At 51.3% G+C, this 123,841-nt stretch overlaps 1 protein-coding gene across 1 annotated transcript; it reads right to left on the bottom strand.

Annotated features, from left to right (window-relative positions):
- Positions 1-8,267: 8,267 nt before the first annotated feature.
- Positions 8,268-79,130, bottom strand: SLCO2A1 (solute carrier organic anion transporter family member 2A1). Its single transcript, XM_079794659.1, has 14 exons — positions 78,762-79,130; positions 46,623-46,760; positions 44,088-44,250; positions 25,378-25,605; positions 24,384-24,482; positions 22,756-22,892; positions 20,900-20,975; positions 20,013-20,177; positions 18,844-19,033; positions 17,036-17,201; positions 14,764-14,927; positions 12,770-12,834; positions 11,207-11,330; positions 8,268-10,271 (listed from the first exon to the last, which is right to left on the bottom strand). The coding sequence occupies exons 1-14, from the start codon at positions 78,855-78,857 to the stop codon at positions 10,151-10,153; spliced, it is 1,932 nt and encodes a 643-aa protein (XP_079650785.1). The 5' UTR covers positions 78,858-79,130; the 3' UTR covers positions 8,268-10,150.
- Positions 79,131-123,841: the final 44,711 nt, after the last annotated feature.

Consider the following 123,841-nt stretch of genomic DNA (forward strand, 5'->3'; position numbering starts at 1 on the left):
GCAAACCGGTATTTTTAAGACTGAAATCTCTGTGAGAGCACGTCTTCTTGCAGCTCAAACTTACTATACCACAGATATTTGGTCCTCATCCCAACATGAGCCCTAGACTCTATAACTTTTACCCCACGCCTTTGAGACAGACTAAAACACTGCTTAACTCTCAGCTGACGTGTCCGGAATTAATAAATGCGGCACACTTTTCTGGATTCCCATTTTCTCCAAGATCCAGGTCCACTCCTTCTTGACTACTGTGTTCTCTTCCCAATACCCTCCAGTATATTTTTAAAAACTGTGTCTAGTTTTTCTTGGTGTTCTGAATGAATTATTTATTCTCCCATCGAAAGAGGCACTGGGTTCTTTTTTTATTATTATTATTTATTGCTTCTTGTTCCTTCTCCATTTTATTCAATATTCTCTCTTATATCTTTAAATATATTTGTTATATCTTTTATACTTATTTTTACACTCTTGATCTGTGCATTGTGTTTAGTTGATTGCATGTATTTCATGGTGGTTTTATTCCTCAGATCTCTACTGATTTTGGCTAGTAAGCTCGTTTCCCTCGTGGTTTATCAGTCTGATAATGTGTAAGGGCTACAATGAAGGTCTGTTTTTGTCCTTCCTGGTGATTGTGAAGGAAGGGGTGGGGATGAGCCCCAGGATGGAGAGCCTCAGGTCCTCTAGAATTGCTATTCAACATCTCTTTTGCTTTCATTTCACAGAGAAATTTCTCTAGTCTGGGATTCCTCTTTAAATTTTTTTTTTGGGGGGGGGGCGGTGAAGAAGCACTTAAATAAGATAAGAACTTTAGAATGGTCTGCCACCATTCATGAGTAGATCATCGGCTGTTCTTGAAGTGCTCATCTGCCATCCATGAGGGATTGGAGGAAATGGGATGCCTGGGCATCTGGTCAGCCTGCATTTGTTTTTACCAGAATTTCAACCCAGCATGGCTCTGAGATGGCTCTGGCATTCCTGAGCGGCCAAGCTTTTGCCACTGATTTCTTTCTGCCAGTGGCTGAGGCCACCAGTCACCTTCCCTGGGATATTGTGGGAGAGAAGCATGAACAGAACTTAAAATCTCTCCCTTTCCCTATCTTCCCACCTCTGTACCTGCCTCCCCACCTCAGATTCCTCCTAACTTGTCATTAGTTCACCCCAGCTTTAGCCTCCTCCTCCTTAGTCATAGTTTTATATTAACTCCTCTATCTCATTTCTGCAGTTCCTCTATCATTGGGGTTTTTTTGAGGCAGCCAGAAACAGGCTGTGGTAAGCTTTGGAAACATTTAACAGTGAAATAATATTAATGAAAACATTTGACAAACTAAAATGTAAATACGATGTGCCTTTAAGTATTAATATCACAACATGTGAAGATGTGGGGGAGGGGAGAGGAAGGTTCTGGTTGTAATGTCCTGATCTTTCACACCAGGGAGTCAAATGATGACGCCTAAATTGACAGGTGGAACGTAAAAACGATTACTATAAACTCAATGTGTTTATTTTTCCTCCAAAATATTTTTGTTATTATAGAAGGGTCTTTAAAAATAAAATCTCTTGAGGCTAATAAACATTTATTTGAAATTTTACTATTCTTTCAGATTCCGGTCTTAAATACAAATAAAATGAAATGCAATAACATTACAAATAGTATATATAAAACAATCACATATTTATCAAAATATTTCAATACACCTGTTTTGCCTTTCTGGAACACAAGCATAAAAAGATTCTAGAGTGATACCCCTTTAACTGCTAATTATTTATGAGCAGTGGCATTTGAATTTTTTAACCTCTAGGAGTGCTTGAATAATTTATAGTAAGTATGCATTCCTTTTACAAAACTCATACTGGTTTTCCTTCATATAAGAGGGAAATTTAAAAAAAATTAATTCTCTGCTTGCTGTAACTTGTCATCATTACCTTGAGTAGTTTATTTGCAGGCATGCTCTCTGAACTTCCAGTATAATTCTAGGCTTACTGTTAATTCTCTTTGGAATGTAACTCTTAGAAACAGCAATGCTTGTTTTATTTTGTATATTTGTTAGAGGAAAAGTGTAGCTATCAGGATGCTTGTTATATAAAAAAAAGAATGTTCATTTAGAGTTGCAAACTCCATTTAAGATAGGAAATTAAGTTTGCTTACAACCCCTTGACAAGTAGTCATTGCCTATGTCTCCTCTGACCATGTTATAATCAATCTGAGAGTGTATAAACTAAGTAGAGTCCTTGAAGAATAAGACATTAAATCGTAAACTTTCTTCCTTAAAAAAAAAAAAAATGTATGCAAGCCCTGGCTGGGTGGCTCAGTTGGTTGGAGCAGGTTTGATTCTAGATCAGGGCACATACCTAGGATGTGGGTTCGATCCCCAGTTGGTAGGGGAGGCAACCAATCGATGTTTTTCTCTCACACATCTCTCTCTCTCTCTCTCTGTCTCTCTCTCTCCCCCCCCACCTCTCCCTCAAAATGAATTTTAAAAAAATACCCTCAGGTGAGGATTAAAAAACAAACACAGCCCTTTTCCACGGCCCCACTCCTACACTGATCCTTTCCAACATTCACCTGGATTTCTCGTGGTTTAGCTTGACTCTTAAAGGGTGTGTGTATATATGAAAATTCAAATACCTACAGAGGCTAAGCAGGTGACCCAGGAACCTTAGCAGCCCTAACAGTATAGGGACCATCTGAAGGGGAGGCCTCTACTCAGCTCCAGGTCCTTGTTATCAGGCTGGAGCGCTGGCCCAGGGTTTTCAGGAGAAAATCCACGATGCAAGCTCTCCCAATGTTTGTACTGAATTTAAGAATATAAATGTCATGTGGGCCAATTAGAACCCTTGCTCTGGGCCCAGGGACAGACGGTCTGCCTTGTAAACAGCACATGCTGGTGCAGGGACCAGCTTCAGCACACCAGTACATACTCCGGGCAGCACACAGTCTGGCCACCAGGATGTTCTGGAATGTTCCCACTGCTTGCTGGTCCTGCCCTTGGCTCTGGACCCGCTAGAGCTTCCCAGCTCTGATCTCCAGTGCCAGTTCTCCCTGCTCAGTGGCCATGATGACAAGAAGGAGGCCTCCCTCCCTACCTTCGCCAGCCAGGCTCCCTTTCTCAAGTATACATGCCCCATTGGCCCTTTAAACCCAGAAATCTGGCTGCACCTTGCCTCTGTTCAAAGTCTGTCCGTGGCTCCCATCACGCACAGGCATTACCCCAGTTTCTAAAGGAGGTGTGCATGGGACACCCTCCCTCCCAGCACACTTCACCTCCACCCACTTGTAACTGTGTGCACTACCTACCTCCCGGTTTTCATGCAAACATACATCAAGCTTTCTCATCTCCGAGTCTTCACTCCTGCAGCCCCCTCTGCCCAGAACACCTTCGCTCTAAGGCCCCTGATTAACAAACTTGCCCCTGCTGCCCCTGATCCCCAATCTCTTAGGGAACCAGCCTTTATCACCTCGGTGATGCCATCACATGCCCTCACTTACCCCTAGGGGCATTGCCATGCAGGTATCCATCTGTCTGTCTGCACGCCTCCTTCCTGGCGCTGTTGCACCTGTGGTGGGTAACCACGCACCTGGTGTGCCTTGGTTGTCTGTCTTCCTTCCCAAACTGTAAATTCCAAGGGGGAAGGGATTCTATTTGTCTCGTTCACCCCACAAGCCTGGTGCCCAGCACTTGCCCAGTGCCTGAGTCTGTGACAGGCCGGGCACCTGGACACTCCCCAAGATGGGCAGTGCCAGGGATACAGACATCGGTCTCTCGCTGGAGACCGCTCCTAACCCAGGGCCAGGCTCCAGAAGATGCTCTGGGAACTGGAGGAAGAAGGATCAGAGGCGACCTGAGCTCCCTGTTAGGACGGAATGATGACCACACACTGTGCTCTGGGTGACTACCCTGCCCACGACGGGTGGAAAGGCGTGGGGGAAGCTGCGTGTGCTTGCTGGCACTCTAATGTGTTTATTACATGTTTGTCCTGTAAATACAGACACACAGACTAACTGGTGCTTTGTCGCGGGGGAGGGAGAGTGGAAAATCTGTCAAGATCATGTCCGGTGAGCAGGAGCAGGTGAGCTCAGACCCCGAACACTCTGGGGTGGCTAGAATAGGGGGATGCGGGAGTGGAGTCGGCGCGGGGGAAGCTCCGCAGGACCTAGCGCGCCGGGGCGGGGAAGCTGGGCTGTCGGAGGCGTGGGGCGGGTAGCCTGGGTGGGAGGTGGTGGTGGCGGGGACAACACTGTAGGATCCGAGGCAGAGCCGGTCTCCCCCGCGTCCCTTCGCCCACAGGCGTGGCACCGCCTCCTCCGTCTCATTGCGGGGTCCCTGCCGATGGGGCGGCGCCCCCTGGTGGCCGACTGCCACTCTGCCTCCTTCTCCGTGGAAATGCGAGAAAAGCAGTGAAGATCCAAGTTGGCTGCGCCTCAGGTTCCTGGCCTGTGAAATGGTGTGATCACTGCATCTCATAGGGCTTTGGTGACAATCAAAGGCACAAACTTATGGAAAGCACTTAGGACGGTGTCTGAGCGCTCAGCACGCCTGAGCTATTGAAGGGCTTCAGGAGCCCTTCCGGAAACTCCGTGCGTCTGGAGAGGCGGCTCAGGGCCAATAGTCAGACAGGGACAGTGTGAAAGCTGCCTGGGTGCTTCCCCATTGTGGACCAAGGGAGAGCTCCAGCCTCATCCTGATCTCCAGGCTGTGAGGTGTACCGAGGACCAAGTTTTAAACAAATGTTGGCCCCACCTGGGACCTCCAAGGCCACGTTTATGGATTTGGTGTCCATAAAAGGGATGCCTGGTATACGGCACATCGATGGGCCACAGAGCCAAGAGGAGGGGGTTAGCAACACATCTGGGGGCCTGAATAGATGCCCCTTTAAATTAGCTGCCCCACTCTTCCTGACACTGAGCCTTCTGACTTCTAGCGGCAAGCCTGGGGTTCCAGCGCCCAGACGTGGGAGAGAGGAGGTGGGAGGGAAGGGAAGGAATAGAGCAGCTTCCACTCCACCCTGGGCTGGGAGAGCCTTGGAGCACGGGCCAAGAGGGGGGTTTCTGCAAGCATGTGAGGTGGAGGCTCCCGTGAGTGTGCAGGGAGGACAGAGGACAGCTCCTCTAGGGTACAGCACGGCACACTCAGGGGTCCTCCCAGCGTAGGCTCCAGGAGGGCACCCTGAGCCAGGAGTGCCTTCCTGGGACTCATTGGTTGGGCTCTGAGCTGTTCTCCAAGCCCTGGGTGGGAAGAGGTAGCCATGGATTGACCCAGGAGCAGGACCAGGCTGGCCCTGCTTTTGCTGGCCTCGTGTAAGCCAGCCCTCAAGACCCTGTAGGAGCCTCTGAGCCCGGACCTAACTGCCTCTCCAGGCCTCACCTTTGTGGACAGTGAATTCTCAGAACTTGCGCAGGTTTTCCTGCTGCCTTACCTTTGCCTGGAATGTTTCTGTCTCTCGCCCTCTCCCTTCCTCTCTGAATTCAATTACATGTATATCTGCATCGATATGAAATGGAGGTACCTCATGATCCAAGCGGTCTGGATTATTGAGCCACCATTTGGAGTCCACTGCCCTGGAGAGTCACCTGAACCCGCAGTGGACTTCAGTTGAGCAAGATATGAACTCCTGTTGTGTCACGTGACAGACGAGTGAGGTTTATTTCCATAGCATGGCCAAGCCCAGTGGTCGGCAAACTGCGGCTCGCGAGCACATGCGGCTCTTTGGCCCCTTGAGTTTTTAGCAAAGGCCAGCTTAGGAGTACCCTAATTAAGTTAATAACAATGTACCTACCTAAAAAAAATTTGGCTCTCAAAAGAAATTTCAATCGTTGTACTGTTGATATTTGGCTCTGTTGACTAATGAGTTTGCCAACCACTGGCCAAGCCCATCTGACCGAGTTACCCTAAAGGAGTTTGCTAAATGGATGGCATTGTGAACTGTAAAGATCTATGCACATCTCAGTTATTGTCATCAAAGAGCAGCAGATGCCTGGAGGGCAAGGACTTCAGCAGATAGGCTGAGCCCTGTATAGTGTGGCCACATTGCAGGGGTGGGGTGGGGCGGGGCGGTAAAGAGTGGACAAATGGGCAGGGTGTGTCCTAAGAGAAAAACTTGCTCTCAGGATTTGCCAAGGGCTTGCCCAGGACCTGGTTACATATTTAATCTCTGAGGAAAGGTTATAATGATTCTGGTGCTCTTGGTAGGAGATAGACATTTCTCCCAGGTATTTAGTTCCTGTGATTATAAAAGATAGGAGTTCTCCCCCCCCCCCCCCCCCCCATCTCTCTCTCTCTCTGCCACACACACACTCAGCCAATCTCTTTGGGAATCTGTAATACAATATTTTAATATCAATTTGATACTGACTGGATTCAGTCCCAGCTTAAATGCATCTCTCCATCTCTGAGACTGGTTGGGAAAAAGAAATCACAATGTGGCTTTGTTTCCTAAGCAAGAATCTTCGGACCCGTCACCAGGTGGGGGTGTTCCCCTGAAGGTCTATGTGCAGATCCTCAGGGCCTTTTCTCCTGGAAGCCTTTCCTCTTTGTCCCCTTTTCTCTGCAACTCTCCTTTAACTCGCGGTGCCGTAGGGCTAAGGTGACCCTGGTTAGTGAACAGTCGTAATGATCTGGCTACTTGAAGAAGCAGGTGGGTAAATGAACTGTTACCTGGTTCTCCCACCTCCATGATCCATCTTACATGGCCCTCAGTAGATTTCCCCACCTCCATCCCAAGGGCCCGTGAACTTCAGTGGGAACAGAGAGGCCTCCTCGCCAGGTCAGGATGACTCAGTAGAGGAGACAGAGTTGGTGCTGGAGCTGGACAGCCTGGTCCGAGTTCAGGTCCGACCAGTTACTATTTGCACGAAGTTGGCCACAATGGTTACTTCCTTGATTTCAGGGTCCTCATCTTCAAATGGGGCCTTAAGATCGGTCTGGTCTCCATCGTGGGGCTATGGTGAGGACCACCCTAGAGGGCTTTGAGACAAAGAGTAATTTAGGGAGACATGGCATTCAATTCTCACTGCATTTTCCCTCTCTCATGCCAAGAATGTTCAAGGAAGGATGGGATAAAAAGGTTCCTGCAGACCCTTCCTTTCCTGGCTTCTTCGTTCAGCCCCAAGGGACTGGGAGGAGTGGAGAGGAGGGGTGGGCTTCCAGGGAGGACAGCACTGGTGGTGTGTGCACAGGGAGGTGGTTCTAGGCAGCGTCTCCAGACTCAGGGGAGAAGCAGGGGAGGGGGCCTCAGACTGGGAAAGAACCAAAGTCTGACAGTGGCAGGGCCCAACAGCCCACAGATGGCTCTGGGAGCCAGCCCCAGGCATGGTTGGCATTGACTTGCCAGCCAGCCAGCAGGATGAGTGAGGGTTTGAAGTCAGACATAACTGCTTTAAAGAAATAACTGTGACACATTTTGTACTCTCAAGCTTGGAGAGTGACAATCCCACTCTCAGTACTGGTACGAGCCTAATACAAATGTGAGCTCTTGGGCTGTGTTGCATGCCCACTGGCTCCTGACTTCAGCCATTCAGGAAGTCAGATTTGTTGGTGCCCCTTCACCTTGTCATCCCTCACGCCCATTTGAGCTCACCAAAGACCTATCAGGTCTGTAAATTTCTCAGTGGCCTAAGCACACATGGGCATCCCCAACGCGGGGCTGCACTGTGGACCTACCACACAGGGTTTCACAACCACCTACATCAGCCCGAAACAAGGATCCAGTTAAAGGATCCACTCCTGGGTCCCCCTCAGACACCCATAAATAGACTCTGAGGATGGGTGGAGGAGGTTGGAAATCTGCATTTCAGCAGCATCCTCTGTGAGAGTCTGGCACTCAAGGAAGTTTGTTAAGCTTTGCTGTACAAGTGGAATGAAGGGGACGCCATTATATTCCCCGCTGGCAGCTGGGAGGAAAAATTTGGGAGTGGTAGTATTGGCTGCGACCAAGTGATCAATGATGATTATGATATTAATTCTGTTTTATATTATGGACTTAGCTGTTCATGACAAACCCACTTCTGAATTTTAATTCAAGGGCCGGGATCAGGCCTTCTGAGAGCCCAGCACTATGGGCCTTTGATCGTTAGTTACCTGCAGAAATGTCACTGAAGGAGCAAGAAGCACCTGCTGCCTGCTCTGTACCAGGCTGATGGGTTGAGAGTTGCGTTATTTCTGATCCCCATAACCATGGACCCCTGAGGGTTGTGGCATGGGCATCTCCTCTGGCCAGAAGGTGCAGGTTCTGCCTGCTCTCTGACAGATACACATGACAGTACAAATTCATGACCAACTTACATCAATAGCAAAACTATAATATATTAATAGCAACATCACAATAGAATAAAGGCTCGGGAAGGCAACTGATCTTCCAGAATCTGAAGGTTGGCATCCACTGCTCATGAACTCAGCGGGAGGCAGTGCCTTCAGAATTTAAATGGCAGCAAGAAAGACCAGGGTTAGTTGCAGGGAATCATTTTCCAAGCAGGACCATTTTAAATGCTGAACCTGGCCCCTGAGGTTGTACAGAGCCCCCCTTCCTGAGTGAGGTCTTTGGAAATAAGGCTGGTGGCTTTGGAAATAAGGCTGCTGTGATCATGGCTTTCACCAAGTTCAGTCTCCTGGCAGTCTGGCCATTGACACAATGTTTTGGCCTTTGCAGAGGTCGCTTCTGATATGTTTCTGGAGGAGTCTTCCACGAGGAGTGGCCTCAAGAGATGCACAGGTGGCAGTGACCAGAGCCCAGCCACCCCGGAGGACACGGTGCAGCCAGGCCTCGGCCTGGCAAATGGCCAGGTGCAGGGTCAGTCTGGGCACCAGGGACGGCCAAGATCCTGTTATCTCCGGATTTTTGCTGTGCCTTCCCCGTTCCCCCCGCTGCACACTCTGGGAGGAGGCCCTCGTATCGATGGAGGGAGGGCAGGTGGGATCGCAGTGAAGCTCAGTGGAGAGCCCTGTACTAACAATGCCCTGCACAAAGGCCAATAAATATATTTGTGGATGGAAGGCCTCCTTTGTTGGCTCTAACTCTGAACCTCTACCGCATGGCTGCAGTATCGACTCAGGCCATAGAGGGCGCCACCTCTGGAGACAGTGAGATGAGGTGAGAAAACATAGATGAAAACCAGTGTGTGTGAAACCACGAAAGTCAACCTCGCCAGCCTCTGTTTTGTGGGCTGCAGCTCATCCTCCAGCTTGGCAGCTTTGGACCTTCCCTCAGCTTTGTCACCTGCTTTGCTGACATCCTGGGCTGCCTCTCTTTATTCTGTGGCATCTGAAGATCGACAGGGAAGCTCCGTAGGAAGCTGCCTCATCCGCTCCCAGGAAAACAGGCAGAGCGTCTTCCCAACACTCTGAGATGAGGGGTCTTGTCCCCACACTGTGGGGGTGGGAGGCTGGGCAGCAGGACCATGTCACAGCCTTCCTCAGGTCTTCACTGTGGTGTGGCTTTCGTAGTTTGAAATATCCCCCCCCCCCCCCCCCCCGAGAAAGACAGAGACAAACAGGCCCAGGCCCAGGTACAGAAGGGCCTAGAATTAATGTGAACAGTATCTGGATGACCTATCCTCGGGTCTTGGTCCCTGCTCTAGTGTCTGAGTGTGGTACCTGGAGGGGACCAGCTGGCTGACCTTCCCAACGTGGCAGCTCCCAAATGGCCTCTTGGGGCAGGAAGGAGAGTCTGAGAGCAGGGAAGTCGGCCCCTCTTGGGTTCTGTGCTGATGCTGAACCCAGATGTAAAGGGGGCTTACAGCCAGGCTTCCCCATCTCCTAGCCCACTCAGCCCACACCCTCCTTTCTCTGGATAGATACCCCTTTTCTTTCTCCAGTTAGGACCCGCCCCCTCCCCACACTCCCCACAGTACTGGTCAGGGCTGCCTCGGGGGCATCCTCTCTGGAGGACCCAGCACTGAGGAGCACGTGGGATGTGGGTCCCTCCCAAGGAGCCAGTGAAGACCCCGCCCTGCAGCTCTGTGCCCACCCAGCCCAGGAGCACAGTAAGCCTGAGTGGGAGCCTTTGGGAGGAGGCAGGGAAGGCAAATGGTGCCTGGGGTTGTCTTCTTATTTAAAAAACAGAAAGGAAATGACATATTAACATTAGTAAATACAGGCAGGCATGGAAGGGCAGGTCCACGCTCTGGAGCCGGAGGTGCCGGGCCAAGGGCCAAGGCTCAGATGAGGCCCGCAGCCTTCTCCTGCACGTTGTACTCCTTGTTCTTCTTCACCCGCCAGCTGACGAAGAAGAGCAGCAGCGTGCCCAGCACCTTGTAGCCCACCTGCAGGCCCAGGTACCTGTGGGCAGGAGGACACAGGACGGGTGAGGGGCTGTGGAGGCTCTGTAGCCTGCGTCCCAGGGCCATCAGGAAGAGCAGCGACATTCTCACAAGTGGCCCAGGGAATGTGTCCCCACGACTCAGGTAAGGATCTGTCACCACGTAGGTGTTGACCATTTTCCCCATTCCTTTGATCCACAAGGGTACAAGCCTCCCTGTGAGTAGGCTGCGCCTAATCCAGTGGTCCTGTTCTTGCACTGCCGCCCCCTAGAGGGCCAAAGGAACACTGCAGCCCAGCCAGCCCTGAGGGTCCTGTCCTCCCAGCAAGCCAGAAGAAGGGCACCTTCTCACTGCCCTCCTGGTCCACCCTCTCCTGGCCTTCTGTTTCACTCGACACCATTCCCAGACCCACCCAGCCCCCTCAAGCCCACTCTCCTCCCTGTTTCTGGTCTGTGTGATGATGGCAGCAGGTGAGGTGGCTGGAAGGGGTACAGAACTCAGTGGCCCAGTAGCTGGGCTCAGACCCACGGAGGCAGGTTGGACCCGCCTGCCCTTGACCTCTTCTAGGAGCTGTGATGGGGCCACCTCTTTGTGAGCAGTGACAAGCTGGCCTTGGCATCACCATTCCACAGTCACAGCCTCTCCCTTGGACTCCAACCCTCCCCTTTCCCTTGGATATACTTCTTTCTGCTGCTGTCCCTCCCAAGGGCCTTGGGGATCCCAGGTTGGGGGGGGGTCACATCAGAGTACCCCCAAGTCTTGTTACGTGGTTGGCTCTCTGCAAGCCCTGAGATGCCCATCACCGATGGCCCCTGCTCCCTGACTATGGCAGCTCCCCTCTGCTCTTCTCCCTCGGAAGCCTGACAGCCCCCACACTAGCCACCAGAACAGATGCCTGCCCTTTGCTCAGGCCTGGGGCCTGGCCTCCTTGATGCTCGGCGTGCTGGCCCTCACCTGTCTCGGAAAGCGTCGTTGTTGTAGTAGGCGCAGGCCCCTCGCCGCCCTGAGCACTGCGAGTTCCACCGGATGCAGGAGTAGTCGATGGTGAGGCCGTAGAGGGCTGGAGAGGGCAGCCAGGCTGGCATCAACAAGAAGAGAGTTCAGAGAGCTCAGGTCACATGGAGCTGCCGGCAGAGATGCCTGGCAGGGTGGGGAGCCAGCCCCCCAACACCCCTGCATGTTACAGGTGTGAGTACAGCTCTGGCCTGCCTCTAGGAATCACTGTAACCTTGGGGAGCAGAATAGCTTTCTGTGAAGCTGGTTCATTTTTTTAAAAAAATATTTTTATTGATTTTTTACAGAGAGGAAGGGAGAGGGATAGAGAGTTAGAAACATCGATGAGAGAGAAACATCAATCAGCTGCCTCCTGCACACCTCCTACTGGGTATGTGCCCGCAACCAAGGTACATGCCCTTGACTGGAATCGAACCTGGGACCCTTGAGTCCACAGGCTGACGCGCTATCCACTGAGCCAAACTGGTCAGGGCTGGTTCATTCTTCATCATCTGAACACCTCACCCCATCTCAGTCGGTGAGGGCCCTGCAAAGGCTCCCACTCAGCCGGCCCAGGAGCTCACACACCGACACTCCCCAGAATGATAATGATCATGGAAGACCCTGCAGGGCCAAGTGCAGACCTGGCTCCCGGGAAACAATGCGCAGAGGGCTCTGTCAAGTTCAGCGTTTGAGGTCAGAAAGAACTCCTCGGTAGTAACTGAAGTCCCTCCACTGCAATTGCCATACACCCCCCTGCAGTGCTCACCCGCTAGGTCCTAATAAACACACCTCCAGTTGAACCTGGTCCCTTTACTTCCTTAACCTGCAAGGCTCTCTGTATCAGTGCCTCGTTTATCTAGTGCCCGGATGTGTTGGGAAGGGGCAGTTCAGCGTAAGCAGTCTGGGGATGAGCCTGCAATGTGGGGTGAGACCCACGCATGTCCCTGCTCCAGTCCATGCACCAGGGAGGGCTGGTGTGTGCCCTGCTCCCGAAGGCAGCTCGCCCTCCCGTGGGCACTACTGATCCCGTGTGCACTGCTCCAATTCTCCGCGGGCTCTGGGCTGCTTGCACAGGACCCCGTGTGCACCGAGGAACATTTGTGAATGGCAGTGGGAGTGAGTTTTGTAAAACGGGAGGGAAACCAGGGCTGAGCTCAGCTGCCATTCTGGCTGGGAGAGAAATGTGAGGTTCTGTTCTGACGGTGAGTTCTCAGAGAGAGGTTAAAAAAAAAAAAATACCCGCTTTCAATTCTCTATTAGGTATGCTCAGTTGTGTCTGCGTTTCCCTTTTCTTACATAATTTAGTTGGGAATTAACGCCATAGATGAAATCTTTCTTAACTACAAGTACCATGGAAATTGCCCATATTGTGTTTTGGGGCATTTGGGGTTGTATTGATCATGTACAGCTTCTCTTTACAACGGAGATGAGAGAGGACTAACCCATCCCTGCCCTGCACACCCCATTGCCCTCAGCTGTCCTGGGGCCATGCCTCCAGAAGGGGGTGTCTCAGACACTTACCCAGCAGGCGCATTAGCAAGAACTGTACCCCAATGGCAAACGACTTTTCTTCCTGGTTCACCACACTGAAAAAAACAAACAAACAAAAAACAGGAAATGAGCGGAGGACTCTGGCCATGCCTCCCCTTAGTCAGGGGCAACCAGCCTCCGTCAGAACCTGCCCTCTTGCATCCTGACGAGCCACTGGCAGACTGGATCCACTGCAGCCCATGCTTCTGTCCTTTGTATCAATGGTTCTCAAAGCTGGATCGCTGGACCAGCAGCATCAGCATCCCCTGGGAACTTGTTAGAAATTCATACTCTCAGGCCCCACCCCAGACCTAAGAATCAGACGCCCTGGAGGTGGGGCCCTCTCCTCATCATGGCCTCCCACAGATCTTTCTCAGGGTTAGAGCGTCTACCATGGTCCATCTGACTTGGGGTGCAAGAAGGGAATCCTTTCAAGGGCCTTAGGTGAAAGTGGTGGTCCTTGGAATGCACTGGATGGGGAGTGGCGGAAAAGAGGGTGACGATGGTGTGAGGAGAAGCACTATGCCTGAGCTCTGAGAGTCCCTACACATTCTTAAGCGTCTACTGCTCTTGTCCCGAAACCACTTCTCAGGGTCATGGTTGCAAGGCGCAACCTTGAAGCACGAGGTAAAATCGTCCCCTAGACCAAGAGCAGGCTTGGTCTATAGAAGGGGTGGCTCTCGCAAGAGCAGCGTTCCTCAGCTGTGACATAAACCCACTGCATGTGACACACACACCCCTGGGCACCTCCATGTCAGCCCCTAGGACTTGAGGGGCAAGGATGGATGATGCAACATGAGGTCCATGCTGCTTGCTGTGCTATGAGTAGCAAAGTCCTTTGCCTTTGACCCTGGAGTCTCCTGTCTTCTGCCAGCATCCTTGAAACAGTAGCAGAAACGGGAGCTCGGTAGTTTGCAAGCGAACTTGTAAAGAGGGTAAAACCCCAGACCCTGACAAGTGGCTGCTTCTGCTTCTCCCTTAGCTCCTAGGCTTCTGGGGAAAATAGGTCAGTGGTACCTAACTAGCTGTTGTTGTTGTTGTTATTATTATTATTAGGTTAATAGTGATAATTAGCCAATATGTAGAGCACCTGTACTTACAAAGGAATTTACCATATAATCCTGACACCAATCCTTTGAGGCCCACATCATTAACCTCCTTCCATAGATGAGGAAATTGAGACTCAGCGAGGTTGGCAACACCCAAGGACATTCGGCCAGTGTATGGCAGAGCTGGGCCTTGGGCCCTGGACCCCACTATGTAAATCCCATGGTTTTCCCTCTCTGCTTGTGAGTCAGGTGAGGACAGGAGGGAGGCAGGCTGGGGTGGGTGAGGTGAACTTGGTTGGCAAGTTTTCTCCTTTGCAGAGAGTGAGGTGAGGGAAGGGTCCTTCCCTGTCAAAACCCCAGAGACATTTAGCTGCCACTGTAATGGAACACCTCTGCCCGCCCCTCCTGCCCTGGCCAGCCTCCCCCTTCTGACCTGAGGACTTAGTCTTGGCTCCTAGCACACTGGACTTTTCTCATTTCCATCCTTGCGCATTGCCCTCATCCTGTCTCTGGAACTTTCCTGATTTTCCATCCCCGATTTCATTCGTCCCACTGAATTCTCCTCCCTCCTCTCTGTTCTTTCAGGATTTAAAAATAACTGAATCTCCAGGTATTCCCACAGCGTGGAGCCAGGCAGCCTGGCTTTGGCATGTGGCTCAGCTGTTCCTGCTCTGCCCTCCTGGGCTAGTGGTCTCCCATGTGCAGAATGGAGGTGCTAACAGAGCTGGGGAAGGGGGCGACGCAGCGAGGAGCTCTGCCCAGAGCCTGGCACGGGTGGGGCCCCGGCACTGCCGTGTTAGCATCATCTCCCCATTTCACCCAAAGAACATTGTACATCATGTTCAAAGGACTCCGAGGACCAGGAAAGGGAGGAGAGATAAGTGGGCATCTGGGCACAAAGAAAAGGCAAACGCGGGCAAGGAGAGGTGCACTCACCGCAGAACCATCATGTAGAGGGGATTGTGGGAGATGCAGGCGATGAGGGACACGAAGGAGATGAGGAAGATGGTCGAGTGCAGGAAGTCGGCGCAGGGGATCGGGCACGATCCTGTCTTTGCTGAAGCAGATCCCCCGGTCACACAGCTGCAGTTCAAATAGATCTCGAAAAAGGAGAGGAAAAAAGAAAACGTCATTACTTTGCTTGCATACACATCAAACGCCTGCAGTTTGCCAGACAGTCCCTCGGGTTTCAACCCCTCTGCCCTCTGGGTCCCCTGAGGAGCTGGGTGAGGCTGGATTCAGAGGCTGGAGAGGTTAGCTGAGGGTTTCAAGGTGTCCCATGGATCCCACCCCTGACCCCTGTTTGGGCAATAGGAACCAGCTGGGCTCCTCCAGCAGGTGCACCCACATCTGTTCCTGCAGGATTCCACTGCCAGGCAAGGCCCACCTGGCTTGGGACCAGGGACTGGGAGGGCTCTTCTCTGGGCCAGGCCACCCTATGCCCAGCAGCCGTGGCTTTGTGGGTTGCTGTTTTTGCTGTGTGTGTATTCATTGCAGGGAGGGTTAGGAAGGTATAAATAGGGGCAGACAACAGAGAACACACAATAGAATCCACTAAGCTCTTCATCTGTCTGGCCTTTGCCAGAGAGGAATTCTTCCTGTCTGTACAGGCCTCCAGGGAGGGAGGTCCCGTCTCAAGCCGGCAAGCCCACATGGTCAACACTATTGGACAACTGAGCCCCTGCCCAGGTGGTCTTTACTCCCCCGTGTGCAGTGTCTGACGGACTAGCCTATCACCCTTTTCTTATAACTTACTATTTTTTCCCCTTGATATTATGCTAAGGGATGATGATTTATAGGACTATTTGAAACTTGTCAGGATTCTTTCTGGAAGTAGGTGAATCAGAGGTAAGTAAGTGATAGCAAGCAAACCACAGAGGCCACCACAGACTCCTCCAGCGAGAAGGCAGCTGAGAGAACATCTTGTCCAAGCTCCTTGTCCCTGCTCTGCCTGAGACTCACACTCCTCTGCCCACAGGGGTGGCCGTGGAAGCAGCTGCCCTTATCCTCGGAGAGAGGATGGGAAGTGGGGGTTAGCCTTGCCCATGACCTCCACACAGGCTTAAGGGCATAAGGTGCGTTCCCCTCCTTAGGGGAACTGCACAGACTTCCCAGTGCTCTTAGGAAAAAGAACACCCAGCTCCTAAACCTGGCCTGCCCGGCTCTGGCCCCTGCCTGCTCCCTGGCCTGGCACCAACCTTGGCCTTCTCTCATTTCTCCTACATCCAGCTCAGCCATGCCCTGGGGCTTGGTGCTTGCTGTTCCTTTAGTGCAAATACTTCACCTTCAGGTTTTCTTCTGGTGGTTGAGTTCTAACGTCACCTCCTCAGGGAGACCCCCAGGCACACTCTGCCCATTAACTCTCTTGATGGCATGAGCTACTTTCTAAAACGATCTTGTGCATTTATTGGATAGAATTCAAACTCCATGAGAGCAGGAACCTTGTTGGATGGGTCCGCCACTACAGCCTCAGCATGCATCGCTGTGCCAGGTGTCCATTGTTTGTTGAATAACTGAACAGATGACTCAAGTTAGTTTGCTGCTGGCTGATCCTAGAAGGCCAGGAGCTCTAGCGCTCGGAGGGCTGATAGGACCTCACTCAGTGAACTACCAAATGGGGGTTACACGTATGGAAGGCTGGTGGCCAGGAGGTACATGACCTTGAGTAGATGTGCCCCCAGACTGAGACAGGGTCCTGGGTTCTAAAGTCAGATCTGACCCTAAGTAACTGCATGACGTCAGGCCATTTGTGTGGCCACACCTGGGAGCTGAGGGGGTGAACCTAATGCCCTTGATCGCTGCTTCCAACTCTAACCTTCCAGGTCCACATCCCAGAGGACCCTGTGTCCTTGACTTATCTGGGCCTGGTCCATGTTGGCTTTCCAACAGGGCCAGGACGCAGGACCCAAAGATGCCCATTAGGACCCGTCAGGATGAGACTGGGAGGTCTCCGCTGAAGGAGTGCTCCGGCTGGTTTCTGCTCCGAGCCTCAGGAATGTGCATTTGTTGAATATTGGCCAATCTTTAATTGACTTTGGGCTGTAGGCATCTGGTCATGACCTTGGGGAAGGGGAGGTAGAGAGAGGGCGGGTGTGGCCTGGAGGCCAGGATGGGGCCATGAGGATGGGGTGGGTGGTGCCCTGCCCATCCTGGAGCCCAGGTGCAGTCTTTGAGGGCACACACTGAGCTCAGGGACTCCTGTCCTTACCTGTTGCTTGGAGGCTACGGAGCTGACGTTGATGTGGCTGCAGCCCGCGTGGCACGGGGAGAGGTACTCTACCCCGTTGTCTCCACAGACGGGGTGGAAGATGGAGTCCGGGCACGAGCAGTCCCTGCGGCAGGCGGGAGGCTGCGGGTGTATAGAACTTGATGTGCTGCCAGGAAAACAGGAAACAGGGACTCAAACAAAGCAAGACCAGAGAAACATCTCTCCACTCCGGCCCAGGGCGAGTTCTCGCCTGGTTGGTGTGCTGTATGTCTTGGTGTGTCTGGGGCCGACAACACCATGAATTATGCCTGTTGGGGCCGATGGTGAATTGGCTGCTGGTCGGTACTCATGGCCCCTCTCTGTTTCTTCCACTACTTGAAGCCCAACCCCACCAGCTGTGAGTCAGAAAGGCTCCCCTGGCAAACCCTCCCCCCCTCCCCTCCCCCCCACCCACCACTGCAGAAGTGCTCAAGACAAACAACCAAGCAGGACTCTGATGGGAGAGAGAGCAGATGCTCCAAAAAAGTCACAGGCAACGTTTCCCTTCCCTTCTCCTCCACCTGGGCTCCGGCTGAGGGGGGGGGGGGGGGGGGGGGGGGCTCCGTGAAGCAATCCTGGTCTACCTGGTTCCTGTCCCTTGGTCTATGTAGACTTTGTCCTCCATCCCCCTAAGCCTCAAACAAGGAGATTTCACTGGATGATCTCACCATTCCCGCCATTCCTCCTACCCGATATTCATGATCTTCTTTAGGGAGGGCTGGGATAGGGCTGACAAACCACAGTCCAGAGCTTTGCTCAAATAATTATGCTAACGATGTTCACATTAACGGGGCCTCTCTTATGTGCCAGGCACTGTGCCCAGGGGGTTTGTCATGCACGTCATCACAATAATTCTATACTTATTATGCTCCTTTTATGGATAAGAACACTGAAGATTTGAAGATTAGATAAGTTAAGTAACTTTCCCCAACTAGCAAGGGCTGCGTCAGAACCGATGACAAAACCCGCTAACTCCCAGGGAAGACACCCACAGGCCCAGGGCCTTCTCAGCTTCTCTCAATCCACAGTCAGCCTGCAGAAGACCAGTACAAACCAGAGGTTTCCCATCCTGAGTAACCATACCCCTGCTCTCCTTCCCCCACCAAAGACAGAAAAGGTTATTCCAAAAAGAGAGACAGAGAAAGCACCGAGGCTGAAAGGTACGGCGTCTCCCAATGTTGCAACCTCGTTAGGCAAAATTTAAAAGAAGAGGTGGCTGAAAGGTAGCACCCAGGAAAAAGCTAAATGCTCCCTTCACAAGCCTCTCAAGTTCTTTCTGAACTTGAAGCCAGACTGAAAACTTAGGACCACGTTGCTTTATGCAAACGGACAGGTATACTTCACCTGCCCTCGTTGTAAAAGTCTGCCATCACTTTCATTGTTCTTTTCAAGTGTCCTTCTCTCATCTTTCTTCAGCAGCTCAGTGAGACTCTACTTCTGGCTGGCACAGAGCTGATGCCAAACATAGCTTATTTCTTGGTTCCTGAGGCTCACAGCCCTACAGAGTCACCCTGAAACCAAACTAATTAGTTTTTGGTGCTTCTTACACAAACAGAATCTTAACCCTGATAGCTGGTGGCCCACCAGGACCCTCTGATTTCTTATAATTCAGCATTTTATTCAAGACCTGGTTTTCTAAGTATCCACATAAGAGATTAAGGTCAAAAAGAGAGAAGAGAGTTGAGAAGGCAGAAAGGAAGAGGTATGGCAGCCAGATCCAGGCTCTGGCCTTTAGCAAAGGGTATCTGCTCACCCCTCATTCCCATTACCTAGGTGGGTAGACCTCCGCCACGATTGGGGTGGAGCATCCCATGAAGAAGAGAGGGATACAGAGGATAATGGAGATGGTCATGATGGTGGCAGCCACGCGGGGAATGGTTTGCAGAGAGAAAACAAAACGCTTCATGAGGATCCCTCCAAACAGCATCCCCAAGGCCGCGGCGGGGAGGTTCACAGCACCTGGAGAGAGAAAGGAGAGATTTGGGTCTGTGTGCGCAGGCCTGGGGGTGTGTGTGGGCACAGACACCGAGCACAAAGGGGCACAACTTCCTGAAGGAGCACTGGAGGTGTTCCATTACAGTAGCAATACCTGACATTCATTGAGCACTTACTCTTTGCCAGGCACACCTGCAGAGTTGCCTTGACCTAGAGGGTTACCCTGCCTGTGCAAAGAATAAAGAAAGAAGTGGGGCCTTGTGTCCAGAAGGATGTGGGTTGAATGTACATTTATTGGGTGCCTTTCATTGCCTGACCGCTCACTGCATCCTAACTGTGACCACACGAGGTTAGCAAGGCTCTGGTGGTGCCTTCTGCCTGCTAGTCAGAGGCCTAAGCTAGAGAAGTCAAGTCACATCCAAGGGCCACACAGGGGTGGGGGTTCGCACCCGGACCACCTTGCCGCATCTATATAGTCAAACTCACCTGTGGACTGAGCCCAGTAATTCACTTGGATGCTTGGTGGGACCACATCAGTGCTTCTCAACCTCACTGGCAAAAACACTCAATGCTGAGCCCCACCCAGAGACGCTGCTGTATTGAGGGGGGTGGGGCTGGGCATCTGTATTATTTAAAGTGCCCAGGGGAGCCTAAAGTGTAGCCAGAGCCCAGAATCCCTGGGTCACATACTCCCTACCAAGCAAATGTATTCAAGTGCCTGAGAAGAAGGAGCAGAACCAGGAGCATTTTACCTGAAATTGATGCTCTCTTTCCCCTGCTGCCCCCAATGTCTCAGGGCCTCTGGGAGGCTGTCGGGCCTCCAGCCCCTGATGGGGAGGAAGGCAGCCCCTCGCCTCCACCCACTCCTGCCTGGAATGACAGGGGCTCAGCAATTTGTTCAGAGCACTCTAGATTGCCAACCAAGAAAACTGTCCTTAAACGTCTTTCTCTTGGGCAAGTCCTCCTCTGGCGCCTGTCTGTGTCTGGTCTGGCTGGCACTCACCGATGAGGAAGTTGGCATAGGCCGTGGAGGCACCATACTGCTTCTCCAGGAACTTGTTGAGGAATGTGGAGAGGCCGGCGATGACGGAGGAGAAGGTGCACTGAGCCAGGACCACCAGCATGAAAAGAGGGTTCATGAGGAGTTTTAGGAAGATGCGGGGAAACCCTGCAAACAGATCACCATCAGGGGCCAGGCCTTCGTGGGCCACAGTCGTCAGGGTACTGGGAGCCCAGCCACTGCCCTTCCTCCTCCCTCCAGACCACGCTCTTGTCTTCCTCAGGGCAGAGTCGGAGGCACTGAGGTGTTCAGTGGCCTGGCCAGGGCCACACAGCCTCTCAGACCCCCCACTCAATGAGAATATGGCTTGCCAGTGTAGCTCAGTTGGATGAGCTTCATTCCATGCATCAGGAGGTCACTGGTTCGATTCCCGGACAGGGCACATGCCCGGGTTGCAGGCATGATCTCTAGTAGGGGGTGTGCATGAGGCAGCCGATTGATGTTTCTCTCTCATCAATGTTTCTCTCTCTCTCTCTCTTTCCCTCCCTCTCTCTGAAATCAATAAAAACATATTTAAAAATAAATAAAAAATGAGAATGTATCTGAAAGAAATCAGGTGGCGGGTAGATAAGAAATAAGACTAACACTGGGGACATTCACCTCCATGTAAAGGGAGGAGAAAGAAGAACATGGGGCCAAGCTGGCTCTGCTTGAATCTGTGTCTCCTAGCGGAACCCCTCCTGTGAGATGGGCCAATTATAGGCCACCTGTTCTTAATGCTCCTTACCATACACAATACCTCATGGGCTTGGGCACTCCCTGATTGCCCCCCCCCCCACCCCCCGCCACCAAGCCAGCCCACCCAGGGCTTTGCCGGGTCACTCACTTACGTTTAATGAAATCCACCAGAGAGCCTCTTGGCTTGACTGTCATCTTCATTGCCTCGTCCGTCATGGCAGGAGACGTCTGAAGGCAGCAAAGGAAATCAGTGTTAATGGCCCAGGCTCCCCGCAGACACACTTCCTGGGCCCTTGATCCTTCTGGTCTCAGTGGCTCAGGGCTGGGCAGCAGTGAGCTGCCCCAGGTGTGATGGGAGGGTGTCCAGAGAATGCCTCTTGAAATAAATGCCACCTGCATTTAGTGAGTCCGGTGCTTTGGCTGCTGACCAGAATGCTGCCATGCCAATGCCTCCCAAGATAGCTCTGGGCATGTTATTTCATATATAACTTTCCCACAAATAATGCCAAAAAGGGTCTGACTGGATCTCATCCTTTGCCTGTCTGTCATGGCTACGTTTCTTCGCTGTCCTCAGATTCCAGGGGCCGTGGGCTTCTGAGCCACTCTAGTCTAGAACATATGTTTCCAGCTCTGTTTTTCTATCTCCTCTACAGAGTCCCTTCTTCCTTCTGGGCCCAGAGTTGAGTCCTGCTCAAAGCTCTGTCCTGGCCCTGTGCCTGAACTTTCTGTGCACACCTCCTCAGAGAACCTGCCTACCTCTTCCGAACTCATCAGCTCGAGCTCTACACCGCCACACATGCAAGGCCCTGAGTGCTGACACTGTGCGGGTCCTCCAGGGAAACTCATCACCAGCCACAGGAGCTGCCATTCACTCATCGCTCTCTCCATGTTGGGCACTGTGCCTAGCACGCCATTGTCCCACTCCTCACAGCCTCCTTCTGGGATACCTACTCTATCTCCAGGATTGTAAAGGAGAAGAAACTTAGAAACAAGGAAACTTGCCTAAGACCACTCATTGAGTTTATAAGTAGCAGAGCTGGACTCAAACTCAGGTTTGCTTGACCCCAAAACCACCATGATGTGTTGCCCTCTGAAATTTCCCCCCAAGATAAGCCCAGATCTTCCTACTCCTGCCCCTCCTCTCAAGACTGGGCCAAGATCTCATACACCTCATTGCTGAGCGCTGAGCTCTGTGTCTGGCTCACAACCTTGGTCTAATTGTAGCCCCTCTTCTCCTCCAATCCAGGTCACTGCTGAGTCCTTCTTAGCACCGCCTGCGAACACCTGTGCCCTTTGCTTTCCGAAGAACGTCTATGCCTGCCCGGGCCTCAGCCGTCATCCCCTGTCTCTGCACTGGCCTCATCAGATTTCCAGTCTTCCTCCCTTCCTAAATCCCATCCTCAACCTAGCTGCCATGTTGCCACCTGACTGGTAGCCCCATCACTGTAGCACCCCAGAACTTCATGGGATCAAAACAGGTTTTAGTCCCATCAGCCCACCATCAAAGTCCCCACCAAGACTTCTCATCTCTGTTTTCCATTCTCATCCTTCCCCGATTTCTTTCCCCAACAGACGTGACTGAAAGATGGATAGGAGGTCAATCTGCTTAACTATGATCTACTCTCAGCCTACCCTCACACTCAAGCACTAGGACTCCCTTCTTGCTCAGTCCTTCAGGCATGATGGGCCCTTTGGAATGCAAAAGTCAACTGCACCAGGTCACATAGTCAGTTTTTATTTTTATCCCAGTTTAGATGAGCTCAGTGTTTCCCTAACTACATCCCTGGATGCTACCATGGGAAGGGCACACTGATGAGATACCATCTTTTGGAAATTCACCAGCACTCTTACCTCTCAAGGCCTCTGAAAAGTCTGCATCATGAGACTTATTTAGATTTCACTCAGAATGTGCTTAACTGGCTGCAGCTTCTCAGATTTGTTTATTTTCTACCCTCACCTCCCTTTCTTAAACTCCTATACATAGAGTTATGGGCTCTCAGAACCTTACCTCCACTCCTCTGGACATTGTGCGAGGAAAGAAGAAAAAGGGGAAGGAGGTAAAAACCAAGAAGGCCGAGGAAATGAGCAGGCCCAGCCACCAGGCTCCAATCCAGCGGGGGTCTCCAGGGCTCAAGTTAATTAACTCTGAAGAGAAAGCAAAGGACACAAGTGTTTGTTGGATGAATGCATGATCTCACCTTACTGGGAAGAGACTCTGATCAGGGAGATTTTCTCCTCACTATGGAGAAGAGGTAAAGCCATGAACTAGAACCTTGGTCAAGATAGCATTCCCTATCCTGGCCATTCTGGTCTTCCCAGAAAATGGAGGCCACTGCACCTCAAGCAGAGCATCAGATAATCCCAGGCTGAAGGGATCAGAACCTTGGCCTCACCTTATTTTACTCCCAGTCCTTGGCAGTAACTCTCTTGAGGCTTATCACGGGCCAGACACTAGACCTCATGTTTACATCTATTATCCTGCTGGGTTCTCCCAATAAGTCTATGAGGGAGGGGCTATTCCACCCATTTCCAACCTATCAGGAAACTGAACTTTAGAGAGGTTAACCCTGTCCTTGTCCAAGGTTAAGATTATTGATCAATTTCAAACCTATGTCTTCCTGGTGTCCAAACTTGAGCTCTAAACCACTGAATACTATTGCTGCCCAACTGGATTGCTCCCTAAGAAAGGAGGCCTCATAATCCTCAGAAGCCCGAGGAAACAACATCCACAGAGTGGGCTGCCTGGCCTCCAAAGGAGATGCTTTTTCCTGGCAAGTCTCCCATCCACATCTAAGAGCCTGCCACTGTGTTTCTCTTTGTAAGGGAACTACCTAGGAGGGAAGGAGAAGAAGAATGGACCTCAGCCAAACAATGACAGGCATCCATGGGCACTGTCCCTGGAGGACCAGGAGTTCAGTTGATATTCTTTTGGTCAACCAACAGCCAGGAACCAATGCAGGCAGTGCCAGTGAAAGGGCAAAGATGGCTTGACCCTGAGGCAGGAAGCTCCGCCTGGCTTTCCCCTTTGGTTTGAAGTACAGGCAGAGGACATCATGCAGGTGACATCATGGTCTGATGGACCAGGAGACAGGAGTCTGTGGGTTCTGGCAGCATGGCTGGGTTTAACACCTGCTCATATTCTTTGTGGGATGGGCAGGCTCTTATCTGTGTGCCTGGCACAGGTAGAGGTGTTATTCCTGAGGGTCTGGCTCACACCTGCCTTCCAGGCACATCTTCTGGCTGGTGGGAATGATTTTAATACCACCACCAAGATAGGCAGCTGTGATGGCCACTTCCCTAGGTCTAAAGGTTTTCCTGCAGCTAACCTGAGTTGCAAACTTCCTGAGGGCAGAAAATGAGCGTTGTCTTTTTTTTCCCAGCAGTGTACCCCGCTTCTTCCTAGAGTCCAACATGGGCCCTGGGAGGGGAGGCACATGCCATCTGCTCCGAGCTGTCTGAGGGACAGCAGGAGTGAGCACAGGAATGAGCAAGTGGCAGTGAGCATTTGCAATTAAAGCTTCACTTTCTGCCCTGATTGGCTGGGGGTGTGGTGAGGTGAGGGGTGGAGGTGGGGGGGGGGCAAAGAGGCTGTTTCGTGAAATTGGCAATGGGATAGGCATCATCACACACACTCACCTGTGTCCACCCTGCCATAGTCCACAAAGATCTGCAGCATGACAGAGCCCAGCAGGTACCCAAAAGCCGGTCCAAATACGGAGATGGCAAATAAGATGGCTGTAAAGGAGAGCAGGGTAAAGAGGCTGAGGGGAACTGAGAAGGTGTGACAGCCCCAGGCTCCTTCCCTAGCCGAAGGATTCCTGAGATGTCATGCCACCTGTCCTCTGACCCTGACAAGCCCACACCTATGGCATTTCCCCCAGGCAATGCTAGAACCGCTCAAGATCCTAAGATGTGCAGAACCAAAGCTGTTTCTCCTCCAGCCAGCTGCCAGAGAGATCCACCTGTCAGGAGGGAAACGGTCTCCCTGGCATTTAAAGATGCCTGCCCAGTGCAGTGCTGGTGGGCAAAGGCCTGTGCAGGGACAATGTTGGAGGTCCTGGCAGGAGCTTGTGAGGCCACAGAGCCAGTGGGTGTGGTCTGTCTGGTCTGGAGTATAGGGCCCTTGAGGATGCTCAATATGGCTTGTGCTAAGGGAAGGATTTGAGCAGTCAGATAGTCATCTACCTTCTTTGCATGTGCTTCTTTGAGGCAAACCTGTGCGTAAGTGGATGACTCAGAAAGACATGTGTGCCCCGGCCCAGGCCTCGAGGGCTTGACAGCACCAGTAGCTACTGCTGGTCAAGGAGCTTCCCTGTGCCTGACAGGGGGCTAAATGGTTACATACATGACCTCATGTAGTCCCACAGCTGCCCAGCACACAGATACTGTCAGCCCCTTTCTGCAGGTGAGGAACCTGGGGCCTTGGGGCTCAGCCACTTGCCCAGATCTCATAGCTGATAGGTAACAGAACTGCCATTCAAACCAGGTCTGTCTGATCCCCAAACCTCTGCACTTGTTTGCTGTGTTGTGGGGCAAAGAGGGTTAAGACCTCAAATTAGGCTCCCTCAGAGCCTAAGTGTCAGATCAGGACCCACCCCGCCCTGCAGCCCTCTTCAAGCCTGTGACTCACCGATGTACAGGGGCGAGTTGTTGGGCTCCGAGAAGTCGTCCACGTAGGAGATCCCAAACGGCTGAATGGGCACTGTCCCAATGCCTGCCAGCAGCTGGGCGACCACCATGAGGCCCCACATGCTGCTGGTCTCCTTCCGGGTGTCCTGGGTGCTGCTGTGGCACTTACTGGGCGGCAGGTCCTGCCAATGCTTCTGACAGAGCTCGGTGTGGAGGAGGCTGCTGTTCCCTGCAATGAGAGGGCAGCCCGGTCACCACCACCGTCTCCTGGCTCCACCGCCGGCCTCCGAACCTGGCCTTTCTCCCAGGCCTTTGGGAGCGACTCTGGGAACAAAGGTGAGAGGAAGGGGCGAGGGTGGGCTCCCTGCTCCTGGTGCAGCCCTTCTCCAGTGGGAGAGGACGCTTCCTCTCGTGGGCATCCATTCTTTCTCCTCTATGGGTCCAGGCAGGGAGCTGAGCATGGAGGGATCAATACCTTCATCCCTGGAGGAGAGGGCCACCCAGCTGGAAATGGGGGGTCCGAGGTTAAAAACCCAGGCTTGCCAGCCTTCAGTGCCCTGAGCTCAGCCTCAGCTTAGGACCCCAGAACGTGGTTCTCTACAGAGGGCAGCGTCACCCTGGCCTGCGACGTGTGCAGCTGGGTCCTCCAGAGCCCTCACTCTTGGACGAAACACTGCATCACACTGGAGAGCCTCCTGCCAAAGGCATTTAACATCCGTCTGAAACCTGGGCGGCTCCCAAGAATCGGAGAACTTGGGAAGCTGGAAGACCCGTTAGTTCAACCCCTCCTGTTGCAGACAGAGAGCTGAGGCTGCATCCATCGGAGCCAGGCCACACCATGAGACCCTCTGTGAGGGTCCCGGAGACCCCCAGGTGGTCTGTGGGCACCCTGCCGCCTGTGCTGTGGGGACGTGGCCAGGCCGTTTTAAATCTGGCCCACAAGGAATAGTCAGCACTGTCAGCTCTCCAAGACCTTGAAGGTTCTCGAGGGCTATTTCCCATGAGATGCATGTTCTTTCTGCCTTGTCCAGGCCAGTGGAAACCACTCGCATTACTGACCCGCCTCTGTGGGTTTTTTCATTTAGCACTAATGGGATTCAGTTTGATTCTAATTTGTGGTGCTCCCAGAGAGGGTAGACTCCTGAACTAGGTGGGCATCGAAATCCCACACAGGAAAACAGGGCTGTGGACCAGATCTGCCTCGCACACTGGACTCTGCTCAGTGCTGTTGAGCTCGGGGCTGCTGGGGACCTTGGGGCTGGGAGAGGTCAGCCCTGCTCCTGGTCCTCTCCCCTCCCCCACATGCACATGCATCCAGCCTGGCCCCATGGTTGCCTGTCCTCTCTACAGGTGTTTGCATGGGACACACTGGAAAGTTGCTGGCCAAGGGGGCTCCCTGACTGACCAGAAAGCAAAGGGGCCCAAACTTCTGTCTGGTCAAGGTCATCCAAAGTTGACACCAGCTGTGTGCAGAGAACACAGCACCCAGGAGAGTGACCAGCTCCCGGACTCTGGTTAGTGTCCCTCTGTTCCTTCCTCCTCTCATGCCACACCCACTAGCCCACCTTTCCATGCAGAATTCAAATAGAAAGTGGCCCAACCTTAGGGTGAGATAGGAGGCAGCCCCTTCGAGTCAGGGTGGAGATATAGTCTTATTAACATGGAAAGACGCTGTAACATCTTGCAGGTTCCCCAAAATAACTAGTGGTTTGGAAGAGTATGATCTCTAATTTAGAAAACTCATCTGGAAACACATGCAGAAAAAAACTCAGGAGAACTAAGGCTCTTAGTGATGGGACTGTGGTGATTGTGATTGTGTGTGTGTGTGTTTGCCTCTGTATTTCCTAATTTTTCTATAAAGAACACATGAACATGATACTTTTAAAATAAAACAACAGTAAGAGCTGTTAATTTAAAAATGTTTTCATTAGTAAATACAGCCAGAATTTAACACTGTCTCGTTCCATAACCATTGCCCTTCTTTCTGGCTTAGGCCTTAAACCAGAGCTGTGTTTCTCTGTCCCCCCACCCCATCCTGTCCCCTGTGGGGTGTTGAGCCTTTCTCCCACTTACAGGCTCTACTGTAGAGACCCCAGTTCTAGCGCCAGGATTTTGAACATCTATTTATTGCACAGGCCGACTCTGCCAAGGCTGTGACGTACACTGTCCCCTGCTCACGGCAGTTACTGGGTCTACCTAAGTGGCCGGTTTAAGGCAGAGCTGGCATTCGAACCCAAATGTGACCGACTCAATGTCCACAGTGAAGCCAAATCTGAAAAGGTGATATTTTGCAGGGACGGAGGAGCTGGGCCTAGGGAGATCTCCCTTTCCCTAGCCACATCAGACGCATGGCTCTCTGACCTCCGCAGCTGGCGGGGACCTGACACCTACTTCCTCCCCAACAGAGGTGTCCTGGAAAGGGGCTGGCTACTGGGATTTTTGGTGAAATCTGAGGCAATGAGATGAAACAAACACACAGTATAGGGAGTCAAGAAATTGGTTTTAGTGAAAGAAGCCAGACACAGAAAGACAAATAGTGTATGATCTCATGTGTATGACCCTAAAATAGCCAAACTCGTAGAAGTAGAAGCAGAGAGTGGAATGGTGGTCGCGAGGGCCGGAGGGGAGGGGAATGAGGATATAAAGTCTCAGGTGTGTGAGATAAATAAGTTCTGGAGATGTACTATATTATAGCACAGTATTGCATTGTATGTTTAAAATTTGCTAAGCGGGCAAATCTTATGTTAAGTGTTCTTTACCCTCCCCCCTCCCAGAATAAAAAAGAGAGTGGGAGGAAACTTTGGGAAGTGATAGATAAGTCTATGACCTTGATGGTGGTGATGGTTTCAGGGTTATATACATATTTTTGTTGTTGTTAATCTTCACCTCACGATATTTTATTTTTCATTGATTTGTAGAGAGAGTGGAAGGGAAGGGGAGAGGCAAAGAGAGAGAAACATCAATGTGAGAGAGACACATTTGCTTGACTGCCTCCCAAACTGGCACACACACTTCTTGGCTCACACCCCAACTGAGGCCAGGGATCGGGCTTGCAACAGGTACGTGCCCTTGACCCGAATTGAACAGGAGACCCTTTTGTCTGCTCTATTCACTGAGTCAAACTGGGTAGGGCTAGGGGTATATGCTTATTCCCAAATTCACTGAATCATATGCATTAAATATGTAAAGCTTTTTACATGTCAAGCATATCTGAATAATGTCGCTTAAAAAGAAAAAGCAATAAATTGGTTTTAATCCTAGGTAGTAGCTGTGTGAACTTGAGTAAGTTTCTAAACCCTTCTGAGCCTCAGTTTCCCTTGAGGCAGACACCATAAGGTGGCTGGATAGGGAAACTCCCTATGCGTCATTGAAGAGCTAGAAGGCTCTGGTTCCAGAGAGGAGCGCAGGCACGGAAAGTTGGCCGCCGCCGCTCAGCCAGCAGTCTGATGGCTGTGCCTGCCCTCTTGAGGAAGGCTGGTGCGGCTCAGTGACACTGCAAGGGTCTGAGCCTTAGGGCAGTCACTTGAGCCTAGAAGCCCAAAACTGTAAGATGTCCCTGCTGAGACCATGCGCGCTATGCACCTCACTCCTCACCACACTAAGAATCCTTCCACCCACACTGACCCATGTCCAACACCCAGAACAGGGGTGTGATGCTACAGGCTCACATCACTCCCCTCGGGGAGGCCCAGGTGGCCATGGGCAGGCAAGGCCAACAGATGCTAGAAGGGCTGGACTGGGAGCCTGGGGCCAGGGTTCTTGCCCTGAATCCATGACGCCCTATGCCAGTGACCTTGGCTTTGAGAGACCTCAGAGGATTCTGTGGAGGGCCAAGCACTGCAGAGAGTGGGAGGGTCCCGGAGGGCCCAGCAGGCAGAGTGTCAGGCTCACTGCTCACTCCCTGTCCTCAGTGCACAGCCACACAGGGCACCCGGGTGGATGAGTGTTTTCACGCCGTGGGCTGTGCTAGCCTTTAGAAAAAGTGATGGGTAAGACTCCTATGCTCTCCTTGAGACCAAATGGGCATGTTCAGGAATAAGGGCAGAGCAGGCTGCCGGGCCTGGGACGCCCCCCTGACCCACACTACCAACTGACCAAACGCTGCTCTGTAGTCACTCAAACAAACTGGCACACACACTTCCCTGCTCACTCCCCTGCGCCAACTTTGTCTGAGTTGATGCGTTTCTAAAGGGCCCATAAGACAGGGGTGCTGCCAAGTTTTCAAATGTGGCATTTCTTTTTGAATGATTCAAACAAATTTTGAGTATATTTTGCATAAGGGAGTGAGGAAAGTTTGCAGTCCCCTAAAACTGTGGGCTGTTGTCACCTGCGAATGTCCTGGACTGAGCTGTGTGTGACAGCACCTCGCTCCTGCACGTTGTCTTGTAGGTTATGAGGTGCAGGGCCAGGTCTATGTTAGGTGCCAGAGTGGTTTAAAGATCGCCTGAAGGCAAATGGCCGTACTGGGAAAGTGGCGCAAAGAACCGGCCTGTTCCCAGGTCCGCCTCGGAGGGAGCACACCCAGGCCCGTCGGCAGCGTGGATGATGCCTGCTTCACACGCGGAACGCCTGGACCTGGGGTCTGAAAAGACACCTGGACCAGATTTCATGCATTCTCGGTTGTTCGGTTTCTTGGCCATCATATTTGACTGTGGGCAGGCACTCTGCTGGGGGAGAAGACATGGAGGTGACTGAGACAGGCCCAGGTGCTGATCTTACAAACTTTCAAGGTACTGAGGAGCACAGGTCATCAAAGAAGCAACCACACACAGAAAAAGAAGCAACCACAATATTGCTGGTCCAATCCAAACTGCAATGCGATATCACTTCACACCCACCAGGATGGTTATTTAAAAAACCAGGTGTTGCCCTAACCGGTTTGGCTCAGTGGATAGAGCGTCGGCCTGCAGTCTGGAAGGTCCCAGGTTCGATTCTGGTCAAGGGCATGTACCTTGGTTGTGGGCACATCCCCAGTGGGAGGTGTGCAGCAGGCAGCTGATCGATAATTCTCTCTCATTGATGTTTCTAACTCTCTATACCTCTCCCTTCCTCTCTGATATATTTAAAAAAACACACAAAAAACCAAGTGTTTGGTAAGATGTGGAGAAATTAGAGGCTTTGCACATTGCTGGTAGGAATGTAAAATGGTGCAGCCACTGTGGAAAACAGTATGGCAGTTCCTAAAAAAAAAATTACCATATGATCCAGCATTTACACTTCTGGGCATATGGCCAAAAGAATTGAAAGCCAGAACTTGAGCAGATATTTGTGCACCAGTGTTCATAGCAGGATTATTCACAATAGCCAAAAGGTGGCAACAACCCAAATGCCCGTCAACGGATGAAAGTCTAAACAAAATGTGATATATGCATACAAAGAAATATTATGGAGGCTTGTAAAAACAAAGGAATTCTGACACATGCTACATACAAAGTGGATGAACCTTGACAACATCACACTAACTGAAATAAGCCAGATACAAAGGTACAAACACTGCATGATTCCACTTACACGAGGAACCCAGAATAGGCAAATTCATAGAGACAGAAAGTAGAATGGTGGTTGCCAGGGGCAGGGGGTGTGGGTAGGGAAGGAGTAGGGAGTTAGGGTTTAATGGGTACAGTTTCGGTCGGAAAAGATGAAAAAGTTCTGGAGATGGATGGCAACAATGGTTGTACAACAGTGTGAATGAACTTAATGCCATTGAACTGTACACCTAAAATAGTTAAAATGGCCCTGCTGGTGTGGCTCAGTGGTTGAGCATCCACCTATGAACCAGGAGGTCACGGTTTGATTCCTGGTCAGGGCACATGCTGGGGTTGTGGGCTCGATCCCCAGTAGGGGGTGTGCAGGAGACAGCCAATGAATGATTCTCTCTCATCATTGATGCTTCTATTTCTCTCTTCCTCTCTCTTCTTCTCTGAAGTCAATAAAAAAATATATTTTTAAAAAGTAAAATAGTTAAAATGGTAAGTTTTATGTTATGCATATTTTATCACAATTAAAAAAACCCAGCTGGAGATGTGGGAGGGGCAGAAAACCCAGTGAAGTTGGGGAGAAGGTTTGGGAAAAGATTCCTGGAGAAAGTGGCCTTAGAGCTGAGAAGAATCAAAGGGAGTAGACAGAAGATCCGTGGTGAGGAGGAGAGAGGGACAGCATGAGGAGGGCTCGGAGGTGTGAAAGGCACCCTCAATATCACAAAATGAAGTTCAGTGTGGTCAGCCTGAAACACAACTAGGGTGAGACATGGCCATCCCTGGAGGGCCTGTGTGCCCTGGAAAGGGGCCTGAAAGAAAACCCCCAGATAGTGATGATCACGGGAGGCAAGGGGGGCGGGCAGTGCAATGAACACACTGGAAAGATTAAGGTCCGTTTCCAAGGCCCATGAGTAAGGAGGGGAAATGACCCAGTCAAGACACATTTCCATGGTAACACAGGTGATGCTGTGCATTGCACGAGGGGCTGGGATGCTGGCCAGCTCCACGGCTGTGCGAATAGTGATGCGCAGCCCAGAGCAGGTGTGTGAGATACAAAGGCTAGGCGTGTCCTAGGAGAGCAGGCACATGAGAATCAAAGGACCAGAGAATAAGTGTTGCTTTTAAGAATTCTAGTTCTTGCTTTTGCAGATTCTTATTATTAAATTCACATTTATTAGATCATTGCTGTTGGCATCGCAGGCTAAATGTGTGTGTGTGTGTGTGTGTGTGTGTGTGTGTGTGTGTGTATGTGTAACATTTAATGGTCATCGAAGATTGTGAAAATGTTGACTGGCTTATTAAGTCTTGTTTTTTGGTTTTTTTTTTGGAGAATTTTTATGAGTTTATTTGAGCCAAACTGACAACATATGCCAGCAAGCAAGAGCTCAAATGCTCCCATAAGTCTTTTTTTTCCTTATTAAGTCTTTACATGGTACACTGCATGGTCCACCAATGCCACAAAACCCTCATGAAATTTCATCTAATGAAGTGTCCAGGAGGCCCAACTCTCTAGAGATTGTTTAACTGTTATTATTAACTTTTAAAATGTCAAGATTCCAAACCAGATACTGCCTTTACTAAAAATATGTATTTTAGCCCTGACTGGGTGACTCAGTTGGTTGGAGCATTATCCTGTATACCAAAAGGTTGGGGGTTTGATTCCCAGTCAGAGCATATACCTAGATTGCAGATTCTATCCCCAGTCTGGGTACAACCGATCAATGTTTCTCTCTCACATCGATGTTTCTCTCTCTCTCTGTCTCTCTGTCTCTGTCTCTCTTTCTCTCTCAAGTCAATTAATATCCTCAGGTATGTTTTTTTAAAAAAAGGGTATTTTAAAAAATAATTGCCCCAATTAAATCCAAGTCTACAGAGTTCCTCTTTGGCTATTCTGTATCCTATATTGCCACAAGATCTCCCAGCAAACTCTCTTCCTTATGCCAGCTGTGAAAGGGGCCAAATCCATCCCACATCAGGCTCAGACACATGCGAACAGGAAAGGGCTTTAATCACCCACAGAGGGCAAGGCTCCTTTTCCCGGGGAGCCCTGTCCTCCTCGGGGAGCAGCAGCTGGCTGTCCTGGAGGCAGGGAGCCCTGGAGCCAGGAAGAGCAGGGCTCAGCGGTGGGTAGGGCCCGCTGCTCCCTGGCTTGATGTGGGGACAGGCACAGACATACCTAAGAGATACTGTGTGTTTGGTGCCAGACACCCAGCAATAAAATGAGTATGGCAGTAATACTAGTGGTAAGCGTTTTGCTGGTGGAGGGTCTTGCCTTTACTTGGTAAAAAATGCAACATCTGTGAAGCTCAGTAAAGTGAAGTGCATTAAAACGAGCTCTGCCTGGATTTATGTCAGAGGCAGACACTGGGCTTCCCACGAACTCAGGCCTGGGACTCTCTGCAGTGGGAGGCCGTGGCCAGCTTACTCTGGTGAGAGCCGAATTTTCTAGAATTTAGACCACTAACTAGGCCTTTCTCTTAAAAAGAAGAGGACAGGGAGAGGTGAGTCCAAGGGCCAGACGCAGGGAGAGAAAAAGACGTGTGTCAAGAGCCCTCCACAGAATTGGGGGGCTTGGCGTTCTTTGCCCCACTCAGCTTTCCTCAGGAGCTTGGGGCTACGTGGAGGAAGAAAGAGCAACCTCTCCCCATTTCTCAAGCATTCCTGCAAAAACCCGGGACCCAGTTACTCTCCACTGACTTATGGAAGCTCATCGCCCTCCTCCTCAGAGGGGGCTTAGCGCTGACCTTCCCACCGTGTAAACTGAGGGAAATGCCAGCCCGCTCCTGCCACCAGGCTGCACAGCCTGCCTGCCCACCCAAGGCCACCTGCCTCCATCGCGGAGGGCCCTGGGGAAGGGAGGGAGGGGAGTCTATTGGTTAGCTGGATGACAGTCCATTGCTCATGTTCCCCGAGGCAGACTTCTGGAAGGCTCAAGTTCCTCAGAGCACATTCTTTTACCCTCGGGCTGGGCCAGTTTTCACAGGGCTATGAAATGCTAAGTAGAAACAGGCTGGGACCTCTCCCCTCCCCCAGCTGCCCCAGCACCACCCCGGCTGCACCAGGAGTCAACCCTCTGACTCATCCTCCCACCATTTAAATATGCAGAATTTCAGTTCTGATTTCTGGACCCCTCAGCGGGTTTGGAAAGATAAGGGATCACTTCCCTAGAATAGTCTACTTCCCTAGAATGGACTCTAGGGAGATGGGCCAGATCTGGGCAGACCATGGTCTGGCCACTCCATTGTACGAGGACACACGCTCCAGGTGTGGCCAGGCTGAGGCTGGCTGGGGGGTGTCAGGGTATAATGAGAGGTCTCTACACGAAGTTCCAAAGATGAAGCTAAGGGAGATCCTGGATGGGTCAAGCATCATGGGAAGGCCATGGCAAGTGGGGCTTTCCTTTGACGTCATTCTCCTCATTCTGGTAAATAAAAGAGAGGATTCTGCCAGGAAATAGGAGGGCAGCAGTGGCTTCTCCTTCAAGTCATGGTTTTTGAGAGCCACCATCACCTCCCGCTGAGAAGGAGGCTAGGCTTGTGGGTGAGCAGGGTCAAATGAGGGGGAGATTAGCAAAGCGCATATTGCAATCCATGAGAATAATAGGGAAAGGCAGGGCTGCTTCTGGAGAATTTTCTGGAAGCTCCGCCAAGGTGCCAAGCCCTCGGGCTTCCAGCAAACTCCTGGAACCTCATTCAGAATGTTCCCCTCTGAAGGACCTATTTCCTCATCCTCCTAAATCTGGCTACTCAACAGTTTTACCAGAAACTCTGGCAACTCCCACCAGCAGGCCTGGAACAGGCTGTCCCGACCTCACTCATGATTTGAGACCTCGAAGTTGTTTGTAAAGTGGGTTGTATGTACATCAGAAGCGATTGAGTTTCCAGTGGAGTTCACCAGGCCTTACTAATCCATAATGCTCCTATAATAATATGAGTTCGCTTCCAACTAGACTAAGCCTCCACTTACAATTTCTATGGGCATATGCATTCTGAGCTTCATTTTGGAGAAGTAGGCGAACATACTCTTCTGTACCAGCAGAAACCAACTAAGTTCGGATTGTCAGCCTTGGACACATCCTGGGGCAATGGAAGGAATTCACATTTTGAAGCCAAAGAGACCAGGTTCAAATCTTGGGTCTACTGCTCACTGGTTTGGAGCCTCTCAGAACCTCAGTGTCTTCATCTCCAAAACAGATATAATAATACCTACCTTGCAATATTGTCATTAGGATAAAAAATAATGAGAATGATATAACTTGGGACATAGTGATCATACAGTAAGCTCAATTTTCATCCAAAGAGGCCAGAAATGTTGAGAAATTTCAATGGATAAGGGGGATGACAGAACCCTGGAGATGGGCAATATTACCCAGGTTTTTAAGAATCTGGGGACTGGGTTCAGAAACTAGAGACAAGTAAGTTCAAGGTCACCAGCAATGGAGGCTTGTAATAAAGGAGTTGTGAGGCGCATGGGTGGCTTGAAAGAGTTCAATCACGTCTGTGCAGAAAAGAGCAAGCGTGGGGTGGTGGTGGAAGGAGAGAGTTCCTCTGCTCTGCTCTCAAGACTGAGTTTCCAGAACTAGTTATGAGGCTAAGGCTGAGTGAGGCTGGACATTCCTTCCCACACGGCCAATGCCTATTTGTATTGAGGTGTGCATGTAGCCAATGAGCCGGGTGTGAGAGGGCAGTCCACTGTGCATGGTGCCACGAGGCCGGACATTTCCCTGCTGGCAAGGGGCTTTGCTCACCCAAACCTTTGCCCCTGCACATGTGCCTGCACCCTGAGGAATCGCCAGTAGGCGAAAGAAGGAGGTATCACCTGGCTCAGTTCATCATCGAAACTGTTTCTTAGTGGATGCGGGTGGGGTCGGGGGAGGGAGGAGGGTCACTCAGAGCCATTTTATTTTAATATTTGGAGATGTGTGCTTAATTTGCACCCCCAAATTGGAAGTGAAGCAGAACTTATTGTTCACAGATTTATTCAATTGGCTGATGTGAAGCTCTTTGATGAAGAAAAAAAAGCAATTAGCTGAGCCAACATGAGCTCATCAAAAGCCATTCATGCCAAACCAACCTCATTTCCTTTGTTAATGGGGCTCCCAGACCAGCAGGAAACCGTAACATGGTGTTACTTGACTAGAGGAAGTCTTTTGACAAAGCTTGTTATGATATCCTGGTAGACAAGATGCAGACACGTGCCTGGAGAGTCCTCTGGGAGAACCGGCTCAAGGCATGCCCAGTGCAGGAGTTGATGGATCAGTGTGACCTAAAAGATGGGCCCAAACTGTGCACCACTCATCATTGTCACAGACTTGGGTGAAAGCCGGGAATAGCTGGTAAATTTATGAATGACACAAAGCTGATAGGAATGCCTAATAAGATAGTCCAAAGGCTGAAAATTCAAGATTAGACCCAAGACTATAAGAAGGGGCTCTGACCAAGGAGAAGTAGCCTAATGGAGTCAGTATGGGCTGCTGTACCAAAGTATCATAGATGGTGTGGCTTATAAACAACAGTATTCTATTTCTCACAGTTCTGGAGGCTGGAAGTCCCAGATCAGGATGCTAGCATGGTCAGGTTCTGGTGAGAGCCTTTTGTGGATGGCAGACTACCGACTTTTTTTTGTCTCCTCACAAAACCAAAAGAGAGTGATCTGGTCTTTTCTTACAAGGGCACTAATCCCATTCAGGAGAGCTCCACCCTCATGACCTAGTCACCACCCAAAGGCCCCACCTCCAAATACCACCTTCGTCCTGATGTTTCTTTGCTGTTTTCCCTCTTTTTTGATCTGAGCTGCACATCCTCTCTGATGGTGGCCAATCCAAACTCTGAATCCTGAAAAGTCCTTTTTTTTTACTGAGTGAAAGAACCTACTCCTGCTGGTCTCCTGTCCCCTGGTGGGTAGCAAACTGCCCAAAACGTCTAGTGTTCCCTTTTTAAGCCTTTGGGCCACAGGCAGCGTCTGGCTACAACTAGAAGCCTTGGCTCTACCAAGCATGGCAAGAAGAGAGGATAGCCGAAACCGGTTTGGCTCAGTGGATAGAGCGTCGGCCTGCGGACTGAAGGGTCCCAGGTTCGATTCTGGTCAAGGGCATGTACATTGGTTGCGGGCACATCCCCGGTAGGGGTGTGCAGGAGGCAGCTGGTCGATGTTTCTCTCTCATCGATGTTTCTAGCTCTCTATCCCTCTCCCTTCCTCTCTGTAAAAAATCAATAAAATATATTTAAAAAAAAAGAAAAGAAAAAAGAAGAGATGATAGCTCCTCCCTGTGTCCTCTGAGGACCTTGGGGGGCCCCAAGGCCTCTTTCAGGAAGGATGGATCAATGGCTTCTTCAGAACCACATTCTCCAGAAGGGGTATGCATCCTGTTTCTGAAAGGCTATCCCCTACTCTCTCATAGTTTTCCTGGGGTGCCTAACGTCCCTGCAATAGCTCCAGCCTTCCTTTTCCACCCTGGGCGCTGACTCTCCCAAGGAGACCCTCGCCACTACCATAGGTGGGCCCAAGACACACAGTCTGCCAGGGGTCCCAGAGAAGTGACTCTCCCCACAGGCGCAGGATGTAGGGTGCAGCTTGCTGCCTAGGCCTCCCTTCCCCCACCAGACCCCAAGCAGGCCTGCCACCCAAGCCTCATTGCTGAGCAGGGAAATGACTGAACAAGCCTGGAGGGGCCCATGGAGAGGCGGAGCCACACTCATGTTTCTGCTCAGACCTGAGCTGGGGACCCAGAACAAGGGGGCATGTTTCTAGGCTGCCAAGTGGGGGAGTGTGATGTGCCCACAAGACAGATGCTAAGAGAAGCCTAACGGAGTCAACTGCTCTCATAGCATAGCTGTGAGGCCTTCAGTGAGGCCGCGTGCCATTGCCATGGAGACGACCAGCTCTCCTGCAGAGCCCAGCTCCTTGCCTGGCCTTTTCCTCGTGGTCAGCACAGCAGCCGAGTGTTTTCTGTCATTCTCCACGCTGGTTTCTCTCCTTTCCTACGCTGTGCATTAAACATGCTCTGCATCAGATCTCGTTAGGCCGTGTTTTGCACATCTGTTTGAGGCTATTTTCTCTCCGTTGACTTAATAACACCCATGTGTTTTGTCTTTTTTTTTTTTTTTTTTACCCCTCTTGTTTTCCTTTTTAGGTTAAATAGATCCAACTGGCCAGATGCAACTCTCACCCTGACCATCTTCCACTCACTTACCTCCTAACACCCAAGCACCCTCTCCCCTTCACCCCCATATACACTTCCACCTCCACACACACCCCAACTCCTGCCACACGCGCTTTCCCCGCTCACATACATCCCTGTCTCCACCCTCCACACCTCCACATAGCCCCCCCCCCACATACATACCCACTTCTTCTCTCAAATTCCCTCCTATCCCCACCTTCCCCATCTTCACATACATCCACCTCCTCTCCATACCTGTACACCTCCTCACTACTCCACTTCCTACACATAGAAACGCCTCTCACACATACAATTACCCCAAAACACACCCACACTTCTCTGCACATCTTCACCTCACACCTCGGCTGGGTGTTCACCACTGAACAGCCCTGAGCTCACTGTCCTGGAGCAGTTCCCTCACGGAAGGACCTTGCATTGCTCCCATGGTTCAGTGCAGTGGGTTCTGCTCTGGGGGTTGGGGAGCTGATTCCAGGTCCTGCGTGTCCTCCACTGAGGAAGGGACACAGCCATGCAGGAGCCGGAGGCTTCCCTCCGTGTGCCCTCCTACCACCCTCCTCTCGGGGACACCCTTGGGATGAATGAGCATGGGCCAGGGGCTGGCCACTTCATGAACAAAGGACTAGAAGGTGACTCTTCCCTTTCTTTTCTTGGCTGTTCTAAAAATACAATGGACTCCCTCCCCTGCTTATCCGACAGGAAGCTCCCTGCCTGTGCACAGCCATTGTCTGCAGGCGGGCAGACTTCCCCTGGACTGGGCTGAGGGCTCTCACAGGTCACACCTAGTCCTCCCAGCCGCTGGTTTCTGAAGACCCTTCCCTGATCTCCTGGGAGAACCGGTCTCCCGCTGGCCTGTTTCCCACCTACCCAAACCTTGCCAGCCTTCCAGAAGTGGTCTTAGAGGCTCTGGCTGGGTAGCTCGCCCTTTCTCCAAAGGCGCCAGCAGGACACATTTCTGGACCACACTGACATTTAGAAAATCTAAACATTCATAAATGTCTGCATGGCCTTTTTAAAATCGACAATTAGTTGTTAAAGGTCTCCGTGATTCCCACAATGTTCAGCCCCTCTTTAATTTTTTTTCCCCTTAAAACACATAGTTACTCTTCATTTCCCATGGTCGTTTCTGGAGTGCTTCAGCTCTACGGGGGAAGAACTCAATCAACACGTGGTAATAATCTGGGGGTCATTCCTTATGAGCAACAGATTTCAAATACCACAACAAGGGCAGGCGGAGAGAAGTCTGCTGAACAGTGGACGTGGGCCAGGCAGGCACTCTACCTAAGCTATTCGGTTTGGATTTTCTCCTCAGAGCACCCTGAAAAGGAAGGGGTTATTGTTCCCATTTTACAATGAGGAAACTGAGGCTCAGGAAGGTGAAGCATTGGCTTGCCAAGGAGACGTGGCAAGGAAATGTTGAGCTGGGAATTGAATGTTGAAGACCATGCTCTTACCCATCACACCAGGCTTGTCCCACCTGAGGATCTGGGAATAGAGCAGAACAGCAGCCTAACCTTCCGCAGAGAGAAATCACATGGCCCCACCTGTGGAATCCCATAGCCTCATCCATGCCAAGGGATGGACCCTGCTCCAGACCAGAGCAAAGGACCTACAGTGAGGACCAGGGAGAAGCTGCCTTTAGACAGCCCCAGGACACCCAGCCAGTCAGCCAGAGCTGTCAGACTCCCTCTCCACAGGAAGCAGGGGGCTTCCTCATGTGTGACCCTAGTTTACCCAGCACAATACACCATCAGTGACAAGAACTATGACTTAATGGTTGCTGCACATGCCAGCTACCAGGCTAAATCCTGAACATTCACCCTCTCAGTCCTCACAGTCCTGCAAGAGGGGGTCCATCTCATACAGGGAGGAACTGAGACTCAGAGCTGAGAACAAGGTGGCCAAGGCCACGTCATTGGGGAACTTCAATGCCCAGATTCAGACCAGGACCACCTGAATCCAGAAGACCGTTCAGATTCATGACTCCATTCAGGGTGGTGCTTTTAATGAAATGCATTTGTTCCTGATGACCTTGCATAATTGAAAACTCAAGTTCCCAGAGGACTACATTTGAAGTAGGAGTCACATTTCAAACTTTTCCCCTAAGTGAACATTTTTGTTTGGACATATTGGCAAAGCACACACCCATGTTGCCCTGGCACCCAGGGCACAGCCCCAACTACATCCCACAGATGTGGCTCTTGGACCAAAGTCCTCTTCATGCTGCTCCCTGGCACCAGGAAGATGTTCTCAAGGTGGCTCAACCCTGAGCACTTCCAGCTGCTGCTCTGATCCCAGTCAAAGTGGCAGGGACTGCTGTGTCCTATTGTCGCAAGTAGGATTTACACAAATAAAATGAGCAACAACAAAAAATGCTCATTTCCCTGGCCAGCGTTTCCTCCCTGCAGGCCTGAGAGGCAAGCTGTGCACCCCCCTCAAAGTCCCCTTTGGCTTCTCTCCAGTGGAGTTTGGCTTAGAGCACTGAGCTCAAGGCAGGAATGGTGGAGAGCAGGGAGGACCATGGTGGGCTGAACCAAGCTGTGGACCATTCCTAACAGGGAGCAGAATGACTGCTTTCAGAGGCCTGCCCGTTTCTAACCACCCTCTGTGGTGGCTGCTCTATGTGAAGCAGATGTCATTGGGATGTAGTTATGGCTACGGGTAGCCAACTCACCAGGCTAAGCAGGCCACCATGTGTGGCTCCTAGCAGGATGCCCTCCCCTTGGCCTGGCCATAGTGCCGTAGGCTCCCTTGCTGATTTCATTACCCTAGTCTTCATGCTGATGGAACTGGCAGGGACCTCAGGTCTGGAAAGACAGCAGTGCAGTGGGCCTGACCATCCTCTCTGAGGAGACGGCCAGCAATTCCTGACTCTCCTTCAGAGCTGGCCTCGTGCCACCTGTCTAGACCGAGGCGGAGAAAGAGCATGGCAGGACACTATGGTTAGGTCAATCTTCCTCCTGTGCCTATTTGAAGTAGGACTTAGCCCTTCAACAGTCCAGAAGGATCCAAGGCCACAGTGCATTTATGAGAAATGATTAGTTCACAGGCGATTTACAGAGAGGTGGAGAGAAGATTCCCATGACCAGAACCCAGCAGACATTTCATCACTAGACATCCTTGTTCCTGCTGCATCTTTTTCTATTCCAGCCACCTACCTGTCCCCAGGTAAGTCACACAATCTATAAAAGAATCCCTTCTGTCATCATAAGTGCTTCATCTCTTGAGTCTGATCTGTACATATGACTTAAAAAAGAAAGTCTAGTACTCACAAACACAAGAATCAATTATACCCTCAGCACATCCCTGGCTGGCTCATTTGTCCTCAGACATCTTCAACCCCAATACAGTGGACTAAGGAAGAGCATTTATGGACTGGGCCTCTCACTGCTGCTCATCATGAAACCTGTGCCATTTCCCACTTCCCTTAAGAGAAGTGCAAATTTATCCGAAGCCAATAAATTATTATACAATGAGCTCCAAAGCAGTGATGCTCTTGGGGTGCCAAGTAAATGCAAATGCAAAACCATTCTGTATGGCTATTTCTCATCACAGACCACACAACATTTCTACAGGAGAAAAAAATCCCTCTGCAAATGAACCCTTGGTCAAATATCATAGAATATACAAGAAAATAATCCACCACAAACAAGGGCAAGCAGACACAAAGCACTGGAGGATTAGCATTCTCAAAACTTGAGCTAAAAGAACAATTGAATAAAGACTATAAAATAAATATATTTAAAATAATTGAGGAGACCAAAGGAAAACTAGAATTCATAAGGAAATATCAAGAAACCATGTAACTAGGACAGATAGATTTGAACTATTATAATAACTTTTAGAAATGAAAAAAATATATAGAGAGCCATTAAAATTTAAAATGTAAAGGATGGCTTAGGCATCAGATTAACACAGCTAGAGAGAGACTAAGTGAACAGGAAGACATACCTGAGAAATCATCCAGGATGCAGCACAGATGAACAAAACACTAGAAACTATGAAAGAGAAGTTAAGAGACATGGAGACCAGAAATAAAAATGTCCAACATTTTAGAAGAAAGAATGGAGAAAATCTGGGTATCAATATTGGGAACATTTTTGGCTGAAAATTTTTGAGAATGAAAGAAAAACCTTAATCTTCAAAAGAAATAGCACATGGAACTTCCAAAGATAAGTAACAATTAACCCAAACTTAGACACCTTATGGTGGACACGCAGAACAACAAAGAAGAGAGAAAATCTTAAACACAAATAGAGAGAAAAACACACACCAGAATACCTAAAAAGGGAGGAAACTTAGACTGATGAAGAAGTTCCAATATCAAGAGAAGCCAGAAGATAGAGGCATGGTACAATGTGCTAAGAGGAAGTAACTAAATTAAATCCTGTTTGTATCTCAATTATAATTCAAAAGCAAGGGTAAAATTAAGACATTTTCAGACAGAGACTTAGAGATTTTCTTACTCATGTATCCTGATTGTGGTGGTTACACAAATCTTTAAATGTGTTCAAACTTACAGAAAAAATATATGTTACATGAAAATATATATATAATACCACAATTAAAAAATAACATAATATACCAAAACCATTATTGGTAATATATACCAAAACCATTGATTTTTACACTTTAAATGGGTGAACTGTATGGTATGTGAATTGTGTCTCAAGAAAGCTGTTAAAAAGAAAAAGAAAAAAAAGATGTATCTGAAAGAAAACTGATAAATCATAATGGTCAGTATATCTGTCTGTTATATTATTTTCTTTACTTTGCTATAGTTTGGATTTTTTATATTATAAAATACAATAATTTTTAAAGAATAGGGGAACTCTTACTGGGCAATTCAGTGGTTTTTAACTTTGTGTTTATGAATTACCAAAAATCCTCACTCATCTCTCCCTGCCACAGGGCCTATCACTAAGAACCAGAGGCTCCATGTCACAGAAGGGCCACTTGTCTCAGAATCAGGAGGCCTGAGTCTGTCCCTCCCTAACTGACTGATGTCCACTAGACATCTTTGAGCGCCACGTTCTCATCTTAGACCTCTTCTCTCCTCTTCACAGGAGTCCAGAGGAATCAAATGAGATCATAGTGCAAGTGTATTCTAAACCTAAAGAATGATGGGTGAATGCACCAATGTCAGGAAGTGTTAAATACACAATCCTATCTAATAATAGAGTAACATGTAAATTACCATCACTCCGCTATGCCCATGATTGGGCGGCGGGAGGCTGGGGGGCGGGACTCGGGGTGGCCTATCCGGCCATTGAGAGGCACGGATCCACTGCCACTGAGGGGGGCTACCCTGCTGTTGAGATCCGCGGCCGCTGAGGGGGCCTGCCACGGACACCCAGCTGCGCCTCTCAACGGCAGGGTAGCCAGGTGTCCGCGCCAGCCCCCCTCAGCGGCCGTTGAGAGGCGCAGGGGGTGGGAGCCCCGCCCCCTGCGCCTCTCAACAGCAGGGTAGCCCCCCTCAGCGGCCTCGGACCATCAAAAGTGGGGGAGCTGGGTGCCTGTCTGCTCCGGCACCAGGCCTTTCAGAAGCCTCCGCCGAGCCGGAGACTTCTGAAAGGCCTGGCGCACCAGTGGACAGGCACCCAGCTCCACCACGAAAAGCAAAAGCGTGTAGGGGACCCTACACGTGCATGATTCAATCATGCACTGGGCCTCTAGTTAAACATAAAAAAATTCCACAGACCTCATCATGGTCAATGATCTGACCCTCATCCTGCCAAACCCATCACAGCACCGTTCATCAGTGTCTCTACTTGTGTGCAATGGATCGTTCCTGGCACAAAGCACAGGGAATTACAAAGGAGGTGAGCCATCCACTGCAGGCTCCACCCTCAGCAAGCCAGAGCTGGGACAGTTGCTTCATAGCTCCACATAATTCCGCATGTCCTGGTTTCAGATGGGCTTTGGGGAGAAACAAAACAATAAAATCCAAGGAAGTTTCTGGTTGGAGAGGACGGTGTGGCTCAGTGTGGTATCCACTGCCCCAGAAGCATGGCCACCAGCTTTGCCTTGGGGTAGGGGGTGGAGGCCACTTACCGATGCTGGCCAAGGTGTACTGGTAGGGCTCTGAGAGGAAGTGGGGGAGGGTGAGGACGAAGGCACCCGAAGCTAGGAGGAGACCCCCAACGCCAATCAGCCGTGGACGGTGCACCCGGCTGCCAAAGTAGCTGACGAAGATGATGAGGATGGCGTTGCTGATCTGTGGAGAGAGCAGAGGGACCGAGTGAGACCAGAGACTCCGTCCTCACCCACCCAGAGTGGAGACCTGACTGTCTTTTCCAGGAAAAGCAGAGAGGGAAGAGGCTGCCCAGTGGCAGCTGGGGCCCAGGCAGAGTCCCATGGTCAGCCTTGCCCAGAGAGCCTCACAGTGGGACAAGCACACACGTTTCAGCTTTCCCCTGTTGTCAGAAATTCTTCCCAGCCTCAGCCTTCAAGACTAAACCAAGGGAAGTCTCTAGAGACGATGAAAAGCTCATGGTCTTAATTTCAACCATCTTAGGACCAAGCCCTTTGGGGGAAAATCCAAGTGTGCCTCCCATTCTGGCTGACTCCTGGAAACAGCACGTGTTCCCTCACTAAACTCCCTGAGGACTTGGGCTGGGTAGTCAGAATAGCCACCAAGTAGCATGCACTCTCTCGTTTCATCATGCAGCAATTTTTTTATTTTTTATTGATTTTTTACAGAGAGGAAGAGAGAGGGATAGAGAGTTAGAAACATCAATGAGAGAGAAACATCGATCAGCTGCCTCTTGCACACCCCCTACGGGGGATGTGCCCGCAACCAAGGTACATGCCCTTGACCGGAATCGAACCTGGGACCCTTGAGTCCGCAGGCCGACGCTCTATCCACTGAGCCAAACCGGTTTCAGCCATGCAGCAATTTACATTTTACAGACAGAACTGGGGCTCGGAGTATTAAGTCACTTGTCCAGGTCCATGAGGTTAGGAAGTGGCTTGAACAGATACTAAGTTTTAACTAAATTAGCCCTATTGCCTCTTGGAGGAGGTGGTTTCTGTCCCAGCAGCTCTGCTACTAACCTGCCCCTGGCCCTCCCTAGGTCTGCTTCCACTTCTCTCAATGGGGGACAAGGACTAAAGCACCCTAACGTCCCTTCCCAGTTGAGCGCACCAGTAACTCCATGTTCCTGGTGCTCATTGGAAGGTGTGCTCTCTGAGCTCCACTCAGAGCCAGGGAAGGGACCCGAAGGCCCCAGCTTGGGGATAAGGGTCCTAAATGGTAAAAGGGGTGCTGGCAGATGTTATGGCCACAACTGCATCCAAAGACATCACCCTCTGCCCCAGAACATATGTTCGCCTGGATTCGAGGAGCCCTGAATGTCAGCACCCATTGCCCCTGCCCTGTCCACACCACAGTCTCCTCCTGGCTCGAAAAGCAGGTGCCTTGTCTTAGGACATAGGGCCAGAGTCTTGGTACCTGGCTCTTCCCAAGATCACCAATGACCCCCTCATTGCCAAATTCACTGTCAGTTCTCAGCTCTCTTCTTACTTGATCTCTCAGCACCATTTGATTCGGTTGAGCATTTCCTTCTTCTTGCAACACTTCTTTCCCTGGGTTTCCATGGCACCACCTCCACCTAGTCTCCTCCCCCTGGCTGCTCCTTCTCAATCTCCTTGGCTGATTCCTCTTCGCTTCCCCAAACTCTCAACTCTCAGAGCTCAGTCCCTGTACCTCTACTCTGGTCTTGGTGAGCTCATCCAGAACAGGGGCCTCATGAAAGAGAAGAGAGGCTGGGCCTGGGAACCCCATCTCCTCACCTGAGCCACCAAGGTTGCTGCCATGATGGAAGGGCTCTGCTGCCTCCCATGACTCTTTCTCACTGACTCCCAATGCCTCCTAGCTGACCCTCCCACCCCTGACCTCTCGGCCCTCTGACCTCCCACCCCTGACCTCTCAGCCCGCCCTCTCTTCTCAACCTTTGATGTGTCGTCACTGAGGAATTGTGTGAAATCCACATTGCTGGGAGGTCATAGAGATCTGACTTTTCTGGGGGTAAAAGCTCTGGCTTCTGTGATGCTCATAATACTGGAACTGCTGGGCTTGGGATTGCTCCCCACCTGCATGCCTGGGGCTCACCTCCTCCTAGACTGGGGATGGGCAGAGGTCACATAAACTCGTGGGTGGTCACAGAGGCCCAGAATTTCGAGGCAACAGCCCTGCACACCTGGGGCAAGCTGCTGCATTTGCTGAGCCCCAGTGCCCTCCCCTGTCAGGTGGGAGGAGCAAGGAGAGCACCTGCTCACAGGGCTGCTGTGAGGAGGCCCCAGGTCAGGGATCCCAGAACAGTGGGCCTCGTGGAAAGAGAAGAGAGAAGCTGAGCCTGGGAACCCCATCTCCTCACCTGGAGCCACCGAGGCTCTGAGCTCAGTGCCTGGTGCCAGGAAGCCTTGGAATTGGTAGCTGCTTCCACCATGCCCATTGCACCTGGCTGTCTCCTTTCCCCAGGTGTCTATCCCAGCTCCCCATTAACTGTTCTTCCTGGACAACCCCCTCCCAGGCCTCGAGACCAGGGTGCACAAATGGGGTCTGATGGACCAGAACCTCCTGCTTACCTCATTCAAGCTGGAAATGAGACCCGAGGAAGAACTGGAGAGGCCAAAGCGCTTCTCGATGGTGGTGAGGCTGCTCTTGAAGTAGGCGCTGTACAGGAGCTGGGAGAGCTGCAGGAGGCCATGGCAGAGCACGAACACCTGGGGAGACACCATGACCCGTGAGGCCCCGGGACAGTGAGCCCTGGCTGCCCACCTGGGCCTCCCATTCTGTTTCTGCTCTGTTTTCTCACCTGTTACTTAGAAACACTGATTTGATCGGGCGGTCCTGAGGGTGAAATGCCATCATCGTCACATCAGGTTTCTCCTGGGACTCTGCGCGCTCTCAGCCATCCATTCCCACCATCCCTGCCGTTCTCATCGCTGCGGCCCATAGCGGCCCAGTAAACTAGGGGTGGGGAAGCCCCTTTGGGAACGGCCTGACTAATCAGCCACGTCACTTGGCTTGTTTTCTGACAGCATCTCAGTGCCCTTCGGGCTGCTGCTGTCCTTCCTCCTGTCCTGTGAGGGCTCAAGTCACTGCCCAGCCAAGTCAGGTCACTCCCAGGGCCCAGACACACCCCAGGCCACAGTGTTCCACTCCTCTGGACCTGTCCTCCATTCCCCTGACTCCAGCAACACCTGTGCACAGGCCCACCTCTGATGCCGGCATGACTCACCAGGATAGATGCACAAATCACCTGGTTGTAACGAATGTCCCAAGTTTGTTATCGCCTCTATCAGGACTGCCTGTGATTGTGCTGGCTCTTTCCCTGGATGGGTGATAAGGCCTGGTCTCTGCCTTCCATCCTGCCTCTATACCCTGTCATATGGGTACAGAGGCAGGATGGAATATGTAAATGTGAGTTCTGTGGTGAATGGGGACAGATGCACAGCAGGGAGGGGGGCATCTGGAATCAGCTCCAGGCTGAGCCCCGGGCCCTCCTGGGTTCTCGGCTGTTGGGCGGGGCCCCAGCAGGTTCGGATCCCGAGCCCCCTGGAAGGTGCCCCTTCTGGAGACCGCACTGCTCTTCCAGGGAAGGGTGGGGTGCGGTACGTTTCACAGTCTGCCAACGTTCCTCTCTTAATTGAACTCCTGGCGTCTCAGGAGAACAACAGGGGCTCCACCTTCATTTCTGTTTCCTTGCAAAGCTAATCCTGCCCCCTCTGCAGGGGCCCCGCTCCAGGCTGTGGGATCGGAGCTGACATTCCCTCTCCTGCCTGCCAGGGCAGAGCCTTTGTGAGGCCAGCCGGGGGCTCCCGGATAGTGAGGAGGAGAGTGACGGGGTTTGCCCAGGTCACTGTTTTCCATGGACACAGGGCATCTGAGCATGCTCAAGCCCCAAGTCCCTGGTCCAAGCCAAATCCAGGGAAGAGGCAATTGGATCTTGGATGCCTTGCCAGATCCTCTTCTTCTGACCATGCCCTAAAGGCTAATGCCCCCCAAATTCCATCTGTTAGATGTGTCCACTTGGACACTCTCAGACCCTAGACTAATCATTTCCCAAATAGGGCCCACCGTCCTTCCCTACAAATCTCTCCAGTTTCCCTTTATTCTCCATTATTGCCATTCACTTCCCTAAGCCAGAAACCTGGAATCCTCCTAGATGCCCCTATTCCTCATCCCTTGGCATTTGGTGCCACTGCTAAGCCCTGTGATGTCTTCTTGGTGTCTCTCAAGCTTGACCTGCCCTTCGTCTCCTTGTTATGCCTTGCCTCATGCCCTCCCCTCTCCCTGGCTTACTGTAACAGCCTCTCACAGGTCTCTCTCTGCCCATCAAAGCTTCCACCCGCCAACCCCTGCCCCACTCCAGAAAGAGCTGACTCAAATACAAACCTGAGCAGGTGACACCCAAATTAACACCTTTCACTGGCTCCCCACTTCCTACAAGATAAAAACGAATGTCCTTGGCATGGTATCCAAGACGTGACACGTCCTAGACCTCGACGGACTCTGGCTTCATACTCTGTTGTGGTTGATTGTATTTTACAAAGATGGCGACGCCAATCTGCTGTCCCACGTACACCTCTTACAATGTGACAATGACATTCCCTCATCAAAAGATGGAGTCTCTGTTCCCTTCCCTTCAATATGGTCAGTCTTAACTGCTTGCTTCTTATGAAGAAAATAAAGCAAAAATGATGCTGTGCAGCCTCTGAGGCTAAGTCCTGAACGTCGACAGAAAATCTACCCGGCTCTTTCTCTTTCGGGACCCTTAGAACACAGACATCACATTATAAGGGAGCCCAGGCTTCCTACATATGAAAAGGCCACAGTTGGTGTTCCAGGTTACAACTCCAGCTGGTTTCAGCCTGCAGCCAGCATCATGTTACCGAGCGAGCCTTTGGAGGATTCCAGCCCATTTTTGATATCAAGAGGAACAGACTGAGCTATCCCCACCGAGCCCTAAATAGAGGGCAGATTGAATAAGCAGACTAAATGCTGTCATCGTTTTAAGCACTAAGTTTGGGGTCGCTTTGTTACACAGCACTAGGTAGCTGCAACACCTGCTGCCACACACCTTGCCCTTCAAACTTCTTTAAGGTCATACTATTCAAGTTCCCCACAGAACACATTCATTGTCTGTGCATTTGCTCACAATCTGTGCAGAATCATCTTTCCCTTATTTGTCTAGATAGTTCTTCCTCACCCTTCAGGGACCCCTTGCTAGCCTGGGGCTAGTTCAAGGTTGCTTCTAAAAATCCCAGCAGCCTGCTGCTGACTTCTGCACAGAGGCATCTTGATGGCTTGGTGCATGGCTGACATTAAGGACAGCATTCAGCAGAGGAGTGAGGGCCTAGGGGAGACACAATGAGGGTTGGACTGAAGGCCAGCACAGTGGGGCCTTAGGGGGGAGCCCATCAGGGGCTCTTGCAGAGGCTGAGTTGACAAGGCTGTCCATGATTCAGGTGGAAGGAAAGGGGCAGCATTCTAGCCTGAGGGCCTGGAAGGCGGCAACGCCATGTGTGGAGACGGGGAGGAGGAGGGGCGGGGGGCCCAGGAAGAGGAGTATCCATGGATAGGGAGACAGTGAGTTCAGTTTCGGAACACCTGAATTTCTGAGCATAAAGCTCAAAAAGACCAGTCTCCTTCTAGCCAAATTAGCATTAATTAGTAGGAGTGACTAATCCCTACCAAATTCCCCAGGCGTCTCATGAGAGGAAGGTAAGGACAGTAGAAGAAAATAATCTGTCTCCGATCTTTTCCTGAAAGACATGCCGTTGCTCTTTCCCGTAAATACAGAAATTCCCCGTTTTCTCCCTCCAAACACTAGGTGGAAGACTGCGCCTCCAGTCAGCTGGCACCGTTCCACGCCCCACACCCCTTCACCACTCCGCCAGCTTTTGGCCACTGCAGCCTGTCAGGTCTGGTGCCCTACGGGTGCCCTGGCGGAAGTGCTGGCATGTATCTGGGCCCTCAGGTTCTAATGGATTCAGCAGACGGAGGAGAATGAGATGTGTGACTACAAGGAAGGGGAGAGCAAGGAGAAAATGCCAGGAAAAGAGAAAGAAGTGAGTGGATAGTTCCCACAGAGCTTTCTGACCAGAGCCACTCAGGGTCATCACAGCCACCTGGTCCCTCCGACTGCCTACTGAGCACAGGCGGGCCAGACCCTGGGACCACGACCCAGGCTGCTCGAACTTACCGAGGACCTGACCCATGGCCAGCATGAGATGAGGCGACAAACCCCCGACACAATGCAGAACCAGAAACCACCCCTGGAGAACATGGGGTTTAAGAGTCTATGTAGATCAGTGATGGCGAACCTATGACACGCGTGTCAGCACTGACATGTGTAGCCATTTCTGATGACACGCGGCCGCTGAGGTTTATTAAATACAATTATATATAACAATTATACATTTATGTTATTTAAACTATAAATATTGCAAAATAATGTTTTTTTCCTCAAAGTGACACACTACCCGAGTTATGCTCAGTTTTTTGGCGAAGTTTGACACACCAAGCTCAAAAGATTGCTCATCACTGATGTAGATGGACTGGTGGGAGAAGAAGAAGGTTTGCTGGTTGGGTTGCGTCCTACCCTCCACCATCATTTAGATCATATAGTCTTATAGGTTTTGATGGTTTGAGTTTGGGAGTCAAACCTCAGTTCATGTGCTGACTTTGGGGCTACATATTTACCCTGACAGTGGTTTCCCCCTCACAAAGGGGAGCTATAATAATACTTGTTCACACTGCTGTTGTAAGGCTTGCATGACAGCGGGTCTCTAAAGCACCTGGCACCCTGGCCAGCCCACACGCTGAGGGGATATGTATTAAGCTGCGACTTCTCCCACTGGCTCCTCTGGCCCAAGTAAGGGAACCTCTGTGATGCTTTAAAGTTTCCTGCGGCATGAGAACTCGAGGACAGAAGTTCCCACAGTGTGCACACAAAGTGTCACTTGCTTGAGATGCTTCAAGTTCAAAGGATTCCCAGGAGAAAAATGTTTGAAAACTTTGCATATTATAATCTTCCCTCATGAATATTTATAGTTCACATTAGCATTTTAAAGGTTCGGAGAAAACCTTCAGTAAAGACCTGATTAACTTTCTTTTACCCAAATTTCTCCACACTTTAACCAGGCAACCCTCTCAACACATACACATTTTTAAATTATATATAACAGATACTAAAATTCTGAAAAATATACTTTAGAGAAAGATATCATGTTCCTTTCAGAAAGCAGCTTATGGTAGAATCTGAGTCTTGTGATTTCTTCACAAAAGGAAAAGAAAATAAAGATATATTACATGGGCTGTATGATCTTCTTTAAAATAACACACTACGATCTCCTCAGTCTCCTTTTTTTTAAAGCACTATTGCTTACTAATACGTTTGTTTATATCATATGTTAGATTTCTCACTATTTGACATCTCCCTTCACCAGGATGTAGACTTAAGGACAGCATTCAGCAGAGGAGTGAAGGCCTAGGGGAGACACAATGCGGGTTGGACTGAAGGCCAGCACAGTGGGGCCTTAGGGGGGAGACAGTGGATAGGTTGACAGTGAGTTCAGTTTTGGAACACCTGAATTTCCAAAGGTGTTGGAGGAAAGATAATGTGTTTTTTTAGGGTGCCATATCCCCATTGCCTGGTCCATACTTGGGGCTGAACCCTTGCTCCAGAATATTCAACCAGCAGATTAGCTGTCTGCTCCAATGATCTGTCCTCACTCCTTTATGAATTCCCCGGTCAGCATTGCCTCCCATCAGTCTACACGCCACAAAACTTACAAAGCACAAAACAGCTTTTGCTAGCTTAGCTGCGCACTTATTCACTTGGATCAGCTCTAACTTATTTTGGGATATTTCTAAACCCAAACTAAAAAGTTAAAAATTTGTGTTTATGTACGAAGGGACTATCTGGGATGGTAGAAATATTTTATATTTTGATCATGGTGGTATTTACACAGGTGAACACATTTGTCAAAGCTTCTCAATCATTTAAAATCTGTGCACTTTATTATATGTAAACGATATCTCAATAAAGTCGACCTAAGAAAAGATTAATTTTAAAAAGATTTGCAACCATGAAAGTATTCAAAATAATGTTCTTAGGCCTAGAGGGAATCCCACAGATCTAACAAAAAAAATATTATGAGCATTGCAATGTCATTGGAATAAATTTGTTTATTCAAAGAACCCACTTTGAAAGAGTCAAAACCCATGTAAACATCTATGTTTGTGTGTGTGCCAATGTAAATATCTATGTGTTCAAGCTATAGGTCTTTAGGCCCATGTTGCAGAAGGGAACTTGTAGAGAATGCTAATGCGGGGGGAAGAGCATTCTTGCATGGCATGGTGGGCGGGCAGCTCTAAGACCACAAATGCTCGGGCTCACAGCTCCCCTCTTTCTCCAGTCCTAGGGAGCATGAAGAGGAAGTTGGAGAGGAAGGAAGCAGGGAAAATTGGAGTGGTCGTAAAGATCCTTCCTCTAATAAAGAGGAATCTTTTTTCCACCTGTGCCAAAGAGCTAAGAAAGGCTGAAGGGATGTTGAGATGCCAAGTGAAGGCTCAGCGTGGGCCCCCACGCCCCAGTCAAGCTTCAGAGATGTAAGTATTACCCTAAAGGGGAAACCATAGGACCAGGAGGGAAACCCTCGCAGCTCAGGAGGAATGAGAAGGGTCAACGTGCAGCCTAGACCTGGATTCCTTTGCTCACACATTCATGAGCCTCTTTCCAAACGAAACATTGGCGCTATGACCTGAGGCATCTAATGATGGTGCTAGGACACGTGGCAGAAGCTCTGAAATGTGATCCCTGTAGGGTGTTACCTGTTTAACCACTGGTTCTGCTGCCAACCAGCTCTGATTTTGTCCACATGCAACACTCTAGAACATTCTGATGCCTTATGTCCCCTAGAATGTGGAGAGAAAACCTCTCATAAGCTGGAGATGGGGCTGGACTGTGACACAGGCTGTGACCTCTTCGTTGGGAACAACTGCTTCTATCCATAAGTGACGTCTGCCAGCAATCTAAATGAAACTATTCTTCAGAAAGAAGGAAGAACCCAGCCAGCATGGCTCAGTGGTTGAGCACTGACCTATGAACCAGGATTCCGGTCAGGGCATATGCCCGGGTTGCTGGCTTGGTCCCCAGTGGGGGGGCATGTAGGAGGCAGCCAATCAATGATTCTCTCTCATCATTAATGTTTCTATCTTTCTCTCCCTCTCCCTTCCTCTCTGAAATCAATAAAAATATTTTTTTTAAAAAAGGGAGGAAGAGCGGTAGGAAGGGAAGGAGGGAGAAAAGCCGGGTTGGGGGGGGGGGGGTGGTAGAAAAGGAAAGAGGGAGGGAGAGAGAGAGAAGAAAGAGAAAAAAAGAGCACAAGGAACCCTCCTAGTCCCCCTCCCCAGCAATGCAAGGAGAGTTCAGCGTGTAGTGTGTGCCAAGGGCCACCGATGTTGTCTGAGTGAGCGAGGAGACTCGGAGGTGCCTCTTGCTCTAGTTTCTCCACCTTCTGGGAGTCAAAATCTGGCCCCAGAGTCCATTCTGCTCCTTCTCTCCCTAGGCTGGAGCTGACCGTACCCCAGACAGGCAGGAACATCTCCAAGGCTTGCATATCTCTTGGGAAACCCCAGAACAGCGTAGCCACGCTGACAACTCAATTTGAGCAACGCTTGGCATTCAGAAGCCCCTTTTCACAGTCAGCCCTGTGCGATCATAAATCCATTTACATTTCTTTGCACTGTTTCATTCTTTCCCCTGTCAGTGTATTACATGCACATGCGTGAAAAATCAAGTAACATGCAAGGGCTTAGATTGACGAGACTCAGCCCTATCCTCAGCTCAGGCCAACCAACCAAACTGCAGTTCAGGGACCACCACCTCTGGTTTCAGTTTTTCTGTGGATTACAGGAACTCATCTCAAAACGATATGCTTGTTCTGCAATTTCTTGATTTATCCGTTTAGACGGAAATCATTACAGAAGAGGATTTAGGTCACTTGTTCTTGCATCTCCCACCCCTCTCCCTCCTCCTCCTGACTTTTTAATGGTTCTAGCAGCATTTGCATCATGATCGGGTCACTTCACTTGGCAAGTGAAGCAAGCTGGGAGCCGGGAGGGCCGGGGCTTCCCCCCTGTGCACACACCTTCGCTAGCTGACTTTCTATCCACTCACAATCTCGCTCCCTTTCTTTTTTTCTTTTAATTGGTTTTCACCATTGTTTTTTACTCAACACTTTCGTTATAATGAGGGTGTTGGAGATGAGGGAACTCAAACATGTGCCAGTCTGTCTTCTTAACCTTTTGCACTCGGATGTCGAGTGTGACGCGACATGGTTAGCATCGGTAGCAGCTCTTTTTATACTCTTTGAATGTATCAATAATTTGAAATATAAAAAATCCAAATAAATAAGTTTGTATGAAAAGAAACTCCAGTTTTTTATTCTACTGCCGTGCTTTGTAAAATCTGGGGTATTTAAAAAATTAAATCCCGAGTAGAATAAAGGAATCGAGAAAAAAGCAAGCGAGTGCAAAGGGTTAAATTATTAACCCAATCTATTTCCTGCTGCTAAGTCTAGCAAACAAATTAATAATTCTGTCCCCACGTTTCCAGTGGAGGTAAGTAGCATACACTTGTCAGTGGACTAAGTAGTCAAACCCAAAAGTGTATCCAAGTCCTTCTCCACAACCCTCCTTCCCGCCCTGCCCCGCCCCACTACACCCAAGCATCCTGATAAACACTTATTTGACTGGAGTCTTCCAAAGTGGTTGGTGTCTCCAGGGAAAGGCACATGGCCAGAATGGTGCTGGCTCTCGCCCAGCTCCACTTATATTTCTACTAGAAGCCCAGTGCATGATTTAATCATGCACGTGTAAGCTGTCTGTCCGCTGGTTGGCAGCTCCGAAGTCCCTGGGCCCCTAGGGCGAGGCGGGGGCGGGGGCGTGGTCCTCCTGCGGCCGGAGCCCAGGCCGGGGTCTTGCCTTTGCCTCCCGCCCCGGAAGGCTGGGGCCACCGCCACGTGCTCCTGCGGCCCACCTGCCGCCAGACTCCTCCCCGGGGAGCCGCGCCGCCCGCCCACCGCCCGCCACCTCCAAACCTCCAAAACGCCGGCTCGGCTCGCTGCCCCAGAGGCCTGTCTGTGCCGCAGCACAGCCATGGCGCAGACGCTGAGCTCGTGTCGCTGCTGGCAACGCGAGCTCAGCGTCCTGCTGGCCCAATCACCACCCCAGCCACCCCGAGTCCCGCCCCCTGTGTCACCCGCTGGCCCAATCATGGGCGTAGCGGAGTGATGGTAATTTAAATATTACCTTTTTATTATGTAAGATTGTTCGGTTTCTCTACCCTCATAGCCCATTCTCAGACCATGCGGGCAGTTCCCCAAATGGGTAAGACCTGGGAGGTGAGGTTTGGGGCTCAAGAGGCCTAAGGCAATGGAGACAAAGAAGGGAACTCAGAAAGGGTGACTTCTGGCAGCAACCTCAGAGATGCAGGCATCTGCAAGGGAGGAGGGCTCCTCTGAGGCCCACTGAGAGGCCCCTCAGAGCTGGCGGGAAGCGGGAGGTCATTTCTCCCTGTCCTTCCGAAAGAAGAAGAAGGAAACAAAGCAAAGACGGCGCTGTGTCCTGGAAGGAAGGCCGTCTTTAACCAGTCGGCCTGCTTATTACCCTTCTGTACCTTAGGCAGGGTGTGACTTTGGATCGCAATCATGGCCTGGTGGCCCCAGAGGAGAATGCCTCTTTTAAGAAGTGATTCAGGAAATCGAATATGTTCCCACACAGGAAGAATGCCTGAACCAGATAAAGCTCAGAGATTCCAAACAGCCAGCCCCGGGTCAAAGCCGGTGGTATTCACAGCAGCGTTATTAGTATCATTACAAACTAGAAGAAGCCTTTAATAAGACAGGGTCCTGGAAGGCCTTGGGAGGATAAAAATCTGAGCAATCTAAAAAGAAAACAAAACACAGATTTCCATCACAGCTTCATTGTTCCTTAAGAGGGAAGTTGAAGAGTTGGAACTGGGAGGGGACGCCAGTTGAGCTAGACCCGGCAGCTCCCACTGTCCCGTGCAACTTTGCTCTCCAGCATCGCCACTGCCAGCCTCCCCTGCTTACAGAGTGGCCTGCCTGCGTGTCAGGGTTCTCCTTCTATGACCCCAAAGGCCACTGTCGGAGGCCTGCGACAGCCACGTCAGGGAGGACTGGAGCCCTCCTCAACTCCAGGCCTTGCACTAAACTGCATCCCACACGTTGTGACTCTAACACCCAATCTGTTTCTGAAATTCCTGCCCCAAAGTGTTACTGTTACCCCACACCGAGCTCCCCTCCCAATTCCGGTTCTTGCACTAGTGGGTGCTTCAACGTCCAAACCAACCCTCGAATCCACCCCACGCTCTCCACCTCCACTGCGGCCCTCCAGTCCGGGTCACCGCCAGGTCCCATCTGGCCACCATCCCCAGTTCCTACCTTCTCCCTAATTCTGCAATCTTGGCACCCAGCGTGTACCTGGCTAGTCCTCCTTCCAACCTATTCTTTAACCAGCAGCCAGAGTAAACTTTTAAGAAACATGAAGCATAACGTTCACACAAAAAGTCACAAGTCATGCAGACAGGGTTTGATAAAATTTTACAAGCTGGGAACACCTGAGGGACCAGTACTCAGACCAAGAAACAGGCCCAGGCTGGTTTGGCTCAGTGGATAGAGCGTCAGCCTGTGGACTAAAGGGTCCAGGGTTTGACTCCAGTCAAGGGCATATACTTCGGTTGTGGGCTTGATTCCTAGTCCTGGTCAGGGCATGTGTGGGAAGCAACCAATCGATGGGTCTCTCTCACATTGATGTTTCTCTCTCTGTCTCTCCCCCTCCCTTCCACTCTCTCTGAAAAATCAATGGGAAAATATCCTGGGGTGAAGATTAATAAAAAGAAAAGAAAAGAAATAGCACATTCCCAGCTTCCCAGAAGCCTCTTAGTGCCCTTCTCAGTCACCACCCACTTGCAGGATAACAACCCATGAATCCTAGCCACACAGGTTAGTTTGCCTGTTTCGTACTTCATGGAAATACAGTCGTATAGTATGTCAGTGTGATTCACTGGAAATGGAAACCAGAGCCTGTCATGACCCTGTAAAACACCCTCAGTGGACCCCACCACCTCAGATGAAGGTCAAGCAGAGGATCCCACCTCCAGGGCCCTCCTGCCCCAGCCCAATCCACTTGGCTCTCCCTGAGCTCCCTACCACAGCAGCCTCGCCTCAGCTCTGAGCTGCCTACACTCATCGTGGTAAGCAGCTGGAACTTGTAGCTGAGTGGAACGTCCATGGCCCGGTGAGATGACGTGTGGCCCAGAGCCTTTGCGGGTGGGGCCATCTCTCCACCTGGGGTTCTTCACTCCCACCCCCTCCCTTGGTTACCTCCTACTCACCTATCTTTCTGGTGGCAAAGAAAGTCCCTCCTGTTGCACATTCTCTAGTGTTCCTTCAGGGCACGGAGCCTAGATTGCAATGACAACCACCTCGATTCTGCAATCTTGGCACCCAGCCTGTACCTGTCTAGTCAGCCAGAGGAGTGGAGGAGGGACCTGACCGCAGAAGCACAGCTGCTACTCTACGAGGAAGAGGCGATTTGCTGGGCAAATATTGATGATGAATACCGGTAAGTCAGTGGGCACGAATACACTTCAGTGAATCACACCACCAGTGACCTCTGCAGCCATAAACAAGCAGATGTAAATTTGTCAAAATGGATTATAAAGTCCTTGTAGAAATGGGTCCTTGTTTCCCTTCTACCGTAGGCATTTATTGCCCCCAAAGTTTTGGAGGCTGGCAAATTACTTAGCAAACCCTTGTAAATGCTTTCACTTCCATCAGAATTACACCCGGGGCCTGCGCCACATCAGAGCTCCCAAATATCTCCATTGGGAGAAGAGAAACCCTGGATCCACCTCGGTTCCTGGCCCTGCCTGGTTCTTTAGCAGGGAAGGGACTGGAGACTCACTCTGAGCAGTGAGGAGGGAGGATGTCTGGATGTTCGCCTGGGGCCCCCGGCGAGACTGAGGGAGCAAAGAGGTGTCCTGGCAGAACAAGGAAGGAGGCCTCGCCCAGGGAAACCCCTGCCCAGCAGCCTGTTCCCATCCACTACCAGCTTGGCCTCAGCAGCAGAAGACCATCCCATGGTCCCCCTCAGAGGCTGCTGAGTTTCTGCCAAGCCACACGCAGCACACCCATCCCCACCAGAGCCACAGTGGAGGGCTGAGAACAAAGCTTCAAGAACCTGGAATAGAGTCAAAAGCAGGAGCCCACTCCCTTGCTGACGCGCTCCCACAGGCACCTGGGGGCCTCTCTCTCTAACATCATCACATCCGTGATTCCAGGGCAGACGTGGTTATACAGGGATCCACTCCCGAAGGCCTTGCTTAGTTCCAAACACACACAACTCAAGACTTCTCCTTCACTGGATGCGGTGTCTCCCTGTGACGGCTGAAGTGACACGCCCTCCGGCAGAGGTGCAGATACAATTTACAACTCCCTTGGCCGGCCGACTTGGACAGATGTTACTGGTGATACCCAGGGAGCCATGCCTGGGCTTCAGGCTAACTAGCAGGTGCCTCTAGGAAAAGAGCCCCCCTTCTGAAAGCTATTCAGCCCCTGCCTAGAGAGGGGCTGGAGTCCAAGGACCAACCCTCAAATTAAAACAGTGACTCAGCAGCTGCATTTGGGGTCTGGAAATAGATCCCCATTGGGCTCCATGCGACGTTGGCTCTCCTTGAACACGGCCGCAGCTGTGGGAAGGTGTCTTGTCGCTTTGCCTCTGTTCTTTCTGTTCCTGCTCCCCGAGGCCAGCGGCCTCCTGCCTTCTTAGACTCCGTGCAGCTGCCAGTCACCGGCTTGGAGGCTGTGCCTGAAATGGAGCCGCAGGGATACCCCAGGAGAACTCCACCAGCTAAATCTGCAGAGAATCAAGACCAACGGGCCTTTGACAGGGCTCTCTGGGAGGTCTGACGCTGACTTGAAAGAGGAAGGATCTGGAGGCTGTGTGATTTCTCACAACATACGTGGTTTGGTCCGTGTGGAGTATTCTATCTAGCCTTTGGATGGGTAGAGGTCTGCCCACAGACCCTGCCCTATCCTTACCCCAGGGTGGGCAGCCTAACCAGTGAAGGCTGCATCAGGTGGTCAGGCCATATGCTTGGTCTTCTGTGGTCATCCCTGGCCAGCCTCTAGTCCAGCCCCACTTTCTCCATCATTTCAACTTATTTCTGGACGTTTCCAGACAAAGGGCTGTGCCTTCTGTAGCCTCACGTCTCGGACTTTCCTATGTGTCTCCCAAGGTGGTGCCCCTCCCCTCCCCTCTGTCAGCCTTCCTCCCCCTCCACTCCTCAGATGGGCAAGGAGGAGGGGGAGGGAGGAACATTTGTAGGAGCTGGATGGGGAAAGGTCAAAAATCTGAGTGGGATGCAGCCTTTAGGCAGAGAGAAGAGAGTAGGCTTCAGTGGGAAATGCCCACAGAAAATGCCCAAAGCCTTTCTTTCTTTCTAATACTCACCTGAGGACATGCTGGGAGGGAGGGAGGGAGGGAGGGAGGGAGGGAGGGAGGGAGGGAGGGAGGGTGGGAGGGAGGGAGGGATCAGCTGCCTTCCACACACTCCCTGACCAGGGATCAAACCCATAACCCAGGTATGTGCCCTGAATGGGAAGAGAAGCGGCAACCCTTCCTGCCCAAAGCCCGTCTTAGAAACAGTTCCTCAATCAAGTCCCAGGCTGGCGTGACAAAGGAAAGGAAACTGCAAGGTCAAGGCAGGAGGTCAAGTAGAACATGCTAACCTCTTTCCTATCAGAAATCCATGTTTAGATAAAAGCAACTAGGACATCCTTCCCTGGTACCCACACCCTCTGGCACTCCCTACCGCCGAGGACTCCAGGGAGCGACACGGGGGAGTGAGCCACAGTGATTTCCATCGTTGCTGGGAGAGGTCACTCAGGATGTCAAGGCCCTCTCTGCACCATGAAATGTCCAGTCTAGACACCAGAAATGAGAGAACAGGTGGGAGCAAGGCGGGAAGCAAGCCAATTTCTCAAATCCTCTGTTTACCTACAGCATTTAACTTTAAGCTATAAATATCAGCAGTAAGAACACCCTCCTCAACCTCTGAGCACATCTGCCATCACCAAAGTACCTGGGAAAAAAGCAACTGACATGGAACTTGGCCTAGCACAGCAAGCCTGCGCGCCCGGAGAATCCCAGGAGACCCCTGGATCCGACATGTGGCCCTCGGAGCTCCTCCTGGCCAAGAAGGCACTGCCCTCTGCTTCCTTCACATCCTCCTTTCTCCTGGCTCAGAGGCAGGTCCCAGGGCCTGAGGTTCACAGCCTTTGGCTTGGCCCACAGCCACCCACAGCAGGAAGCTCTGGGAGGCCTTCGCTGGCCAATCTAGGATGCTCCCCCAAGTTCTTCCATCAATTACAGCTCCACATGACTGACTTCCATTCCCTGGGAACCATTCCAGTTTAATATGATTAGTTCCCAACTTTAATGAATGTGGATGTTACAGCCACCTCAGTGACCTCTGCATGTGAGTCAGTACCCTGATATATGCCTCGCCTCACAGCAGAGGTGCATCAGAATTACCTGGAGGGCTTGTTGAAACAGCCTGCTGGTCCCCACCTCCAGTTTTGGATTGGGATAGGGCCCATGAATCTGCATTTCTTCCCTCTCCCTCCCCCCCCCCCCACTCTCTCTCTCTTCCCTCACCCAAGGATATTTTTCCATTGATTTTTAGAGAGAGGGAAAGACAGAAATATCAAAGTGGGAAAAACACATTGATTGGTTGCCTCCTGTATGTGCCCTGCCCAGGGCCCAGGCTGGGGAGGAGCCTGCAACTGAGGTATGTGCCCTTGACCGGAATCGAACCTGGACTCTTCGGACCGCAGGCCAACACTCTATCCACTGAGCCAAACCAGCTAGGGCAAGAATCTGCATTTCTAACAAACACTTGCCATGCTGATGCTGCTGGCAGGGGACCACACTTTGCGAACCCTTCCTTCCAGACATCTCTTTCCCGGAGACAAGGCCCAACCTTTAGCCCAAAGGAATGGGGTAAAACTGAGACCATCTCTGCCCTCCCTTGACCATCTGCCCATTCTGAGCACAGGGACTCCCCACTCAGTGAGGGTCTGACTGGTGAGAGCCCCCCACAACTAGCCCTCGCTGTGCACCTCCATCCACCTCCCAACTCCTTTGAATACTCTGCCTCACCTAGGGCTCTTGAAGGCAAGTGCAAGGGAATGTGTTTTCCTCATTCCCACCTGGTTGGTTTTGGCTGGGGTTTCTACCTGCAGGGTTTGAGACTCCTGAATGAAATCATCAATAAGATGATTTAGATGGGGAAAGATTAGCTAAACAAATACATATTGCCTACCAGCTGCAGCCCTACGAGACAGCGGCAGACATGAGGGAGCGGCAGACCTGAGTGAGTGGCAGACATGAACGAGCCGCAGACATGAGCTCACTCACCTTTCCACCACCACTGACAATTCATGTCTGCAGCCCAGGGGCCTGTGGCCTCAGCAGCGGATCACAGAACAAAAACTGAAAAGTAACCTAAGGAAGGGGCACCTAGACACTGGGGATCGGCTGGCAGCCTGAGCCGTGTGGAGGAGGGAAGCAGACCCTGACCACAGGACTTTCAAACTCTGGGAAGGAGTAGATGGGATGCCCCGGTCCAGGCTCCTCGCAGAAGATCCCCTCTAAGCACACCTTCCCCCCATCAGTGACTTCAGCAAAGCCCCTTTGGTCCCTGCACCGCTCCTTTCGGGGTGCGCACCTCTCTTAGAGCTCTCCACAGGCTGCTGCCACGTTTTGTCGCATACCTATCCTGAAGGTCACTGCCCTTTGACCCTAACAGTGCAGATTCTTGCCCTAGCTGATTTAGCTCAGCGGATAGAGTGTCTCAATTTGGTTAGACTACAGTTACCAGTTATTCAGCCAAAGACTCATTTAGGGTTGCTGTGGAAGGGGTGTGCGGATATAATTTAAAAAGTATATGCAATATATATATATATATATATATATATATATATATATATATATTAAAAGCCTAATATGCAAATCGACTGAACGTCGGAACGACTGGTCGCACCAGGGGGCAGACGCTCAATGCAGGAGCTGCCCCCAGCCCGCAGGCCCCAGGCCAGCCAAGGCGGGTGCCAGCGGGGAACCCTCCGATCATCCTGCCTGTTGCCCCGAAGAAGGAGGTGACCCGCAGTGGCAGGGGTGGGGTGGGGCTGGTGAGCGGGCGGCACCAGGCCGGCCAAGGTGGATGCCAGTGGGGGCCCCCCAATTGCCCTGCCAGTCGCCCAACAGATCGGCCCTGATCGCCAGCCAGGCCTAGGGACCCTACCCGTATATAATAAATTGACTTTAAATAAGGAAGATTATCCTAGAAAATCTGCATGGGCCAGATTCAATCAATCAGAAGGCCTTAAAAGCAGGACAGAGTGAGAGAGGAGAGACGGTGGACAGCAGCTTCAGCCCATGCTTGTGATCATCCTTTCCTGGCTGCCTGCCCTATGAAATCTAGTTTTGCTTATACAGCCCCCACAATTATGTAAGCAAGTTCCTTTTAATAAATCTCTTAATATCTATACATATACATATGGTGTGTGTGTCTGTATTTTCTATTGGCTCTGGTTTGACTGAACCCTGAAGTTGACAAAACAATGGCCTCCCCAATGGCCATGTCTGAATACTCAGAACCTGTGACTACATTGCTTTACGTGGCCAAAAAGACTTTGCAGATATGGCTAAATCAAGGTTCTAGAATAAGAAGTTTATTCTGGATTATCTGGGTGTGCCCAATGTAATCACAATGGTCCTTCCTTACAAGAGGGAGGCAGGAGTGTCATTCAGAAAAAAAAAGGTGAGAGGGAGAAAGATGTCAAGATGCTAAGCTGCTGACTTTGAGGATGAAGGAAGGAGCCATGAGCTGAGGAATGTCGGTGGCCTCTAGCAGTTAGGAAAGGCAAGGACACAGATTCTCCACTAAAGCTTCCAGAAAGAGCACAGACCTACCAACACCTCGATTTTAGGTCTTCTGTCTTCCAGAACTGTAAAATTGTTAAGATCGTGTTGTTTTAAGCCACTAAATTGATGGTGATTTGTTATAGCAGCAATACAAAACTAATACAAACCCTGGTTCATACCAACACTTCCCTTCTTCCCCACGACCAATGCTCTCATTCAGGCTGCCTTTTTTCCCCTCAATAAGACCACACCTCCTCCTTTCTGGTGTCTCCTAGAGTCTGTTCTTTCCCTCTCCATAGGAAGTCTCCATTGTCCTGTCTGCTCAGTCCTGAGAATAGTGCTCCCTCTTGTTTTAAAGTAGGGCTCCTAGTCAACCACAAGGTTGCAGAAGAAGTCCCCATAAGAGTACCCTGCCCGGCCTCCAGGAGAGGCCCATGACCCAAGGGAACCAATCAGCGTCCTGCTCCATGATTTTTTCCTGGAGATAAGGGCAGGGATTTCCCTCACATATTTTTCTAATGTGTTTCTTATCTTTTTCTTGTTGATCATCAGGAGATCCTTATGTGTTCTAGACATTAGTCCCTGGTCAGTTTTAGACATTGCCAACATCTCACAATTGGTCATTCTTTTTGCCTTAAACATTCTTCTCTGTTATTAAGGTAGATGAATTTTTCTTTAGTTGGCATTCTCCTGATATATCTTCTTTTGTCCTTTGATTTTCAACTTTTTCTTTTAAAGAAAGTGTAACTAAATCCCCCCATCTCCTCTCTCTCTCTCTCTCTCTCTCTCTCATTGCCCAGTGTGGATTCTCTAGCTTTGAAATGGTGACAGCAGTCCATGTTTATGTGTTGTAATTTCTGATAAATACAGATTTATATCTACTTCATGGTGATTTGTTATAGCAGCAATACAAAACTAATACAAACCCTGGTTCATACCAACACTTCCCTTCTTCCCCACGACCACTGTTTCACGGTGCTCTTATTTATCATGACATCTTTTGTTTGTTTGTTTTTGCCTTTTATTCATTCTTTTCCAGCTTTCTGTTGGTTTAATTAGGTCTCTACTTTTCACCCTCTTTTGCTTTGGAAGATAGGCCGCCAATGCCTTTTTTCTTAATGATCACCCATACCTCTGCACATGCCTAACTGCCTTAGCAATGACTAAAGGTGATGAATTCTTCCACCCTCCACCCAAACAAGCCAAGGACTTCAGATTTTAACTCCAATTTTCCACTTATTGGTGTGTATTATTCACCTTCCTTTTTTTTTTTCTGACCCTCCAACAGCCATTATTCTTTTTGTCTATCTACAATCAATAATCACTACCACTTTTTGTATCCTATCCTTCCCTTCTGTGTCTGATTTCATGCATTATGAATTTCATCCTTTAGTTTATTTTAGTGAGGACTCATGATTACTAAATTCTCTGCCTTGGATTTAAAATCTCTATTTTGTCCTCTTGAATTATTATTTGTAAAATCTGAATTTGGATGTATTTTTCTATTAGCATTTTGAAAATTAACCCATTATTTTTTAGTATCTATTATTTATATTGAGAAGCCTCTTGTTGGTCTAATTATTAATTTTTATAAGTAACCTGTAATTTCACTTTAGTAGCTCTTGAAAGTTCCCTGTCTACTGTTCTGCAGATTCAGTGTGATATGTGTGGGTGTTTTTTGTTTTGTTTTATTTTTTGTAAATTCCTGTCAGAACTTACTGTGCTATCTTTATAACGAAGTACCATATGTTTTATGAATTCTGGAAATTTTCTATAATTTTTTCAACATTACCTATCACATATTCATTCTACTCTCACTCATTTCAGACTCACCTTGGACTTGGTCCTTATTGTCCCCAAATCTTTTAACCTGTCCTTCACAGTTTTCATTTCTTTATTCCTCTGTGCTACATTCGGGGTGACTTCTTCAACCCCATCTTCCACTTACTAATCATCATTGAGTGTAGATGTGATTAAGTTAGGGATTTCAAGTTGGGAAATTCTCTTATCTGTTATTTAGTCATTTGTTGCATCTAATCTGCTATTTAACCATTCACTGAGTTTTTATTTTCTATGTCAATATTTTTCATTTCTAGAATTCCCACGTGTTTCTCAAACCTGTCTGTTCCCTTTTCATAGTGTTTGTTCTTTCCTGGTGTTTTCTATTTCTTCTGGCACCTCTTTAAACATTTTAATATATTTTTATAGTCTCTTTCAGAATGTTCCATTATCTCAAAATCTTGTGGTGCTAATTTTCCTCATTGATACTGCCTGTTGCTTATGGTGAATCATTTCCTTGTATAGCTTTTCAAAAGAAAAAGATTTGAGAGAGAGAGAGAGAGAGAGAGGGAGGAAGGGGGAGAGGAAGGGAGGGAAAGACAAAGAGAGAGAAACATTGATTTGCTGTTCCACTTATTTATACATTCACTGGTTGTCTCTTATATGTGCCCTGACTGGGGATCAAACCCACAACCTTGGCATATCAGGATGACGCTCTAACCAACTGAGCTACCTGGCCAGGGTTGCTTTGTCTAACCTTTTGTTATAAGCATCTCTTCCATGGCATTGTCTTCTCTTGGGAATTCTAGTTAGTCTGGATTATAGAAGTATCCCTCCAGAGTGGTTTCACATTGGTGTTTACCAGATGGCAAAGAATTATCACCAGCCTAGAAGAAGAGTTTTAAGCTAATGTATTTGCTTAGAGATTCCCAGGCCATATGCATGTACAAGTTCTGTTTCCAGTGCCATAGGACACAGACTTGGGGTTTTGATTTCTCCAAGGAATTATTTCACCCAGGGGTCCTGTTAGATATAAGCCTCTTCGCTGCCCCTGGGGCGGTGGCAGAGTCTTATTAGTTCCCTTCTCACCCAGGGGCCCAGCGTTACGCATGAGTCTGAGAGCCAGCTCCCCATGTCATCCTTGGTACCTGTGTCATTACTAACACCCAATCTCCATGAGGAGTTTCTTTACTGGTCCAATCACACCACACACATTTCCCCCCGCAACCCCTGCTGCAGGGTCAGCTGGTACACTCATTGTTTCGGTGTTCAATTCATTGCTCAGTTCTTGAACCTAAAGATTTCACTTTCTTTCTTTCAAGCTCAGCTATGCATTTAAGTATTTGTTGGTGCTCTATTTTATGCAGCATCCCTGGGTATTTGTGGTAGGAGGGTCCCCTCTATGAACCTGTCATATGGATGGAAACCATAATTCACTATAGTTCTTTAGGATCCATCTTATCCCAACTAACAAGATAGGGACCTGGCCTGATTCACTGTTGTGTTCCCCACACAGAGGTTATATATCAGAAGCCTGAAGGTGACTTGCTCGGATTCAGCGGTGATGGCCCCATATGTATTAAGTAGAATCCAATTTTGTCTTGGCCCCCTTCCTCTTCATAAAATCCAGTTCTTTTCCCTCTTACTTGACACGTTTGTAACTTTGCATTTATTGGCTTATCTGCCCACCGTTTGTAACTCTCATGAGGGCATAGCTGTACCTCCAATGGTTGATGGTAAGTGATCAATAATTATGGCCCACATGAATGAGGGAACAAATGAATGCATCCCAGGCAGACATGCTGACACCATTCCTGGCCTCAGAGTTCTTTATAACACTAGCAAAGTACTGCTTTGCAAACAATGGGTGGGCAGTCAAAGTTCGCCAAATGACTGGGTGAGAGCCCACCCAGGGATGCCCTCACATCCTCCAGGTGCAAAACTCCAGGCTCAGGACCAGACCTCAGGCAGCACTCAGCAGATCCTGTCCCAGCCTCTGTCCTCACCGCCTCCCCATCAGGCCCACTCTCCTTACACGGCACAAAGCCAATCAGATACACTCACTTCCCTATGATGTTGGCCAACCCTGTGGGCTGGATTCCCAAGCCCTGAGCCAGCCCCTGGGAGTGGGCACCAGAAGAGCAGAGAGGCCTTGCTGGACACAAACTCCTCTCGCTCTTCCAAAAAAAGCAAATGTTCCACAGTGTTACCTCTCTTCAGGAGTTACAGCATTGTTATCTGACTTTCCCTCATCCCTGGGGAGCCAGAAGACTCAAATGTGACAAAAGATATCAATGCCGTGGGAACCGTGATGGGCACTGCAGGAATGGTCCTTCCAGATAACCCATCCCCCTGGCGGCCGACCTGGCCACACTATTGGTCCATCCCCGGGAACCTGGAGACCAGTCACCTCTCGCTTTACATAGCATTGCATACCCTACAATACCAGCAAAGGAGGGTGCGGGGTTAGTAGCCACAGACATTGGGGCTTTTTAATTGGTAGTTTTTTCTAATCAGAAATACAGAACATGTTTATGGTAGAAGAACGGAAAACATAGAAAGTTACAAAGAAAAACAACAAAAGCTTTTATAGAATTCCAAAACAGAGAACTATCTCTGTTCAGGAACCCCTTCTTCAAGTCTCCTTGTGACTCTTAAGAATTTGGATCAGTTCTACGTGCGTTGTCCATTCTGCTGCCTCTACTTAATATTATAGAATGAAGCCTTCCCCCAAGTTTAAACTATTCTCAATAAAACTTCAAAACACGGTTTGTAAATATTCCATTGATGGACGTCCCAGGATCTGTTGATTGACTCTCCAATGGCTCCATATACAAGTCGTGTCCTCATTCTAAGTTCCTGAGTGAAGGAGTGACACTTATTCTTTCAGGAAGTGTTTCCAAGCCACTTGATCATGGCCCTCCCCCACGCCGGGCCCCTGGTCTAAATGCTGTGGGCTGGACTTCTGGAGTATTGGTCTGGCCTTATGACCAGGGGTGCGGGAACGTGCAGCAAGAGACGGAAACTGAGCAACAAAGACTTTGGGGGCCACCATGGTCAAGTTGGCTTGGGAAAATAAAACGATACATATAAAGCAGCAGCCCTGGTATGAGGGACTGAAGCAGCAAAGCTGGGCTTGGCTGGCTCGGGTCTGTGGCCAGATGCCCACTGTAAGTGTCTCTGTTGGGTGATCAGTCAGGGCCTGTGGTCCCCAGGGAGCCCCTTTCCTTCCTCCAGAGCCACGTCATCTCGCTGGAGGGTAGACCCAATGACCTGTCCGGGGTCTTCCAGTCTTGGCATGGACACTCCAGGAAAGCTCCCCAAGTCAGGGAAACACGAGAGCTGGGGGGGTGAGGACAGAGAAAGACGGGTGAGGAGGGAGCATGGGGAGATGGGGTGGGAGCAGGCTTTCAGGGTTTGATGGGTGGGGTCCCCATCATGAGAAGGTCTCTGCTGGTTCTAGGAAGCCCTGAGCCCCCCGACCTCACAAAGCCTGAGGTCTCCCTGGGAGTGACGGCCAAGCTCCTCACAGTGCCCGGAACCAGCAAGGACAGCTTTGTGCTCGGGGACACAGGAGCCCGGGGCCACACGTGCCCCTCAGCAAGGCCCACTTTCAGAGCCGGTTTGGCTTTCAGAGGAGGGTGGCTTTAGAGGAGGGTGGCTTTAGAGGAGGGTGGCTTTAGAGGAGGGTGGCTTTCAGAGGAGGGTGACTTTAGAGGAGGGTGGCTTTAGAGGAGGGTGGCTTTTCGTTTCAACCCTGCTGAGCAGCTCCTTAGATAGAGGGGCTGTCGGGGAAGGGAGACTGCTTTCTACTAGAAACAGCCAGGAGAGTGACAGGAGAGGGGAGTCTGCCCGTTTCACTTGCGGGGGGGGAGGGGGGGGTTTCCCATGGGAGAGCAGGGGCAGGTTTCAGCTCAGCATGGGAAAGACTGGCCAAAAGCCTGTGGTGCTACCCGTTGCTGAGCCTGCCTTGGGATGTGGTGAGTTCCCCCTCACGGGGGCTGTGCAAGCAGAGGCAAGGACATCGTCAGAAAGAGGATTCCTGCCTCTTTGAGCAGATGAGCTTCCTAGTCCATTTCAATTCTGAAATCCAATAATTCTATAAGCCAGGAAGCACCATCTTTCTATAGCCCCGTCTTATCACCATTTGCATAGATTCTATATCACGAAGAGTTTAAAATGCCATAAAAATCACAGCGAGCCACGAAGGCAGGACTGGCCGGAGGACTCCCCGCCACAAACAAGGGAGCAGTGGGCCTCACTGCGCGGCTCGTTCTCTTCTCTCAGGAAGCCTCCAGCGTCTCCTGGCCGTGGATCCTGGAGGCTCATTCCCGTGCCTGGGCACCACCCTGCCCCTCCATCGGAGTCTCCCTGCCCGACAGTCAGAAGGTGGAAGTCCTCTCTTGTAAAATGTCACAGCAAAGGAGGCAGTGGGTGACCAGTTCATCCCCATCTGACCAGGACTTTCCCAGTTTTAGAACTGAAAGTCCTGTGTCCAGGGTCCCCTCAGTCCTGGGCAAACTGAGGCAGCTGGTCACACTGGGAAGCAGGCATCTTAGAGGCAATGGTTTCTTGGAAGCTTGGGAGCCTCTTAGGGAGCCAAGAGGCCGCAGTGACACTTGGTAAGGAGCCTCACACGAGAGACACTCAAGAAAGGCTTGGGCATGAGTGAGGCCCAGGCTCCCAGCACTTCTCTCAAATGCAAGGTGACTCAGAGGCAACACAGAAAGATTTCAAAAGGGCCTGAGGCACCGGGCAGGAATGACTTGGAAAACAGATTGAGAAAGTGGTCAGTGTAGTCCTGTCTTGCAATCTCTTTGGCAGGACAAATGTGACTCTAGAAGCCTGCTGTCCTCCCTACCCCTCCCTTCTGCCACCAGGCCCACAGGGGCCTCTCTGCGTTCTTTAGGGTGCTCCTCTCCTGGGGTGTACCACAGGGTTCAGCTCAGGAATTGTCTGACATCCACACCCCGCATCTGTCCCACTTAAACTTTCTGGGTACACGTTCCCTTTGCACCCAACAAGCTGGCTGGGAGAACTAACCGGATAAACTAGTTCTGACCTGAGGTCTGCCTGCGCTGTGTTTCCTGAGCTCTGTCGGCTCCACATGCAGCCACATCTGGGAGCCACGAGCCACGAGCCACACAGGCACAGCCTTTTGGAGCGTCAGTGATACTCCAAGATTTGAGGGAAAAGGCACTATGCTACTTGGAAGCACACAGATATTGTGAAAAAATATATAACGTTCACTTGATTTTTAGGATAAAACATAAAATATCACAGAAATACTCAAGGTTAGTACGAGGCACCTCCAGACACTTCCCTTCATCCCCTTGTCCTACCCCTCTGTGGAAACTGGCTCGCTACCTTTTAGGATTCAGGGCATGGTGTGGGGCAGTCTGATAACACTGGCTTACGGCAGCCCTCCCCACAACATCTGCACTTTCACTGAGCTGTCTGCTCTGGGCTACATCTCCCAAGGGTATTGTTTGGGGAAACAACAGGAGACTTGTCATCAGGACTCTTGGGCTCCTACAGGGCTTGTGCACACTAAATCTCTAAGAAAGGGTTAGTCTGCCCCCATTTCCAGAGGCAGGAGACAACCCTGCGGGGCTCGGTGCCACCGAATGTCCCAAAGGTCACAAGTCTTGGGCTGGTGCCCCCCAGCTGTGTCTGAGCCTCCAGCGTTTCCCCCTGGGCATCCTTAACATTTCCACTCAACAGGGTGAAGAGGCCAGGAAGACAGCTCAGCTGGGAAAGAGAGCTGCCCACTGAGAGTATCGTCCCACCCTTCCACCCTGCAGGGGAGGCTGAGAGGCCCTGCTTTGGTTTCCTTCCCCACCCCGATCAAATTCAATCCATCCCGACCAGTAAAACACAACCTGGGAATCAAGGTCCTTAACCTGAGAGCGAGAGCTGGGAACTGATCAAAGATTTCAGCAAAGATTTCACAGCAGGCAGGTCTCCCAGCTAAGCCCAGACCCAGCTGGCCCTGCTCCTAGTCTCATCTCAATCAGCAACGGAGCAGCAAGGAGATGAGAATCTGAGAACCTGAAAGGACATTAGAGATCACTGAGATCAGGCCCAGATGTTCACGGCCTAGAGATTACAGAACTGAGAAGCTTTCTGTGGCCCTGGGAAGGAGAGACTGGGGAGTGTAAGACCCTGGGTGGGAACTCCTGCTTTGCCATTTGCCGGGCATGTGGTCTTGGAAGAGCCTCAATTTCCTCAACTGTGAAATGCAGATGCTGATACCTCCCTCAGGGCAGGGCTGTCGCTTAGAAGAAGTTAGGAACACAAACTTAAAAATCAAGGGAAAAGATAAGCACTCAGCCAAGGTCAGAAGGAAAGCTGGAGCACATATATGCGTAAAATCCCATTCAGTTACTAAAAGTGAGCTTTGATCTGCCCTTAAATCTTCCTAAAAGGCAAAGTAGAAGGGACACTGAATGGGTTATAAAATTTGGCATCCATAGGATAAACACATACCATTGCACAATAAAAATCAAGCTTTCACCTGATTTCAAGACTGTCTGTATAGCTACAGTAATCAAGACAGGGTGGTACTGGCAGAGATGCACATACATCAGTGAAACAGAATAAAAAACCCAGAACAGACCCACACAAGTAAGGCCAGCTGATTTTCAACAAAGGTAAAAAGACAACTCAGCCAGGCTGGAGTGGCTCAGTGATTGAGCATCGACCCATGAACCAGAAAGCACATGCCCGGGTTGTGGGTTCGATGCCCAATAGGGGTCATGCAGGAGGCAGTCGACCAATGATTCTCTCTCATCATTGATGTTTCTAGTTCTCTCTCCCTTTCCCTTCCTCTCTGAAATCAATAAAAACATGCTTTTAAAAAAGGCAACTCAATAGAGAATGGTTAGTCTTTGTAACAAATGGTGCAGGAGTAATTGGATAACCATAGACAAAAACTACTACTACTACTAATATTGACTAAACCTCACACTTCTACAAAAAGTAACACAAAGTGAATCACAGATTTAAATGCAAAATTAGAAAACATTTAGGTGAAAACTTTCAGGGACTATGTTTCAGTGAAGAATTTTTTTAAAAATATATTTCTTTATTGATTTCAGAGAGGAAAGAAGAGGGAGAGAGAGATAGAAACATCAATGATGAGAGAGGATCATTGATCAGCTGCCTCCTGCACGCCCCCCCACTGGGGATCAAGCCCGTAACCCAGGCATGTGCCCTTGGCCGGAATCGAACCCGGGACCCTTCAGTCCGCAGGCTAATGATCTGTTCACTAAGCCAAGCCGGCCAGGGCTCAGTGAAGAATTCTTATCCATCACACCAAAAGCAGGATCCAGGATATTAAAAAATTATAAATTAGACTTCATCAGCATCAAAAACTTTTTCTCTGTGAAAGACCTTGTTAAGGGGGAGAAAAGCTACTGACTGGGAGGAAGTATTTGCAAACCATGTGCCCAACAAAGGACTTGTATCTTGTAAGTATAAAGAACTCTCAAAACAATAGTAAAAAAAAAAAAATCCAATTAGAAAATTAACAAAATAATATGAGCAGACATTTCAATGAAGAGGATATACACATGGCAGATAAATGCATGAAAAGGTGTTTAACATCACTAGCCATTAGGGAAATGCAAATTAAGACCATGCTGAGGGGTGACCACACCTATTAGAATAGCTGACATAAAAAGTTGTGACAACACCACATGTTGGCAAGAATATAGAGAAACTGGATCTCTCACACATTGCGGGTGAAAATGTAAAATGGTATGGCCATTCTGGAAATAGTTTGGCAGTTCCTTTTTTAAAAAATCAACATGTAACTACAAATACACTTCTGCACATTTACACCAAAGAAATGAAAATTTATGTCCACACAAAAACCTGTACACGGCTGTTCAGAGCAGCTTTATTGGCATTTGCCCCAAACTGGAAGCAACCCAAATGCCCTTCAGCAGGTGACTGGTTAGAGTCTAACCGTTAGACAAATCACGGTGCGTCCCTGCCTCAGCAATGAAAAGGAACAAACTGCTGATACCCGCAACAACCTGGCTGGGTCTCAAGGGCCTGTGCGGAATGAACAAAGCCAATCTCCAAAGGTCATACACTATGATTCCATTTCTATAACATTCTCCAAATGACAAAAGTATAGCCATGGAGAACAGATTAGCGGTTGCAAGGCGTTAGGGATGGTAGTTGAAAGGGGATGGGTGTGACTGTGTGGTGACCGAACAGCTCTGTGTACTTGAAGTATGGTAGCAACCATACTTAGGTAAAAACTGCTGTTTGAATTTTAACCCTGCTCTTCTGGCTTCTGTACACACTTGCTTGCTTGGACAATAGGCTGGTTACCTCAGCTTCCAGACTGAGACCTGGAGACTCACAGAGGTAATTTTCCTGTGCCTGTGGACCAGGACTACAGGAGATTGATTCCCACTGGCTCAGTAGCTCCAGGAGTAGAAACTGTAGATAACCTTTAGAGATTACTGACTCCGCTTGGGTCTGCTTCTGTAAAAACCTGCTTTGCCAAGATAGGGCCACATTCCAATAATGTCCAGCAGGGGCTGGGAACCCCCCTGCAGGCTGTTCCCAGCCTTTAGAATTTAGAACAAAGGAAAATTTTTGTGGTTTGGACCTTTAAAAGGACTGCCTACACCTGGGACAGTGCGGTCGGTCGTGAGGGTGGCCACCTGCGTGTGGTGCCCTCGCGGCCGTCCTGGCCAGTTCAATAAATCCTGGCCTGCTTTTTTTTAAATCAATCAGCAGCCTCCGGTGGTCTTATTTTTGACTCCAGGGTTCGACCCTACAACATACGGAAGTGGTGGGGTGGTGGTTCCATGAATCTATATATTTGATAAAATGGCACGGACCTCTACATATGCATTACAGCAATGTCTATTTCCTGCTTTCGGTATTTCACTGTAGTTTATGTAAGAAGGAACCATTGGGAGAAACTGGGTGAAGGTACACAAGACCTCTCAGTACTATTTTTCCTATGAATCTACAATTGTTTCCAAATAAGTTTTTTTTAAACTCAAAAATAATTCAAGCTTTGTCTGAGCCTAAGAACCCAGCTTTCTCCCACGTATTGTAGTGACACCCACCCGTGCCGGTCCTGTGCGGTAGACACACGTGTACATTCACACAGCTGTTTCTTCACATCCTTCCCCAACAGACACGGACAGCGCAATGCCCAAGGACACGCCAGTGAACTTACAGAGCAGACTGAGGGCCCAACTAGCCCAGTTCCATCTTTTGGGCTTTGGCACGTAACCGGGGCTCTCTGCAGGCCAGAGTCTCCACAGGCAGAAAAGGGGATGAAATAAGGGTTAAAACCATGGGACAGGATAAAACCAAGCAGGGGTGTGCAGAGAGAGAATAAGGAGGGGTGCCGCCTGGACTGGGGGGCCACCCACCGTCCTCTGCGTGGACCATGACCTATTGCACAAGCAGAGCAGAAGAAGGTGAGGGGAAGCCACGCTCCTATCCTAACCTCCCAACATCTGGGTCTCCCGAGATGGAAAGAAAAGTAGTCACTGTCACAGACAAAAGAGAATGATCCGAGTGTGGAAATGAGCTAGCGGTGTTATGAGACGCAGATTGCTTTTCCATTTGTTCTGTGGCAGCGTGGGTCACAAATTCATCACCAGGAGAGACAATGAAAGCTAAGAAACGCCTGGAGCATCGTGACAGGAGGAAAGGGTCTGAGTGACCTGCAACCCCCACCCCACCCACTCCCATTGTTCTCCCTGCCCACCCCCTGGGGCGGGGTGGGGGGCAAGGCTGGGACCCATTCCAGGAAAACAGAGTAAATGCTAACCTGGGTCAGAGAAACGCCACCCCTGAGGGGGAGAGGACACATTTTAACCCAGGGGGTCAGTTAAGGAATTTTTGGCTCCAGGCGTTCTATTGAGCCGGTTTTTCTGAGTAAAAATTACAGGTTGTTGAGATACAGCACTTTCCTCTGGAAACTGAGGTTAAGCCCAGGGGTGGGCCCCAGGGACCCCCGGAAGCTATGGACAGAGGCCAGAACAAGCACCTCTCCCTCATTTTTGGGCCTCCCTCCCAGGTCAGAAGGCCCCAGGGCCAGTCAGGTCAGATTTGTCTATCCCTTTCTTCCCACTGCTCTTCCCCAGCCCTCCACCCCCACTCGCTGGATATACATTGTTTCACTACCCTGGGACCCTGGGTGTGAACTCGCCTGAAGTTGGGCAGTAGTCACCGACCGGCCACTCCCTTTATAAGGTAACCACCCTTTGGCCCCAGACATTTCATTTTAAGGAGAAACAGATCTCTGTGAGGCTGCCAGGACCAGTTAGCCACAAAGGCTCCTTCCTACCTCTCCATCCGCCCCCATAACCCACAATCGTTGAGTGAACCTGTTTCTCATTTAGAGCTTTAGAGTTCCGGATGCTGAACTGCTCCCTCTGACAATGACTGGTGCATGGATCCTCGGCTCCTTCAGAATCTTGTAAGCCAGAGGCACAGAGACTGTCTGTAGGTTAAATGCCATTGTATTAATTCCTGCAGAAGGAGGTAGAAAAAACTCACCCCCAGAGTGAGAGTTGCCTGGCTCTTTAGATGAGATTGTGAAGAATGAAAGGGTATGAGCCCGCTAGGGACTAGGAGCAGACAGGCTGCGGCCACCTCGGCACCCCCTGGTCATGGCTGGGATGTGTGGGTCCAGGGCTAAGAAAGCTTTCACCCTGGGAACAAGTACACCCAACGGTATCCCCATGTGCTAACCCAGAATGTGATGGTGAGGGCCAGGATGGACAGCCATTAGGGGCTCTGATTCCCCAGTCTCAGACCCGGTTCCTCTATACTGCCCCTCTCTGGCTATGTCTCCATGCACCAGGGACCCATCTCACTAAGCCTTGTTTTCCTCATCATTCCTGGGGACGGTCATTGTACCCACTTGAGAGTGTTGTAATGAGGATTAAATATTGGTAAAATACTTGCATAGTTCCTGGGACATTCAGACAGTTCCATCACTGTTAGCTATTACTATTATTTTGGACATTATTATTATTAACTATAGTTTTTCTTAACTATTAACTATAATTAGTGGAACACGAGATCCTAAACGGCGTTGGAATGTGCAGTTCTGTTCGTTGAAGCAAGAACTAGCCTCACGTTGATGCCAATCCCAGAGAACCCAGCGTGGTTCACAAAGCCCTTCTCCTATGCCTTACCCCACGTCATCCTTAGGGAGCCCCATGAGGTAGGGATTGTTCCTATTACCCAGTGTTTTCATGTAAGGACTCTGAGGCCCAGGACAGGTGAGAAATGCTTCCCTGTGTCACCTTGTCAGTAAAAGCCTGGACTGGGACTTGGATCTGAGTCCCCTGACTTCACCCCTTCCCCTAAACCAGTGGTCGGCAAACTCATTAGTCAACAGAGCCAAATATCAACAGTACAACGATTGAAATTTCTTTTGAGAGCCAAATTTTTTTAAACTTAAACTTCTTCTAACTCCACTTCTTCAAAATAGACTCGCCCAAGCCGTGGTACTTTGTGGAAGAGCCACACTCAAGGGGCCAAAGAGCCGCAGTTTGCCGACCACGGCCCTAAACCATATGGTATGTGGGGGTTTGCAGGAATGTCATAAAGCCAAATGGTTCATCTGTCCCAGCAATAAGGAACCTAGAAAAAGGATGGGTTCTCAGGTTGGGTTGCCCCTGTACCCTCTCCATGCCACACATATCACAAGATGTGTCCAGTCTGTACCCCACTAGGAGGATGTAGGGCAGCCACCCAACCTCTCATAGCAAAGCCCCCAGATGGCCAGTGACATCCCCTGGAAGAAAAGGGTTAATTAAGTTTAACTAATGAAATTCCAGACCCCCTATTTGCCTCAAGATATCCAACCTTGTACCTGGTCTCAGGCTGATACGTGAAGCCAAGTGGAAGTCTTGCCAAACTCTAAGAATTACTATGGATCAGCAGAGGCAATAATTAAGAAAACCTGTTTTTTAGAGTTAAGAAAAACTCTCAACGGGTATGAGACTAGGAGGCCAATTGGCTGGGGCTCAGGCCTCAGGCACGTGTGGCTCAATCATCAGCATGTGATAAAGTGTCTTATTTTTACAGATCTTCAAAGAAACTGCTGCCATAAGTGCATTTATTTTAGGGACTCAGGGAGGGTCTCAGTGAATCTATCTCATTTGGGGTTACCCTTGCTGTCAGGAATCTGTTCTGGAACAAGTCGTCCTTCCTGCCCTTCTAGTGAAAATAGCGGAAGTTGCCCCCACCCTGGCTCCCTCCTGAGACCCTCTCTTTTCAGACCACCCAACTACTTCCCCCACCATTTCCTCCCAACTCCCAAGTTATAAACATCAACATTTCCACCATTCTCTGTTGAAAGTTCTCCAAGACTCTTTTAAATGGTGGGACCAAAACCGCACAGTGTTCTTTCTCCTCTAGGCCTGGCTAAAAGTGAGGATTATCTTAAATTATATGAAAATTTCTGTGTCTTATTTATATCCAGCCAAGGCGTCAATTCAGCCTTTATATATTGTGGTGTAGGGAAAAAGCAGAAGCAGGGGTGAGAATCCAGATCCACCGCCAACAATGCGAGTAAGTAAATAGGTGAGATCCACTGTGACCTCCAGATTCCTTTCTTTCTAAACATATTTTTATTGATTTCAGAGCGGAAGGGAGAGGCAGAGAGAGAAAGAAACATCAATGATGAGAGAGAATCATTGATTGGCTGCCTCCTGCACGCCCCCTACTGGGCATCGAACCTATAACCCCCGGCATGTGGCCTTGACCAGAATCCAACCTGGGACTCGTCAGTCCACAGACCAACACTCTATCCACGGAGCCAAACTGGCTCCGGCTCCAGATTCCTTTCTGTTGGACACTCACGTCTGGATGCCCCTTAGCTGCACCCCTGGAGGCTTCACCTAGCCACATCTGATTGTCTGGCTGTCCAAAACAACTGCCCTGCACCATAATCCCCACCCTGACCCCAAGGAGCCCTGATGTGGGCTCTGCAACCTCCCACGCTCTCACCAGCTTTGCCCCCTCAGGGAGGTGCATTGCCACCAGAACGGGCCAAAAAGCCTGAGCGTGAATTCAACCCTCTGGGTACTCCTAGACACGTGATGGAGTGGGAAGCTTCCTGACCCCCTGGAGAAGAAAGTGTCCTCACCACGCAGCTGCCTCGCCCCCACTCCCCAGAACTTGGTTACCCGTTACTGAGCAGCCTGCTGGAGTCCACTGCTTTCCTGGGGCCATTTCCAGTCCTGGTGGGCTGGCCTGGGGCACAGGATTGAGAGCCCTGGGGGCGGAGGTGAGGGGGTAGAGGGTGGGGGCCGGGGTCCTGAACAGGGCATGCAGGCAGGGAGGGAGCAGAGCCTTCACGTTGCTGCTCTTGGGGATGAGGAAAGCCTGGAGAAGGAGAACAAACCTTCCACCACCCACCACAGATGAGGGGGCTTTCAGCTCCTCCATCTTAAAGGGACCACGGCCTTCCCCTGTAGGGCGCCAGACCCCCGACACCACCAAGCACACCCCCTTAAGGAAGTAACTGCCTGCAGGAGATCGAAAAAGTGCCCCGAGATGTTCTTTTTCAATCAAAGAACAGAACATTCCCTGGGCTGGTGCCTGGACTATCTGAATAGAGTTGTCCCGATAAGCAGGTACTTCCAATGTCCTGTTTCTTACACTGATGAGGGCGTGTGAGCATGCCTGCGCGCGCATGTACACCCACCACCACCACCACCACCACCACCCACCCACCCAGCACGTGTCCGCTTGTCCAGGGGTTCCCTCGCCCGCCCTGCCAGACCCCGGCAGGCGTCCGGGAGCTCGGCACGGAGGGTGGAGCAGGGAGCCCCGGCGCATCCAGAGCCCCCTGGTCTCCGCGAAAGGTGCACCCGGCGCGGCTCGGTCCGGACGGTCCCCGGCTCTCCACTCACCTTAATGTTGCCGAAGAAGGAGCGGGAACAGCGGCCGGCTGAGCCCGAGGAGGCGCCGCTGCCCTGTCGCGCGCCTGGCTTGGGCAGGAGCCCCATGGTGGCGAGCAACGACGGGGCGGGCGCGGTGCCGGACGACAGCAGCGGCGCTGGGCGGCGTCCCCTCTGGCCCGGTCAGGGCGGCGGCAGGGCCCGGGGCGGGAGGCCGGCAGAGCAAGGGCTGGGCGTCGGGCTGGGCGTCGGGCCGGTGCGGCGGCGGTGGCCGGAGGAGGCGCGCGGCGCGGGGACTGAGCGAGGGAGCGCGCGCCCAGAAGTTTTATAAGTGGCCGCCGCAGGCGCCGCCGATGATGAAACGCGCCCTCCCTCCCTCCTCCCTCTTCCACTCGCGTGTCTCAGGCGCTGCGAGCGCCCGCCCCCGCCGCCCCCACGGACAGGTGTGACGCGGCGGCCGCCGCACTTGACCTGGTTCCCGGCCCGGGATGTGTCTCTGCTCCAGGAGTTGGGCTGGGACCCGTGCGGCTGGAACGCCGCTGGGGAAGGTACCGCCTGCTGGGAGGGGGCTGGCGGGGTGGCGGGCCCGCGGGAAGCGAGGTGGTGGCTGGAGCGGGCGGGAGGCTGCAGGAGGGTGGAGTCTCCGGGGTTTGGGGGGCTGGCGGGGCGGGGGTGGGTGCAGCGGAAACCCGCTGGGGGAGGATACTGAAGGGGACCGGAGAAGGGGTCTGCAGGGCTATGGGGGCAGGAGGAGGAGGCAGGAGAAGGACCGAGGGGGTCTGGAGGGGCCAACGGGAGCCAGGGGTGTGGGAGGAGAGCCGGGGGTTCTGGAGGCGAGGGGATCCGTGCGCCCCTCCCGACGCACTGGGGAGATTTACTGAGCCAGTCTCTGCTTGTTTGCACTCGCCGCCGAAAGAAAACCTGGACTCTCAGTTCCGGTGATGGCTCTGAGACCCGCTGAGGTTCTGTTTGTGTCAAGGACTGATTTATATTTAAACTGCTCTTTGCGCTGGAGAGGGGGGGCTGGTAACAAGGTGGAAAGGTGGGGGCCGCCCCGGTCTGGGCCGAACTCTCTGGACCTGCGCCAAGGTAAACTGCAGACGCTGTCAAGTGTCAGCTCAGCCGGGGCTGGCCTGGAGTATTGGGGGGGGGGGGGGGGGGGGGGATGGGGGAGGGGGTGGGTGGGCAAACAGAGGCACCCACTGACCTCCTTCTCGGGGGCTGGAATAAAGCCCCTTCTTGGGCTTTATTATTCCCCCACGTTATTTTTCTGCCAGGATTCCCAGTGCAGCAAGGAGAAAGGTGAGGCCTTTCCAGAGAAAAATAAGAAAGTTCTATTGAAAGCAGCTGCAGTAAGGAATCCAGTTCTGGAGGTATTTTTCCAGCTCCCCAATCCCAGTAGTCCCCTGCAGAGCAATCTTGCAAGCCCGCCCTACTCTCAGAAAAGTCAGGAGCCCACCCTCAACACCCAGGAAGCTCTGGCTACAACACAGGCCACGAGACAGATGGACCCCATCGATTTCTTGTTTCTACCCAAGGCCTGATGCCTTTCTGGGCCTGGTCTGGGCTGTCCCGTGTCCTGGGGCTTCTGTTTCCTGTCCACCATGCTGGTGTGTCCTGTGGTCCAAGGACCCTGGACACACCAGCATGCAGTGCTAAAGGAAAAACCACTGGACAGCGGGCAGACTGGCCACTTCAGCCTCCCACAGGGTACAGGGCATCCAGAGAGACTTTCCAGGGCCCTGTGTCAGCCCCAGAGCCAGAGCAGGCATGAAACCCCAGGTCACCAGTCTGCCCTCTTAGGGAACTTGGAACACAAGGACGACGGCCACCACGGAGCACTCAAATCGTGCTGGGCACTGGGCTGTGACACCCACGGTGGATTGTGCCAGGCATTCTGCTGGGCACCCACGTGTGTGATTCCGCAGGACCCCAGCATTAGCCCAAGAGTTATAGGTACTATTACAGTCTGGATTTTACAGGCGACAATGCTAGAGAGGTCAACTTAAAAAAAAAAAAAGTGACTGAAAGACACACAGCTACTAAGTGATGGAGCTGGCACCTGAACCCAGCTTTGTGTGACTCCAGAGCCCAGACGTGAGCACTGTGCCCTATGAAAAGTTATCTATTCCAGCAGCCTCATTTCACAAGTGCAACCAAGCGGAGAACAGAGAAGGCCAAGGTCACAGGTTGCCATGGCTGGAGCCTCTTCCTCATGCCCTGAAGCCTTGCCAGGGCCCTCTGATCAAATCCCAGGCAGGGGCAGCTTCTCCAACCCTCAACTCGTCCTGCTCCATTAACCTTGCCCTTCTCCCACGGTCAGAACCAGCATCGTCTTCCAACGAAAGGCCAGTTCAGAAGTGCTCGCAGATGGTTATTGGCCTGCATCAGCCTTTATTTTACCAGGTGGAGTTCAGCTCAATGGAGTGGAAACCGAACCATCGTGGCTTCCATGAGACTTCTTTGTCTCTCCTAACAAGAAGCCTCCTAGTAGCTAGTCTGGGGGTCATGACGGGGGCCCCTCAGGATTCCTTAATGTGCGGCTCATCCTCATGGCTGGCTCACCATCACAAGACGGCTGCCCCACCTCCTGCCTCCTCGCCTAACTCCACGGAGGAAGTGAAAGACAGGAACTGGGAAAGGCTGTGCTCACATCAGGGAAGCCACTCTCTCCCAGGCATGCTTAGCTGCTGCTCAGTACGGCTTCTTGGCGCGAACTGGGGCAGCAGGAAGGTTCCCTGGAGGAGGGGACTCTCAAGCTGAGCCTAGGGACTAGAAGGACTGGGAGGAATAGGGTGAAGGAAGGTAAATCTGCTCCGTGGTTTCAGTCTGGCTGGAGCATGAGACCCGGGGCCAGTGGTCCCTGGCTGCCCTCTGCGAAGGAGGCTTAGGAGCGTAGTTAACACCATTGCTGCCTCCTGAACAGAACTCTTAGGGAAAAGGGAAGAAAGTCTATTGCAAAAGAAAGTCAGTGTCTGCACACAGAGTCACCCATTTCCCCTAAAGGCACCTCGGGGTCTACTTCTAAACCCCTCCCCAGATCCTTTGATTTCAGCAAATCTTCCTGAGCACCTTAGAAAACAAACCACAAGGGCAACTGCGGACTTCAAAGGCTCGGTGGTGGCCTCGGTGGGGAGGGAGAGAAAAAGCATCCGTGTGATGTAGGAAGAGAACTGCTGTGGTATCACAGAGGCGGGGCCCTAACGCATCCTGGGGCGGCAGGAAGGCTCCCTGGAGGAGGTGACTCTCAAGCTGAGTCCTAAGGACTAGAAGGATTGGGAGGGATAGGGTGAAGGAAAGGAAATCTGCTCCACGGGGAGCCATTAAGGACTTCTGACCTGGGGGGACCCGGCCTGGTGTGCATTTCACAGAGACCGCCCTGGCATTTGGGTAAGGGTGCAAAGGGGCAGTCTGTGAAAGGAAACCCAGAAGCTAAGATGAAGCAGGGAAGGAGAGAGAGAGAGAGGGGAAGGCACTGAGATGTTGAAAGGAGAGGACATCCAGGTGTTAGTGAGGGAGACATTAGGGATGGTTCTCAGGATCTGACTTGGGCAACCTGCACTGGTGATGCCAACCCCCGGCAGAAGGCGCTCAGAAGGAGCAGCAGCTATTGGGGGAATGAACCGAGTCCCCCTGGGCTCGGTTTCAGTTCAGGCTGCCTGGAGTACATGCAGGTCAAGATGCTCAGCAGGCAGGTGTGCGTGTGGGTCCAGGGCTCAGGTGTATACTGGGCTAGAGATAGGAACTTGGACATCCCACACAGAGGCGGTGGGTAAGCCTGGAGAACAGATGAGTGTCTCAGTGAGAATGTGGTGATGCAAAGCCCCAGCAACATCCAGGGGTGGTACAGGGGATGGAGCCAGCAAAGGAGACGGAGAGAAGAGTCCACTGTGGAGGGAAGTACAGCAGCCGAGGGGCGGTGTTTCAAAGAGGAGGAGCCCATCTAGGTTGCTGAGGAGGGAAGATGAGATCCAAGGATGACCATCGGGCTGGCTACAGGCTGGCATTGAGAACCTTGGCAAGACTGTTGCCAGAGGGTGATGTGTGCGAAGGCCAGATTATGGTGGCTGAAGGGAAAGTGCGCTCAGAAGCCATCAGCAACTTTTGGGGGTGGGGGGTCGGGGGGTGGGGGTGGGGTAGGAGGGTTTGCAGAGGGAAATAGAGAGAGAGAGGGAGAAGCTGAGCAGCTCCGGGCTCTCCTCTCTGCCGAATTGTCGCCAGTTACCCCAGGTCTCATGCTGGACCTCCGGGCTTCTGCACATGCTGTGCCCCGGCCTGTGCTGCCCGCCTCAGGCGCTTGGCTTCTACCCTTCAAGAGCAGCTCCTGTTACTCCGCGTCTGGGCCCCTTAACAAGAGGAGAAACATGTCTTGCAGCGGCACAGACCTGTTGCACACGTTATCCCCATTTTGCAGGTGAATGAACAGGCTCAGGGCTAGTCCCCAGCACACAGTCCCGGCCTTTCTCTCTCCCACTGTGACCCAGGGCCCCCCCCGGCACCCCTACCATCCCCACACCTCCCTCTCAGGACCTGAGGCTCCCTTTGCCCCCCGCCCTGAGAAAATGCAGTGCGGGGAGGAGGGGTGGTACAGCACCAGGGTGGCCTGCCTCCTGGGACCCCAGCCCCTCTGCATTTTACCTGGGGTCCCTCAAACCTTGGCCCAGGGCACGGCACACAGAGATGAGGTTTCCATTTTCCTCCAGGAAGGATTGCTCAAGGCCTGGCTGTGCGTCCTGTCCCAGCTCCGGGTCTCACCCAGAGCAGGTCGTTCACGGCTTTGGCAGGAGGTGACCGGGAGCAGATAAATCCCAACAGGCCTGGCCTTGCACCTCTCCCACGGCTGCTCTCTCAGCAGCCTCCTCCCTGTGGGTGAGGAACCCAGCCTGGCTCTGTCCTCTGCACTCCACCCGCCCGCCCAGCTTAGGTCATCCCGAGGTGCTTATCACAGCCTGTCCTCTGGTGCTGGCTCATCACCAGCCCGGCTTCATAATCACAAGCGGCCACTCCTAGAGAGCTCGGACTCCGCCTGGGCTCAGATCCTGCTGGGTCCTGAGACACGCATTCAGCGAGCACGTATGTTGTTGTCCTTGGCCACGTGCAGGCCTGGGGCCCGCTGGATCCTGTCCTCTGGATGCTGCCAAGTAAACAGAAAATCCGTGCGTTGTCTCTTTGCCACGGTGTTTGCTTCCAAACGTTGTTAATCTTTATATTATACGCTTTCAAAAATAACCCTGGCCCTAGCTGGTTTGGCTCAGTGGATAGAGAGTCAGCCTGTGGACTAAAAGGTCCCGGGTTTGATTCCAGGTTCGATTCCGGTCAAGGGCACATGCCCACGTTGTGGGCTCGATCCCCAGTAGGGGGTGTGCAGGAGGCAGCCGATCGATAATTCTCTCTCATCATTGATGTTTCTATCTCTCTCTCCCTCTCCCTTCCTCTCTGCATCAATAAAAAATAAAAATTAAAAAAAAAGAACTTTTAATTCTCCTGGGAGAGATAAAATATTCAATTTCCTCATTACTCCATACCACTATTTAAATGCTGCTGAAATTTCTTTTTTTTTTTTCAAATTCTTTCCCCTAAGCATGTCTTTACTAGAAAAATCACAGTATACCATTTATCTCCTTTTTTACATAAGCATTGTTCCATGTTGGGAGGGGTTTGTCACCATCTCTTTGAATGGCAATGTGGGCCACCAGGAGTTATTTAAACCTCCGCTCATATTGAATGTTGGAGATATCTCTTACTTCTGTATTTAACAAGCAGTGACCTGATCGTTAACTCTGTGCAAAAGGTTCTTTGCCCTACAACTAACTGATGGCCAGCGGTGTGATCTGAATGCCTCTAGAAATTCTCCTCTATGATACTCAAAATGAGTCCTTATGCTGAATTTTCACCACTTTGGTCTCTTCTTCCTCACCAGTGACACCCTCCCGGTGCCTGTAGAGGGAGCCCAGCACCCCAGGGGGGATGGTGTGACCATTCCAGCCGTAGAGCCCACCCAGGCACTGAGGTCTCCCTTGTCCCCAGGAGCCCAGACAAAGCCCTGGTGCTCAGCCAGCCAATGAGGGGCTGACCCAAGGATGCCATGGGGTGTGGCTGCCTTGATCTAAACCCCAGTCCTCCACCCCTAGTTCTGGAGAAGGAACTCAGCACCCAGGACCGGCGGTTAGAGGCCTTGTGTGGGCGCCTTTGGAGAAAGAGCTGGATTCCTCAGCTGTATACAAGGCATTGGACTCCATGGTCCAAACGGGGGTTATCCCTCCCTGCTCTAAGTTACTAGCTGTATGACCTAGGCCAGTGGTCGGCAAACTCATTAGTCAACAGAGCCAAATATCAACAGAACAACGATTGAAATTTCTTTTGAGAGCCGAAAACCGACTTCTGCGCATGGGCCACGAAGTTTCAGTCGCACTGTAAGTGTGTGCCCGCACGTGGTATTTTGTGGAAGAGCCACACTCAAGGGGCGAAAGAGCCGCATGTGGTTCGCGAGCCGCAGTTTGCTGACCACTGACCTAGGGCAAGTCACTTAGTTCTCTGTGCAGCAGTTGCTTCTTAGAACTGTGTGAGGAGTGAATGGGACTCACAGATCCTCGATAATGGCCACCATTATTGCTGTTGTTTCTGCTAATTCAGCAGTACTTCCTCTGTTGGTCCCCTGTTCCAACAGGGTCCCCTGTTGGAACAGGTCCCCATGGTCCCCTGTGCCCTCCTCAGCTGTTCCCTGCTTTTCTCCTTGGGAGGCCCTGCTTTCTCTGTAAGAACGCCTCCCCAAAGGCTTCTGCTTGGTGGGCCCTGGGAAACCCTGCACCCAAGCCCCCTCTATGGGAGCTGAGTCTGGGGCAGTGGGGCTGTCCCCTGTCATCCCAGGCCAGAGGGGGGGAAGGCTTAAAGGGTGCCATGGAGCGGCAGAAGGCAGGGGCCACGTTAGAACCCATCCCTGAGGAAGCTTAGCTGGAGCCCCATCCTCCCCTAGTGTGGGGGATGGAGCTGGGGATTCAGGGGGGCAACTTAAGGATTCGCCTCCTCGCAGGCCCGCCCTCTATGTGCACAGCCCTGGAATTCCACCTTCTCCCTGGGAGCCCAGGACATGGACACATGGACACATGGACACACACACACACACACACACACACACACACACACACACACACACCACCGGCAGGCTTCCTGAAAGCCTTCTTAGCATTTCCTGCTCAGAGGTGCCCCTCCCACCCTCACCTCTCCCTTACCTTGCTCAGAGGTGCGTGAGCGTCTCTTTCATTTTCTAAAGCTTCCCGGTCCCACCCCCACTCCCGCCCCAAGGGCTGTATTACTTTGCTAATCACTGGGGCGCCTGCCTCCTGCCCTGGGCCCTCTCCCTGGTCCTGAATCTAGGTCTGGGCTCCTGCTCCCACCTGACACACCCCACGCTTCTGGAAGGAATCTCCTCTTTCCTCAGTCTTGCGTCTCACCCCTTTTCTCCTCCTTTACGTGCCCAGGCCTGTGGCCTCCTCTCCACTTTATCGCTTTCTGTTTTCTTCCGTTCACCCTCAGCACCCACTCCTCGGCTCCCAACGGTACTGTGAGGCCTGCTTTTCTCTCCCTCGGGAAGGGAACGGGTGGCCTGCCCTGCTGCGCACACACCCTCCCTGCACTGTTTGGACTGACCCCATATCAGGTGGATTGTGAGCCTTCTGGGCAGGGACCAAGTACAAACACAGGTGCGGATGGAAGGATGCCACCTGCAGGAGACAGGGCCGGCCTCTCCCCACCTTGGGCGTGAGGGGCCCGTGGGGATGCACTTAGGACATCTATACTTCATTTCCCGATTGAACCAAGGTTGGGAGGAGGATGCTGGGACCTTCCCAGCTCCCAGACCAGACCACCAGCTGGTGGTTACTCTGACAATGACCTATTCTGCATCCCTGTCCTCTCCCTGTGTCTGCCTCCAGCTGTCTCACCCCGCAGCCCCATCAGCTCTGCTTTCTCAGCGGTAAACTTTGGGGACTGCAACGCTCTGTGGGGCCCTGGGCCTGGGGTCCCTAACACACCCTGGGCTGTGTCTTTGTGCGCTGAGTCACCTGATGAGGTTACTGGGAGTCAGGCCTCCTCCCAGTTCATAGGTCACTGGGAGGAGCACCTGGGGGCGTGGCCCCACTGCTGTGTTCCCGGCTTCCCTGCGCAGCCAGCAGGAGAGGAGGCTGAGGAGGGTGACTGGGGAGGATTCTGACCGGAGGCTGGGGAGATCAAAGCTCTCTCACCCCTGTGTGCACCGCCCAGGGCTGCTGGCCTCACCAGCTCTGAGACCCTCCCTCCGGCCCCGGAATGGAGAGGACATCTGTTGCTGGCCCCTCCCTGAGTCTGCCCATTGCTGGTGAAAGCACCTGACCTTCCTTTGGGGTACCACGTCCCTGCTCTCAGGTGCTGAGGTTAGGTGAGCTGATGTCACCGGGGTGGGAGGGCACAGAGCCAGGCCACTCGGCCCTTTGCCACAGCGGTCAGGACGGGGTGCTCTCTCCCAGTGCTGCCAGCAGTGCGGGCACCTCCTTCAGAGTCGGGGTCCGGAGCATTCAGGGGAGAATCTGCCCCAGGAGACCTGTGACCACGTCCTTCTGGCTCTGGGTCCCATCGGGCCTCTGCATCTGTTGTTGGCCATCCTGTGAACCAATAGGTTCTCTTTATGGCCTGAGTTTGTGGAGCTGGGCTCCCTGCTGGTGCTGGCATTTGAAGAGCTCTGATGAACCCAATAAACCGAGGCTGGGACGGCACCAGGCAGTCCCCAGAGCAGCCTCAGAGGCGGGACCGCCCTGCACCTCGCAGCTGCCATCCAAGCTGGCCTGGCTGCTATTACCCCCATTTCAAAGAAGAGACACTGAGGCTGGGGGGTCAGGGGCTCCCCTGTCCTGTGAGTGGTTCGTGTGGCCTGGCACCCAGGTCTTCGGAACACAGACCTTGTCGCTGTGCTGGGCCTCGCATATGGTTCTGCTGGGGTCAGGCCCTGAGGACAGGTGCCCAGCACCACGGGGAGACGGCTGGGCTGCCAAGGGCTCCGAGAACATGTGGAGAAACAGCTCCGTGGGTGTACACGGCCACTGGAAATCATGCTCATGAAGAATCTGTAATAATGAGAAAAACATGTCATGAAGTCAAATAAAAAAATCGGACAGATTTATGGATTACACACACACACATAAAATACTTGTAATTATGTTTTTCAAAATGTTGATGCATAGAATTTTTTTAAAAAAATAAAATATACCAAAATATTAATAACAATGATAGGACTGAGGGTTTTTTAAAAATCTCATTTTCCAACATCTTTCTAATTTTTATGATAAATATTTTTATAATAAATCTCATTTTTCAACATCTTTCTAATTTTGCAATGAAAGAAGTGTTATAAACTTGGTAAAAAAAAAAAAAAGAAGGAAGAAATCACTTGGTCATGGGGCAATTTTCCATAAGTACCACTTTCAGAGTGGAAACCAAATCAGTCCCTAGTCTGGATGGGAGTCAGGGACGCTGCTCCTGGTCCAGCCTGCCTTAAACTCTGCCGAATTCACATTCACCCTCATACCAGAGCTCGGCTGCTTGGAGCACGCCCATCAGACAGCCTGACCCACTGCTGCTTCACGGGGTCCTCTCACTGAGAACACAGCCCATCCTCACAACAGCCTGCAGGGGGCGCCAGTCATTCTGCCCCTCTGGAGGGCAGGAGGTGGGGGAGAGGGGGAAGACTGAGGTTCAGGGAGCCTGAGAACTTCCCTCTGTCACAGGGCAGAGCTGGAGGTTGAACTACTAACCTGACTGATTCCAAAGACCTAGCCATTGGCCTGCTGGGACGCTGCCTCTCTTCCAAACATTCCCGGTGACTCGTTTATTTGTCCCTTTCACAAATATTTACCGAGCACCTGCTGCGCACATGACTTGATTCTTGCTCACAAAGGAGACCCGGAGGAACGATGCTGCATGCCCAGCAGCTCAGAACGCAGCTCAGCATCTCAAAGGGGAGCACATCACCCTGGAAGGCGCACAGGACCGGCCTGGGGGTGGTGGGCAGAATTCATCTCCATTCAATTTGTATCACAATTTTTAAACAATCCTCATCTGAGGACATGCTTGTTGATTTTAGAGAGAGAAACATCAATCAGTTGCCTCTTGTTCACAATTCAACTGGGGATTGAACTCACAACCTAGGTATGTGCCCTGACTGGGAATCGAACCCACCACCTTTTGGTATAAGGGACAACCCTCCAACCAACTGAGCCACACCATCCAGGGATGTCTCATAATTTTTCATTTCTATTTTTGTGTATTTATAATATGCATGATACAGTAACATCCGCATAAACCATGCGATACATCTTTGATTGGTGCGTAATCAGGAAAGACCCACAAATTTTGTTTGAGTCTATATATATATGAAACTATATATCAGGATGATTAGAAACGCTTGTAGAGAAGACGGGATCTGCATTAAGATGGGCAGGGGGGAGGGGGAGAGAGTCTTATCCAGGCAGAGAGAGGGAAGAGGGCATTGAAGACAGCAAGAGAACATGGCCAGCCAGGGTTTCATTGGGGGCCAAGCCCAGCATAACTATAACTCAGGGCATGGGAGGGGGCCCCTCTGCCTCTGCCTCCTTCCCAGCCTCGGAGCCTGCAGAGCAGTGAGCCCTGCCAAGCCGCTGGGTCCCTGTGGTTCCAGCCTGTGCCCACCCAGTCCAGCAGCCAGGCCCCCACCCTGGCCTGGCCTGGGACACGGCTCAAGCTCACGGCCTGGATCCAGATCCTCTTGCCTCCTCCCCCCAGGCCACTCTGTGCTTCCCCCCAGACCCGCTGCTCCCACTGCCCTGTGCCTTCTAGCCCCTCCCAGCCCCACCTCCTCCGCCTCTGCCCCCTCTGCTCCCTCCACCTCCATCTCGGCTGGAAATGGCAGCACTGGAGGGCCCACTCCCTGTGCCCTTCTGAGCCGAGCTGCTCCTTCCACACCCAGGACCAGGCTGGGGCGGGGGCGGGGGTGGGGTGCCTGGCTGGAGGCAGCCTCCTGGGTTCCTGAGGACACTTCTCTGCCTCTGCTCCTTGAGCCCTGCCTCTCCGGGGGCTCAGACATCCAGCCCAGCCTCCCTCAGCCCCGTCCTCATTTCATCCCTCTCCGGTCATCCATCCCTCTCCGGTCCCACCTCTCATTCTTCCAGGCTGCCGCTCTGACCCTGAGCTTTTCCTGTCGGCCTCCACCCACACCACATGATGCCCCTCCCGTCCCCACACCCTCCGTCCTTGACCTCCTCCACTTCGGAGGCCTTTGCCTCCCGGAGGGACGCACTGGTCACCTGTGCCCACCCCGGGCTGCCTCCGGCCCGCCCACCGGCCGCTCTGGCCTCAGGCCAACCTTGCACTTCGCAGACACACGGTGCTTTAAAGCCTCCGGTTCTCCCTGTCTGTCCCCACCTATTTCCACTTCCTTTCCGCCTGGAACCCAGAGAATTCCGTGGAGGGGCCGTCCCTCTTCTTGCCTGAGAGGGACCAACCCCTTGGGCTGTGCTCCGGGTCCACCCCCTTTCACTTTGGAGGGGGGGGGGGTAGGGGGAGTCATTGGCTCCTTCAAATTTCCTCCCTCCCCAGGCATCTTCAACTCGTTTTCTATGTCGAACCCCTTCCTTCGGCAAACCTGCTTATGTCTCCAGGTTTCTCCACAGTAATAACAGCCACGCCTCACCCCTTGGCTTCCTCTCGCCACGGTTCTGTCTTTTGTCCTCTTTTATGGTCAACCTTCCTGAGATTGCCTCTGTGTTTCTCACTTACCATTTGCGGCTCGCACACTGCACGCCGGCTGGGAGACTTCACGTCACAGTGGACTTGCCCCGGACAAGCTCCCCAAGGGCCCTTTTAATATCCCCCCCGGACACCTGGGTGCTGCTCCTGGCGGGCGCTCTGCCGCAGTTCGCTCCTTCCCCCGGGGGAGCTCCCGGCCTCTCCGTCTACTCACCGCCCTCCCGCTTCCCCCGCCCCCACCCTGAGGACCAGCACTGCCCAGCCTGGCGGCACACGCCCCCTCGGACACCTGCGCTCAGTGCTGATCCTCCTCATCCCGCTCAGCGTCCCACTCAACGGCCTTGGCAGCACCTGCTGCTGCCAGGACTCAGGCCCACGGGCCCCTGACCGCTCACCTGCACAGCCCACAGCTGTCTGGAATTGAGCTGAGTGCATCTCCTTTCTCCCCAGACCGCCTCGTGCTGTTCTCACGTGGAGAGAACGTGTGGCAATCCCGGCCTGGTGCGGGGAGATGACCGGAGGGGTCCTTGCAGAGCAGTGGTTCTCCTCGCCTGTGGGTGTCATCGGAAACAGACCCCCGGGCCCTGCCCCGGAGCCTGGGGTGGGGCTGAGAATTTGTGTTTCCAACAAGTTCCCAGGCGCCGCTGCCACTGGCCTGGGCACCACACGTGGAGAACAGGGTTTTAGAGGCCGGTGCTCAGCAGGCTCGCACCCACACGGGCCCTTGCCACGCGGTGGCTCCGTCACGATGGCGAGTCCCTTGACATTGGCTTATTCACGTGCCTGGACTCACTCTTGGCTCATTTCCCAGCTCACTCTTGGTCATTGTGTCTATGGCCAGAGAGCAGAAGAGAGGCATTCATGATCATTACAGTGTGCGAGGCGCAGGTAGCTGGCAGTGATGCCATCAGCGGGGGCTCCACCTGCTCCCAGGTTAAATGCAGACCTTCCTTTCTGACCATCGCATTTTCTCTATGCCCCATCCATGTGGTTTTTTTTTAATGAATTAAAATTTTTTTAAAAATATGTTTTTATTGATTTCAAAGAGAAAGGGAAAGGGAGAGAGAGATAGAAACATCAATGGTGAGAGAGAATTATTGGTCGCCTGCCTCCTGCACGGCCCCTACTGGGGATCGAGCCCGCAACCCAGGCATGTGCCCTCGACTGAAATCGAACCTGGGACCCTTCAGTCCACAGGCCAACGTTCCATCCACTGAGCCAAACCGGCCAGGGCCCATGTGTGTTTTAAAAGGACACAGAGCCATGCTTCCTTCCGCAAAGGCCTAAAAACGTTATCAATTACACTTCGGATACTTTCTCAGTTTCCTCTAGCACCCCTGAGCCTCCTCCCCAGCACCCACATTCGGGGCTGAGAGTTAAAAGCACTATCCAGAGGCCGGCCCTGGAGAGGAAACGGAGTGAACGCATTTGCTGATGTAGGAGCTTGAGGATGGCCCGAACAGTGAGGCCAGCCGGGCTCCCCAGGGGCAGAGCCTCAGAGCCTCAGAGCCTCAGAGCCACCCTGACTCCTTCCTCTCTGCCTTCTGCCCGCTTGATGGACTAAATAAACAGCCTTTACCTCGAGGCCCCTGCCAAATGTCTGCCCTGTTTCCCACAGCCTACAGGGGCTGATCATATCTGCACAGGAAGAAAGGGGCTCATTCTCAGAGGCCTGACGCATGTGTGTTCATGAGCGTATGAAGCTGCTGGGGCAGGGGTTGGATTTCTTTGGATGGAGCCTAAAAATACTTGATATTTTCTTTGGTAAATACTGTAATAAAATGGTACTCTTTTTTTTTTTTTTTTAACCAAGACTCCCATCTGATTCAACCATTCAAAACAGCCACATTTTCACAAACCCATGGCGCAGTTCTGGATCATTGCTTGGCACTCAAAAGATGCTTAATGCCCTGGCCAGATGGCTCAGTGAGTTGGAGCATCATCCTGTACACCGAAAGGTTGTGGGTTCGATTTCCAGTCAGGGCACATATGGGAGGCAACGAATGATGTTTCTCACATTGATGTTTCTCTCTCAAACCAATAAAAACATATCCTTCGGCCCGGGCCAGGGTTGCTCAGTGGTTGAACATCGACCTATGAACCAGGAGGTCACAGTTGGATTCCCTGGACATGCCCAGGGTTGCAGGCTCAATCCCCAGTAAGGGGCGTACAGAAGGCAGCCAATCAATGATTCTCTCTCATCATTGATGTTTCTAGCTCTCTCTCTTCTTTCCTCTCTGAAATCAACAAAAATATACTTGAAAAAGAAACATCCTTGGGTAAGGATTTAAAAAATGGGGCTCAATACATATTTGTTGAATAAATGAATGCATTTATTCCAGGATAATCTGTGCATTCCAGAAGATCTACTGTGTTCCTGGCTACTCTTATCTAAACGGAGTTTTTCCTGTTTCTTTTAGTCCTTCCCCTTCTGAAGTTCTCAGATGGGACAAAAACAACAACTCATCTCCCAGCCTGCACTGGTGGCTGGGGAACAATGGAGCGTTCCCTCAGCAATGCACAAATGAACTCCCTGCCACGGGCTGCCTGTCCACTCAGCAACCCAGCCTCCCCTCCACTGGCCCCACCCCACCTTCCGATGGCCCTTCACCTGGATGTAAGGGCTGCCTCCCCTTCTCCAGAGACTTAAAGCTCCAGGAACCCAAGGGTGGGTGTCCTCTGATTACTGTGAGTGGGTTCTGCCCCATAGATGCCCTCTCAGGAGATGCGGGACCTCAAAGGAGGACTAAAGAACAAAGAGGAACAAGGGGTGGGGGTGAGGGTCAATAAATGGCAGATACAATATTTAAAAAAACCCCACGAAACACGGATTTAGTCAGCAATGTGTAAAACAAACCTGCAGTGGCGCCAAGCGTTGGGAAGGTGGGCTCACAGCTCTGCTCCTTGTCATGCCTGGTTCACCTTGCTGACCAGGCTCTCAGGGCCAGCACACCAGGGTAGCAGAGGTCCTTCCCTGAAGGAGGTCACAGGCTTGCTGCCAGGTACAGCCATCTTACTTAAACTGGCTAAATAATGTGATGGTGTGGCACAGGTTAAAGAAATCACTCTATAGCGGACCGTGGTCTAATAAATGGTTATTGTTGAGTTCGATGCCACGTTTCTCTAGTTCTGAATACATTTGAAAAAATGTATAACCATTGACAAAAATGCTAAAGTTTGTGTACCTAAAATCATGGCAACCACCCATCCTTTCTTCGGGCAATATTGTCCCAGGTCCCTGGCCACGGAAGGATCCCCACCTGTTACGCCAGCAGATGACTGTTGTCCCCAGCCAGGCAGGGCACAGCTCCTGCTAGATGGGGTGTGGCCCCCGGGCACAGCCCCAGGTTTCCCTCTCTGGGCTCAGATGCCAATGTGACTTCTTGGAGCAGAAGTCCTGAGAGCAGAGCTGGCAGGAAGTCCCTTGGTCCAGTCCCCCGAGGCCGGGGTCTGCCTGCTGCGCTCCCACCGTGGCCCTTGGCCTGTGCGAATAAAAGGCAGTGTGGCTCCTCCTTTCTCACTCGTGTTGGCAACATCCGATTCAGCTCGTGACCTGGCATCTTTAGGGAAACCATGACGAGAAGAAAGATGAGGTTCTAAGGAGGTTTGTGAGCCAACCTGCCAGTGATTTCAGCCAGAGCTGATGTTGGCGGAAATGTGTTTGCCGATCTGTTCCAAGCTGGGAAGCAGGCAGAAATCCAATCTCTGACTCCCCTCCCAGGGCAGACTGAAGCGTTGACATCCCCAAAACACGGAGGGGGAGCAGAGCGGAGCGTGCCACAGACATCATATTTTGGGGCAATCATCCCAAAGCATTTCACAGACAGATGTGTAAGCAAACCAGACTAAGATGTGACACTTTATTTTATTTTATTTTTAAATTGATTTCAGAAAGGAAGGGAGGGGGAGAGAGAGATTGAAACATCAATGATGAGAGAGAATCATTGATTGGCTTCTTCCTGCCCACCCCCTACTGGGGATCAAGCCTGCAACCTGGGCATGTGCCCTTGACCGGAATCAAACCCAGGACCCGGCAATCTGCAGGCCAACGCTCTATTTACTGAGCCATACTGGCTAGGGGTAAGATGTGACACTTTACAGGATAAATAAACAAAACAAGATCAATCTAGTTTTCAAATATTGAATATTTTGCAATAAACATTGATTTTGTTTGCATATCTCCAATCCACAGTTATTAGTAAGGTTTCAAAGTGCTATTGAAGACTAAGAATAAAGAAACTTTATTTAATATTTAATTTACAAATATGTCTGATGGTGTCATTAACCTAGATATTGTCACACCAAAGTCCAGCTCTGCTCTTATGTGGGAATCACTCACAAAGATGTCCAAGTTCAATGTCTAGGTGGGTGGTGCTCTTGCCAAACTGCCTTCATCAGGCTCACCTCTAACTTTCTAAAAATGTGTTCATGAGTGTCTTAGTCCACTTGGGATGCTATAACAAAATACCATAGCCTGAGTGGCTTACAAACAGCAGCAATTTATTTCTCACAGTTTTGGAGGTTGAAAATCCAAGATCAAGGCACCAGCAGATTTGGTGTCTGGTGAAAACCCTCTTCCTAGTTCATGGACAGCTGCCTTCTTGCTGTGTCCTCATTGGTGGGTGGGGGAGAGAGCTGTCTGGGGCCCCTTACAAGGGCACTAATCCCATTCATGAGGGTCCCACCCTCATGACCTCTTCCAAATACCATCCCCTTGGGGGGTAGGTTTCAACATACAAATTTGGGGTCAACACAATCATTCAGCCCATAGCAATAAACAAGGAAGAGGAAGAAAAGCAGAAGAAATGGTAGAAGTATAAAGCCCGGAGCACTATGCAGCTGCCAATGCCACATAAGCTAATGCCCTGAGTGACCTCCAGGACACGGAGGGTCTGGGCATCCATAAGCTTGGCCAGCGACTGTATGCACATTCTAGAACCCAAGAGAGAGGCAATATTCCAGGAGTGGCCCGAGTCTGTCCTCACATTAAATCATTGACAAACCTCAGCTCTTTGCTACTATGGACAGTTTCTTTGCCTCTGACCCTGGACAGCACACACAGGAGGATGTGGGCTCCAGGTTAGGGCTGCCAGATAAAATACGGGATGCCCAGCACGTTCAATGTGAATTTCCAACAAACAACAAACATGTTTTAGTAGTAGTATGTCCCAAATGCCACCTGGATAGACAAAGGTGTTGGGAGCCATGCTGTCTGGCGCAGACCATCAGCCCCCGCCTTCCCCTGCTGTCGGCCAATCAGCCACATGTGCTCCACCAACACCAGGCCTGGCAGCTGGTTCTGGCCCCAGCTCTGACACCGGTCTGGGGGTTACTTTGGACAAATGCCTCAGTGTGCCCTGGAAGTCACAGCCTCCCTCGTGGGGTCGGCCGGGCTGGCTCGTCACAGCCATCGCTACACACCCGAGGTGGCTCCTGAGCCCCTGTGTCCACACAGACCGGTCCTTGGCCAAGGCCCTCACGAAGGCACCTGAGTGGACACACATCACGCCGCCGCTGCCTCACCTTTCTCGGCGTCTAATCAAGGGAATTTGAAACTAAAAACAACCGAAACAAAAGCGAAACTGACCCCAGAGGAAAGGGACAAAGGAGCAGCTGCAAGCCCCAGTGACAGAGGCAAAGGTCACTCTCTGCCCTTTGAAATGAAAACACACAGAAACCTTTGGGATTTCCTCATTCCTGGTTTTCTGTCAGCAGCTCCTGGGACGCAGCTGGCCCCATGAAGGCTGTCACTACAGCCCCGTCAGCCAGGTGACCAGCAGGCCGGCCCCACGCAGCCCCTGAAGGGAAAGGCTTGTTTCCTCACACACCAGCCACGCACAGTGACACGCGTGCTCGGGCACATGTGGCTCTGTGCACTCAGGACCACACTCACACCTGTGCACATTGCCCATACCCAGGTACACACACGCGGGACACCCCCACAGCGCTCCCAGGTATAAGACAGCGCACACACCCCATCCGCTCAGCTCCGCCTTCACACACATCCATCCTGGCACAAGCACAGATGTCCATCCCTGTCTACACTCACGCCCAGTTCTCAAACACACACACACACACACACACACACACACACACACACGCACACACATGCATGGCCTCACTGCTGATGGACATCAGGCCTCTGGCGTGCTGCCATTCCTCCTCTGGTTGGGCCAAGACATCAGCTCCCTCCCTCCCCTCCAGTCCTGAAATGGCCTCTACCACCTCTCCCTCCACCAGCTGGGCAGTGCCCACAACTGCATTTCATTGTTCACACTGACCCACAGGCTCTGAGACCCAACCCTTCAAAGGCTAAGCCAGGCCCTGCCAGCTGCTTTCCCACGTGTTTGACACAGTGCTGGAGGCACCTGGCATCCTGGCCACCTGGGCTCTGGCAGATCGATACAGTTCTGGTCCACGCTGAAGAGGCTATTCCAAGATGCAAGAAACACAGACACACTCAAGCTAGTGTGGGGGGGGGGATGGCTCTTTATTGGGAAGGAAGAGAGGAAGGACAGACGGACAGAGATACAAGGGTAGGACCCCAGCAGTGCCCTGCAGTCAGGACTCGGGCTTGGGTTTAATACTAAGGCAGCCTGAACAATGAGGATAGGGAACATTTATTAAGCGCTTGCCCTGCCAGGGTCCCAAGTATGGTGACAGATGGTCTGTGCCCATGATCATGGGATACTCAACAGCCTATGGAACAGGTTCGCATCACTGTCCATTTGAGGAGGAGGATGTTGAGGCCTGGAGAGGTTTGTGACTTGCCCAAAGTCTGACAGCTCGCAGTACAGGTCTGGGATGCCTCCCACGCTGTCAGGAGCCCATCAAGGCATCAGTGTAGTAAATGCAGCCCAGGAGAACTGCTCTACCAAGGCGAACCCACCCTGTGGCTCCTAGCAGCTGGTGCTGGGCTCCCACACCGGATCTGCCATCCTCTCAAGGTCACTTCCCCACACCTCAGCAGGGCCTCTCCCTTCAGCCGGGGGGGGTCCACTCTGAAAGCGCAGGCCTGGCCAGGCTGGGCCCGCGCACCAGCTCCTGTCTTTTCCACCAGCGAGCAGCTGCCTTGGGTGGAACAGACAGCTGCAGCCGGGACATAGGAGCCCCTGTGGGTGGGCAGACACTACTGACCCCAGAGTGTCCAGTGCAGTTTCAAATGCTGTTACTGGGAATCTTTGCTGAACATATTTTTCATTTTCCTGACTTTGCATGATTCATCTAGTAAGCATAATTGAATTTTTAAGGAAAATTAGTCAGGATTTTCTGATTCCTGGGGTATCATTCTGAATTCCAACGGGATCAGGCGGCAAAAGCAGGAGGTGTGGAGAGCTGATGTGTGGTGTCAACGAGGAAACTCCCTAAACAGCTATTTAGACTACATTCCTGGTTGCTTATTTGCCTTCGCTTTAAGTGAAGGAGAAGGAAATTCCCTGGCAGCCAGTTCCAGGGAACACGGATGTCCTCGTGGGATTAGCTGCCAATGCTGGGAGACCTGGGGGGGCATGCGGCTTCCTTCTCCTGGGACCTCAAGGCTCGGGCTGCCGAGGGCTGTCTGCAGGGTGGGCCCTCCGGGGACTCCTCAGACATGCGGGGCCTGGACCCGCTCCTTGGTCATCTCCCTTCCCGGGAGCCATTCCTGCTGCCAAAGAACAGAAGATGGGGTCTCAGGGTCACTCAGCCCGTAACACCCACAAGCACATGCTGCTAATCCACTCTTGGAACTGTCAGGAAAAGCCCATTTTAATGTGATCCTTTGCACAAATAGATCAGAGGTCACAGACCTTGACATCTGCGTGTTGTCCAGCTTCTGTTAGAAAACAACCATGTTTATGGAGAAGCACGAAGGAAAGAGCAGAAGTCCAACACCCTTCACTGAAAGTGCTTGAGCGGGACCGAGTATTCACACCCAAAGCTGCAGCCTGAATTCTGGACCCGGGTCCAAAGACAGACAGGTTCCCTGCGGATCTGACCCGCCCGCCCCCCGTGCCTGCAGCTGCCGTGGAGCCAGAGCTCTGACCAGTCAGTTCCTTTGGGGCTCGTCCCCTGAGCTGCCCAAGGGGAGCTGACCTTTCGTCTCCTTCAACCAGGAGGCAACTGGGAGCAAGGCTGTGGGGCTGGAGTTCAGACCCCTCTCCGCATGGCCCCGGATGCACTGGCAGGGGGTGTGTGCCAGGACTGGGGGGGGGGGGGGGGGCGTTGGCCTGGACCCACGCTCCCCTTTCCTAAGTCAAGGGCGAGTCAAATGAGGAGATTGCCTCCAAATACTACTGCAGGGCGACACTTGGTCCCAGTTACGCCAAACAGGCCTGGCGTTTAAAGGGGAGTGTATGTGGGTGGCCTTGTTTTGCCGAGAAAAACCTTGTTTTGCTTATTTTCTCCCCCTTCCTCTGAAGAAAGAAAGAAAGAGGATTTCCTGCCAAGGTTTCACAGGACCTCTACCCCGGCACCTGACGGGGAAATTCTCCCCCAACGGTGAATAGTCACAGCATTGCCCTGACCCTTAGCCTGTATTGTTGACCAGAGCAGTGACCGGGGCACAGTGGCCGTGTGGGGAAGGACAGTGGCCGTTGGCTGTAGGAGCCTGAATTTTCAGAGTCTGGGCTGGAGACATGCAGCCAAGGACTGAAAGCCAGGGACCGGCTGGATCTCCAAGGAGCAGGGGAGGTGACACGGGCCCAGCTCTCCCACACTAAGAGGTCATAGGGCCAGCTGTCTCCGACATGCATCTTCCTCCCAAGTCTGCTTCCCTTCAGGGCCAGGCCTCCCTGGGCCCTGGAAAGTGAGCCTGCTGAGGGCCGAGCTCTGCCGCTCCTCCGAGCTGTGCCCAGACCCTGGAGAAAGCTGCATGCACGCTTGTGAACAACAGGGCTGGGAGGGACAAGACAAACTGTCCCACCTCTGCCAAGTTCCCAGGAACCTGCTTTTGCTCACTTCCCAGAGCCAGGAGTCCTAGCAGCAGGGTTTGCGATCTTCCCATCCGTTGGAGGGCAATTGCCCAGACGGTGATGACCGCTTTCCACGGGCCAGGAGGGCTCCCTTCCCTGGCCCTCACCTCTGGCCTGTGACTCTGCAGAGAAGGAAAAAGCAAACGGACATCTGATTCACCTTTTGAGAGCATATCCTCAGCTGACCTACCATAACCCCATCAGTCAGGTCTTGTGGTCCCCACTTTACAGATGAGGAAAGTGGGTCTCCAGGGAGAAGGTGGGAGCAGATTTGAGCCCACGGCCTCTGAACCCACTACAGGAGGAAGTTCTATTGTAAGATGGAGACCCTGGGTGCACTGCACAAAGGCTTGGAATCCACCTTTGGCTGCCCCTCCCGTCCCTCTTCCCCCTTCCCCCTCTCCACCCCCCCCCCCCCCCCCCCGTCTCACTGGGCACAGGTCTCTCCTCTCCCACAAACCTATTCTAAGACATTTTGAAATAGGACACAATGGGTCCGAGGCCGCCTGTCACTACAGGAGCCAAATGAAGCAGAGTCAGGGTTAAATCATACATGAGCGTTTATTCCAGTAATGCCAGCAGTATGGGAGAGCAGCAGGTCATCCTGGAAATTCCGCTGTCTGACCCCCTCGCCACTTGGCTGATTATAGACACACGAGGGAGAAGATAGCTACGTGCCGCTGCGAGCGGCAAGTGTCACATGGAAAGGGGAGGGGAGGGTCTGCAGTCTGGCCTTCGGGAGCTCAGAGCCCGATAACAAGGTGGCTAATCTTCCATGGTGTTGCAGCTTAGCCCGTGCCTGGGACCGGAGGATGGTCAGCGTTCCCGAGAAAAACTCCCGCAGGGGGCCAGGGTCCGGGCACAGCAACCAAATGAAAGTGTGTCCTGTCCTTGGTCTGTTCTCAAAATGTATTTCTTTTCTGAGTCATGGACCCGTCGAGGTGTCTCATCTTTCTACAGCCTTCTTCCATCCTCCGGTTTCCCAGGGTCTGTAAGCACACACTGCAGTTACTAAGGTGAATAATTATTAGACAACTGTGGCTCTACGCTCATTACGTGCCCTTCCCCATCATCCATTCCCTTCCATTTGGACTAGCCACCCTCTGCTCTCCTTGCCCGGCACCATCCTTGACACCCCGTCCTGCCAGCCCTCTCGGTGTGAGCCCCACTTGATCCCCTGCCCTGACCTGTCCCACGTGACTTTCTCTGGGTCATGCATGCCTCCTCCCACCCCTAGTGTGAGCAGGGCCTCACTATAGCACCTTCTGGAAACCACAATCCTGCTAGAACATTCCACTTCCTAGGAACACAGCTGGACACCTCCTACTGGGTCTGGCCTGGCACATACCCCACAGGCACTGTCCTAACCTCATGGCAGCCAGATTCCAATCGCTGGGTCAGGCGCTGGGAGCGGGTGGTGGTAGGGGGACCAGATGCACCCCTGGGCAGGGAGGCGCCCATGTCAGTTCCCACTCAGCAGAGGCCACGCAGCTCCCAGAGCCTTGCCTGGCAGAGAGGAGGGTGCCCGTCGGTCCCCACACCCTTCTACCGCCGGCTCCCGGCACAGCTCAGGGGACCCAGGCCTCTGTCTGCTGGGAGGTGGAAAGGCTGAGCCCTGGAGCGGGGAGGGGGCCTTTGCCTCCTGCAGGACCCAGGAGCTTAGACGTGTCCTTGCCATCGTTTCCATCGCCGAAGCCCTGCCGAAGGCAAAGGCGGATGCGGCCCAGCGCTGGGCAGGCCGCACAGGAGTGTGCACTTCTCAGGATGATCCCCATAAGGGCTGGGGCTCCCCAGAGCCTCCTCCCTCCTCCCCAGCATCCCCCCTAACGAGGAGAGGAAGACCCCTGAGGCCAGGGTCAGCACACAGGTTGTCGCTGGGGAAGTGCTGGCTCAGGCTTCCTGGGCAGGGCCCTGCCCGGTCCTTGAAGTAGGGGGCCTGGAGCGCCTTTCAGGAAATTCGACAGTTGGTTTTGGAAACCGCTCCCTTCACAAAGGAGCAGAGCACAGTGGCCGCCTTCGGAGGGAAGTCCCCCTGGAAGGGGCGGGGGCTGAGGAAAGCTGCAAAGCAGGCTCAGGGAGGTCACCACCCTCAGAGGGAGCCCACCCTCGAGCACCCGCTTGCCCTCGCCAAGCCTCCGCGGCCTCGTCTGTACAAAGGAAACCCTAGGTGCTCTGCCAAGGCCCGAGGACAGGTCCGAGGTGGGACACTGGGAGGTGTTTCTGAACGTCAGTCTGCAGTGACGTGGGGGGAGAGACCGAGGCAAGCTGGTGACAGCCTTGGATGTGAAGCAGAGAAGTTGCTAAGCGTGTGGTCCTCTGCCCTAAGGCTCAGCGGGCCCCAGAGAACGAGTGAGGCAAGGTCTGCAGACCTTCTGTGCATCCTTGATTGTGCAATACAGGCAGTGGGGGGAGCAGGGTCACAGGTCAGACAGACTGAGCAGAATTCCCCTGTCCCCCCAGGGCTGGTGGTCCTTAAGGAGTCCTCTGAGCAACTTCCATGGGAACAGGGAATGCACATGCATATCCTGGGAGTTCAGAGACTCCCTGGGGTGGGGGATGCACCAGGATCTGGCTTCGGGACCCTGGTGGTGGGCCTGTGGGAGTTAGGATTAGGCTGAGATTTAGAAGCAGACAGGGGTCCCTCCCACAGTCCTCTGCACACAGTCGGGGCTCCATAAATGTCTGGCAGCTAAAGAAATATCACATGATCTCACTTATTTGTGGAATCTAATGAACAAAATGAATTGACCAACAAAATAAGACCTGAAGCATGGAGGCATGGAGCAGGCTGACATACCTTGGTGTGGGAGTGGAGGGACCAGAAGAGATAAACCAAAGAACTATATTTACTAGAGGCCTGGCACATGAAATCCGTGCACGGGCGGGGGTGAGGGGGTGTCCCTCAGCCCAGCCTGCACCCTCTCCAATCTGGGACCCCTCGGGGCATGTGGGACTGCCTCTCGCAATCCAGGATCGCTGGCTCCTAACCGCTCACCTGCCTGATTGCCCCAACCCCTCTGCCTGCCTGATCACCCCTAACTGCTCCCCTGCTGGCCTGATTGCCCCAACTGCCTCTGCCTTGCCTCGCCCCGCACCCGGGACCCAGGATTCCCTCCTCTGGCCAGCCAGCCTCCCAGGACCCGGGCCGGCTTCTCCTGGATCGGCCGCAGCCACAGGGGACTGTGGGTGGGCAGCTTTGCCCGGGCTGCAGCTGCAGGTGCCCGGGATCGCGGGGTGGGTGGCTTGTCCCTCTCCTGGGCCACAGCCTGGCTGGTCCCCATTCCTCTCTCCCCAGTGTTGAGTGTCTGAGCCTTCACAGCGTGACGTCGTGAGGGTGTGACGACTATTTGCATATTATCTCTTTATTATATAGGATATGCATAGTTCATGAACACAGACAATAGGGTGGTAAAGGCCTGGGGGGTGTAGGGCTGGATGGAGGGGGAAAAAGGGATATGGGGGACATCTGTAATACTATTAACAATAAAAAAATATATATTTTAAAATAATAAAATAATAAATTAAAAATGTATCTGGCAGCTGACTAAATAGTCCCTAAATAAACCCTGGCCGGCAGTCAATATGGACTATTCGGCCTCTGCCAAATGTGCCCCCTTTCCAGCCTCCCAACCCTTGTTCTTTCTGTGGGAGAGGCCTCCCGGGCCCCTCATCACCAGCTGATGTTCCGAGCATCCTCCGTGAACCTCCTTTCCTGGGACGTCTCTGAGCAGCCTGAACCCAGCCCACACCACCCCCGTTATAGACCACCAAGGACTCCCCTAGGTCCCAGACAAGACTGCCTGACCCACACACCCTGTCCCCCAGCCCTTTCTCCAGCCTACCCCTTGATCCTAACACTTCATGGAGTGTCTGTACAGAGATTTACTGCCAGCAGTTTACAAAGATGGGTAGGCACCATATTCACTCTCTCATGCCAGGGCACACACACTCACCTGTGTGCATCTAAGGACATGCTCACTCACATGCTCGCTGTGTCTCAGGAGATAGCAGGGTGGATGGCAAAGCGGAGAGGCTCTGGACAAGTCTCATCAGAAAGCAGGTGCTGGTCTGAGAGAGAGAGCACCGCGCTGGTGGTCAGGACACCTAGGCAGTGACCTTGGGAGTCACCCGGCTGAGCCTCAGAGCCCCCATCTGTTAAATGAGGAGTTGGACCACGTTATCGCTCAGGGTCTCTCTTGGCACCAAAATCTGACCTGTGGAAAGTGGTCAACCATGTCACAAGAATGAGATTCCTCACCCTAACCTATTTGGCTCAGTGGATAGAGCGTCGGCCTGCGGACTGAAGGGTCCCAGATTCGATTCCGGTCAAGGGCATGTGCCTTGGTTGCGGGCACATCCCCAGTAGGAGGTGTGCAGGAGGCAGCTGATCGATGTTTCTCTCACATCGATGTTTCTAACTCTCTATCCCTCTCCTTTCCTCTCTGTAAAAAAAATCAATAAAATATATTTTAAAAAAGAAAAAAAAGAATGAGATTCCTCAAAGTGACTGTGGTGACGGATGCATATCCTGGGAGTTCAGAGGAGAGAAAGGCTCCCTGTGACCCTGTCCCTGCTCTCCGGGGGGGCCGGGGGGGTGCCTCAGCTCCCTCTGGAACTGCCAGAGGCCGAGGCCACGGCCACAGATAGCTATCCGTCCCCTGGTCAGGCCTTGCCACGTTTTCGGTGTCTATTTCCAATCCCCATGGTGTGACGAGTGCTGGCCTGTGCTCGGCTGTCCCGCCGCAGTTGAGGCCGACTTCCCAGGAGCAAACCCTGGAATTGGCTCTGGATTTCGGAGGAGGGAGAACAAATTGATTCCAGTGAAGAGCTATTCTTTTCTGGAACATTAAAGCCAGCTGTTGTTTCTGCAGCCGGTGGGCCCCCCACCCCACCGCCCCCCGGGTGGCCGGCGCGCCCCCCACCCCCTGCCCCGGGGAGCTGGGAGGGATGCCCCCCTCCCTCCCGCCCTGCATCCACCACCCTCTCTGCTCCAACCAGCAGCACTTCCGCTGGGATTCTCCACCTTGGACCTGCTCCCGGGAATGTCTGGAAGCATCACAGAATGCAAACAGACGGTTTTCATTATGGTTATTCTGGTTTAACCTCCTGGCCCTCCGTCGCCGAGATTATGGGGCTCTTTCTTAAAACTGCATGGGGTGAGAGGAGACCCTTTCTCCCTCCTGCTCACCCCCTAAATCAGTCTTATTTTCCTTCTCCCCAATTGTGGATCCTGTCTTGAAAGGACCCCAGCCTCTGCGAGCCCTCCCTGCCTCCTCCGGGCTTTGACTGATGAAACCTCCCAGTCTCAGGGGCAGAAGAAGGCGCTGTGACCTCTCTCCACACTCCATCGGCTCCCGGCCTCTCTGCGGCAGCTTCCCAACGAGAAACCAGCATCTCCAAACCTGCCTCCCAAGGGCTGAGGGGTCTGCCAACATTTGGTTTGAATGTTTTTAATATGAGGATTTTCCTGTTGTTCAAAATTGTAATAAAAACAACTCACCCACACAAATGTAACACATTTGTATTACATACAAATCTGGTACATTGAAAACTGCCAACACGTTAACTTGGGCCTTGGCATTAACTTGTTTTTGTGTGCAAACCTTAGAGTGAAACTTCTGTTTAACTAAAGGGGGTCCCAGGAGTGTCCTGAGAGCTGGTTTAAACAACAAACAGACAGACAACCACTCTTGCCATTTGCAAGTACTTGTGCAATCAAAATAGATGGCAGTGGTTCTCACCTGGGGTGATTTTGCCCCCCACAAGGGATACCTGGCAATGTCTGGAGACACTTTTGGTTTTCACTACTGAGGGGAATGTTACTACTTGTATCTAGTAGGTAGAGACCAGGGATACTGCTAAACATCTTACAATGCATAGGACAGGGATCCATGACAAAGGAGTACCTGGCTCCAAATGTGAATAGTGCCAAGGTTAGCCTGGCCGGTGTGGTTCAGTGGTTGAGCATCAACCCATGAACCAGGAGGTCACTATTTGATTCCAGGTCAGGGCACATGCCCGGGTTTCGGGCTTGATCCCCAGTAGGGAGCGTGCAAGGGGGCAGCCGATCAATGATTCTCTCTCATCATTAATGCTTCTATCTTGGAAATCAACAAAAATACATATTTAAAACAAAACAGTGCCGGGGTTAAGAAACCCTGACATATTTGGGAAGGCACTAGATGCCTAGGTTGGCATGGGACTCTGATTGATTGCCCTAACCCTGGATTTCAAGAGGTTATATGAATCAAAACTGCCTTATTGATCTCACCATTTGGCTCAATAAGTAAGTACCACAATTAGCACGGCATCAAATGAAGTTATGCTTAATAAAACACTGTTTGTATAGGGTTCCAGGGAAGATTCTTTAAGAACAAAACTCTGTAGCTGAGAAAGCCTGTGACCACTGGCCTGTTGGCTGCTCACAGTGCTCCTGACAGCCTGCCTCTTCAGGTCCCATCTGTCCCACTCAACCACCCTGGGGGCAGGAGCGACACAGCCCCCTCCACTGCGCCTTCCGCAGGTGAGCCTGCCCCAGGTGAGCCTTCCCCAGGTGAGCCTTCCGCAGGAGAGCCTTCCCCAGGTGAGCCTTCCGCAGGAGAGCCTTCCCCAGGTGAGCCTTCCCCAGGTGAGCCTTCCCCAGGAGAGCCTTCCCCAGGAGAGCCTTCCCCAGGAGAGCCTTCCCCAGGTGAGCCTTCCTCAGGAGAGCCTTCCCCAGGAGAGCCTTCCCCAGGAGAGCCTTCCCCAAGTGAGCCTTCCCCAGGTGAGCCTTCCCCAGGAGAGCCTTCCCCAAGTGAGCCTTCCCCAGGAGAGCCTTCCCCAGGTGAGCCTTCCCCAGGAGAGCCTTCCCCAAGTGAGCCTTCCCCAGGAGAGCCTTCCCCAGGTGAGCCTTCCCCAGGAGAGCCTTCCCCAAGTGAGCCTTCCCCAGGAGAGCCTTCCCCAGGTGAGCCTTCCCCAGGAGAGCCTTCCCCAAGTGAGCCTTCCCCAGGAGAGCCTTCCCCAGGTGAGCCTTCCCCAGGAGAGCCTTCCCCAGGTGAGCCTTCCCCAGGAGAGCCTTCCCCAGGTGAGCCTTCCCCAGGAGAGCCTTCCCCAAGTGAGCCTTCCCCAGGAGAGCCTTCCCCAGGTGAGCCTTCCCCAGGAGAGCCTTCCCCAAGTGAGCCTTCCCCAGGTGAGCCTTCCCCAGGAGAGCCTTCCCCAGGTGAGCCTTCCCCAGGAGAGCCTTCCCCAGGTGAGCCTTCCCCAGGAGAGCCTTCCCCAAGTGAGCCTTCCCCAGGTGAGCCTTCCCCAGGAGAGCCTTCCCCAGGTGAGCCTTCCCCAGGAGAGCCTTCCCCAGGTGAGCCTTCCCCAGGAGAGCCTTCCCCAAGTGAGCCTTCCCCAGGAGAGCCTTCCCCAGGTGAGCCTTCCCCAGGAGAGCCTTCCCCAGGTGAGCCTTCCCCAGGAGAGCCTTCCCCAGGTGAGCCTTCCCCAGGAGAGCCTTCCCCAAGTGAGCCTTCCCCAGGTGAGCCTTCCCCAGGTGAGCCTTCCCCAGGTGAGCCTTCCCCAAGTGAGCCTTCCCCAGGTGAGCCTTCCCCAGGTGAGCCTTCCCAGAGCTGGGCTGTTTGTTTATAACCAAAGTGATCGCTTACCAAAGTAGCCATCCAGCAGAGTCTAAAAACTACCTTCAGTATCAAATTGGAGAATTATGGTCTAACTAGGACAACTGAGTTGACTTGCTACGGTGATGCTCCTGCCAAGATGGAAGAGGCTTTGTCAGGCTGTGGGAGTGACAAGAGCAGCCCTGAGGCGCCGTGCCCTATCGGGAGCCTCACACAGCAGCCACTCTGCACTGTGGGCCCCAGACAGGAGCAAGACTTCTTTCCGTGTTAACCTGGGGTGTGTCCTTGACATCTCAGCACCTGCCACTCCCATAGCCTTCCCGTCTCTACCTTCCAGGTGCCAAAGACAAAACCTCGGGATTCTACTGGTGCCTCTCTCCCTCTCATGCCCCACACCTCATCCATCACCTCCTGCTGGCTCTTCCTTCAGCATCGATCCAGAATCAGACTCCATCACCTCCCTGGCTGCCACTCCGGCCCAAGCATCATCCTTTCCTACCTGGGTCATTGCCGTGGCCTCCTCACTGGTCTCCCAGCTTCTGCCTTTGCCCCATCTACAAGCTGTTCTCTGCACAGCTGCAGAGCACTCACTTCACAATGTAAGTCTGATATTGTCACTCTTCTAGAACGTTCCAGAGTCCAGAGGACCCTTCCGAGTGAGTACGCACGTAGTGAGATCCAAAGCCTTTTCTGTGGCCTTGTCCTGCAGGCCCGTACAATCTGCTGCCCGCTCCACCCAGCCCCAGCACCCTTACCTGGGACTGTCCCCTCGCTTACCCCTCCCTAGCATACTGGGCCCTTCCCCTCCCCTGCAGGCCCCCAGCACAGCACAGCTATTTCCTCTGCCCCCAGGTGCTGCTCCCAAACAATCCTCACTTCCTTCAGTTCCTTCCCAGGTATCCCTTCATCAGAATCCTTCCCTGACCATCCTAATTGCCGTGTCCTCCCCACTGCACACTAGTCTCCTCTATGTGCTTCCCAGCACTGCTGACACGTTAGCTCTATGTGCATTGCTTCTTTGTTCATTGTTGATCTCTCTCCCTAGAACATCAGCTCCTCAGGCCCAGACATGGTGTTACTCACAGTTCTATGCCCAATACCCAGAAGCCCATGGAAGAAACTCAATAAGTTGAGCCCGGCCAGTGTGGTTCAGTGGTTGAACGTTGACCCATGCACCAAGAAGTCACTGGTTTGATTCCTCGTCAGGGCACATGCCCGGTTTGAGGCTCGATCCCCAGTGCGGGGACGTGCAGGAGGCAGCTGACCAATGTTTCTCTCTCATTAATGTTTCTATCTATCCCTCCCTATCCCTTCCGCTCTCTGAAATCAATAAAAACATATTTTTTAAAAAATAAGCTGAATAAGTGTGATTAAGTGAGTGAATGCCAAGAGGGTAGCTCCAGATCGCCAGGATTCCTCTCCTCTGCTCACAGCTGCTGGGTCAGGCCAGCACCAGTGCGTGGTGGGGAGGAGAGAGAGCCACGTGCATGGTGGGGACTGGGGCCAATCTCATGTCTGTCTCTAGCTCCCTCTTTCTCAGGAGTTTAGAGGGAAGATTAATCAGGGATAGAAAGAAACAGAAATTACCAGCGGAGGGTTCCCAGCTCAGAGTGGCTCACCATGGAAAGATCACAGATCCAGGGATGAGGCTCCAGGCTCAGCTCAGCCTCTTGGCTCCCGGTGCCATCAGGAGCCATCAGGACCTGCTGGGGCACTGTGCTACGTGCATAATGTCGTGTCTCTGGTGGTGATGTCAGGATTGGGACTAGGGTCAGGGTGGGGTCACTGTGTGTCAGTGCTAGGCTCCGGGCAGTCCTGTGTGAGACAGAGGAAGGCCGTCTGTGGCCTTTGGCCAGTCTGGCTGGTCAGGGAAAGCACTCAGAAGAGGGCCAGAGAGCATGCCCACAATTTTCAACAGGTGATGATGAACTTGGGATGATATTCCAGGTAGAAGAAAGGAAGTCCAACACGAAACAACAAATTTATATCCTGAGCAACGGCTGATGGTTTGGGAAACAATCCTGAGATTGGCTCAGGTGTGCGATTCATGGTGGCGGGGGTGGGGGTGTGTGTGGAGTGGGTGTGGGGGTGTGGAAGGGCGAGTAGAGATGACCAGATGCTCTGGGGCACCTGCTGTCAGTCTGCAGGGCCCTGTGCTCAGTGTAAGATGGATGAAGCCTGATTTTCTCCTCCCTATCACACCGTGCACAGGTGTGGTGTCAGAAATACCCATGCATCACATGCACACGCGTTTTCACACTTACACACATGCACTCTCCCTCTCAGAGAAGACACACGTGAATGAGCTCTAGCTCAGTGGCCTTGGGAACTGTTTCCCCCAGCAGAAGGCAGACAGTGGTGCCAGAGCCACAGGGCAACTCACAGGTACACCGGCTCCTGTCCTGCTGGCCCCTGGAGGCCAGCCTCCCACCTCGAAGCAAATCCCTTTCAGGGGTCCTTGTTCCCTCCAGCAAAACACCCAACTACTTCCTCCCATTGGAAACGCTGAGCGGGAACATTGTGTAAGTAGGTGGATTCCGATTGTGATGTTAAAAGTCGCCATAACCGTGGATATGTAGGTTTCCTCTGTTGGGAAACAAAGATTCTGGTGTCATGGAGTGGGGGACAGGAGTGGGACAGAGACCATTTTTACTCTGTTTTATTATACATTTTGAATTTTGCATCAGGCTTACATATTACTTAATGAAAATAAGAAATTAATTATCATTTTTTTTAAATTCCCAGGCTCCGAGGAGCCAGACTGCTTCAGGAACAAGTTCCCAAGCGTGGTGGCCCACAGACCTTCCTCACCATTGAAGCAGCCAAGTGCTGCGGCCCCAGGCGCACCAGGGACTCCGGCTGGAAGGCATGTGGGAGCCCTGGGAGGCTGGGGGCCTGCAGAGCCAGGCCACATCTGAGCCACTCCCAGAGTTGCAGCCCGAGTGGGCTGCAGTCCAAACACTGGGTCACTCTTTGAATGGTTCTGTTGGGGATTCAAGGCGCCAAGAGAGGAGGTGCCCACCTCATCCTACATGAGGGTGATGCTGGGAAGGGCCTGGACTGGGGGTGAGCATCCTGCCCAGGCCTGGGGTCATTGCTCCCAAGGCTGCCCACAGTGGGAAAGTTTCCATCACTTTACTGGGTGCTGTTAGGTGCCAGGCCACCTCATAGGGGTCATGGGACACAATGCACTTGAAACTCAGGGGGGAAAGATGGAATGGCGGATGGTCAGATCAAAGGAAGCAGGAGAGTGGCTAACTGGCCACAGGTAACTGCACACATCTCGGGTAAACTGAGTGCCCTTAAAGAACTGTCAAGCTATTCTGAACAGGAAATTACAATTTCAGAGGCAATTAACAAGACTTGGTTGTATGACTCATGTTATAGGCCCATCAGGGCTAAAACCTCTGAGTGCCTGGCGTGCCACACCCTCATGTTCCTTGGTCTTTAACAGGCACACGAGCTGAAGGCACAAGAGTTGAAGGCAGGCCGAGCTCCCGGGGATGCTCAGCAGCCCGAGGACATCAGAGGTGGGTCAGTGGGTCCCAGCACATTCCCGAACTTCCTGGCTGAGTGGCCCACTTTTTTTTTTTTTAAATATATTTTATTGATTTTTTTACAGAGAGGAAGGGAGAGGGATAGAGAGTTAGAAATATTGATGAGAGAGAAACATCCATCAGCCGCCTCCTGCACACCTCCTACTGGGGATGTGCCCGCAACCAAGGTACATGCCCTTGACCGGAATCGAACCTGGGACCTTTCAGTCCACAGGCCAACGCTCTATCCACTGAGCCAAACTGGCTAGGGCACGAGCGGCCCACTTCCTGGCGATCTTCGGGCACCCAGCAATATGGAAGGACATTTTTCTTTCATGAAAATGTTGAAATAATTGGAGCTGAATGACACGAATCTGGCATGAAAAGTCCTGCTGTGAGGCCTGGATCTCACTTGCTTAGTCAGTATTAAACAGTGACTTACCCCAGAGAGCAGGGATGACTAAGTACGGTTTCGTGGAATCGCTTTTTATGACACTAAAACCCACATTTTGAAACAGTGAGTAGGCTAACTATACACCTCATGAATGTTATAAAAAATAATATTAACCTCCACCACTCTGGAACAGGCAGGGGTTGATACCCGAAGGCCTTATGAAAAGCTATTCCCAGACTAGGAGAAAGAAGAAAGGAGCGGGGCACCCCTGAGCTCCCCTGGCGGCTCAGCCTTGCAAGATGAGGGTCCCATTTTGACTTAAACATTTCTGGTCCCCTCTGTGGCTGTAGTTGATTTGTTCTGCCATCGGCCCTTCTGAGGTGGGGCTGTCTCCAGACTCTGGCAGAGGTCCCTGCGGCCTTCCACCCAGGCCTGTCTTCCTGAGAGAGTGACCTCGTGTCCCAGTGTGCCCGGGACTGAGGGGGTTCCCAGGGCAGGGGACTTTCAGAGCTAAAACCAGAAAGGTTCGGGGCAAACCAGGGCAAGTTGCTCAACCTACTCTCTGATTATTCAGTCCCATCATAGCTGCCTCCTCCCTGCAGATCCGTGAGGACAGGGAGGGGCAGTGTGGGCCTGGCAAGAACAAGCCAATAATAATAGTTTCTCCCACATGGTGGTCCACCAGCTCCAGACTCTGTCAGGGTTATTCATGCATCATCGCATCTCACGCTATCCACAAATGCTTCCCCAGGAGTCCCAGAGACATGACATGGCTTACCCAGAGTCACTCGGCCAGTAGATAGAGAGGCAGGGATACAGCACTATCTTACAGCAAGGTCTCACCTCTCACCTGGAGCAACATGAATAGAAGCCAATTATTCTACATGCTCTCACACCACTTGTCTTAAAACTTTGCTTGAGAAACCCTAAAATGTTTTTGAAAAGCTTTGTAATTTCTTAAAATTCAACTCTATTTTATACTATGTCTAAATTGCTCTCTCTCTATATCTATATCTATATCTATATCTATATCTATATCTATATCTATATCTATATCTATATCTATATCTATATCTATATCTATGTGTATATATATATATATATATATATATATATATATATATCATATCACATCAAATAGAATTATCACATCACTCTTTAAAAGTATCCAATAATAATAGCACAAACCCTATGGAGGGGGATTTGGTCATACCTAGCAAAATTACATTAAGTGTTTACGCCTTTACTCAGCACTCCTACTTCTAGGAATCTATCCCCAAGATACTAACAAAAATTACGAAGTAACATATTGTAAGACTATTCACTAAAGCATGGTTTATAATAGCAAAAGACTGGAAATCCACATTTCCAGCAATCAGGGACTGGATTAATAAGCCACAGTACGTCAATAAAATGGAATGCTATGTGGCTATAAAAAGGAATAAGGAGAGTTTCTAAATATAGTCTTGGTATAATCTATAGGGTATAAAATGAAAAAGGCAAGGTATAACATATTACCTGTTTTATAAGGACTTGGGGAACATACATATATATATTCATATTTGCCTATATTTTAAAATAAAAAACAGTTGAAGAGGAAATGCAAATAGTTTCCTATACGGGAGGGAGTACAAAGGATTTAGGGCAAGAGAATGGAAGCTGAATTTCTCTGAATTTACCTGACTTTATACCTTTGACTTTGAATCATGTGGATGTTTTACAGAATATTTACACAAAATTAAGTCAGAAGAAAATGCACACAGAAAAAAAAAATAAAACAAATGAGCCTAACTGAATATCAAGTTGGTGGTTTAACCATACTGAGAATTATTAAAGCTACTTTCAAATAACAATAATGTGGTTGAATATTCCAAATAAGATATAACTGCAAAGAAATTTTAAATTGGTTACTTCAGTAATCATATTGCGATAATAATATTAGTTATATTACTTTGAAACTATTATATATTAGGATAGAATAAATAATTGTTAGTGTTAATAGGAATCAAAATTTTCAGCATAAGAGAAAAGAGATACAAAGTTTAAAAAGTGAAGTCAAATTCTATTAATCTTAAAGTTTAATCTGTTATATTAATATTGATTCCTAATTTATTTTTATATTTTAAAAAAATACTTATTCTAGTTCTGTCCTAGTTCTGAAAAGACCTAGAATCAATGACCCACCCAGTAGCAATGAGCATCCCTAGTCTCTAGATTATGGTTTCTAAATACCACCCTCCAGCAAAGGGCTTCTTGGAGAAATGCCTGTAGGTCTGAAGCAGGAAATGTACAAGGTATCCTGCCATACCTTATGGAACTAGGGCACCATCCAAGACTACTGGGTTCATGTCAAAAGATCACAGAAGTCAAGTTCCAGTGGCCAGAGATGGGTCAACTTGAGCATCAAAAATAACCATTGCTGCAAAGGAATAAAATATTAAAAATAACTTAGTCCATTCATAGTACAAAAACAAAAAAACACAGTTGAATTCAGGCCATGGCCTTGATCACCCTTCCATGTTCTTGCTGGGTAAGCAAAGAATGCAAGGCCCTGGCCTCTCTTTACCCACAGAATGAACCACAGAATGTCCCAAGCCCTGGGAAGCCCCTCGGTCCCGGGCCCTTTATTCGTGTTACGTTAGCAGAGAGCAACCTTGCCCCTAAGGCTGGGGAATGTCTTCCTCCAGGACAAAGGGGACGCCTCAGCCTCAAAGTTCAGTGCTTTTCAGCTCCGATGAAATCCCAGTGCACGTACAGCATCCACCCAGGGGACTTGGGAGACAAGGGGAACTGATTCTCGCATGAAGCTTATGCTGCGTGCTGAGTAAAAGGCCTTTGTCTCTGACCCAGGAGCTGCATATCCTCTGCTGACATCCCTGAACATGTGGCAGCTAACTTAATAAGCCAAGGTCCCAGACACTCACCATCTCCCTGGTCACCTTGGGCAGCCATGAAGATACTAGCTCATCATTTTGAAAATTGGTAAACACACACACACACACACACACACACACACACACACACACACAAGCATTTATTGTAATTTCTGTACACACTGTATGTCAGAGTAACTCAATAATTGATGTAGCAAAGTTCTTTGGAGAAGAATTTGAATAAATTCAGAAGGGGTGGATAGAAATGGAAAGTCATCATTTTGCATACTTTAATGTAATAATGAATCTGGACCATGTTCATTCATGATTGTCTTTTAAAACTACCAGCTAAAATGTTGATGGAAATTCTACAATGCATCACTCTATAAGGAATATTTTACATAAACAGAGACGACAGACAGCATGTGACTCCTGCTGTGATAAAATGAGAATTAAGTTGTACCATCTCTGAAATGTTCTTATAGAAAATTGCCCATGAATCTGATTAAACCTCCAGGTCTAACTACCATTCACAGGAAACAGAGAAATCTGGTAATGCTACCAAGAGGGCACAATCAACCAAGTCCTGAATACGGGGAACTCTACAGGACAGACGACTTGGTTTCTTCAATAAATAAATGGCCAGAAAAAAAATAAAATTAATAGGGAAGCAGAACTGCTAGAGACAACAAGCAACATGAGAGGCATGTCAACTAGATGTACTCAATGTGTGAACTTTGTTTGGATCCTGATTTAAACAAACCATCTGAAAAAGCCATTAATGAACCAATGTGGGGAGGTAACCATGATGGGATATTTGGTGATATTAAAGAATAATTGTCAACTTTTAGGTGTTATAACAGCATGTGGTCATGTTTTATAAGAAGAAGACTGAGTCTTTGCAGATGACATGATATGAGTCAGGGGAAGGAGTGGGAGTGGGGGTTGGAGATGAAACAAGATGATCATATGTTAGTAATTATTAAAGCTGGTCATGGGCACATGGGGATTTGTTTGACTACTACTTTCTTTCTTTACTTCTGTGATTGAAATTTTTCCATAGTAAAAATGTATTTTTAAGCAATATGGTACTATTCTTGGGCTTCTTAAATATGCAACTAAGGAAATCCAAATACATACTAACTGTATTTGACGCAATTAGACCAGTGCAGCCAATGTAAGGAGGAGGACTTAATCCTATTGAAATGAAGCCGACTTTCTACAGGTTGTGGGAATTTCATCCTAAACAGCATGTGGGAACATTTTGTCCCATGCCCGTACCTAAGTAGACAATCTGCTTCTCATTTACTCTCTGGAAGTTATTAGCATAAAGAGAAGGTAAAGATATTGTTAATCACGAGAAAGCAGATTTTCAGATATCAAAAGGGCCTCAGAATGCTGAGAAGACTGGAACTCACTGGGCTGGGAGAAGCAGGCATGCCCTCCTGGGTGCTGTCCCGGCTTCCTCCACCCCAGCCACCCACCCACCCCTAAATCCACCTGGTACCCTCACTGTACCTCTCAGCCTGCACAGACCGTGCCACTGGGCCCTCCTGGGCCCAGCTTACTCATGTTGGTCCCATCCTCTTTTCTCTCTGTTTGCCCACCTCTCTCCAGCTCCTATGTCCTGGCCTGTAGCCACTGGTATGTGACATAGTGTGAGCAGGGGCCAGACTCCTGGCCCTGCTATAAATTTGCTCACATGGAAGGAGCCCCAGTCCTCCCAGACTACAGGGAAGGGCCATGATCTTTGACCCCATGACCCTCATGGATCCTCCCTTCCATCCTCACTTTGCCTCCTCTGGGTCTCCAGTTGGGCCTTCCCTCGCCACCAATATTTGGAAAGGCAGCCTCCTGTGTGTTCCCGAGGGCCCAGCACCAAATCCACATCAGTTCCTGCAACGTGCTGGCTTCCTGGGCAAGCTGGCTGGGCTGGAGCCACCTGAGCTCCCTCGTCCTTTGCAGGCTGCTGCCCTTGATGGAAGAATGAGATGGTGCACGTGGAATGGGAGGGGACAGGGTGGAGGGTCAGCACAGCATGTGGCCAAAGGAAAAGGATGGGCTTAGATGTCCCCTCCTCCCCCCCCCCACCCCGCCGCCCCGCCAGGGAGCATAGTCTACAAGGACTGGAAGAAGTGAAGGGTGAGTCCAGAAGATGGTCAGCAGATGGTCAGCAGGCGCTCATTCAGACACTCTCCGTATGCCAGGGCAAGGGGCGCAGGGAGGAGGGAACCAGTTACTGATTCATTCATTCCCAGATCATACTGGCTGAACCTGCAGTGCCTAAGACAAAGTCCTACCACTGAAACCTTCCAGTTCAATGTTACAGAACTTGATGCCTGAGGGACCAGCCTCAGACACAGGCCAGACACCCGCATCAGGGCTCAGAGCCTAGGGGACCCGCATCAGAGCTCAGGGCTCATCAGGGCTGGCCCAGCCACTCCTTAACGTAGGAAGCCACCTGTCAGCATCCCAGCATTTCCAAGCCTTCTGATTAAAGGGCCATACCCCTCTCCCCGCACACAGACTCCCGCCCAGGAGAGCCTGGCTGGCAGTACGTGAGAGCAGGCCAGGCGAGAAGAAACAAAGGACCTCCCAGGACACTCACCTGTGCACACAGCTGGGCCAGCATGCCCTGCAGAGAGGAGCCACCAAACAGGAAATCGCCCCCACGAGGGACTGTGAGTGGAGGGGCTGGCAGCACTCTGCCTGGGAGAAGCTCTGATGCCCTTGCCCCTCTCAGCTGCCTGGCCCCCACTCCCGATGTGGGAGCACAGGCAGGATGAGGTCCGAGGGTCCCCAGGGCCCCAAGAAAGAGCCCCTTTGAGTCCAGCAACCCCAATGCCACTCACTCAGGGGCATGCAGAACCCTAGCCTTTCTCTGACCTGCCCCCCCATCCCCCGCCCCCGCTGCTTTCCCTTTGGTTTCTGTAGGGCAGAGTGGGGATGCAGGCCAGGGAGTCAGGTCCGAGAATGGCCAGCCAAAAGCAGGAATGTTCGGTCAGACTGGCAAATGTGCACACTCATGTCTCACACTGGCCCTGCCTGCTCCCATCACTCTGTCACAGCCTCTCAGCTGTCTGTCACCCATGGGGGTGTCACCTGCCTATCTCCCCGTCCATGACTTCTCTGACGCTATAGCAGCAGAGGGCCTGCTGCAAAGGCCTGAGTGATAGGTGAATGAAGAGAGGAAGAAAGGCATGGATGGGAGTGCCTTGCTCAGGTGGCCGCTGGTTCCATGGCTGCAAAAGCAGCTGGCACTCAGCCGAATGCAGAGGGCTGCAAAGCCAGCCTTCCAAAGGAAAAGGTGCAAAGCACCCAAATTCCTCAGTCCTACAGGGAGAGGTTAGCCAGGGACTGGACTTGGCTTTCCCAGGACATGCTCAGCCTCTGTCCAGTTCCTGGGCCTCAGATACCCTTCGGCTCTCCAGATGCCCAGGCGGCCAGAGTGGGCACCGGGAGTCCGCTCAGCAGAGGCCACACAGCTCAGGCCCCTACGCCCACCTGGACCCCAGTTCAGAGCCACCTGCTTGGGTGGGTAGGCCTGAGCTGGAGGACGGGTGTCAGCAGGGGTTTGCACCATGCACACCGGGGCTCCACACCCTGCGCTGCAAATCAGGGAGATTTAAAAAATAGTAATATTCCTGCCCCACCCACTGAATCAGAGGCCTGGGGTGGGATTCGCCATGTGAACCAGGACAGAGAACCCCCGGCCCAGCTCTCATTGCCCCTCCCCAGCTTCTCTTGGGGGGAAGGTGACCAGGTGGTGTGCAGGCAAGGCTGGGAGGTGAGCCTCTGACCACCTGACTTAAACTCTACGGTCATCGCTGCTGGACTGCGATTCCTTAGCAGTTCCTTGGCTGGCACAGGGCAGAGCGCCCACTGCCCAGGACAACGCTGAGTGGGGCAGTGCTGGGTCTGGAGCAGCAGGTCCCCTGCTCCTGATGGGGTCAGAGAAGTTGGGGTGGGCAGGCAGGAGTTCCAGACTGCAGAGTAAGAACATGGGACTTGGGGTCTGTTTGGTTTTAAATTAGACACTGCACCCTTGAAAAATTAACCTCTTTCCTCCTTTCCTTCTATAAAATAAGGATGGAAATTCTGACTGCCTCAGAGATTTGAGGTGAGGGTTTAATAGAGACTCTGACTTGGCCTGGCACCCAGGAAGGGCTGGATACACGCAGGCCCACCAGCATTAAGTGGGCCCTTGTGTATCACCAGCAGCAAGGGGAGCCTCTTTGGGGAGGCGCTTTGGGTCAGGCTGGCTGTCTCCCTTGCGACTGGCCAACACGAGTGCGGGTTCCTGCTGGGCAGGCGGTGAGGGGGTGAGGGCTCACGGGTGAGTTTTGTTTGTCATGGGAGTCGGCCCAAAACTCTCCTGGAGGCTGAGTAAGAATTCTGCCTAAGAGAACTCTCTGAGTCACAGCCCTGGCTTCTGGGACACTTCAGTGCCCCGAGGCTGGGAGGGAGACTGCAAATGTCACTGTTCCCTTCCCCGGGAGTGAGAGAAGGCATGAAGAAAGATCCTGAGTTCGGGTGGGGGGAAGGGCTCCCACTTTGGAGGCTGCTGTCAAATCCTTGTGCAAATACGGGCTTAGCCTCTTCCGCGCTGCATGACCTGAGACAAAATGCAACCCCTCTGAGCCTCGGTTTGCTCATCTCTGAAATGGGAGTAATTACACTGACCTACAGAGCAGCCCTGCAGACAACAGGCGAGCACACACAGGTGGGCCCAGCACAGCACGGTTGCCCACTCGGTGTCCACCAGGACCCCTTTCCTGTCTGCTGTGCTGGGGATGAGAGAGCCACAACTCTGGGCCAGTCATGCTGACCCAGCCAACCGTGCTGACTCATCCAGCATGGCCAGGCGACATCGGTGCAGGTGTGGTAAGAAGTGGGTGAAGTGGGTGACCGCGCTCAGCTTATCAGAGTGTTGGAAAGGAAATCCTCTGAGTCTCCGTCCCTAAAAAAAAAAAAAAAAAAAAAAAATCAATGAAGACTGGTGCAACCTTTATTCCTAAGAAATTGGGTTGTGGCCTTCCCCGATTGCCTGCCACATCCCCAGGGCAGGCGGCGGCCCTCCTCGGAGTCCTTGCTGCTCCAGTCCTCCCCACTAAAGGAGGAGTGTCCTGTTCATCACTGTGTCCCTGGCACCCAGCACAAGAGTCCTTCCGGTGCAGCCTCTGGGGCCCCAACACGGAGTGAGAACCTCCAAACACCAGGCTAGACCCTGCCCTACAGGTGGCACCGACAGACACCTGTCTCCCTCCAAAACAAAGGAAGCTGTGGCTGGACGACTCTGGCCCTGGGCCACCTAGACAAGACACTCTCACCAAGAACTCAGCCAGCTTGGCTCCGGAGAGCCTGACCCCTCTGGGATCTTCCTGGCTTGCCGGTCTGGCCTTTGAAATGGACTTTGTGCCCATACCCCTTTGCGGCCGGCCTGTGTGCAGTGGCAAGACCCTGTTCCCTCCAGGTGGGAACAGGAGTGTGGGCTGGGCAAGAACACATTCCCGGAGGGCAGGGCAACTCCACCATGGGAGAGGGCAGCTACTTACCAGCCGCTGAAACCTCACACAACTTTCTGCTGAGCTACAGCCTGCCCTGCAGTTCACTCCCTGCAGAGGAGCGTGGAAGCAGTGAGGTGGGGGCTTCCGTGGAGCCTTCTCCACCTGGGTTAACGGCTAGTGGAAGGTCTTTGACTTTTACTCTGAATGAAGTGGGAACCACTGGGAGGGGGAGGGGGTTTGAACTGGAGAGAAATATGATCTGACTTTCTTTTTAACAGGATCCACCTGGCTGAGCGATGAGAACAGACTGAAGGGCTAAAAGTGTGAGACCACTTAGGAGACCACTGGGTATAGACTGTCAATGTGCACTTCCCAGGAGCCTAGGCTAATTCTCACCAAAACCAGCAATGAAATAGATATCATAACCACACTCTTTTTACAAATCAGAAAACCGAGTCAAAGAGGTTTGTGAACTGCCCAAGTACACATGGCCAGTAACTGGTAAAGGCAAGACTGGAACCCAGGCATTCTGGCTCTAGCAGACACATTCAACCAGCTCACTCACTAGAGTGCATAAGAGGTCATCTGACTCCTGATGCATTTCTAAGGAAGAACAATGGTGATCTAGTCCTGCTCCTGATGAAACCGCAGCTGCTATTCTTACAGAATGACTAAGATTCTCCAGACTGGACTGGATATACTGTTTGTCCCAACATCAGAGGCCCCATTAGAGGCAGGAGCCACAGACTTCTGCCCCTTGCCCTGCAAAACCACAGGGATGATTTGTTGGTCCACAGCCAACAGGGGGCAATGAGTAATGATGGTGGGATGTGCTCCCCTCCTGGGCCACACTCCCAGTGCAACCCGGGCCAGTCCCTGGGAGATGCTGGCCTTCCTCCCCAGCCTCCCACTGGCTTCCCCTAGGGCCCATCCAGCCTGGTGGAGCGTTTGCTGCACCTGCTCACCCAGGGACTAGGAACTACATTCTCCTTTTACAAACAAGGAAACTGAGGCTCAGAATGCTGAACGGACGAGTCCAGAGTTGCACAGCTAGTGAGGCCTGGGATTTAAAGTAAATGCAAAAAGCTTCTCCCCAATTTCCAGAGACCCAGGAGGAGGGGTGCCCTTGGCTCAGAGGAGGCGACCATGGACTGAAGAGCAGTGCCCCCTTGGATATCCACTCTGCTGTCTGTCTGAGGACTAGCACCCCGGGGGACCACCCCAGGTCAATCCCACTTTTCGGGCTTACCTTCTAGAAGATCTCAAGTCCTGGGGGAAAAGCATTCCCAGGCAGGGTGCCTCGAAGTCATAAGACCTCCCAAACCCCTGCATGGTCCATCTGGGGAGAAGGTTGCTTCCACGAGGCAGCAAAGAAGGCCAATGTGGGGCCACTCTGAACTGAGTTTGAACTCCAGTTGAGAAATTCACCCCCTGTATGTCCACAGCCATGTTAATGGACCTCTCTTTGCCAATCTTCCTACCTATAATATTGAGATAATAATACTAACTTCAGAGGGTAGCTACAAAACATGTAACACCTCTAGCATAGCTTCTAGAACATAGAATGTGCTCAATAAATCAACAGTAATAGCACCCATTTCAATCATTGCACAAGGGCTTATCATTCAATGTTTTTGCTTTCATAGCTTTCTAATTCTATGTCTTCATTCAATCCTGATTGGTATCCAAACTGTCTCTGAATGATGTGTGTGTTTTTTTCTGTATATCTTTGCTTATGCTTTATTTTTTCTGAAACACCATTCCCTTCCCTTTCTATGTGCCTAAATTTTATCCATCCTTCCTGACACAGCTCTTTATGGATCTTCCTGAGAAGAAAGTAAGCTGGAATGAAACAGTCATTAGTCAGGGAGAGTGTGAGGGACCAAGAGCCAGGCTCCAAGCTCTGGAGGAATCTGAGACCTAGGAAGAAGGGTACCCACTCAGCTACCTTCAACTCATCGCCTACCCATCTGCCTACTGACCAGCCAGCCACCTATATCACACCCCCATCTGCCTACTTACCTGTATTATTCAGGGTAGACTTTCTCTGCTCTAACAGGGCCAGATCTCATCCAGCCATTGTTCGCTTTTCTCTTATTTTTGCCTTTTTTTGGATTAATTTAGAATTTTTTTAATCTCCTCCTTGGTTGACTTACAAGCAATAACTCTATGCTATTTTAGTTGTTGCTTTATAGAATTGGTAGCATACCTATATGTATAATGTTTGTCATACTCTACTTTCAAGTGATACCACTTCATTTCTGAAAGATATTTTCACTAGGTAAAAGATTCTAGGGTGACAATTCTTGTCTTTCAGTACTTTAAAGATGTCAGACTATTTCTGGTTTATATTATCTTAACAAGAAATATATGCCTCTTTCCCCCCTAGCCTTTTTAAAGATTTTCTATTTTTCTCTTGATTTGAGCAATTTTATTATGAAGAACCTTGGTGTAGTTTATTTTTTTAATAAATCTTTATTGTTCAGATTATTACAATTGTTCCTCTTTTTTCCCCCCATAGCTTCCCTCCACCCAGTTCCCACCCCACCCTCTGTCCTTAACCGCCCCCCACTGTCCTCATCCATAGGTGTACGATTTTTGTCCAGTCTCTTCCCGCACCCCCCACACCCCTTTCCCCCTGAGAATTGTCAGTCCACTCCCTTTCTATGCCCCTGATTCTATTATATTCACCAGTTTATTCTGTTCATCAGATTTTTTATTCACTTGATTTTTAGATTCACTTGTTGATAGATATGTATTTGTTGTTCATAATTTTTATCTTTACCTTTTTCTTCTTCTTCCTCTTCTTAAAGAATACCTTTCAGTATTTCATATAATACTGGTTTGGCAGTGATGAACTCCTTTAGCTGTTTCTTATCTGTGAAGCTCTTTATCTGACCTTCAATTCTGAATGATAGCTTTGCTGGGTAGAGTAATCTTGGTTGTAGGTTCTTGCTCTTCATCACTTTGAATATTTCTAGCCACTCCCATCTGGCCTGCATAGTTTCTGTTGAGAAATCAGCTGACAATCGTATGGGTGCTCCTTTGTAGGTAACTAACTGTTTTTCTCTTGCTGCTTTTAATATTCTCTCTTTGTCTTTTGCTCTTGGCATTTTAATTATGATGTGTCTTGGTGTGGTCCTCTTTGGATTCCTTTTGTTTGGGGTTCTCTGCGCTTCCTGGACTTGTAAGTCTATTTCTTTCACCAGATGGGGGAAGTTTTCTGTCATTACTTCTTCAAATAGGTTTTCAGTATCTTGCTCTCTCTCTTCTTCTGGCACCCCCATAATTTGGGTGTTGGTATGCTTGAAGTTGTCCCAGAGGCTTCTTACACTATCTTCATATATTTGGATTCTTTTTGCTTTTTGCTTTTCCGGTTGGGTGTTTTTGCTTCTTCGTATTTCAAATCTTTGACTTGATTCTTGAGATCCTCTAGTCTGCTGTTGGATCTCTGTATAATATTTTTTATTTCAGTCAGTGTATGCTTAATTTCTAGTTTGGTCCTTTTTCATATCCTCGAGGATCTCGCTAAATTTATCGGCCTTTTCTAGAAAATCTTGAAAAACCTTATAACCGTGGTTTTGAACTCTATATCCAGTCGTTTGCTTTCCTCCATTTCTTTCATTTGTGACCTGTTTCTTTGTCTCCGCATTTTGGCTGCTTCTCTGAGTTGATAGAGTGGCTTTGTGTGCTAGGTGTCCTATAGGGCCCAGTGGCTCAGCCTCCCGTTACCTAAGGTGGACACTCTTGGTGCACCCCTTTGTGGGCTGTGTGCACAGTCTTGTTGTAGTTAAGCCTTGATTGTTGTTGGTATCACTGGGGTGAATTGACCTTCAGGCCAATTGGCTGTGAGGATCAGCTGTGTCTATGATGGGAGAACTTCTGTACTGGAGACACCCTTATGAGACAAGACCTGCTTCAGTGGGGCTTTGGTGCTCACTGAGTCTGCCCCGTGAGGGTGTCCCTTATGGATCTAAGGAGTTGTAATCTGCATGGTCCCACTCTGACCCCTGTGTACACTGGCTCTTGGATCTCCAAGGAGGTGCTAATTTAGCCTTTGCCTGAGGGCACCCAGCAGGAGCTATCGAGAGATATGAAGATTCCTCTTCTTTTTTTGGTTTTGGAGGTGCCGAGATGAGGCCCAGCTGTGAAGCAATGCAAGCTGCTGCAGAATCTTGGGCCTTCTTTTGGATGTTCTGGGTCTCTCTGACTCAGCTGCAGTTTGTTAGGTAAGTTTAAAATTCAAAGGACCAGGCCATTCATATGCAAAAGCCTCTGCGCTCAGCTAGGATGGGGCTGAGTCTCAGGGCAGAGCAATCAGCAATGGCTTCGTGGGGGGGATCTCAGGGTGGAGCAAACAGTGATGGCTTCCCATCAGCCCTGCCCTAAGAGGCCTCTGGTTCTCAGTGTCCCATGGTAATCGCTGCAAGCACCTCTGAGAGAAAGCCACCCTCGAGTTTCGCCCACTGCCAGACAGTCCAGTTT

Source organism: Cnephaeus nilssonii, assembly GCF_951640355.1.
Source record: "Cnephaeus nilssonii genome assembly, chromosome: 17".
Classification (NCBI taxonomy): domain Eukaryota; kingdom Metazoa; phylum Chordata; class Mammalia; order Chiroptera; family Vespertilionidae; genus Cnephaeus; species Cnephaeus nilssonii.

What these genes read in the sequence shown, in the direction of transcription:
- SLCO2A1 (XM_079794659.1), bottom strand. Translation starts at nt 78,857, where the DNA reads ATGGGGCTCCTGCCCAAGCCAGGCGCGCGACAGGGCAGCGGCGCCTCC. An exon ending in CAACTCGCCCCTGTACATCG is followed by an intron (nt 24,483 to 25,377) that starts GTGAGTCACAGG and finishes TCTCCTTTACAG; the next exon opens with CCATCTTATTTGCCATCTCC. An exon ending in GCGGAGGTCTACCCACCTAG is followed by an intron (nt 17,202 to 18,843) that starts GTAATGGGAATG and finishes TTTTCCTGGCAG; the next exon opens with CACATCAAGTTCTATACACC.